Source organism: Coregonus lavaretus (genome assembly GCF_964263955.1).
Source record: "Coregonus lavaretus genome assembly, contig: HAP1_SCAFFOLD_187, whole genome shotgun sequence".
Classification (NCBI taxonomy): Eukaryota; Metazoa; Chordata; class Actinopteri; order Salmoniformes; family Salmonidae; genus Coregonus; species Coregonus lavaretus.
In genome coordinates, this window is record NW_028159222.1 from 323,626 (window position 1) to 467,804 (window position 144,179).

A 144,179-nucleotide genomic window follows, 5' to 3' on the forward strand; every position below is an offset into this window, starting at 1 on the left:
GCCAATATACCACGGCTAAGGGCTGTTCTTATGTACGACGCAATATACCACGGCTTACACAGCCCTTTAGACGTGGTATATTGGCCATATACCACAAACCCCCGAGGTGCCTTATTGCTATTATAAACTTGTTACCAATGTAATTTGAACAGTAAAAATAAATGTTTTGTCATACCCGTGGTATACCACGGCTGTCAGTCAATCAGCATTCAGGACTCGAACCACCCAGTTTATAAGCTGGAATCAGAAATCCCACGAGGACAGAAATGTACAAAACAATGTATACAAAAAATGACTTATCTCAATATTTTAAACCAATAACTTCAAGCAGTATAGGACCGTGATGGTCATGGAATGTTGGATGACGGGAATTAGCTAGCCAAATGACCGCGGTCACCGTAGTAACCGTTTAGACGCACATTTTCTCCTCTCCTCAGCCCCTGACCGCATGTGCAGCCATAGAAATAGAATGAATAAAACAGCCGTCCCCATTCAGGTCAACGATGGCAAAATGGGTGGACTGGCAGACATTGCGAGTGTACCCATAGGAGAAAAGCAGGAAGTAAGATATCTGCTAAAATATGTGCTGTTATTTGTTAATTCAACTCAATACAAATACAAAAAATATATTCCATAGCATGAACATAGCATGTATTTTGTATTTTTTTTTAGGGGGTTATGACGGTTATTTTTATTTTGTAACCATTGGTTACACGGTTATACTGTAATTGTGCCAGCCCTACAAGTATAAACCAGCTTGGAACATACACATTTGAACCAGCACAGTGCATATTCTGGACCTGATGTGATTATGATTGCAGGGTCCTGTGCTGTAATCAGTTTGGTTATTTTTTTTTGAACAATGTTGTCAACCTATTGCCAGTGATACTTCTGTAGGAAACCTTTGACAGTCAATCGTGTATTTTTTGACAGCCAGGGCAGGCCAGCTAGGCACAAGACTCCAGAACTCAAGCAAGTGTGTGTGTGTTTGTGTATGTGTGTGTGTGTTTGTGTGTGTGTGTGTGTGCGTGTGTATGTTTGTGTTGTGCATATACTGTATGTGTGTCAGTATATGTAGTGACATGAGCAGTACACTGTGCTGTTTCCAGGAAACATTCCCCCGTGCCCTCCACTCCCCCACACCTGAGAAAGGAGAAACTTCAATATTGACCTATATCTCCTTGAGAATAATATGGCTCCTATTTCAGTCCTGTTCTTATTAATAAGCATGCTCTGTGGGGGTGTGATGACTGAATCTGCTGCTGTGTTTGACATTCTACCTAATGTTCCTCGTTCTACGCTACGGTGACCAACAAAGGCCAGACATCCCCAGAGTACAACCAGGGTAATAAGAAAACACAAGGACAAGCACTGCCTTGGTTGCCTGTGTTTGACAGGGATATTTGCATGAGAATCGAGTGTGTTTTGTAACAGAGCTAGGCCTTATTGACGTAGCATGAGAGAGTATAATCGTGTGCTCTGAAATAGGAGAGAGAGGAGAGAGGAGGGGGATTCTGCTGCTAAAGAGGAACGGCTACACTGTTCTTTGTTGCCTCGTGTATTATAATCTGTTCACAGTCTTGTGACTAGAAGTCCTGTTTAAAAGGCTCATCTATCCTGAGTCCTAATGAAAGCCTGCATCTAGCCAAATGCAGTGATTCCTCACTCCCACTACAGCCCTGTGTCCCAGGCTTCTCAACCAGACGTTTATCACTCCCACTACTGCCCTGTGTGGCAGGCTTCTCAACCAGACGTCTCTCTCTCTCTCTCTCTCTCTCTCTCTCTCTCTCTCTCTCTCTCTCTCTCTCTCCTCTCTCTCTCTCTCTCCTCTCTCTCTCTCTCTCTCTCTCTCTCTCTCTCTCTCTCTCTCTCTGTCTCTCTCCCTGCTCTCTCTGTCATCTCTGTCTCTCTCTCTCTCTCTCTCTCTCTCTCGCTCTCTCAATTCAATTCAATTCAATTCAATTTAAGGGTTTAATTGGCATGTGAAACTTATGTTAACATTGCCAAAGCAAGTGAAATAGATGATAAACAAAAGTGAAATAAACAATAATTATTAACCGGAAACATTACACTCAGAAGTTCCAAAAGAATAAAGACATTTCAAATGTCATATTATGTATATATACAGTGTTGTAACAATGTGCAAATAGTTAAAGTACAAATGGGAAAATAAATAAACATAAATATGGGTTGTATTTACAATGGTGTTTGTTCTTCACTGGTTGCCCTTTTCTTGTGGCAACAGGTCACATATCTTGCTGCTGTGATGGCACACTGTGGCATTTCACCCAGTAGATAAGGGAGTTTAGCAAAATTGGGTTTGTTTTCAAATTCTTTGTGGATCTCTGTAATCTGAGGGAAATATGTGTCTTTAATATGGTCATACCCCCTCTCTCTCTCTCTCTCTCTCTCTCTCTCTCTCTCTCTCTCTCTCTCTCTCTCTCTGTCTATCTCTCTCTATCTCTCTCTCTGTCATCTCTCTCTATCTCTCTGACATGTATAACACCTGTCCTTGTTGCTTGTGTCAAAGTGACTGCAGAGGCTGTGGTTTGGGTGAGAGCCACAATATCCTCTACATCTGATGCGATGTCAAATAACAGTCTAACACAGCCATAGGGTAATACAGAGTTATCATGTATCCCACTCTATCCCATGTTCACATAGAACACAGCCAGAGTTATCATGTATCCCACTCTATCCCATTAGCACATGGATATTACATTCATGGACTAGTTTGGCCCATGAATGTTTGATGAGGAGCTGTAGCTATACTCAGGCCATGGAGCTGTAAGGGAGCTCAGGCCATGGAGCTGTAAGGGGATTACTGTAGCTACGTCCATATTGGTTACGCTTTATTAAGTGACTTCAGAAGAATGGCAATTAGATGGTAATTAGCTAATTATTCTACTTGAGTGTCTATGGGATTCCTTAAAACCAGCACCACTATGTACCATTTGGCATCAGTTGGAATTCCTTGAAGTACAAGACAGAATCTTATGAGTACCTGGGAAAAAGCAGCTGAAATAGCCTAGGGATGTAGAAAAAAAATGTTACCCCAGGCAATGGTAGAACAATTGTCATGCATCCGTGCTGCTTGCTTTCAAATCAAACTTCCCTTTCTGGGAACATAAATCAGAGTTCTGGTCTCCTCTCAACATTAGCTGTGTCCTCTTTCTTACCCAGCACCTGAGAAATAATGGATGTTGTTACTGTGAGCATCCCACTCGCTGTTCCAATATTGAACGCTGTTCGTTCCTGAAAAGAACTTCAGAGAGAATTTGCTATTTTTACCTGATGTGAGATTAGTCATAAACCTGAAGCTAGCTGTCGTTGGAAATCATTTAGATGGTGTCTCAGTCCGTTCAGCAAGTGAGTAATGTGCCTTTCGGGGGGAGTTCACTTATGTTTTATTGAGAGGCCAGACACATCTTCAATAACGGCAGAACTTTCACAGTGTTCTGAACGGGTAGCATCAGGGTCCACTTACAGGAAATTACGGTGGTTTCAATAGCGACTTTATTACCAAGGGTTTGAAAGGTTATTTCACCACTTTACTTCTAAAGGAGTGCTTTTAACACAGCTGTGTTCTGTTGTGTTTTGATCAGCTAAGATCATACTCAGGAAGATTTCACTACAAAAAAAAAACAAAAAAAAACGAAATATGGCACAGAACTAAAACCAGCATAGCAGGGAAGAGATTGTAGAAAGACAAATGTCATGTGTTCTTTAGGCAATAATATAATATGTGTTTGTGAACCACAATTGTTCATGTTTTGTACAATTGGTTGCTTTCCACACTGAAATCAATATACTGTAGTTATCATTGTGTAACTTGTGGACTTCTGGTATAAAACTCCTCTAAGAGCTTTTGCTTTGTTATACAATTACGGACTAAAGGAGCATGAAAAATAAAATACTATTTTTTGAAAAGCTCTTTTAGACAAACAGAAAAGGGTTATTTGTTAAAAGACATCAATAGTAGCTACAGTAGGTAGCTACAGTAGGTTTCTCTGGGGTAATTCTTCACACAAATGTAAGGGCTAGTGTAGTAAAAACCAGTGCTTTCATCCTCCGGTAATAAGATCACACCTCAAAGAAAAGACGCTAATTGAACTCTCACAACATATTTTTTTATTTATAATTATTTTGTCTTTCTGAGAGATGAGGCTGTCTTTGTTCACACACGCACACATGCACACACACACACACACACACACACAAACAAACACACACACACAAACAAACACACACACACACACACACACACAGACACGCACGCACACACACACACATTATTTGTATAGAATAATGTTCCGGCATTCTAATTAGTCACACATTCTAGAAGCTTCAGTCTCCATAACCTCAATGTAATTAGAATCAGTGTTAGTCTTCCTTAATAAGACCCAGAAACACTGCCAACAGTCAGCCCTCACTGACAAAGAATTGGACAACTGTGGAACAGGTCAAATGAAGCCTAACCCTTCATACCTTTTGTTCTTCTAAACACTGTAGCTATCTCTCTGAGCTTGCTTTGTTGCATTGTAGTGACTTCTCGGCATTCTCTGAGTGAATCCCTTTGTGTACGGTAGGCAATGCATGGTTTTGTTTCATCGCCTTTGTTTCAAGAGGTGATTTTGAGGCAACAGTTGAATCAGTTTGACAGGCATACTGGAGATGTAGGTTATGATCAACGACCAGACAACTCATTCTTGCCTTTCAGGCTTTAATGGTATGTGTGTTTTTTTTAATTAGGGTAAAATATTCAGAAAATAAATTAGCTATAATTATTATTGACTATGGCCTCTTTGTGAAAGCACTTTCTAGGTACAGCTCATTATTACCTTAAGTGTCCCCATGCTACATTAAAGCATTGGTTTGTGCATCTCTCTCTTTCCTCTCCTCTCTCCTTCTCTCTCTCTCTGTCTCTCTCTCTCTCTCTGTCTCTCTCTCTCTCTCTCTCTTCTCTTCCCCTCCTCTCTCTCTCTCTCTCTCTCTCTCTCTCTCTCTCTCTCTCTCTCTCTCTCTCTCTCCTCTCTCTCTCTCTCTCTCTTTATTTCTCCTCTCTCTCTTTCTTTCTCTCTCTCTCTCTTTCTTTCTTTCTTTCTTTCTTTCTTTCTCTTTCTTTCTTTCTTTCTTTCTTTCTCTTTCTTTCTTCTTTCTTTCTTTCTTTCTTTCTTTCTTTCTTTCTTTCTTTCTTTCTCTCTCTCTCTCTAATCTCTCTCTTTCTTTCTTTTTTCTCTCTCTCTCTCTCTCTGTCTCTCTCTCTCTCTCTCTCCCTCTCTCTCCTCTCTCTCTCTCTCTCTCTCTCTCTCTCTCTCTCTCTCTCTCTCTCTCTCTCTCTCTCTCTCTCTCTTTATTTCTCTCTCTCTCTTTATTTCTCTCTCTCTTCTCTCTCTCTCTCTCTCTCCTCTCTCTCTCTCTTTATTTCTCTCTCTTTCTTTCTTTCTTTCTTTCTTTCTTTCTTTCTTTCTTTCTTTCTTTCTTTCTTTCTTTCTTTTCTTTCTTTCTTTCTTTCTTTCTTTCTTCTCTCTCTAATCTTCTCTTCTTTCTTTTTTTCTCTCTCTCTCTCTCTCTCTCTCTCTCTCTCTCTCTCTCTCTCTCTCTCTCTCTCTCTCTCTCTCTCTCTCTCTCTCTCTCTCTCTCTCTCTCTCTCTCTCTCTCTCTCTCTCTCTCTCTCAATTCAATTCAATTCAATAGACTTTATTGACATGGCAAGTTAAATTACTTACATTGTCAAAGTATACATATAACAAAAATGGTGGGACCAACAGCAATAATAATAGTAGTAGTGGAAATGGGTTTACCATTAACAGCAACTACAACAACAATATTAATGAGAATAACAATACATTAAAGCAATAGTAGTCGACCAATCTCAACATGACTGAGAGGACACATTACATGGTATGAAAGCAAAACAAAACAGGAATATTATTGACATTACATTACACTTTTCACTTGCTGTCCGGTTCACTTGCTGCTGCTCAGGTTGTGGCAGGAGGACACATATTTGGCTGCTAAAATTGCACATTTTGGCTTTTCACCCAATAAATATTTGATTTTTTCTTCCTCTTTTATAGTTTCAAATTCTTTGTACTGAATGTTAATTTTGGGAAAGAAAGGTTATCTTAGGTCTGAGTATTTTTCACAGTGTAGTAGGAAATGCAACTCTGTCTCTACCTCTCCCCGGGGGCAGAGTGAGCACAGCCTGTCCTCCCTGGGCAGCCAGGTTTGCCTGTGACGACCGGTCTCTATAGCCAGACTGTGCTCACTGAGTCTGTACTTAGTCATTGTTTTCCTAAATTTTCTATCAGTCACGGTGGTCAGATAGTCTGCCACCATGTACTGTCTGTTTAGAGCCAAATAGCATTGAAGTTTACTTTGATTTTTTGTGGCATCTTTCCAATAGGTGATATATTTTTATTTTTGCTTTGTGATGATTTGGTTGGGCCAGATTTTCTGAGTGCTGTCCTGAGGCTCTATGAGGTTGGTTTTGGTTAATGAACTGAGCCTCAGAACCAGCTGGATGAGGGGACTCTTCTCTTGTTTCATCTCTTGACATAGTAGAGCTGTGTGATGGAATGTTTTTGGGTCACTTGTTTTTAGATGGTTGTAAAATTTGATGGCTCTGTGTTCTATTCGAATAAGGAGGGTGTATTGGCCCAATTCTGCTCTACATGCGTTATTTTGAGTTTTTCTTTGTACTTGCAATACAGTCTTGCAAAACTCTGCATGCAGTATTTCGATTGGATGTTTGTCCCATTTGGTAAATTCAGTATTAGAGAGCGGACCCCAAACTTCGCTGCCATATAGAGCAATTGGTTCTATAACTGATTGGAACATTTTGAGCCAGATTCTAATTGGAATTTATATTTTAATATTCCTTTTAATGGCATAGAATGCTCTTCTTGCTTTGTCTCTCAGCTCATTCACAGCCATGTGAAAGCTACCTGTGTTGCTGATATTTAGTCCTAGATACGTGTAATTTTTGCTGTGTTCTAATAGAACTGTGTCCAAATATATTTTATATTTGTCATCCTGATTTCCGGACCTTTTTTGGAATATCATTATGTTCGTTTTTTTTAGATTAACGGTCAGGGCCCAGGTCTGGCAGAACCTGTGCAGATGATCTAGATGCTGCTGTAACCCCTCCTTAGTGGGAGACAGTAGCACCAGGTCATCTGCGTACAGCAGACACTTGATTTCAGTGTTGTGTAGGGTGAGACCAGGTGCTGCCGATTCTTCTAAAGTTTTTGCCAATTCATCAATGTAGATGTTAAATATTGTTGGACTTATTGGGCAGCCCTGTTTCACTCCACGTCCCTGAGAGAAGAAGTCTGTTTGCTTGTTGCCGATTTTAACCGCACATTTGTTTTTAGTGTACATCGATTTAATAGCATCATATGTTTTCCCTCCAATACCACTTTCTATTAGTTTGTAAAAAATACCTTCGTGCCAAATTGAATCAAATGCTTTCTTGAAATCTACAAAACACGAGTAGATTTTGCCTTTGTTTTGGTTTACTTGTTTGTCAATTAGAGTGTGGAGGGTGTAAATGTGGTCTGTTGTACGATAATTCTTTACAAATCCAATCTGGCTTCTGCTTAGGACGTTGTGTTCATCAAGGAAATTATGTAGTCTGCTGTTTATGATACTGCAGAGTATTTTCCCCAAGTTGCTGTTAACGCAAATTCCTCTGTAATTATCTGGGTCAAATTTGTCTCAATTTTTATAAATTGGTGTGATCAATCCTTGGTTCCAAATATCGGGGAAAATACCTGCAGTTAGGATAATGTTGAAAAGTTTGAGTATAGCCAATTTGAATTTGTGGTCTGTATATTTGATCATTTCATTTAAAATACCACAGGCCTTTTTGGGTTGGAGAGTGCAAAGTCTTTCCAATAATTATTGTTCTGTAATTGGGGTATCCACAGGATTCTGATAGTCTTTGACTGCTGATTCAAGGATTTGTAATTTTTCTTGTATATCTTGTTGTTCTGGGCTCTTTGTTATATTGCTGTAGAGGTTTGCAAAGTGATTTCTCCACATATCCCCATTTTGGATAGCCAATTCCTCATGATGAGGTTTGTTTAATTTATTCCAATTCTCCCAGAAATTGTTTGATTCTATGGATTCCTCAATTACATCCAGCTGATTTCTAATGTGCTGTTCCTTTTTTGTTCTTAGGGTGTGTTTGTATTGCTTCAGTGTTTCCCCATATAGAAGGCATATATTTTTGTTGTCTGGGTCTCTGTGTTTTTGATTAGATATATTTCTCAATGACTTTGTTAGATTTTTATCTAACCATTTTTCATTATCTATTCTTTTTGGTTTGCTCTTATATTTCTTTAGATTAGCCAAGGAGGCTAATTTGTCAAATATAAAGTTTATGTTCCAAACGGCCAAATTTACACCTTCATTGCTGTAGGAGAATGTTAAGGCTACAAAGTTGTCCAGGAGAGATTGTATTTTTTGGCTACTAATTGCTTTTTGGTAGATTTCTGTACTGTTTGCATTCCATTTATAGGTCTGTTTAGTACCATGTAATTTATTGGGCCGTGATGCTTCATGGTTGGGTTCTGCTCTTCTCAGATACACTGTGATTTTACTGTGGTCTGAGAGAGGTGTTAGTGGGCTGACTGTGAAGGCTCTGAGAGACTCTGGGTTGAGGTCGATGATGAAGTAGTCTACAGTACTGCTGCCAAGGGATGAGCTGTAGGTGTACCTACCAAAAGAGTCCCCTCTTAGCCTACCATTAACTATGTACAGACCCAGTAATCGACAGAGCTTCAGGAGCTGTACTCCATTTTTGTTTTTCACTTTGTCATAGTTGTTTCTGGGGGGGTATGTGGGGAGGGGAAGGTTGTTGCTTCCCAGTAGGTGTTTGTCCCCATGACTGTTAATAGTGTCTAGTTCTTCTGCTGTTCTAGCATTCAGGTCTCCACAGACCAGCACATTGCCTTGGGCCTGAAAGTGACTAATCTCCCCCTCTAGAATGGAGAAACTCTCTTCATTGAAGTAGGGTGACTCTGAGGGGGGAATGTATGTAGCACAGAGGAAGACGTTTTTATCTGTTAAGATAGCCTCCTTGTTGATTTTAAGCCAGATAAAGAATTCTCCTGTTTTGATCAATTCGATTGAATTAGTTAGTTCAGATTTATACCATATTAGCATTCCCCCTGAGTCTCTGCCGTGTGTGATTCCTTTTAATTTGGTGGATGTTATGATTATCTCCCTATAACCTAGTGGACAGCCAGTGGAAACATCACCTCTGCACCATGTTTCCTGTAGTACTACAATATCAACATCATCAATTTATTTAAGGAAGTCTGGGTTTCTGCTCTTTAGCCCAAAAGCAGAGGACTTCAATCCTTGTAAATTCCAACATGCAACGTAAAAAGATTTCATAACTGTTTTTTCTTTACCTTCAAAATGAAATAAACACTCACAATCCAACAAGAACTATTAAAATAGGATTTTTCAATTAACGTAAACTCATTATGCAAATGAAATTTGTTTATCATTTAAGATAGTAATTGTGTCATGCCACTTGGGTGGATGTAGTGTGAGGATGGTGGAGTTCTTGTGCTCATCTTACCATGACCCTCGGCCTATCACATGTGAGCATAGTAGATTCAGCATTTGTTTGATGTCACTCATTTCGTTGGTGGGAGCTGGGCCAGTTGCTCTTCTCACAGCTTGTGAATAGCTCTGTCTGCCGGGCTGTGGCTCTTCCAGGTGTGGGTCTGTGGTGGGGGGGAGGGGGGTGGTAGGCCTCGTCTGGGTTGGTCTGAAGCTGGGCTGGGGTGGTCTGTGCTGCGCTGGCTGTGGTCGGAATTGAGGTTGGTGGTGCTGTGGTCGTGGCTGTGGGGTCCAGGGTGTTGGTCCGGGGTGTTGTCTCGGTGATCTCAAGGGGGGTGGAGATTGCTCCGCTGTTCCTGGGTGGAGAGGTCGGGATGCGGTTTAAAGCAACGTCCTTGAGAGTCTTAGCAAGGATGGGGACTGTCTCCCTGTACAGGTGAACATGATCATAGAGACAGTCCAGATCGAGGTTGGGATGGTGGGCCAGGTGTACATTGGGTCGCAGGGCACAGTCCTGGGAGAGGCTGGCGTTTATTCTTTGGATTGTGGCAGGGTGGAAGTCCTTCCTCTGTAGAAGGGTTGACACCACGATCCTTGAGTTGGGGAAGATTGCGGAGGCCTTCTCAATCACTCCCCGTAGTGAAGTCGCCACCCTCTCCTGCTGAGCACGCAGGTCGTTACGTCCGGTGTGTATGATTATGTGGCTTGGCGACCCAAGCTGGGCCTTATCAAGCAGCGCCATTGCACTCTGCGTTGTTGGGCACCACACCTTTCTCATTTTGTGTCTAGGGAAAAGTTTATTCTCCTGAACAAACTTCCCATTTGAGTCCATCAACAGGACAATCTCAGCCAGTGTTTCTTCTGGACTGGAGGGGGTAGAGTTGGGGTTGGTGGGTGTTGGAGCTGGGGTGTGGCTGGTCTGTGCCAGTGCCGCTGTCAGTGGGAGGCTGTTCTGTGGGCTGGGGGGGAGGCATGCGGCCGGCAGTTCTGGGGAGACCTGGCTGGTTGAGGTGGGCTCCTCTGCTGTGTGATGGCAGGTCATAGAGTGGTGATCTAGCTGCTCCTGCAGCCTGTCCTCTGTTCTCTTTCTCTCCTGCAGCTCCTCTCTTAGTGTGGTCAGCTCGTTATTACTGCTCTGCCTGTCTTTTTGGAGCTCTCTCACCTCCTTTGTTAGATCAGCCAGCTCTCTCTTGAGTCCGTCTCTCTCTTGCTGAACTTCTTTCAGCTGTGTTGCAAGGCTGCTGTCCTGCTCTGTCCGCACCTTGGTTAGGAGCTCCTCTAAGGTGTGGATGTCTGGTTGCTGTTTGCTCACACTCTCCCTGAGTAGGACCACCTCCCCCTCCAGTTTGGTGAACTGATCCCTCGTAGCAGCCATGGTGGTGAGGAGGGCCTGAGCCTGCTCTGCACTGAGGGGGTTGCTCTCCTCCTGGGGCGTGTCCTCCACTATGATGGGAAGAGAGGTGCTGGATGTGCCTTTTTGGGTGGGGATAGTGGGGGTGAGGGTGGTGCTGGTGGAGTTTGTCTTGTGGGAGGGCATGTCACTGGTGGTGTCCTTCTCTCTCTCTGCTCTCTCCTTAATGGTCTGAAAGTCTGTTTCAAACAGCCTAAGGTTACCTTGCACCATGACAGTCCCAGTCTTGTAGAGGTTGATTGTTATCATGGTGCTGTCAGAGTCGTCTGTCTCTTTGACTTTCAGCTTCCACCCATTACAGATTCCCTCTTTCTTTATGGATGGGTAGTGAGAGCAGACTGCTGAGCGCCATGCATTTGGCTGTTCAGTGAGAAAGATGAGATTACTCACATCACCGTTTTTGTAGAGGTCTGTGAAAATGATTTCTGGCCTCCCCTTTAGTAGTTTCTGTTTAAAAGCTTTCCTCGTTGTGTCATTTTTGGCCTCTGGGGGGTAGAGAATTGACTCAGCGCTGAGGGAGAGTGGGGACATGGTGTCTGTGGGCTCTGCTACTACTGCTGCTGCTTTGTTCTGCTGCACTGTTGCCATGGCAACCATTTTTGTTTGTCTTCTGCTGTTGCTAGCTAGCTCCTGTTTAGCTCAAAAACCAGCAAAAAGAGTGAAAAATCTTTACACACAAAAACAGAAGATATGTTTAAAGTTAGAGTCCGTGCTTCATTTTGATATACTCACTCAGTTTGGTCGTTTGATGTAGTTGTATTAACTCCCCTTGCTAGGTTTGTCCTAGCTCCATTTTCTTGCTGGCTTGTTAGCCTGCTGACTAGGTTTTTGTTGTGTAGCTAGCTAGCGAGAGTCAAAACTTCTTAATTTGAGGCGCAAAGTTACTTATTTTTTATATTCTGATTTTAATAGAGTTGTTGTTCATTACTTCTGTCTTTAATTGTTTTTAGATTCGAGTGTTTATCTCATAAAAAAAAAATATGGAAATAAATCAGGAGCTCATGTTGAGCATGACCTCTCTCTCTCTCTCTCTCTCTCTCTCTCTCTCTCTCTCTCTCTCTCTCTCTTTCTTTCTCTTTATTTCTCTCTCTCTCTTTCTCTCGCTCTCTTTATTTCTCTCTCTCTCTCGCTCTCTCTCTCTCTTTCTCTCTCTCGTTATTTCTCTCTCTCTTTCTCTCTCTCGTTATTTCTCTCTCTTTCTCTCTCTCTCTCTTTATTTCTCTCTCTCTCTCTCTCTCTCTCTCTCTCTCTCTCTCTCTCTCTCTCTCTCTCTCTCTCTCTCTCTCTCTCTCTCTCTCTCTCTCTCTCTCTCTCTCTCTCTCTCTCTCTCTCTCTCTCTCTCTCTCTCTCTCTCTCTCTCTCTCTCTCTCTCTCTCTCTCTCTCTCTCTCTCTCTCTCTCTCTCTCTCTCTCTCTCTCTCTCTCTCTCTCTCTCTCTCTCTCTCTCTCTCTCTCTCATTGTTTTATCTGTATAATAGGCCTTAGCCTCACTTAAGTGGCCCTGAGCTCCATCAGTAGGAACAGAACAGATAAGGACCCAGGCAGGAATCCACTCCAGTCAATTACCTGGAGTTTGAAGTTCAGGCGCTGTGTTCCTGTTATTAAGGACATCAGATGAATAAACAAATGATTCCTGGATACACAGTCCCCACACAACGACGATGCAGAGAGAGATAATCATTGATCACACATATTTATATCAGCTGGCTATCTCAGACAGGAAATAGAAAGATCCTCTTCTTCAAATTGAAGCCCCTAGATATGTTATATTGAAGCCCCTAGATATGTTATAGCTTATTATAGTTAATAAGTTATAGTCGACTCCTTATAAATGCACTTCAGATAAATGCATACTTTGTTTGATTGCGCTACAGTTTTCACAACAGTTTTCCAGACTTCCCAAAGTTGCTACTGATAACTGCATGCTCCGATTAAGTGCACAATATCACAACATTCAGGGGGCTGGGCCACACTACACAATATCACAACATTCAGGGGGCTGGGCCACACTACACAATATCACAACATTCAGGGGGCTGGGCCACACTACACAATATCACAACATTCAGGGGGCTGGGCCACACTACACAATATCACAACATTCAGGGGGCTGGGCCACACTACACAATATCACAGCATTCAGGGGGCTGGGCCACACTACACAATATCACAACATTCAGGGGGCTGGGCCACACTATACAATATCACAACATTCAGGGGGCTGGGCCACACTACACAATATCACAACATTCAGGGGGCTGGGCCACACTATACAATATCACAGCATTCAGGGGGCTGGGCCACACTACACAATATCACAACATTCAGGGGGCTGGGCCACACTATACAATATCACAACATTCAGGGGGCTGGGCCACACTACACAATATCACAACATTCAGGGGGCTGGGCCACACTATACAATATCACAACATTCAGGGGGCTGGGCCACACTACACAATATCACAACATTCAGGGGGCTGGGCCACACTATACAATATCACAACATTCAGGGGGCTGGGCCACACTACACAATATCACAACATTCAGGGGGCTGGGCCACTATATACACAATATCACAACATTCAGGGGGCTGGGCCACACTATACACAATATCACAACATTCAAGGGGCTGGGCCACACTATACACAATATCACAACATTCAGGGGGCTGGGCCACTATACAATATCACAACATTCAGGGGGCTGGGCCACACTACACAATATCACAACATTCAGGGGGCTGGGCCACTATATACACAATCCCAAGCTTTTTATCAGGAGTGGGCTGTAGGATTGTATTTGTTTTAGATCACTCTGTTCCAGACGTAGTGGCGCTTTATGCATTTACACACTGTTAAGGGTGGAGGACAACATTTTGACTTCCCTGGTCTTTCCGGGTGCAATTAAAGTATTATATTAAGATAATAAAGTGTATGCGAGCCAAGAAGTCTGTGAGCCAAGCTCATCAGTTAGATATAAAGCAGTAAATGACCACAAACATCTTTACTCTGACATCACAGAGTAAATCACACGTAGTAATATAATGATGTGAAAGGTTACGGGGTCAAAGGATTTACACTGTCAGTGTCTGGTCTGTTATGGATGATATAAATTATTCTGGTCTGCTTTAAAGTATCTTTCATGAAAGCGAAAGAGATATGGGTTGTAATGGAAGCCGGAGGGGATGTCTGCCGTTTTACGGGCTCCTAACCAACTGTGCTGTTTTGTTAGTTTTTTCGCATTGTTTGTAACATAATGTTGCTGCTACTTTCTCTTATGACCGAAAAGAGCTTCTGGACATCAGAACAGCGATTACTCACCTCGAACTGGACGAAGATTTTTTCTTGAATGAGTCAGACGCGAAGGATATACTGCTTTGTCAAGACAAGGCCCAAATCACCGTCATCAGCGTGAAGAAAAGACGGAGGGAAAGGGGGGAGGAGGGCGGGGTGCCTTGTAAAGAATTAGCCGATGAGTAGGTATCCCACCACTTCCCTCTGTATTATTGGCCAACGTGCAATCATTGGAAAACAAACTGGACGATCTACGATCAAGACTATCCTACCAACGGGACATTAAGAACTGTAATATCTTATGTTTCACCGAGACGTGGCTGAACGACGACATGGATAATATAGAGCTGGCTGGCTTCTCCGTGTATCGGCAGGACAGAGCAGCTACGTCTGGTAAGACGAGGGCCGGGGGTGTGTGTCTATTTGTCAATGTCACACCCTGGCTCTGGGACTCATTATGTTGAGCCAGGGTGTGTTCATTCTATGTTTTCTGTTTCTATGTTGGGTGTTCTAGGTTGTTTATTTCTATGTTTGACTGAGTGACTCCCAATCAGAGGCAACGAGTGTCAGCTGTGTGCTGGTTGTCTCTGATTGGGAGCCATATTTAACTGTCTGTGTTTCACTTTGTGTTTGTGGGTTTTTGTTCCGTGTTCGGTCATTGTCACTGAGGACTTCACGAGTCGTTTATTGTTTTGTTATTTCGTGTGTATGCTTTAATTAAATAAAGCAAGTATGTTCGCTACTAACGCTGCGCTTTGGTCCACTCCTTCATACGACGATCGTGACAGAAAAACCCACCATAAAAGGACCAAGCAGCGTGTCCAGGAGCAGGCAGACTGGACATGGGAGGAAGCGCCAGGAAAGGAGATGGAGAGGCTGGCGATGGCCCAGGTGGGCAAATCGTGGTCCTGGGAGGACATGCTCGGGGGCAAGGGACCTTGGGGTAGGATTAAGGCCCTGGCGAGAGAGGAGCAGCGGCGTCAGCAGTGCCATCGTCGGACGGACGAGAGGCACCCCCAAGAATTTTTTAGGGGGGGGCACACGGCATGGGCGACTGGGCAGCAGGAGGCTGCCACAGGGCGAAATGGGAGACGAGGAGAGAAGGCCACCGGGTTACGGGAGCCATTGGCGAGAGGAGGGAAGGAAGTTGTAGAGGCACGGCGAGAGGTACTGAGGTGTATTGCCAGTCCGGTCCGGCCCGTTCCTGATCCCCGTTTAAGGCCAGTGGTGTGTGTTCCCAGTACGGTCCGGCCTGTTCCTGCTCCACGCACCAAGCCTACGGTGTGCGTCGCCAGCCCAGTCCGGCCTGTCCCTGCTCCACGCACCAAGCCTACGGTGTGCGTCGACAGCCCAGCCCGGCCTGTCCCTGCTCCACGCACCAAGCCTACGGTGTGCGTCGACAGCCCAGCCCGGCCTGTCCCTGCTCCACGCACCAAACCTACGGTGTGCGTCGCCAGCCCAGCCCGGCCTGTTCCTGCTCCACGCACCAAGCCTACGGTGTGCGTCGCCAGCCCTGCCCGGCCTGTTCCTGCTCCACGCACCAAGCCTACGGTGTGCGTCGACAGCCCAGCCCGGCCTGTCCCTGCTCCACGCACCAAACCTACGGTGTGCGTCGCCAGCCCAGCCCGGCCTGTTCCTGCTCCACGCACCAAGCCTACGGTGTGCGTCGCCAGCCCAGTCCGGCCTGTCCCTGCTCCACGCACCAAGCCTACGGTGTGCGTCGACAGCCCAGCCCGGCCTGTCCCTGCTCCACGCACCAAACCTACGGTGTGCGTCGCCAGCCCAGCCCGGCCTGTTCCTGCTCCACGCACCAAGCCTACAGTGTGCGTCGCCAGCCCTGCCCGGCCTGTTCCTGCTCCACGCACCAAGCCTACGGTGTGCGTCGCCAGCCCTGTCCGGCCTGTCCCTGCTCCACGCACCAAGCCTACGGGGTGCGTCGCCAGCCCGGCCCGGCCTGTCCCTGCTCCACGCACCAAGTCTACGGTGCGCGTCGCCAGCCCGGTCCGGCCTGTTCCTGCCACTCGCACCAAGTCTACGGTGCGCGTCGCCAGCCCGGCCCGGCCCGTTCCTGCCACTCGCACCAAGCCAGGGGTGCGAGTCGTCAGTCCGGCACAACCCGTGCCTGGGTCATCGGTGCCAATTCAGGTACCGCCAGTGGCGGCTCCTGAAAAAATTCTCAGGGGGGGCAATTTTTCTGATGATTTAGGTGACCTACACACATTTTAAAAAAGATATGTCCAGCAACAACATGAAGACAGGGGCAGCATATAAGTCAATACCAGAAGCATTTATTGACTGATCTCAAAAGTGTTGGCTTACCAGGGTTGGTGGAGCCCTCAGTTTCATCTTTGCCTCGCAAAGCTAACTCAAACACTCCGCAAAACTTCACACACTGGATTAGCCGGCTGAGGATGTGGCGGTTCTTGCTAATGTCGTAGTAAATATATTTGTTATAGTGAATATGGAATATGATATGTTGAGTAAAATGTTGTGCTAAGATCTATTTAGGTCAGGAGCTGGTTATAAGTTCTGTTCCTATCCAATAACAATGGACAAAAGGGTCCTATCTTGTCAGCCTTGTCAGCAGGTGGCCAAGGACAACACCCACGCCATAGGCCTCTCAGTTCTTCCAACTCACGAGTTCTTGCTCTGAGGACACACACACACACACACACAAACACACACACACACACATCATCACTGTTAAACACACACACACACACACACACACACACACACACACACACACACACACACATCATCACTGTTAAACACACACACACACACACACAAAAATCCCCTCTCTTAGGCTGAACATTTGAAGACAGAGAACCCGACTCAGAGCCAATGCAACAGTGACAGTAGCCTGGAGGGGACCTCGCCCAACTCATCAGGACCAATCAGAAGATCAGAACTACTAGATTCAACCTACTTCATTTATTGCATAAAATGTCTGCACACAATGTTTCGGGGCTCTCTTCAGATAATAATAATAATAATAATAATATGCCATTTAGCAGACGCTTTTATCCAAAGCGACTTACAGTCATGCGTGCATACATTTTTGTGTATGGGTGGTCCCGGGGATCGAACCCACTACCTTGGCGTTACAAGCGCCATGCTCTACCAGCTGAGCTACAGAAAGTGGATACTCATGGATGCGCATCGCAGTTGTAAAATGTCAACACAATTGGAGACACCACGTCATTTTTGGAGACATGTTATTGACAGTAAACTATTGTAGATGCGACTGCTAACTAAATAAAACATTTTAGCTGGCTAGCTAATCATCTTAGCTAAATGTGGGGCAAACAATTCAGTTATTTACCGTTAATTTGAGGGATTGGGGTGAAAGAAATCGAGTTACATAGTGATACTTTACGATATACTGTATTGACAATATCGCAATATTTTAGTGCTAGTTGGCTGTACCTGCACCAAAACACCATTATTGTTCCTTCATAGCTTGTTCTCAATCTTTTCACATTGGGAGCCAATTTGTTTTCAGCACTTTTATTTCCATGACTGATCAAAACTCGTTCTCATGGCTTTCTGATCCCTCTGCAACAGACATATGGTGCGCAATAAAATCACAGTATCGAATCGCAATACGTATAGAATCATGAGACTCGCAATGCTGATGCATATATCTTATCGTGAGGTTCCTGGCAATTCCCAGCCCAAGTTCATTTGCCACAACAAATCTCTTCGCTAGCAAACGCGATGTCTTCTCCAAAACGGCAATGTGTCTCCAGCAATGTTTACTTTTTTGACGTTCTATGGCATCTCCACTTTCCAAGCATATATGACCACATGTAATATTTTGGTAAGTGATGCAAATAGTGAACTATGTAGGGCCAGGATGTAAAATATATGTAGCTGCAGCAATTTCTCTTATCTGATATGGTAAGTAATGGGGCTTAATTTATAGCTCCCTAAGAGTTTGACGAACGGGTCCGTGCACGCGATTCCAGATATCTTTACCTCTGAATAAACTGCCTTTATTATACCATATCCACCCTGTCCAAAGTCTCTACTTGGTCTCAGTTCTCCAGTAAACTTGTGATTATCAACACTAACCTCATCGTTGTGGCGGCGGACAGCTAGCCTGTATCCCTCATCAAGTTGAGTGGCAATGTTATTTTTCCGTTCGTACCAATTTTTGGAAAATCCTCGGGTGTAGGACTTTCCGCCTTTAGTAGAAACCTGTTGAATTATTAAATTTGGTCTGGGAGGTCCTAATTGTTTCGTTGCCAATTTATCTTCATTTGTTCGCCGACAAAAAGGAACTTCTTTCAAAGACACAATCCGCTCTTTTCTCAGTTACGTTCATGGTTACGTTACGTTACGTATGACGAAAGCGCGTAAGTGCAAGCCCTCAGACACCCATAGAGATTGTATTGAAGGCTCTGAAATTTGAAAAAAATAGATTTTACATTAGAGGCTATGAGAGACTTCTGGGCGATTTTCAACCTGACTGAAATCGCCCCAAAAGGGGGGGGGGGCATTTGAAGCACGACTTTAGCCTGATTCGACATTTAGTGGCAGTGTGGCACTGTGGCAGATCAGACGTATAGATTACAACACTGATAACTACTGTTGCCGTGATATAATTGATTAGAAAAAAAATCCCTTCCTTTTCCCGTTTGGCAGTGCGTCGCCCATATCGCCCTATTGAACAGGCCGCCCCTGGGTACCGCTCTACTGCTCCACTAAGGAGCTGAAGCCTACCGCTCCTGCTACGTCCAGTCCAGCTCCAGCCAGCGGGGCCAGACCGGACCAGGGGCGCTATGGGGGGTTTGTTGGAGGGTGGTGGGCAAGCCCGGAGCCGGAGCCGGAGCCGCCGCCGCGGAGGAATGCCCACCCAGCCCTCCCCTGTTTTGCTCGTATTTAGGCGCGGTCGCAGTCCGCGCCTTTAGGGGGGGGTACTGTCACACCCTGGCTCTGGGACTCATTATGTTGAGCCAGGGTGTGTTCATTCTATGTTTTCTGTTTCTATGTTGGGTGTTCTAGGTTGTTTATTTCTATGTTTGACTGAGTGACTCCCAATCAGAGGCAACGAGTGTCAGCTGTGTGCTGGTTGTCTCTGATTGGGAGCCATATTTAACTGTCTGTGTTTCACTTTGTGTTTGTGGGTTTTTGTTCCGTGTTCGGTCATTGTCACTGAGGACTTCACGAGTCGTTTATTGTTTTGTTATTTCGTGTGTATGCTTTAATTAAATAAAGCAAGTATGTTCGCTACTAACGCTGCGCTTTGGTCCACTCCTTCATACGACGATCGTGACAGTCAATAACAGATGGTGCGCGATGTCTAATGTTAAAGAAGTCTCGAGCTATTGCACGCCTGAGGTAGAGTACCTTATGATAAGCTGTAGAGACCACACTATCTACCAAGAGAGTTCTCATCCATGTTATTCGTAGCCATCTATTTACCACCACAAACCGATGCTGGCACTAAGACCGCACTCAACAAGCTGTATAAGGCCATAAGCAAACAAGAAAATGCTCATCCAGAAGCGGCGCTCCTAATGCAGGCAAACTTAAATCCGTTTGACCTCGTTTCTACCAGCATGTCACGTGCAACCAGAGGAAAAAAAAATTCTAGACCACCTTTACTCCACACACACGGCATACAAAGCTCTCCCTCGCCCTCCATTTGGCAAATCTGACCATAATTATATCCTCCTGATTCCTGCTTACAAGCAAAAACTAAAGCAGGAAGTACCAGTGACTCGCTCAATACGGAAGTGGTCAGATTGCTACACTACAGGACTGTTTTGCTAGCACAGACTGGAATGTGTTCCGGGATTCATCCAATGGCATTGAGGAGTACACCACATCAGTCACCGGCTTCATCAATAAGTGCATCGACGACGTCATCCCCACAGTGACCACACGCACATTTCCCAACCAGAAGCCATGGATTACAGGCAACATCCACACTGAGCTAAAGGCTAGAGCTGCTTTCAAGGAGCGGGACACTAAGCCGGATGCTTATAAGAAATCCCACTATGCCCTCATGTGAACCATCAAACAGGCAAAGCGTCAATACAGGACTAAGATTGAATCCTACTACACCGGCTCTGACGCTCATCGGATGTGGCAGGGCATGAAACATATTACAGACTACAAAGAGAAACCCAGCCGCGAGCTGCCCAGAGACACGAGCCTACCAGACGAGCTAAATGACTATGCGTGCTTTGATGCAAGCAACACTGACGCATGCATGAGAGCACCAGCTGTTCCGGACCGCTGTGTGATCACGCTCTCCATAGCTGATGTGAGCAAGACCTTTAAACAGGTCAACATTCACAAAGCCGCGGGGCCAGACGGATTACCAGGGCGTTTACTCAAAGCATGCGTGGACCAACTGGCAAGTGTCTTCACTGACATTTTCAACCTCTCCCTGACCGAGTCTGTCATACCTACATGTTTCAAACAAACCACCATAGTCCCTGTGCCCAAGAAAGTGAAGGTAATAATAATATAATAATAATAATAATAATAATAATATAATAATAATATAATAATAATGGTCCTCTGTAGCTCAATTGGTAGAGCACGGCGCTTGTAACGCCAGGGTAGTGGGTTCGATCCCCGGGACCACCCCATACGTAAAAATGTATGCACACATGACTGTAAGTCGCTTTGGATAAAAGCGTCTGCTAAATGGCATATTATTATTATAAAGTGAAGGTAACCTGCCTAAATTATTACTGCCCCGTCTCACTTCGGTAGCCATGAAGTGCTTTGAAAGACTGGTAATGGCTCACATCAACACCATCATGCCGGAAACCCTAGACCCATTCCAATTTGCATACCGCCCCAACAGATCCACAGATGATGCAATCTCATCACACTCCACACTGTCCTTTCCCACCTGGACAAAAGGAACACCTACAGTAGGGAGAACAAGTATTTGAAACACTGCCGATTTTTCCTACTTACAAAGCATGTAGAGGTCTGTAATTTTTTATCATAGGTACACTTCAACTGTGAGAGACGGAATCTAAAACAAAAATCCAGAAAATCACATTGTATGATTTTTAAGTAATTAATTTGCATTTTATTGCATGACATAAGTATTTGATCACCTACCAACCAGTAAAAATTCCGGCTCTCACAGACCTGTTAGTTTTTCTTTAAGAAGCCCTCCTGTTCTCCACTCATTACCTGTATTAACTGCACCTGTTTGAACTCGTTACCTGTATAAAAGACACCTGTCCACACACTCAATCAAACAGACTCCAACCTGTCCACAATGGCCAAGACCAGAGAGCTGTGTAAGGACATCAGGGATAAAATTGTAGACCTGCACAAGGCTGGGATGGGCTACAGGACAATAGGCAAGCAGCTTGGTGAGAAGGCAACAACTGTTGGCGCAATTATTAGAAAATGGAAGAAGTTCAAGATGACGGTCAATCACCCTCGGTCTGGGGCTCACCTCGTGGGGCATCAATGATCATGAGGAAGGTGAGGGATCAGCCCAGAACTACACGGCAGGACCTGGTCAATGACCTGAAGAGAGCTGGGACCACAGTCTCAAAGAAAAGCATTAGTAACACACTACGCCGTCATGGATTAAAATCCTGCAGCGCACGCAAGGTCCCCCTGCTCAAGCCAGCGCATGTCCAGGCCCGTCTGAAGTTTGCCAATGACCATCTGGATGATCCAGAGGAGGAATGGGTCGTGGCTGTGTCTTCCAGCATGACAACGACCCGAAACACACAGCCAGGGCAACTAAGGAGTGGCTCCGTAAGAAGCATCTCAAGGTCCTGGAGTGGCCTAGCCAGTCTCCAGACCTGAACCCAATAGAAAATCTTTGGAGGGAGCTGAAAGTCCATATTGCCCAGCGACAGCCCGTCTGTATGGAGGAGTGGGCCAAAATCCCTGCTGCAGTGTGTGCAAACCTGGTCAAGACCTACAAGAAACGTATGATCTCTGTAATTGCAAACAAAGGTTTCTGTACCAAATATTAAGTTCTGCTTTTCTGATGTATCAAATACTTATGTCATGCAATAAAATGCAAATGAATTACTTAAAAATCATACAATGTGATTTTCTGGATTTTTTTCCCTCAATTTGTCTGTCATAGTTGACGTGTACCTATGATGAAAATTACAGGCCTCTCTCATCTTTTTAAGTGGGAGAACTTGCACAATTGGTGGCTGACTAAATACTTTTTTTCCCCACTGTATATCCACATCACCATCAGACCATTTTATTGGTAAACTACATGGCAATGTAATTTTTTTTGTTTTTTAGTGATCCAATACGTAATATAGTACATTTATCATAATTTGGTTGTAATCCAGAGAGGTTAGAAAATGTATATAGATCCTCTATGAGGCTTTGGAGGGATTCAAGTTGTGGATTTAAAAGAAAACATGAATCATCAGCGTACAATGACACCTTTGTTTTTAAGCCCTGGATTTCTAATCCCTTGATATTATTGTTGGATCTGATTTTAATAGCTAACATCTCGATGGTCATAATAAATAGACATGCCGATAGTGGACAACCTTGTTTCACTCCTCTTGACAGTTTAAAACTCTGAGAAATAGCCATTATTTACTATTTTACACCTAGGGTTACTATACATGATTTTAACCCATTTTATAAGAGATTCTCCAAAATTGAAATGCTCCAGGCATTTATATATAAACCCCACTCATACTTTATCAAATGCTTTTTGGAAGTCTGCTATGAATAGCAGGCCTGGTTTCCCAGATTTTTCATAGTGTTCTATTGTTTCCAGTACTTGCCTTATATTATCTCCAATGTATCTTCCATGTAAAAAAAAACTGTCTGATTATAATGAATAATGTCCGACAATACCTTTCTAATTCTATGCACTATACATTTTGCTAGAATTTTTGCTTCACAACACAGAAGTGTAAGGGGCCTCCAATTTTTTAATGGACTGGATCTTTATATTTTCCACTTGTATCCTGTTTCAGTAATAATGAAACCAGACCTTCTTCTTGAGTGTCTGATAATCTACCATTTACATAGGAGTGATTAAAACATGCTAATAACGGTCCTCTTAGTATTTAAAAAAGGTTTGGTATACCTCGACTGGTATGCCATCCAACCCTGGAGTTTTCCCGGACTTAAAATCTTTAATTGTATCCAGAAGTTCCTCCTCTGTAATTTCACCTTCACATGAGTCTTTCTGTATGGCTGTTAATTTTACATTATCAATATAAAAAAATCTCTACAATTAGCTTCAGTTAGAGGAGATGGAGGCGACTGAAACAAAAACATATGCTTAAAGTACTTTTTTTCCTCCTTCAAAAGATCATTTGAGTAATCATGGGTTACTCCGTCATTTGTAACCAGTTTCAGTAAATTATTTTTGGTAGCATTCCTATGTTGAATATTAAAAATGAAATTGGTGCATTTTTCCCCATATTCCATCCAGTTTGCTTGATTTTTTATAATATATTACACTTGATCTTTCTTGAATAAGTTTCTCAATTTCTTTTTGTTTTTTCTCTAATTTATTCTGTGCCTCTATGTTACATTTTTTATTGCTATCTATCTGTTCTGTTAGACCTTCTATTTCCTTTGTTAGTATAAACTCTTTTGGCCTAAATTGCTTTTGTTTTCAAGATGAGTACTGAATTGCATGGCCTCTAAAGGCACATTTAAAGGTGTCCCATACAATAAGGGGATTTGCTGTACCTATGTTATGTCGGAAAAAATCAGCTATAAATTCCTCACTCCTAGTTAAAAACAAGTTATCATCCAATAGGCTTTGATTAAATGTCCACGTGGAAATTCAGTAAGAGTAATGTATATGCCAATTATATGATGGTCCGACCGCATTCTGTCACACTTTTTAAACTTTTGGTGCCAACGAGAAAAGACATAAGAAAGAAGTCAAGACGACTAGCTTGATTGAGTCTCCGCCATGTATATCTCACTAGATCAGGATATTTAAGCCTCCATATATCTACTAGTTCTAATGTATCCATGACATTCACAATTTCCTTAAGAGCATGAGGGTGATTGTTTGTAGTGTGATTTCCTTTACGGTCCATTGAGCTATTTAAAACGATATTATAATCTCCCACCATAATAATAGAGTCTTGAATTGCTTGCAGGGTTGATAATTTATTATATATATTGTCAAAGAAGTGTGGATCACCATTATTTGGTCCTTAAAGGTTAATGAGTCATATCTGTTTATGGTCCAATAGCATATTTAAAATAATCCATCTACCTTGTGTATCTGTTTGGACAATTTGCACATTCGGATCGAAATTACTGTTAATTAATATCATCACCCCTTTTGAGTTTCTTTCCCATGGGAGAAGTATATTTCATCGAGAATTATAGAATTAGTTTCCTGTAAACAATATATATTATATTCCTTCTCTTTGAGCCATGTAAATATTGTTCTTTTTTTGTTATTATCTGCTAAGCCATTACAATTATAACTGGTTATACTTATTTCACCATATACCATAATGAGATACACGTTTCAAATCTATTTATCATTATATATGTTTGTAAATTTACCAATAAAAATACCATAGTGATTGAGTGTCCATGTAGCTGTGCCATGGTATTTGCATTGCTACTAAGTAACCCTCCAATTGTTCTCCACTAATCCCCCCGCTAAAGCCCCTCCCCATCCCAAGTTGGGCCGTCATCCCAGTGATCGGCATACCACCCCCGTCCCTCCGGATCCCTAGGGCCCCGAGAGGCCAGGACCCATCCATCGAAAACAGCACACAGTGCCACCCACAAAACAGAAGCAGGGCAACCACCAAAAGTATTTCCAATGCTCTCACCTCAATATATATATATATATATATATATATATATATATATATATATATATATATATATATAGCTATTTAAAAATATATATCTATTGAAATATCTTGCATATCTTATTTTCCATCATTATCAATTAATATCCATAATAATGTTGGCAGTTCCTGCGTAGGATTTTAACCTATAACCCGGATTGCCATTGTATTACATTACATTTTTGACAAGCAATTATTATTTTAGCAAATAATTATAGTGGTTCATCCTATATTCTCCCTAACATCCTTTCCCCCTTGCAACAGATGTGGGATAAACACACGCACATACTCTAACACACTCAACCCCTTTGCACACTCAACATCTGCACAACTTGAAAGCTCTCTATCACAACCCCTGCTCACAGACACACGTTGGTTCTGGGATATGCAACCATTTCCTTTCTCACTCGCTTAATGTCACACTTATTCAAACACAAAAACGCACACCACACCTTCCATCACAATTCATCCACACCCACATACTGTGCCTTCTATGTCTTCTGTTTGCTATGTTTTTATCTCCACTATGTTGATTGAGTACTTGTGTTCTAATTTAGTTGAAGATTTGTTATTTTGCTTGTTATCTTTTCTTGTAATACCGTCTTATCCCTTTATAAAATACTATAAATATTATAAATGTGTTTTATTATTACAATCCCTACCATGACTAGTATTGGGTGTTCCATTATTCGACTCCTCTATTAGAACTTTCAGAATAGCCATGGAGTGGTCTTTGTGTCGTGGAACATTTGGTTGTCAATATACAGTTTATCGACATCAAGAGCAACACGCTTCCCTTTTAATCAATTTTCCTTGAAGATTGGGTACAGAACCTGGCGCTGTTCTGCAATCTCCTTCGGGAACTGATCATTCATGCCTATTTTCGTGCCAGCAAGTCTTTTACCTAGGCTTTTAACCATTACTTTATTCTTTAAAAAAAGCAAATTTGGCAACGATTGGACTCTCATATCTTTGTCCTCTTTGTACGAAGAAAGAAGTCCTTCACAATTTTTTCTGTAATCTCTCCCTCCTTTTCCTGGATACCCGTAAGTACTAGATTTTCTCTCATCGATCTAGTTTGTATATCTAGTAAGGCTTCTCTCAGAAAGTTGTTATCCTTTTTAAGTTCCTTAATGTCCGTTTCCATCCTAGTGACTGTCCCTTTCAGTTTTTTGTATCGCTCTCCATTATCGCAGATTTTCCGTCACTCAATTCAAGACTCGCCTTCAACTCTTTTACATCATTACTGACCAACTCCAGTATGCCCAGTTTGTCATTTATCGACTTCAACAGGTCGCTTTCCACACTTACCAGTCCGAGTGGTGAAAAGCATAAATCATCTGTATCAGTTGACGAGTCGCGTTTTCTCTTGGAGATTGGTTCTCCTCGTTTATCTTCCGTCATGTTTGAGTGTTGCGTGTTGTTGTAATATTTGTCGATACATTTCTCTAGCCTTATAATTTGTTTTGTGTTATTATCCAGATTGAATGTTATTACCGTCAAATATATTTAATGTTAATATTTAGTCTAACTTATTGATATTGAATATTATGTTTTTATCTTGAGGTGATTTGTACCGCTGTGTATTCAATAAGCCATCTTGTATACCTGCCCTCTACCAGATGTTCCCTTCAATCTTTCTTTGTGAGAATAAACTTTTGTCTGTGTCTGATACTGTGTCCAAACAAATAGGTCTGAGTTGCTAAATAGATGCTTGCACAAACAGCCCAGGTTCAACTGACTGAGAGGAAGTCGTTTGTGAGTTATTCATGTGGTGATGCACCGGTGAGCATCTCATTGAGTCTGGATTAATATCCACACAGATAAATATTGAGGGAGGCTGGCTGGAACGCTTGGAAAGGAGATGGTAAAATTAATTAGTGAAGATGCTTATTCATGTATTACATTTGTTTGAGTTTTTTTGTTGTTTTATACACTTCTAAATTAATACATTTCATTGTGTTATGATAAAAAAATGCCCTTGACAATGTCAGCATTTTGTTTTGTTTGGCTGTGTAATGACATCTGTATAATAATAGCTATTTTCAGACTTCAAAGCTTTCATTGTCTGTTGGTTTATTAATGGACATCTCCATGGTTTGGTTTTCTGATATTCTACAGGGGAACATCTCCATAGTTTGGGGTTCTTCTGATGGAGTTCTACAGGGGAACATCTCCATAGTTTGGGGTTCTTCTGATGGAGTTCTACAGGGGAACATCTCCATAGTTTGGGGTTCTTCTGATATTTTACAGGGGAACATCTCCATAGTTTGGGGTTCTTCTGATGGAGTTCTACAGGGGAACATCTCCATAGTTTGGGGTTCTTCTGATGGAGTTCTACAGGGGAACATCTCCATAGTTTGGGGTTCTTCTGATGGAGTTCTACAGGGGAACATCTCCATAGTTTGGGGTTCTTCTGATGGAGTTCTACAGGGGAACATCTCCATAGTTTGGGGTTCTTCTGATGGAGTTCTACAGGGGAACATCTCCATGTTTTGGAGGTTTTCTGCTAGGGTTCTGATGGACCTAAAGGTTCTGATGGTTATTTTCTCCATGTGCTCTCCACATGTGTTCTCCATGGTTTTGGGTTCTTCTGCTGGGGGTTCTGAATGACCTAAATGTTTTGATGGTTCTGTTCTCCATGTGTTCTCCATAGATCTTCAGGAGGTGTTGGCTGGTGTTTAAGAAGGCATCCAGTAAAGGCCCAAGGAGGTTAGAGAAATACCCAGACGAGAAGGCAGCATACTTCCGAAGCATTCACAAGGTAAACACTAAACATCACTTTATATACTGTCACTGTCTTTTTTTTGGAAATGAAGGATACACCCAGTAGACAGATAAGTTTTTAGGCGCAGCATAAAGCCAGACAGACAGATGTTCATTTGTCTGAGTCTGTTGACCCTTCCAACGGCGTCCGCCGCCCATCATAATTTAGCCACAACCTTGACGTTTACCCAATAACAAGCTCCAACTGCCATTTCACCACAGAAAATTTCGCAGAGCACTTCTTTTATTACAGATAAATCGGAATAAATCATATTACACTCAAACCGACACCAAACAATCCTATTTTTATCTTTCATTAAAGTGTTACATATGGGGTAAATATTGCTGTTAAGAATCCATTAAGGCACATTTGACCACTTTATCTCGTTCCTCCGGGGCTTGTCAATCAAATGTATTTATAAAGCCCTTTTTACATCAGCAGATGTCACAAAGTGCTCTACAGAAACCTAGGAAAAACTCCCTAGAAAGGCAGGAACCTAGGAAGAAACCTAGAGAGGAACCAGGCTCTGAGGGGTGGCCAGTCCTCTTAAGAGTACATGGCCATTTAAGGCCAGATTGGAGGATAATCTGGGTTATAATATTTATTTTCCCGCTTCTTAAACCCTTTGAAAATACCCCAATTAGGCCTCATTATCAGTGGCCAGGAAGATGATGTTAAGTGGGTAATGTGGCTCTGCTGTAGTAATGAGGGGAGAGGAGATGGAGCCTCAGGTAGGGACTAGCTGGCTGGGACACCAGAGGGTTTTGATGTGGCTGGGCTTTTTAATGTGTGGCTGTATTGTGAGAGAGGCTTTTTAATGTGTGGCTGTATTGTGAGAGAGGCTTTTTAATGTGTGGCTGTATTGTGAGAGGGGCTTTTTAATGTGTGGCTGTATTGTGAGAGGGGCTTTTTAATGTGTGGCTGTATTGTGAGAGGGGCTTTTTAATGTGTGGCTGTATTGTGAGAGGGGCTTTTTAATGTGTGGCTGTATTGTGAGAGGGGCTTTTTAATGTGTGGCTGTATTGTGAGAGGGGCTTTTTAATGTGTGGCTGTATTGTGAGAGGGGCTCTTTAATGTGTGGCTGTATTGTGAGAGGGGCTCTTTAATGTGTGGCTGTATTGTGAGAGGGGCTTTTTAATGTGTGGCTGTATTGTGAGAGGGGCTTTTTAATGTGTGGCTGTATTGTGAGAGGGGCTCTTTAATGTGTGGCTGTATTGTGAGAGGGGCTTTTTAATGTGTGGCTGTATTGTGAGAGGGGCTTTTTAATGTGTGGCTGTATTGTGAGAGGGGCTCTTTAATGTGTGGCTGTATTGTGAGAGGGGCTCTTTAATGTGTGGCTGTATTGTGAGAGGGGCTTTTTAATGCTCTGTAACACACTGTCTATTACACTATCAGTATTCGGCGCATGTGACAAATACAATTTGATTTTGATTTGATTAGATTTTTGCACACATAAGTTTCTGTTAAATAAACCACTTTTGTTAAATAAACAATGAACATATCATCTTTTTTTTGTTTCTGTCATTTACTTGGAATGTCTTTATTACAAATTGGGGTTTAGATAAGGATATTATATGTTTATTTTAATATTTTATAGCAAAATAATGACCAGACCTGTCGGGTTCACATGCTTTCAAGCAGCGCTCTATAGCTGATACTTGCGAGGAAATCTTTCATTGCGTTGTGTGGTTTTGTTTGCATCAATTTCAAGCTTCTGTTGATACACAGTAACCCCATGTGCCATGCTTATCGGGTTAGGATCCAGAACAATTACTAGAGTACCACATCTGTCTATGTGAGACTACATAGGTTACATAAAACTCATGGAATAGTCCAAGGATCTGTTTGGAATGAAACATCTGTTTCTACTACATCATACGGTCTACTGGAACCTCTGTGTAGTGTCACCTTCTCCCAGAGAGGTCTGCTATACACAGCAGTGGACTGAAAGATGACAGAACACATGCACCAGTGCACCTGATAATACTTCCCCAGAATCCCCACAAAGATTAGGAAAGGTTTCATCCGAGGGGATCCAGAAGAGTGCTGCAGGGAAAACAGACACTTTCACTGATTCATCAACAACAACAACAACAACAACAACAACAACAACAACAACAGTGGATTTGTTTTTGTGTTTTGAAAGTTGCTTCGTGTTCTTTATATCTTCCACTCTGAATATCTCCCTTGTTTACTGTTTTGGCAGTTGCAGCCAAATAATGCAGCCAGTGGTTTTGTGCATAAATATTTGCATAGAGTGCAAATAAGCAGTGAAGTGCAGAGCAGTGACTTTTACAGAGTTTATGCCTCTGGGCTCTATGTTCTTTGACAACAACTTTGTTCGGAGAGTAGAGGAGAGGAGAGGAGAGGAGAGGAGAGGAGAGGAGAGAGGAGAGGAGAGGAGAGGAGAGGAGAGGAGAGGAGAGGAGAGGAGAGGAGAGGAGAGGAGAGGAGAGGAGAGGAGAGGAGAGGAGAGGAGAGGAGAGGGGAGAGGGGGAGGAGAGGAGAGAGGAGAGGAGAGGGAGGATAGGGGAGGGGAGGGGAGGGGGGAGGGGAGCGATAGGGGAAGGGAGGGGGGAGGGGAAGGGAGGATAGGGGAGGGGAGGAGGAGGAGAGGAGAGAGGAGAGGGATAGGGGGAAGGGAGGAGAGGGGAGGGGAGGGGGAGGAGAGAGGAGAGGGATTGGGGAAGGGATGATAGGAGAGGGGGAGGGGAGGGGGAGGAGAGGAAAGAGGAGAGAGGAGAGGGATAGGGGGAAGGGATGATAGGGGAGGGGAGGGGAGAGGAGAGAGGAGAGGGATTGGGGAAGGGATGATAGGAGAGGGGGAGGGGAGGGGGAGGAGAGGAAAGAGGAGAGAGGAGAGGGATAGGGGGAAGGGATGATAGGGGAGGGGAGGGGAGAGGAGAGAGGAGAGGGATTGGGGAAGGGAGGACAGGAGTGGAGAGGAGGGGGGAGGGGATGGGAGGGGGAGGAGAGGAGAGAGGAGAGGGATTGGTGAAGGGAGGATAGGGGAGGGGAGGAGGGGGGAGGGGAGGGGGAGGGGGAGGGGGAGGGCTGGCTAACCACACATGCCCACAAAGCTCCAGTGCCGATGTGATCTTTGGTTGGCAGTTCTGTGTTATAATTGTGTTTCTGTAGGAAGATATGAACCACTTTCTCTTCATATTCACTTCCTCACATATAAAAGGCAGACAGATGGAATCAATGATATTTTCTGGATAATGAATACTATAGCATAACTGAAAAATGGAATTCAGTCCCAGATTTGAACAACCTCACGTCACAATGCCTTGTTACGCAGTTTCACAACAGTCTTGACCCTATAAAATGCTGTAACTGAAACATTAATCTTAAGAAACATAAACATCTTTATTCCGCATGCGGCATGGAAGTACTGTATGCTTCTCAGCCCTGAGCGTTAACAGTCAGGTTTTTACTATATGGGCAACACACGCACACACACACGCACACGCACATGCACACGCACATTATACTACACATGCCCCTGCACATTATACTACAGTATATGGGCAGTGAGCCCACCTAATACATTCCCATCAGGCATTGTGTCCACAGTTTGCTCAGAGCGAGCGCTCTACAATCGTGTAATGGCTCTTATCTGTCCAACAGCGAACGGAGAGCGCATTGTTGAATAAAACAGCCCTATAAATGCACAATATATTCAATTAAATACAACCTTCTCTCTTTGTTGTATTCAATCACTCCCGGAGTTAACATGATGTAGTAGCTTTTTGATTCTGGTCCTGAGTATCGATTGGATCTTTAGTGGTCATTTGCAAAGTGAAGCAGGTTCACCATGGCTCCTGTTGTGTTTTTAGTTCGGGCCAGAGCTACAGAAATCCAAACTCTCATTTAGGAGAGTGAGTTGATCCATACAAGACAAGCTTGTTATGAACCATTAGACAATTTAAATGGCCTACTTTACACAATTTCCATTGATTTATCTGAATAAAATGATAGTAATGGTATTGAATTGCATTCATATAGCTAATTTCAACAGGTCTCACAGAGCTTAAGATATTGAATATTGTTTAAATAAATATGATATATGATAAAATGACATTTTGTTTTTGCGATTCTGGATGTACAGAACATCACCAACAGTAATTTTAGATGATTAATTATCAGTTAAGGAAACCAGTCGAACAACCAACTTACAAGGTGGATTACAGTTCTGTATCTTGTTCAGTTTAATTCTGAACCTAACATAACTGGACGATGTGTTCGCATGGTTAGGCCCCTCGGCTGTCGTCTTGTTGATTTTGCTTTAATGTTTTGTTGTTCTGTCTGTCTTTAGATCACGGCGCTTCACAATATCAAGAACATTACACGGATGCCGAGGGAGACCAAGAAACACGCTGTGGCAATCATCTTCTACGACGAGATGCCCAAGACATTTGCCTGTGAGTCAGGTAAGCAATGCAACCCTGGGAAATGGAGGGAGGTAGGGAGGGAAGGAGGGAGGGAGGGAGGGAGGGATAGTGGGATGAAGAGGTCAGATGAGAGAAAGGGAGAAAGCAGGAGAAGAGAGAGAAGGAAAGAGAGAAGGGGAATGTTGGAGAGTTTGAGGGAGAAAGACAACTGAGTGCTGAAGCTGTCCCAAGCACCGGTCATTGTATTGTATTGTATTAGCTAAAAAGGATGTGTGTTATTGTGTCAGGGGGTGGGGTTCTGATATTGCAGGTACTTGGGCATTACTTTGTTTGTGATTCAGTCCAATTGTACATTGTAACAATATATTATTGCAAACCCTCTGGATCCTGGTAGAGCAGAAAGAATGCTGTGATCTGATACAGGTTTGTAATTAATTCTACTGCAGGGATTGGCTGAGTTAATAGTGTTAAGAGTCTTTATAGAGAACTAAAGAGAAACAGAGAAGGATGGATATTGGATGGGTAGGGAAAAAGAGAGAGAAAGATGGGGAGATTGAAAGAGAGCGAGAGCGAGAGAGAGTGGGGATGAGAGAGAGAGAGAGAGATCTATTACACTTGTGGATCTCAGAGGAGAGATTATGTGCCTTATGGGGTGCAGTGAATTCTATCTCCTTCATTCTCCTCTCTCTCTCTCTCTCTCTCTCTCTCTCTCTCTCTCTCACACTAGCTCAGACACACGGCTCAGCAGTTACATGCCCACGGCTGAGTCCCTTGCCATATGGAGGGCTGTGTCCTCTGTGTCCACCACGGGGTCATTCACTTCCTGCCCTCACACACTTTTTCTATCTCTCTAGAATGTACACCCCATGCAGGAGTCTAACCTGCATGCCCTTCACTTCCTCCTCTCTCTCTCTGTGGTACTGTTCCAGAATCAGCTAGTCCTCTCTGTGGTAAATGTAGCCAGGACATCGGGGTTAACGCACTTACTCTTACGATAAGTGCCATGGGATCTTTAGTGACCACAGAGAGTCAGGACACCCGTTTAACGTCCCATCCAAAAGACAGCACCCTACACAGGGCAATGTCCCCAATAACTGCCCTGGGATCTCCTTTAGACGAGAGGAAAGAGCACCTCCTATTGACCCTCCAACACCACTTCCAGCAGCATCTGGTCTCCCATCCAGGGACTGACCAGGACCAACCCTGCTTAGCTTCAGAGGCAAGCCAGCAGTGGAATGCACGGTGGCACACTGATGAAGTGTTTGCGTTGGTGATTTTCCACTCAGCAGCTCTAACAGTCTGTGTGAGTTTAGACTTCAGATACACTCAGAGGACACAGGCTCAGCGAGGGAGGAAATGGACCAACAGGGGCTCTTAAGTACAGAGATTTGTGTGAGTGTGTGTGTGTGTGTGTGTGTGTGTGTGTGTGTGTGTGTGTGTGTGTGTGTGTGTGTGTGTGTGTGTGAACAACCCCAGGCATGGTCAGTCTATGTAACAGACCCTTTACCCTTCAAAACCTACATTTTCCATCCTTTCAGGCAATAGGTTTGGCAAACAGCAATCAAACTGAAATCGTATTTTCAAATCTGTTCATATACACCCCTAGGAAGAATATTACACTTGTTAAAACATTTTCTGACAAGCGAGCACTTAGATATGGTCAATTTCACGTTTTCATACATTCTTAGAATGTTTGGGATTTACGAATACTAAGGCATTTGTGAAAATTCTATAGCAATATGGGAAAGCGGCCGTGCGTTTGGACAATTATAAGACACTGCAGTAAATAAAGACTAATAAAAACATCTGTCTCGTCCAATACAGAAGTCTACACAGACTGGTGCGTTCATAGCCAATCAGAGCTACAGTAGGCCTTTATACAAACAAGCCATTTGCCACACAGGCCTGCCATCACTCACTTTGAACTGGACTGTGTGTTTACAGGCAGTTGCAACAGCATGACTTTAGATCATTAGAACGCATTCGCCAAAAGCCACAAAATATTTCTGCAAATATGCAAACACCACAGGAGTCCTCTTACATTTGGGAACTATACAGTCCTATTGATCAAACAACCATGAAAAGGTGGGCTCTCTCTCTCTCTCTCTCTCTCTCTCTCTCTCAATTATGCACATCAACAACAACAACAAGATCAACAACTAATGCTAGCCAGAGCAAGATGAGCTAAAATCTAACAAAGGAACATTAGATAAACCTTCACAAACTTGTTCAGCTAGTTGTCACGGTTCAGACAGACGACCAGAGGACCACAATTGCGTCACACCAGAAAGTTTATTAAAACTTAAGGGAAAAGGGAAGTAGGGAGTGAATGAAGGCTCCAGGGGTAACAGGGATCCCGTCCAATGTGCTGGGTCTGTGCCCCCCCCAGTGGCAGCGATGCGTCCTATGAAGCCGGTGGTGGGTGGTCCAGAAGTCCTGGGGGGGGGAGACACAGACACAACAGGGCGGAATGAAACAAGGCAGCAGTACAGTTCAAGGGACATCCAAAATACGTAGTAGCAAGGCAGAAGGCTGGTCAGAGTTACCGGGATTGAAGAGTAGTCAGGAGTCGTAATGGCAGAAGCAGGTCTGGATCTCCTGGGGCAGAAGAGTATCCAAAAATCAGGCAGGTCCGGGGTCACAAAACCAGGGTGAGCCAGAAGCGCGAGCAAACAGGTTCCGGGTGTGAGCTTTGCAGACGATCTGACACCGGAGAGCTGAAAGACAGGGCCTTAAATACTGGGAGAGGTAGTGGGTAATGCAGCGCAGCTGGCAGAGTAATTAGAGCAGAGCAGAGCAGGGACAGGTGGAGCTAGTTAGGCTGAGTAGAGAGAGTGGTGAGCAGAGTGGAAGAAAATTAAGGTGGTAACCCGGTGGAGTGAGAGGCCCATGACAGAACCCCCCCCCCAAGGGACGGCCCCAGAAGTCCCAAGAGCAACACCACGCCGGGCGGGAGGAGGGGAGCCGGAGGAGGGCTAGAACTCCTCCGAACGGTCCGAGTGAACGTCCTCATCCTCGGAGGAAGCCGGAGGGCCGTGGTCGGGAGATGGGACAGGTCCCGAGACAGGATCAGGCACAGGACAGGAAGCCGAGCGGGCAGGACGGTTAGGGACCCCTCTGGGGCGGCCCCTACGGATTGCAGGTTGATCAGGATGCCGTTGGTGGAAAGCGGTGATGAGAGTCCTATCCACAATCCGACTAGCTGGCACCCAGGTCCTTTCCTCAGGTCCATAGCCCTCCCAGTCAATGAGGTACTGGAGACCCCTACCCCTCCGTCTGGACCGAAGCAGGCGGCGGACGGTGTAAACCAGACCACCATCGACGAGCCGTGGAGGAGGAGGACAAGGCGCAGCAGGGACCAGCGGACTCTCATGGATGGGCTTAATCTTAGACACATGGAAAGTGGGGTGCACCCTCAGGGAATTAGGCAGTTGGAGCCGGACAGCAGTTGGGCTAATCACTCTTATGATAGGGAATGGGCCAATGAACCGAGGTGCCAACTTCTGCGACTCCACCCTGAGTGGCAGGTTCTTCGATGACAACCACACCCTTTGACCAACATGGTAGGTGGGAGCAGGAATTCTCCGACGGTTGGCCCCGGTAGTGTAGCTGGCAACGGATCTGAGGAGTGTGGCTCGGGCTTGTGACCAGGTGCGGCGACATCGACGGGCAAAAGCAAGTGCAGATGGGCAAGTAACCTCCTCTTCCTGGCTGGCAAATAGAGGAGGCTGGTATCCATAAACACATTGGAAAGGGGACATACCGATGGCAGAGCAGGTCAGAGAATTGTGTGCGTACTCCACCCATGTCAATTGCTGCGACCAGGAGTGGGGGTTGCGTGAAGTCATGCATCGCAGTGCCTTCTCGAGCTCCTGATTAGCCCGCTCTGACTGCCCATTGGATTGGGGATGGAATCCGGAAGTCAGACTGACTGTGGCTCCCAGCAGGTGACAGAACTCCTTCCAAAAAGCGGAGGAGAATTGTGGACCACGGTCAGAAACTACATCCTTTGGCAGTCCGTGGATCCGGAAGACGTGTTCCAGGACCACCTGGGCGGTCTCCTTGGCGGTTGGGAGCTTGGGGAGGGGAATGAAGTGTGCCATCTTGCTGAAACGGTCAACGATGGTGAGAATGACGGTCATGCCACTTGAAGGGGGCAGCCCCGTGACAAAGTCAAGGGCGATGTGAGACCAGGGACGTCTGGGCACAGGCAGGGGCTGCAGCAATCCGGCTGGGGGCTGGCAGGACGACTTGTGTTGGTTGCAGATGGGGCAGGCTTGGACGAATTCCCGTACATCCTTCCTCAGAGAGGGCCACCAGAACCTCTGGGCGAGCAGGTTGTAAGTGCGGGTGGAGCCAGGGTGACAAGCTAGGCGGGAGTCATGTCCCCACTGAACGACCTGGGACCTCAGGTCTTCGGGGACAAAAAGGCGGTCAGCTGGGCAAGTGCTGGGACCTGGCTGGTTACGGAGAGCCTCCAGCACCTGTTCCTCAACAGCCCAGGTCAGAGCTGCAACGATGCAGGGACTTGGCAGAATCGACACAGGGTCCTTGGAGGGGGTGTCATCCTTCTGGAATTGACGGGAGAGGGCGTCTGGCTTGGTGTTGCGTGATCCAGGCCGGTATGACAGAGTGAAATTAAACCTGGTGAAGAACAGGGCCCAGCGGGACTGCCTGGAGTTCAACCGTTTGGCCGTGCGGATGTACTCCAAGTTCTTATGATCGGTCCAAACGAGAAATGGAATGGTGGACCCCTCCAGCCAGTGACGCCACTCCTCCAAGGCAAGCTTCACAGCCAGCAGCTCACGGTTCCCTATGTCGTAATTGCACTCAGAGGGGGACAACCGACGTGAGAAAAAGGCACAGGGATGGAGCTTCCTATCCTCCGCAGCCCACTGAGAAATCACAGCACCAACTCCCACATCCGAGGCGTCCACCTCCACAATGAATTGCCGGTCCACATCAGGCATCTGGAGGATGGGAGCGGAGGTGAACCTCACCTTGAGGGTACTGAAGGCTTTGTCGGCTGCTGGGGTCCAGGTGAAGGGTTGCTTGGTGCTGGTTAGAGCAGTGAGAGGGGCAGCAACGGTACTGTAGTTCCGGATAAACTTCCTATAGAAGTTAGCAAACCCCAGAAACTGTTGCAGCTTCTTTCTGTTCTCCGGAACTGGCCATGAAGTGACTGCTGATACTTTGGCAGGATCCATTTGGATACTTCCCTCTGCCACTATGTACCCCAGGAAGGCCACTGTCTTGACGTGAAACTCACATTTCTCTGCCTTGGCGTAGAGGGAATTCTCCAGAAGACGATGAAGGACTTGCTGGACATGGCGGGTGTGTTCAGACAGGTTTCTGGAGTAGATTAAGATGTCATCCAGGTAAACGAAGACAAACTTGTTTAACATGTCCCGCAGTACATCATTCACTAGAGCCTGGAACACAGCAGGAGCATTGGTGAGGCCAAAAGGCATAACCAGATACTCGTAGTGGCCTGTTGGTGTATTGAATGCGGTTTTCCATTCATCTCCCTCCCGGATCCGCACTAGGTGGTAAGCGTTTCTGAGATCCAACTTGGTAAAAACAGTGGCTCCCTGGAGCAACTCAAAAGCAGAGGTGAGCAGAGGCAGAGGGTAACGGTTTTTCACTGTGATGTCGTTGAGTCCCCTGTAGTCGATGCAGGGGCGAAGAGATCCGTCCTTCTTCCCCACAAAGAAGAAGCCAGCACCAGCAGGAGATGAAGATGAACGGATTAATCCTGCGGACAGAGAGCCATTGATGTAGTCCTCCATGGACTTTCTTTCAGGAGCAGACAACGAATAAAGACGACCCTTTGGAGGGGCTGTTCCAGGGAGGAGGTCGATGGCACAGTCGTACGGTCGGTGAGGGGGCAGAGATGTGGCTCTTGCTTTGTTAAACACCTCTCTGAGACCATGGTAGCATTCTGGGACATTGGAGAGGTCAGGAGCGGAGTTAGTAGGTACTGGCCGAGGGGGTAGTGCGGCAGCAAGCAGGCAGGTTCGGTAGCAGTCCTCTCCCCACTCCCTGATCACCCCGGTCACCCAGTCGAGCTGAGGGTTGTGCCGGCGGAGCCATGGGTAACCCAGGATGAGGGGTTGGCCTGGAGAGGGGAGCAGGTGAAACTGGATAGTTTCTTGATGGTTTCCGGACAGACCCATCGAGACCGGGGCCGTGACATGAGTGACCGATCCGAGTAAGTGTCCGTCCAGTGCCCGGGCAGGAATAGGAGGTGTCAAACGGAGGTTCTCCAGTCCCAGTTGGCGTGCCAGCTTGATGTCCATTATGTTGGCTTCGGCGCCAGAATCCACCAGAGCAGCCAGGGTGTGAGTTGAGTCAGAGAGGCGGAGGTGAACTTGCAGCAGGGGTTTGCGGTCGGAGGACTGGATGGTCATTGAACTCAACCGGACTCCCCCTATGCCCGGTGAGCTTCGGCCCTTTAAAGGGCAGGTTACCACACGATGTCCATCACCTCCACAATAGAGGCAGAGGTTTGAGGTGAAGCGGCGCTGGCGCTCTGCAGGAGTGAGAGAGGCTCGCCCAATCTCCATAGGCTCAGACTGATCAAGCTGACCTGGGTGAGTGGCAGTAGATGACAGGAGCCCAGTCGGATCTCTCCGAATGCCGGTAGTAGGTGGACCTTGGCGCCCCCTCTCACGACGACGGGTCTGTATCCTTCTGTCGATCCTGACAGTCAGTGCGATGGCTTCATCAAGAGTGGAAGGCAGTTCATGGGAGACCAACTCGTCCTTGATATAGTCAGCCAAACTATGGAAGAACGCGTCCACCAACGATGGTGTGTTCCAAGAACTTCGTCTAGCCAGGGTTCGGAAGTCGATGGAATGGTCTGCGACTGTACGTCTGCCTTGTCGAATACTGAACAGTTCACGAGACGCCTCTGCGGTTGGTGAATCCAGGTCAAACACCCTCAGCATCTCCTCAGCAAACAGGTCGAAGGTTGCACATGCGGGGGTTTGACGTTCGAACTCTGCTGTTCCCCAGAGTCGAGCTCGGCCCGTCAGGTGAGTGATGGCATACCCAACTTTAGCCCCCTCCGTGGCGAAGGTCCTTGGCTGCAAGGAGAACTGAAGTCGGCAGCTAGTCAGGAATGGCCGGACCTGGGTTGAATCGCCGTTGAACCGCTCGGGGTTTCCAATCTTGGGTTCCGGAGCAGCGGCTGCAATGACCGGGGCAGGTAACTCGGGGGCAGGGCTGGTGGGCAGACTGGCTGGGGTAAGGTTGGTGAGGAGTTGAATGATCATGGCGAGTTGTTGTTGCTGCTGCTGGAACTGCTGCTCATGCTCATCGGTTTCCATGTCGGGGAAAGTGTGCGCTGAGTCCATAATGGTCAGATCGTACTGTCACGGTTCAGACAGACGACCAGAGGACCACAATTGCGTCACACCAGAAAGTTTATTAAAACTTAAGGGAAAAGGGAAGTAGGGAGTGAATGAAGGCTCCAGGGGTAACAGGGATCCCGTCCAATGTGCTGGGTCTGTGCCCCCCCCAGTGGCAGCGATGCGTCCTATGAAGCCGGTGGTGGGTGGTCCAGAAGTCCTGGGGGGGGGGAGACACAGACACAACAGGGCGGAATGAAACAAGGCAGCAGTACAGTTCAAGGGACATCCAAAATACGTAGTAGCAAGGCAGAAGGCTGGTCAGAGTTACCGGGATTGAAGAGTAGTCAGGAGTCGTAATGGCAGAAGCAGGTCTGGATCTCCTGGGGCAGAAGAGTATCCAAAAATCAGGCAGGTCCGGGGTCACAAAACCAGGGTGAGCCAGAAGCGCGAGCAAACAGGTTCCGGGTGTGAGCTTTGCAGACGATCTGACACCGGAGAGCTGAAAGACAGGGCCTTAAATACTGGGAGAGGTAGTGGGTAATGCAGCGCAGCTGGCAGAGTAATTAGAGCAGAGCAGAGCAGGGACAGGTGGAGCTAGTTAGGCTGAGTAGAGAGAGTGGTGAGCAGAGTGGAAGAAAATTAAGGTGGTAACCCGGTGGAGTGAGAGGCCCATGACACTAGTTGGCCGTCAAAATTGCACTGATAAACGATGAGGAACTGTAGCCTACTCGTCCTTCTGCAGCTTGCCTGTCAATGCATTCTGGTCCCAACCAAGCACCCAAGCTAACTGGCTAAAGTTAGCTAGCAACTTCCAGACACAAATGAGAGACCATTTTACTCGCCGTAGCAGAGCTGGCTAGGCTGTTTACATGTTATCTAGAGTGTTCTTGACTAACTATTACTTTTTTTGCCTACGTTTACTGACACCGGTAATATCTAGCGGGTTGTTGCGCGTTCGTAAATTCACCAGTTGTTCTGTGTTCGGGCACACTCAGACGAGAGTGCTCTGAAATCGGAGTAGATAGCCAGAGTGAATTTGCGAACGCAAGAGATATGCTAACTGAACAGCAGTCATTCAAGTTCTTGCTAGCTAACCAAATGACACCTGCATCTCTAGCTGTGTACAGCCACCGAAAAACAATATGAGGGGAAAAAGTAATCCACTCACCCACTTCTCCAATGGCATGACATGACATCCTCCTAGCAGCTAGCTATACCCACTCCTCCAATGGCATGACATGACATCCTCCTAGCAGCTCGCTAGATAGCCATCTAGCTAAGGTTAGGCTCTGTGTTTTTAGCTTGCTACATAAATAGATACGCTAGCCTGTTAGCCACGTTATGACTGACTTGTGATCATTGATAGTTAGACTGTGTTGACATTCCCAGCCTTAGTTACATTGTCCAAAATATGGAGTCATTGAAACTAAAACAGTGAACCCGAATGTAGGCAGCAAACAATGTACCAGGCCAGCTGGGATTTACAACGTGATAGCAATATATTTGGGACTACCAAGAAATGTATTGGGGAATTATATTAATCATGCATTGAACTGCATCCATCTATTCTGCCAACAATGCCTTAGTGTACGTCATGGAATGTTGAGTCAAATATAACCTATTTTTAAAACCAATAAAGTTGGTTTTGTAGCATAAACTGGGATATTATGATTGATATTATGACACGACTCCAACACCATCATTAAGTTTGCCGACGACACAACAGTGGTAGGCCTGATCACCGACAACGATGAGACAGCCTATAGGGAGGAGGTCAGAGACCTGGCCGTGTGGTGCCAGGATAATAACCTCTCCCTCAACGTGACCAAGACAAAGGAGATGATTGTGGACTACAGGAAAAAAAAGAGGACTGAGCACGCCCCCACTCTCATCGACGGGGCTGTAGTGGAACAGGTTGAGAGCTTCAAGTTCCTTGGTGTCCACATCACCAACGAACTATCATGGTCCAAACACACCAAGACAGTCGTGAAGAGGGCACGACAAAGCCTATTCCACCTCAGGAGACTGAAAAGATTCGGCATGGGTCCTCAGATCCTCAAAAAATTCTACATCTGCACCATCGAGAGCATCCTGACTGGTTGCATCACCGCCTGGTATGGCAACTGCTTGGCCTCCGACCGCAAGGCACTACAGAGGGTAGTGCGTACGGCCCAGTACATCACTGGGGCCAAGCTTCCTGCCATCCAGGACCTCTATACCAGGCGGTCTCAGAGGAAGGCCCTCAAAATTGTCAAAGACTCCAGCCACCCTAGTCATAGACTGTTCTCTCTGCTACCGCACGGCAAGCAGTACCGGAGTGCCAAGTCTAGGTCCAAAAGACTTCTCAACAGCTTCTACCCCCAAGCCATAAGACTCCTGAACAGCTAATCATGGCTACCCAGACTATTTGCACTGGCCCCCCACCCCATCTTTTTACGCTGCTGCTACTCTGTTAATTATTTATGCATAGTCACTTTAACTCTACCCACATGTACATATTACTTCAACTACCTCAAGTAGCCGGTGCCCCCGCACATTGACTCTGCACCGGTACCCCCCTGTATATATAGCCTCCCTACTGTTATTTTATTTTACTTCTGCTCTTTTTTTCTCAACACTTTTTTGTTGTTGTTTTATTTTACTTTTTTATTTAAAATAAATGCACTGTTGGTTAAGGGCTGTAAGTAAGCATTTCACTGTAATGTCTGCACCTGTTGTATTCGGCGCATGTGGCCAATACAATTTGATTTGATTTGATTTGATTGGCTGTTTGTTTCATGTCTGCAACGTAGTTAAAATGCTGTCAGTTCCACTTTCAACACACACGCACATGCACACACACACACACACACACACACAGATAGCAGAGACCAGGGAGAACACAGAGAGCAGAGCGATAACAGAGACCAGGGAGATTACAGAGACCAGGGAGATTACAGAGACCAGGGAGATTACAGAGACCAGGGAGATTACAGAGACCAGGGAGATTACAGAGACCAGGGAGATTACAGAGACCAGGGAGATTACAGAGACCAGGGAGATTACAGAGACCAGGGAGATTACAGAGACTAGGGTGATTACAGAGACCAGGGTGATTACAGAGACCAGGGAGATTACATAGACCAGGGAGATTACAGAGACCAGGGAGATTACAGAGACCAGGGAGTTTACAGAGACCAGGGAGATTACAGAGACCAGGGAGATTACAGAGACCAGGGAGATTACAGAGACCAGGGAGATTACAGAGACCTGGGAGATTACAGAGACCAGGGAGATTACAGAGACCAGGGTGATTACAGAGACCAGGATGATTACAGAGACTAGGGAGATTACAGAGACTTGGGTGATTACAGAGACCAGGGTGATTACAGAGACCAGGGAGATTACATAGACCAGGGAGATTACAGAGACCATGGAGATTACAGAGACCAGGGAGTTTACAGAGACCAGGGAGATTACAGAGACCAGGGAGATTACAGAGACCAGGGTGATTACAGAGACCATGGAGATTACAGAGACCAGGGAGATTACAGAGACCTGGGAGATTACAAAGACCAGGGAGATTACAGAGACCAGGGAGATTACAGAGACATGGGAGATTACAGAGACCAGGGTGATTACAGAGACCAGGGAGAATACAGAGACCAGGGAGATTACAGAGACCAGGGAGAATACAGAGACCAGGGAGATTACAGAGACCAGGGAGATTACAGAGACCAGGGTGATTACAGAGACCAGGGTGATTACAGAGACCAGGGAGATTACAGAGACCAGGGAGATTACAGAGACCAGGGTGATTACAGAGACCAGGGAGATTACAGAGACCAGGGAGATTACAGAGACCAGGGTGATTACAGAGACCAGGGTGATTACAGAGACCAGGGAGATAACAGAGACAAGAGAGAAGGAGATAAACAACTCAGTCTGACTCTCATTTCATAGCTCAGTAACTCTCACCCAAACTCTACCATCTGGAGTCCTACAGACATTGGAAACAGAGCATTTTTCATCTTTAAAGGAAGATATTGGTATTCACCAACAACTGTCTACTGTATCTGTCTGCCATGTGATGAAGTGATAATGTTATTCATGAAACCATCAGCCTCCACTTACTGGATAATTAAACAGTTGAATAGTTTTGAGCTTTTCAAGACTTTGTGCCCACAGCAGCGTGTGTGGTTTGTGTGTTTTAATGTCACGTGAAGGACAGTGAAATGCCTTTCTAACTCCAAACCCAATAATGTAGTAATCAATATCAATGTAGTACTAAAAATAACATGAGGTAGAAAAAAACACACAAAAAATACAAATAAGAAATAAGAAGAAAACGAGAAGTACAGTAAGTTAGCTATATACAGGCACAGATCCAGGGTCAGTAGCTATATACAGGGACAGATCCAGGGTCAGTAGCTATATACAGGGACAGATCCAGGGTCAGCAGCTATATACAGGGTCAGTTCCAGGGTCAGTAGCTATATACAGGGACAGTTCTAGGGTCAGCAGCTATATATAGGGTCCGTTCCAGGGTCAGCAGCTACTGTATATAGAGGGTCAGTCAGGTCAATTAAACAAATTTAAAAAACTGAAATATCTCATTTACATAAGTGTTCAGACCCTTTACTCAGTACTTTGTTGAAGCACCTTTGTCAGCGATTACAGACTTGAGTCTTCTTGGGTATGACACTACAAGCTTGGCACACCTGTATTTGGGGAGTTTCTCCCATTCTTCTCTGCAGATCCTCTCTAGCTGTGTCAGGTTGGATGGGGAGAGTTGCTGCACAGCTATTTTCAGGTCTCTCCAGAGATGTTCGATCAGGTTCAAGTCCAGGCTCTGGCTCTGGCTGGGCCAGTCGAGGACATTCAGAGACTTGTCCCGAAGCCACTCCTGCGTTGTCTTGGCTGTGTGCTTAGGGTCGTTGTCCTGTTGGAAGGTGAACCACAATGCTGCCACAACCATGCTTCACCATAGGGATGGTGCCAGGTTTCCTCCAGACGTGACACTTGGCATTCATGCCAAAGAGTTCAATATTGGTTTCATCAGACCAGAGAATCTTGTTTCTCATGGTCTGAGAGTCTTTAGCTGCCTTTTGGCAAACTCCAAGTGGGCTGTCATGTGCCTTTTACTGAGTAGTGGCTTCCGTCTGGCCACTCTACCATAAAGGCCTGATTGGTGGAGTGCCGCAGAGATAGTTGTCCTTCTGGAAGGTTCTCCCATCTCCACAAAGGAAATCTGGAGCTCTGTCAGAGTGACCATCAGGTTCTTGTTCACCTCCCTGACCAAGGCCCTTCTCCCCCGATTGCTCAGTTTGGCCGGGTGGCCAGCTCTAGGAAGAGTCTTGGTGGTTCCAAACTTCTTCCATTTAAGAATGATGGAGGCCACTGTGTTCTTGGGGACCTTCAATGATGCAGACATTTTTTGGTACATTTCCCAAAATCTGTGCCTTGACACAATCCTGTCTCGGAGCTCTACGGACAATTCCTTCGACCTCATGGCTTGGTTTTTGCTCTGACATGCACTGTCAACTGTGGGACCTTTATATAGACAGGTGTGTCTTTCCAAATCATGTCCAATCAATTGAATTTACCACAGGTGGACTCCAATCAAGTTGTAGAAACATCTCAAGGATGATCAATGGAAACAGGATGCACCTGAGCTCAATTTCGTGTCTCATAGCAAAGGGTCTGAATACTTATTTAATAAGGTATTTCTGTTTTTTTATCTTTAATACATTTGCAAACATTTCTAAAAACCTGTTTTCATTTTGTCAGTATGGGGTATTGTGTGTAGATTGATGAGGATTTTTTATTTATTTAATCCATTTTATAATAAGTCTGTAACGTAACACGATGTGGAAAAAGTCAAGGGGTCTGAATACTTTCCGAAGGCACTGTATGTGTTTGTGTGTGTGAGTGTGAGTGCCTGTGTCAGTGAGAGAGAAATACGTTGAGATAATTAATTTTGTGATGCATCTCACAATTTCCCCATCCTGTTAATTGTTTGTTACACCCAGACTTCGCACCAATTAATTATGTCACCCTATTTTGATAATAGGCTATTGATGTTCTGGTGTTGAGAACATCAGTCGATCCCCCTTTGCTCCGCTTGTTGATCAAACCTATCCATGAAAAAAATACTTTATGGCCTGATCCCAGATCTTTACTGGATGTGCTTTAGAAGGACAGTACAGATTAGGGTTGTCACCATATCAAAATACTCAATTTTTCATAGCAAAAAGTAAACACAAAGCAGACAGAACTCTATGGCCCTTTAAAAACCGCCTGTATCTAAAATATTGTGTGATATAGCTTGGAACAAAGAAAAAAGTGATGGATGGTTAAATCTGGGATCTCGTGGTCAAGTACTTTAGACCAGATTTATTTTACCTTATAGGGGAGAGGGGAGGAGGGGAGAGAGAGAAGAGAGAGAGGGTTAGGGGGAGAGAGGGAAGAGAGGGGAGAGAGAAGGTTAGGGGGAGAGAGGGAGGAGGGGAGAGAGAGAAGAGAGAGAGGGTTAGGGGGAGAGAGGGAAGAGAGGGGAGAGAGAAGGTTAGGGGGAGAGAGGGAAGAGAGGGGAGAGAGAAGGTTAGGGGGAGGGAGGGAGGAGAGAGAGGGAAGAGAGAGAGGGTTAGGGGGAGAGAGGGAAGAGAGGGGAGAGAGAAGGTTAGGGGGAGGGAGGGAGGAGAGAGAGGGAAGAGAGAGGGTTAGGGGGAGAGAGGGAATTGAGGGGAGAGAGAGAGGGGAGAGAGAGAGGTTTGGGGGAGGGAGGGAGGAGAGAGAGGGAAGAGAGAGAGGGTTAGGGGGAGGGAGGGAGGGAGTAGAGATAGGGAAGAGAGAGAGGGTTAGGGGAAGAGAGGGAAGAGAGGGGAGAGAGGGGAGAGTGAGAGTGAGAGGGTTATGGGGAGGGAGGGAAGAGAGGGGAGAGGAGGGTTAGGGGGAGAGAGGGAAGAGAGAGAGGGAAGAGAGAGAGGGTTAGGGGGAGGGAGGGAGGGAGGAGAGAGAGGGAAGAGAGAGGGTTATGGGAGAGAGGGAAGAGAGGGGAGAGAGAGAGGGTTAGGGGGAGAGAGGGAAGAGAGGGGAGAGAGAGGGGAGAGAGAGAGGGTTAGGGGGAGGGAGGGAGGAGAGGGGAGAGAGAGAGGGTTAGGGGGAGGGAGGAGAGAGGGGAGAGGGGAGAGAGAGAGGGTTAGGTGGAGTGAGGAGAGAGAGGGGAGAGAGAGAGGGTTAGGTGGAGTGAGGAGAGAGAGGGGAGAGAGAGAGGGTTAGGGGGAGGGAGGGAGGAGAGGGGAGAGAGAGAGGGTTAGGTGGAGTGAGGAGAGCGAGGGGAGAGAGAGAGGGTTAGGGGGAGGGAGGGAGGAGAGGGGAGAGAGAGATGGTTAGGTGGAGTGAGGAGAGAGTGAGGAGAGAGAGAGGGTTAGGGGGAGGGAGGGAGGAGAGGGGAGAGAGAGATGAGAGAGGACATTCACCATTCATCTAGTGTTTTGTTTTCATGAACTGCTTGCCTCTTTTCATCAGCAGGGAATCGATCAGATATATTTTCCCCCAGTTACCGTTACCATTACCGGTAGTCACGTCCGAGGGCTTTTTTTGTCCCAAGTGCTATATGATTCATCTATGTGTGTGTGTGTGTGTGTGTGTGTGTACTTTTCTAACTTTGTGTAATCTGGATACAGAGGAGTAGTGTAAACTGTGTGTGTGTGTGTGTTTAACTCTTGCTTTAACTCTTTGTAGAGCTGGATGCAGAAGAGTGGTGTAAGCTGCTGTGTGTGGAGTGTCTAGGAAGCTGTCTGAATGACATCAGCCTGGGAGAACCAGACCTGTTAGCAGCGGGGGTGCAGCAGGAGCAGAGCGGTGAGTCCCCATTTAGAACCCTAGCTAATGTAGGCTATTGTGGGTCAATGTTGCACCGAACTGGTTAGCAGTTACAATACCGGCCTTTATGTGTTAGTGCAACTGAGTCCTTAGAGGTTTGTGAGAGGGGAACGGTGAGTCTACTATTAGTCCCTGCCAATAGAGGCCATTTTGGTTCGATCTCTCCCCCCAACCAGCACAGCACTTGTAGGCAGTTTCATTACTGGCCCAAAAGTGTTAGTGCAACAGAGGTCTGTGTGTGTGTGTGTGTATGTGTGTGTGTGTGTGTGAATTGATGCATGTGTGTGTGTTGTGTACGTGTGTGTACGTGCTTTTGAGTGTGTGTGTGTGTGTGTGTGTGTGTGTGTGTGTGTGTGTGTGTGTGTGTTCCTAGCCTAATGAGAGGTGCTGTGCATCACTGGATCCCCTCATAATGAAGCTTGTCACAGAGATGGATGAGATTATAGATGCTGGGGATGAGGCCATGTGACATCACATCCAGGAAATAGAAAGGAGAAAAGGATGTTAATAAAAAAAGAGGGAAGGTATAGCTGTTATTACAAATAATACATAGACTAGCTTTGGAAATGATTGCAGTGTGTGTGTGTGTGTGTGTGTGTGTGTGTGTGTGTGTGTGTGTGTGTGTGTGTGTGTGTGTGTGTGTGTGTGTATGTGTGTGTGTGTGTGTGTATGTGTGTGTGTGTGTGTGTGTGTGTGTGTGTGTGTGTGTGTGTTTGTAATTTGTAGACTTTGGAAATAAAATAATAAAAAAACAGTTCTGAATGGTAAAGATGGAGTGTAACTGAATGGTAAAGATGGTGTGTAACTGAATGGTAAAGAGGGAGTGTAACTGAATGGTAAAGATGGAGTGTAACTGAATGGTAAAGATGGAGTGTAACTGAATGGTAAAGAGGGAGTGTAACTGAATGGTAAAGATGGAGTGTAACTGAATGGTAATGATGGAGTGTAACTGAATGGTAAAGATGGAGTGTAACTGAATGCTAATGATGGAGTGTAACTGAATGGTAAAGATGGAGTGTAACTGAATGGTAAAGAGGGAGTGTAACTGAATGGTAAAGATGGAGTGTAACTGAATGGTAAAGATGGAGTGTAACTGAATGGTAAAGATGGAGTGTAACTAAATGGTAAAGATGGAGTGTAACTGAATGGTAAAGATGGTGTGTAACTGAATGGTAAAGATGGAGTGTAACTAAATGGTAAAGATGGAGTGTAACTGAATGGTAAAGATGGTGTGTAACTGAATGGTAAAGATGGAGTGTAACTGAATGGTAAAGATGGAGTGTAACTGAATGGTAAAGATGGAGTGTAACTGAATGGTAAAGATGGTGTGTAACTGAATAGTAAAGATGGAGTGTAACTGAATGGTAAAGATGGAGTGTAACTGAATGGTAAAGATGGAGTGTAACTGAATGGTAAAGAGGGAGTGTAACTGAATGGTAAAGATGGAGTGTAACTGAATGGTAAAGAGGGAGTGTAACTGAATGGTAAAGATGGAGTGTAACTGAATGGTAATGATGGAGTGTAACTGAATGGTAAAGATGGAGTGTAACTGAATGCTAATGATGGAGTGTAACTGAATGGTAAAGATGGAGTGTAACTGAATGGTAAAGAGGGAGTGTAACTGAATGGTAAAGATGGAGTGTAACTGAATGGTAAAGATGGAGTGTAACTGAATGGTAAAGATGGAGTGTAACTGAATGGTAAAGATGGAGTGTAACTGAATGGTAAAGATGGAGTGTAACTGAATGGTAAAGATGGAGTGTAACTAAATGGTAAAGATGGAGTGTAACTGAATGGTAAAGATGGTGTGTAACTGAATGGTAAAGATGGAGTGTAACTAAATGGTAAAGATGGAGTGTAACTGAATGGTAAAGATGGTGTGTAACTGAATGGTAAAGATGGAGTGTAACTGAATGGTAAAGATGGAGTGTAACTGAATGGTAAAGATGGAGTGTAACTGAATGGTAAAGATGGTGTGTAACTGAATAGTAAAGATGGAGTGTAACTGAATGGTAAAGATGGAGTGTAACTAAATGGTAAAGATGGAGTGTAACTGAATGGTAAAGATGGAGTGTAACTGAATGGTAAAGATGGAGTGTAACTAAATGGTAAAGATGGAGTGTAACTGAATGGTAAAGATGGTGTGTAACTGAATGGTAAAGATGGAGTGTAACTGAATGGTAAAGATGGAGTGTAACTGAATGGTAAAGATGGAGTGTAACTGAATGGTAAAGATGGAGTGTAACTGAATAGTAAAGATGGAGTGTAACTGAATGGTAAAGATGGAGTGTAACTGAATGGTAAAGATGGAGTGTAACTGAATGGTAAAGATGGAGTGTAACTGAATGGTAAAGATGGAGTGTAACTGAATGGTAAAGATGGAGTGTAACTGAATGGTAAAGATGGAGTGTAACTGAATGGTAAAGATGGAGTGTAACTGAATGGTAAAGATGGAGTGTAACTGAATGGTAAAGATGGAGTGTAACTGAATGGTAAAGATGGAGTGTAACTGAATGGTAAAGATGGAGTGTAACTGAATGGTAAAGATGGAGTGTAACTAAATGGTAAAGATGGAGTGTAACTGAATGCTAATGATGGAGTGTAACTGAATGGTAAAGATGGAGTGTAATTGGATGGTAAAGAGGGAGTGTAACTGAATGTTAAACAGGGAGTGTAACTGAATGGTAAAGATGGAGTGTAACTGAATGCTAATGATGGAGTGTAACTGAATGGTAAAGATGGAGTGTAACTGAATGGTAAAGATGGAGTGTAACTAAATGGTAAAGATGGAGTGTAACTGAATGGTAAAGATGGAGTGTAACTGAATGGTAAAGATGGAGTGTAACTGAATGGTAAAGATGGAGTGTAACTGAATGGTAAAGATGGAGTGTAACTGAATGGTAAAGAGGGAGTGTAACTGAATGGTAAAGAGGGAGTGTAACTGAATAGTAAAGATGGAGTGTAACTGAATGGTAATGATGGAGTGTAACTGAATGATAAAGATGGAGTGTAACTGAATGGTAAAGATAGAGTGTAACTGAATGATAAAGATGGAGCGTAACTGAATGGTAAAGAGGGAGTGTCACTGAATGGTATAGTGTTACCCCCTTTTTGGTCTTGTCTCATCACTGCAACTCCCCAATGGGCTCATGAGGCGAAGGTCGAAATATGAGACCTCCGAAACGTGACCCGTCAAACCTCACTTCTTAACACCCACCAGCACCAATGTGCCGGAGGAAACACTGTTCAACTGACAACCGAGGTCAGCCTGCAGGCGCCCGGCCCGCCACAAGGAGTTGCTAGAGCACGATGAGCCAAGTACATCCCCCCGGCCAAACCCTCCCCTAACCCGGGCGACACTGGGCCAATTGTGCGTCGCCCTATGGGACTCCCGATCACGGCCGGTTGTGACACAGCCCCGGATCAAACCCGGGTCTGTACTGACGCCTCTAGCACTGCGATGCAGTGCCTTAGACCGCTGCGCCACTCGGGAGGCCTATGAATCCATCTTGTAATGTGAAGTATCTGAACAGCCCATCTGATTCAATGAACAGTAATAACATGTATCTTCCCTCTCGCAGTTTCGATGTAAAATGACAGGGAAATATTTAATTATATTCATAACATCGAAGTGGTATGGTGTGTGTGTGTGTGTGTGTGTGTGTGTTTGGGGGGGGGGGGGGGGCATTCTTAAGAAAGAACGTGAGAAAGAAAGAAACAACAACAGAATCTGAAAGCGAAACACTTTTTAGCACATGTACTAAAATAGTAGACAGCTCCACACTCAGCAGTTAGACTTCAGTTAGTGATCTCCCAACTACAAGGGGCCGATAAATAAATCAAAGTTCATATTCTTGCTGCTCCTAAAAATAGCTGCGTATTACATCACCATTTTCTCAGTCCTCACTCCAGACTCATGGCTCTTATTTTGAAACATCCTTAGTGAGTATTAATGTAGATTATGAAGAGTTCTCTGAGAGCTGGTTAAAGTGGTTGGGGCTGAGGTCTCTGTTGGGGCCTGGAGCTGTTTGACTGGCTTGTAAAACTATGACAATGGATTGGGGTGCATATCAATAGTCTAAAGTGGCTTCCTCTCCATGTCTGCTTGTCTTCACCTGAACTGATAGAGAAATAGAATACAATTGAAATCAGTATGGTGGACGTGTAATGAGGGAGATTTGCTACCACCTGTCCAGTTTGAGTCAGTTTTGATGAAGCGAAGGAGACGAGGAGAGGAAACATTTCAAGACTATTGAGACACTTTCACCTCTCCTTAGCAACTGGACACTGACCTTCACAATGCTCACCTTCTTCTTCTTCTTCTTCTTCTTCTTCTTCTTCTTCTTCTTCTTCTTCTTCTTCTTCTTCTTCTTCTTCTTCTTCTTCTTCTTCTTCTTCTTCTTCTTCTTCTTCTTCTTCTTCTTCTTCTTCTTCTTCTTCTTCTTCTTCTTCTTCTTCTTCTTCTTCTTCTTCTTCTTCTTCTTCTCTCTCAAGGAAAAAGGAAAATAACAGAGTCCTTCATAAAGACAATGTCATATTTCTAAGACCAAGTTTTTTGTCTTTAGTCTTTATCAGTTTGTTACAGAACGTCCATTTGCGCTGAGCCTCTAAGAACTATTCGATTTCAATGTTCGTATTACTTTTTATGTCTGCTTCATCTTTTTTTCATAATTTGAATGAAGTTATACTGAACAAAAATATAAACGCATCATGCAACAATTTCAACGATTTTACAGAGTTACAGTTCATATAAGGAAATCAGTCAATTTAAATACACTGCTCAAAAAAATAAAGGGAACACTAAAATAACACATCCTAGATCTGAATGAATGAAATAATCTTATTAAATACTTTTTTCTTTACATAGTTGAATGTGCTGACAACAAAATCACACAAAAATTATCAATGGAAATCAAATGTATCTACCCATGGAGGTCTGGATTTGGAGTCACCCTCAAAATTAAAGTGGAAAACCACACTACAGGCTGATCCAACTATGATGTAATGTCCTTAAAACAAGTCAAAATTATGCTCAGTAGTGTGTGTGGCCTCCACGTGCCTGTATGACCTCCCTACAACGCCTGGGCATGCTCCTGATGAGGTGGCGGATGGTCTCCTGAGGGATCTCCTCCCAGACCTGGACTAAAGCATCCGCCAACTCCTGGACAGTCTGTGGTGCAACGTGGCGTTGGTGGATGGAGCGAGACATGATGTCCCAGATGTGCCCAATTGGATTCAGGTCTGGGGAACGGGCGGGCCAGTCCATAGCATCAATGCCTTCCTCTTGCAGGAACTGCTGACACACTCCAGCCACATGAGGTCTAGCATTGTCTTGCATTAGGAGGAACCCAGGGCCAACCGCACCAGCATATGGTCTCAAAAGGGGTCTGAGGATCTCATCTCGGTACCTAATGGCAGTCAGGCTACCTCTGGCGAGCACATGGAGGATGTTGCAGGCAGCAGAACGTTCTCCACGGCGTCTCCAGACTCTGTCACGTCTGTCACATGTGCTCAGTGTGAACCTGCTTTCATCTGTGAAGAGCACAGGGCGCCAGTGGCGAATTTGCCAATATTGGTGTTCTCTGGCAAATGCCAAACGTCCTGCACGGTGTTGGGCTGTAAGCACAACCCCCACCTGTGGACGTCGGGCCCTCATACCACCCTCATGGAGTCTGTTTCTGACCATTTGAGCAGACACATGCACATTTGTGGCCTGCTGGAGGTCATTTTGCAGGGCTCTGGCAGTGCTCCTCCTGCTCCTCCTTGCACAAAGGCGGAGGTAGCAGTCCTGCTGCTGGGTTGTTGCCCTCCTACGGCCTCCTCCACGTCTCCTGATGTACTGGCCTGTCTCCTGGTAGCGCCTCCATGCTCTGGACACTACGCTGACAGACACAGCAAACCTTCTTGCCACAGCTCGCATTGATGTGCCATCCTGGATGAGCTGCACTACATGAGCCACTTGTGTGGGTTGTAGACTCCGTCTCATCCTACCACTAGAGTGAAAGCACCGCCAGCATTCAAAAGTTACCAAAACATCAGCCAGAGAAGTGGTCTGTGGTCACCACCTGCAAAACCAGTCCTTTATTGGGGGTGTCTTGCTAATTGCCTATAATTTCCACCTGTTGTCTATTCCATTTGCACAACAGCATGTGAAATGTATTGTCAATCAGTGTTGCTTCCTAAGTGGACAGTTTGATTTCACAGAAGTGTGATTGACTTGGAGTTACATTGTGTTGTTTAAGTGTTCCCTTTATTTTTTGGAGCAGTGTACATTAATTAGGCCCTAATCTATGGATTTCACATGACTGGGCAGGGGCACAGCCATGGGTGGGCCTGGGAGGGCATAGGCCCACCCACTTGGGAGCCAGGCCCAGACAATCAGAATTAGTTTTTCCCCACAAAATAGTTTTATTAAACACAGAAATACTCCTCAGTTCCATCAGCTGTCCGGGTGGCTGGTCTCTGATGATCCCGCAGGTAAAGAAGCCGGATGTGGAGGTCCTAGGCTGGCGTGGTTACATGTGGTCTGTGGTAGTGAGGCCGGTTGGACGTACTGCCAAATCAACATGCAATTATCTGGCAACAGCTCTGGTGGACATTCCTGCAGTCAGCATGCCAATTTCACACTCCCTCAAAACTTGAGCCATCTGTGGCATTGTGTTGTGTGACAAAACTGCACATTTTAGAGTGGCCTTTTATTGTCCCCAACACAAGGTGCACCTGTGTAAGGATCATGCTGTTTAATCAGCTTCTTGATATGCCACACCTGTCAGGTGGATGTATTATGTTGGCAAAGGATAAATGCTCACTAACAGGGACGTAAACAAATGTCTGCACAACGTTTGAGAGAAATACACTTTTTGTGTGCGAATGGAACATTTCTGGGATCTTTTATTTCAGCTCATGAAACATGGGACCAATACTTTACATGTTGCGTTTATGTTTTTGTTCAGTGTAGTATTTTGAAAGGAGCTGTCTTTTTTTATCCCTTCAGTACATGGATTTCATGCTTATGCAAGCTTCTTTGAATGCTAATTCTGGATTTAAGTAGGCTGTACAACAGCTTGGACTCAAATGCTAGTGATCAAGTGGAGAAACTTATTTCAGTGACTCATTCGCCAGAAGTATACAAAATCCGAACTGATACTGTGGTGTTAGATATAGTCCGTTTTTGACACTGTATGTAGCCTTCTCAGTACACTAATGGCTTCTGTCCGTCTGTCCATCTGTCAGACCCAATGATTTATATATACACTAGAAGACTGATAGGGGGCGCTGTTTTGAAGCCACCCCGCCTCCATCTTGGAACTCCCCCAACATTGTAAAAAAAAACTATTTTGGAAACTATAAAAATGTATTTATTAATGTCTACATTTGTTTTTGCCATGTTTATTCTATTACAGACACCTTAATGCATACTTTTTAAATTGCATTATGTAAACTAAACATAAATATGAAAAAAATATATATTAAAAAATGTCCTTAAAGTATACTTTTTTGAAAGTACTAATGTTACAATCACCACTACAACTTTTTTTTATGTACTTAAATACATGTAATTTTGTCCTTGAAACATTTAATTGAAATACTGTAGAATTCCATTAATTCCTATAGAGGACCGCTTCTTCTGCGAAGTGCCAATATGGCCGACCGGTGGCTTCAAAGCCTCTCATTGGCCAATAGATAGCATCAGCAATCCAGGGTTTATATACATAATTGGTCAGCCCATACTCCCAAACCCACCTGTTATAGCCCTCTGATGATTACTGCAGGACCTAATTTTCATGTTTCCTTCAACATTGATTTGTAGCCTTCGCTTTTACTTAAAAGCTTGAAAAGTGGTTAAAAACAGCCAAAATGTGGACTGGAATAGATAGTTGTCCAAATGTCAAATTCTTGCTGTTGTAACAATGTTATTCTGCCATTTCAAACATATTTTCTCTTTGTAAAATTGCCATCTTTTATTTTTTTCAAAATCTGTATTCTGTCAAAAACGCTAAAAGCTTTTTGTTCCAGAGCGGTTCAACGTATACCTGATGCCCACCCCCAACCTGGACATCTATGGGGAATGTACCATGCAGATCACCCATGAGAACATCTACCTGTGGGATATCCACAACGCGCGTGTCAAACTGGTCATGTGGCCCCTCAACTCACTGAGGAGATATGGACGAGACTCCACCTGGTTCACCTTCGAGTCAGGAAGGTATGTTTGTGTTTGTGTGTTTGTGTGTTTGTGTGTGTGTGTGTGTGTTTGTGTTTGTGTGTGTGTGTGTGTGTGTGTGTGTGTGTGTGTGATAATCCATCTGGCTCACCTATGAGGCAGAAAGGTACGGTCAAAGTGACACACAGTCAGTCACCTGCCTGCGTATCTGTTTCATAGGAGTCTCATTCACATGTCTCCTGGATCTGACCCTAACCCCTTCACATGTCTCCTGGATCTGAACCTAACCCTAACCCCTTCACATGTCTCTTGGATCTGACCCTAACCCTAACCCCTTGACATGTCTCTTGGATCTGACCCTAACCCATTCACATGTCTCCTTGATCTGACCCTAAACCTAATCCATTAACATGTCTCCTGGATCTGACCCTAACCCATTCACATGTCTCCTAGATCTGACCCTAACCCATTCACATGTCTCCTGGATCTGACCCTAACGCTAATCCATTCACATGTCTCCTGGATCTGACCCTAACCCATTCACATGTCTCCTGGATCTGACCCTAACCCAAACTATTAACATGTCTCCTGGATCTGACCCTAACCCTAATCCATTAACATGTCTCCTGGATCTGACCTTAACCCTAATCCATTCACATGTCTCCTGGATCTGACCCTAACCCTAATCCATTAACATGTCTCCTGGATCTGACCCTAACCCTAATCCATTCACGTCTCCTGGATCTGACCCTAACTCTAATCCATTAACATGTCTCCTGGATCTGACCCTAACCCTAATCCATTAACATGTCTCCTGGATCTGACCCTAACCCTAAACTATTAACATGTCTCCTGGATCTGACCCTAACCCTAATCCATTAACATGTCTCCTGGATCTGGGATTGGTTTGGAAGCAGGAGAGGAAAACTGGTCCCATGGGTCCTGATAATCAACACACACACACACACACACACACACACACACACACACACACACACACACACACACACACACACACACACACACACACAGACACAGAGTTACTTTGGGAAAAGTCAAACAAAATTCAAAGGAAGTTTGAACAACTAAACATCCCAGCATATCCAAGCCACACCCCTCCAGGCCAATCCTCTCCAGGCCACACCCCTCCAGGCAAACCCCTCCAGGCCACACCTCTTCAGGCCACACCCCTCTAGGCCAAACCCCTCCATGCTATGAGATGCCAGGTGTATCTGCTCCCTGCCTGCATACAGCATATCTGTATCTCATTGTTTCTCTGTGTGTTCTAACCTCTGTGTATGTGATGATGTATCTGTAAGAAAACTCTATCCCTCCCCCTCTCTTTCTCTCCCCCTACTCACTCCATTTCTCTCACTCCCCCTTCTCTCTTCCCCTTCTCTCTTTCACCATCTCTCTCTCTCTCTCTCTCTCTCTCTCTCTCTCTCTCTCTCTCTCTCTCTCCCTACTATTTCCATATCCCTCTCTCTCTCCCTCTCTCTCTCTCTCTCTCTCTCTCTCTCTCTCTCTCTCTCTCTCTCTCTCCCTACTATTTCCATATCCCTCTCTCTCTCCCTCTCTCTCTCTCTCTCTCTCTCTCTCTCTCTCTCTCTCTCTCTCTCTCTCTCTCTCTCTCTCTCTCTCTCTCTCTCTCTCTCTCTCTCTCTCTCTCTCTCTCTCTAGGATGTGTGACACGAGGGAGGGTCTGTTTACATTCCAGACGCGGGAGGGAGAGATGATCTACCAGAGAGTCCACTCAGCCACCCTGTCCATCGCACAGCAACACGAGAGGATGGTGGAGGAGTTGGAGAAGACCTCACAGGTAACACACACAACACACACACAACACACACACAACACACACACAACACACACACAACACACACAACACACACACACAACACACACACAACACACACACACAACACACACACACAACACACACACACAACACACACACAACACACACACACAACACACACACAACACACACACACAACACACACACAACACACACACACAACACACACACAACACACACACACAACACACACACAACACACACACACAACACACACACAACACACACACAACACACACACATTGAGCTCCAAAAGTATTCGGACAGTGACATTCTTTTGTTTTGTTTTGGTTCTGTACTCCAGCACTTCGGATTTGAAATGATACAATGACTATAAATTACAGCACTTTTTGTACATAGTCAACCCATTTTAGGGGACCAAAAGTATGTGTATTCAAGTAGTCAAAAGTTTAGTATTTGGTCCCATATTTCTAGCACGCAATGATTACATCAAGCTTGTGACTCTACAAACTTGTTGGATGCATTTGCTGTTTGTTTTGGTTGTGTTTCAGATTAAATGAATGGTAAATAACGTATTGTGTCATTTTAGAGGCACTTTTATTGTAAATAAGAATAGAATATGTTTCTAAACACTTCTACTTTAATGTGGATGCTACCATGATTACGGATAGTCCCGTATGAATCGTGAATAATGATGAGTGAGAAAGTTACAGATGCACAAATATCAGACCCCCAAGACATGCTAACATCTCACCATTAGAATAACAAGGGGGCTTAGCATTTTTTTTTGGGGGGGGGGGGTATGATATTTGTGTCTCAAGGGCTACAGAGAGCTTCCAGAGTGGGAAATGAGAAGTACCGTGCCACAGAAACCTTTTGGAGAACACTTTATAGAAAATTGGGTGCCATTTTGGAAACAACCCACGTACTGAAGAAGATGTTGTTGTTGTTGTCTCTCTTTCAGACCCAATCCAACCAGACAACGTTAACCAAGTCCATCTCCCTGCCTCGCAGTGCCTACTGGCGTCACATAATGCGTCAGAACAGCGTTGGAGACATCTACAGCTACCAAGGTACGCACAACCTACCAAGGTACGCACAACCTACCAAGGTACGCACAACCTACCAAGGTACGCACAGCAGAACTCAGCTAGACAGCTCAACAGAAAATATTATGTAAACACACACACACACACACACACACACACACACACACACACACACACACACACACACACACACTACCAGTTGCCAGTAATATTGGATACCCTTGTAGTTCAACCACCTCTTGGATGACTCTATGCACATAACCCTGAGATCACTAAACACACAAACGCATATCTACACACACATACGTACACACAAGCAAACACACACGCAAACAGTATAATTTCACTTTTCACTCAGTAGAGTACTGGAGCATTTGGACCAGATTCCCTGGGTCTCACTTTGTCGTTGATACATCTATAATGTGATAAAACAGTGAAATAACCGTATTGTAATGGATAACGAGGTGAGAGATGTAAGATGGAATAAATGGAACAAACATTTACATTTACATTTCAGTCATTTAGCAGACGCTCTTATCCAGAGCGACTTACAGTGAGTGAGTGCATACATTATTAATTTATTTTTCATACTGGCCCCCCCCCGTGGGAATCGAACCCACAACCCTGGTGTTGCAAACGCCATGCTCTACCAACTGAGCTACATCCCTGCCAGCCATTCCCTCCCCTACCCTGGACGACGCCGGGCCAATTGTGCGCCGCCCCATGGGTCTCCCGGTCGCGGCCGGCTATGACAGAGACAAACCAGGGCCCATAATGATCATATAATATAATAATAAGCCATTTAGCAGACGCTTTTATCCAAAGCGACTTACAGTCATGCGTTACATACATTTTTGTGTATGGGTGGTCCCGGGGATCGAACCCACTACCTTGGCGTTACAAGCGCCATGCTCTACCATGCTGAGCTACAGAGGACCATAGCAAGCCTATAATAACCATAGAATTACATGATTATGACTATATTACTACTGTAGATTAAAGGAAAGGTTCTCCCATTTTGATTGTTGTATTGTTTTTGTGCATCTCTGAGTGATGTTCTATCGATTCCCTGGGTCAACCTATAACGCCCCACCCAGCCGACTGTCGAACCAATCGCGTTCACTTTGTCATGCCGCGTCACGCGGTTGCTAAGCTAATCGTCACGCAATCTCTTCTCAAAGTCAGTGTATATGTCAAGAAAACTCGCCTAATGTCACGATTCCAAAGCTATGCGATATTACGTATAGCTACGGTCCTCTGTAGCTCAGCATGGTAGAGCACGGCGCTTGTAACGCCAGGGTAGTGGGTTCGATCCCCGGGACCACCCATACACAAAAATGTATGCACGCATGACTTTAAGTCGCTTTGGATAAAAGCGTCTGCTAAATGGCATATTATTATTACAGACAGCAAGTTAGTTATCTCACAACTCTGAAAAGTTTTGTAATGTTGCGCTTCCTGTTGATGAAATTCGTGCTAATGTTGGGTTTTAATGTAGTAGTGCCCAATAGACTCCCATTCAGTCCTCGAAGGAGAGCGCTCCTTGACCCAGAATCACCCAGAATACACTGCACTGCGTTTCCCATCTCCTCAATGTTTCCCATCTCCTCAAAAGTATATCTGCCGTTGCGAATGTCAGACTCCATTCTGTGAGGAACATCGATCTGCAGGTTGAACATGGTGAGATTGTAGACTCCTAAATTGATAGTGCAGTTTGTTTAGGAGATTTTACAGCTAACTAGCTACTTCACATGCTGATATTGTCTTTGGTATTATAGTGTGTAGCTACGTTTGCTAGCTAGCTAACTAGCTAGCCAGCCAGCCCATAGAGAGAGCATTGCATTGTGGATTTTGTAGTCGACTTGAGCTGCAACATATTTCCACAATGATTTTCCATGTTACTACCAACATTATTATAATGCCAAAATATTGTTCTCACATATTAGTGTTATTTAACACTGTAAATTAAAGGAATTGTGGTTTTGGGTGGATTTTTCCTTTAACTGAGTAGGTGCTAATTTGGGTGTGAGTGGATGTGAGAGATGTTAGATAAAACCTGTGGACCAGACTAGTCCCCTGTGTGTCACTCTGCCTGTGATGAATCTATAATATAAACTAGAGTCTCATCTATATTGGTTTAAGGAGGCAGACTAGACTAGCCTAATCTATATTGGTTTAAGGAGTCAGACTAGTCTTATAGCAACACAGTCTTTACGGAAGGTACCTAATAGCTGGCACCGGTGTAACTTGGCGGCCAGCTGGAGATAATCAGGTACAGAAGGGTTGTGTGTGTGTGTTTCTGTACATGGAGGAATGTGTCTGTGTGTGTATCTCTTTCTCTCTCTCTCTCTCTCCCTCTCCCTCTCCCTCTCCCTCTCCCTCTCCCTCTCCCTCTCCCTCTCTCTCTCTCTCTCTCTCTCTCTGTCTCTGTCTCTCTCTGTTTCCCCTTTCCCTCTCTGTGCACCATCCCACTACCCCAGCAGCTGCCACTCTACCACCCCACCACCCCACCACCCCACCACCCCAGTAGCTGTCACCAGGCCAGATAGGATGACATGACCTTCCCTTGTAATGAAAAGGCTCTGACAAATCACAGTCTGTTTCTCACAGACTGGGGGAGAGTAGGGGATGGGGGGCTGCTACTGTCCATGGTCGGGAGTGTGTGTGTGAGTGTGTGTGTACGTGTGTTGGTGTCTCTATGGTCCCTGGTCTGCTACGCTCCACACGGGGGGGGTCTTCATCCAGAGCTTGGAACTTGACAAACCCACCCATGCCCTGACTTCTTCCACCGCATTACACTGACATTCGTGACAGAATAACACACCACGACATGGAGTCAGCAGGAGCGGCGGTGCCAACGGGATCACTGGAGGAGCGCGTTTTACAACAGGCGGCTATGATCCAGGATCTTGGCACCGCCATGGAAGGGGTGATGAACATTTTGAGGCGATGGGAAAGAGGAGGTTTGCCCACACCTCCTCCAACGATACCACCACATTTACATTTACATTTTAGTCATTTAGCAGACGCTCTTATCCAGAGCGACTTACAGTTAGTGAATACATATATATATATATTTTTCATACTGGTCCCCCGGGGGAATTGAACCCACAACCCTGGCGTTGCAAACGCCATGCTCTATCAACTGAGCTACATCCCTGCCGGCCATTCCCTCCCCTACCCTGGACAACGCTGGGCCAATTGTGCGCTGCCCATGAGTCTCCCGGTCGCGGCCGGCTGCGACAGAGCCTGGATTCTAACCAGGATCTCTAGTGGCACAGCTAGCACTGCGATGCAGTGCCTTAGACCACTGCGCCACTCAGGAGACTACCACCATCGTTTCACCTCTGGAGTCCAGTGGGATTCGGCTCTCGCTCCCGAGGGCTTATGATGGCACCGCGGCCGGGTGTCAGGGTTTCCTGCGCCAAGTGGAACTCTACCTGGCAACCATCCACCCGGCGCCCTCGGGATACGAGAGCGTTTCCGCCCTCATCTCCTGTCTGTCCGGCAAGGCGCTGGAGTGGGCCAACGCCGAGTGGTGGGGAATAGACGCCGCTACAGTCAACAATGCGGAGTTCACCCGCCGCTTCAGGGCGGTGTTCGATCATCCCCCAGAGGGGAAGGCGGCGGGTGAGCGTCTGTTCCACCTCAGACAGGGGAAGAGGAGCGCGCAGGAGTTCGCACTGGACTGGTCTGATCAGTGTGTCGGGCGGTGTGTAGGTGTTTCCGTAGGGGCAACGACGGTGGAAAGTCCGAACCAAATTCCCACAATGCACATTCCTCCTGAGTATGCCGATTTGGCACTCGCCTTCTGTAAAAAGAAGGCGACTCAATTAACACCTCATCGACAGGGGGATTGTGCGATAGACCTCCAGGTAGGCGCTGCGCTTCCTCGTAGTCATGTGTATCCTCTGTCTCAGGAGGAGACGGTAGCTATGGAGACATACGTCACCGAATCTCTGAGACAGGGATACATACGGCCGTCCACTTCCCCTGCGTCCTCAAGTTTCTTTTTTGTGAAGAAGACGGATGGGGGTTTACGCCCGTGTATTGATTACCGTGGTCTCAATCAGATTACAATTAAATACAGCTATCCTCTCCCTCTGATTGCTAGTATTACGGAGTCATTACACGGGGCGCGATTCTTCACAAAACTGGATCTCAGGTGCGCTTACAACCTGGTGCGCATTAGGGAAGGAGATGAGTGGAAGACAGCATTCAGTACCACCTCGGGTCACTATGAGTACCTCGTGTGCCATACGGCTTAATGAATGCTCCTTCAGTCTTCCAATCATTTGTGGACGAGATTTTCCGGGATTTGCATGGACAGGGTGTAGTGGTGTATATTGATGACATTCTAATATACTCCGCTACACGAACCGAGCATGTGTCCCTGGTACGTCGGGTGCTGGGTAGACTGTTGGAGCATGACCTGTATGTGAAGGCGGAGAAATGTCTGTTTTTCCAGGAGTCCATCTCCTTCCTGGGACATCGGTTGTCTGCGTCAGGGGTGGATATGGAGATTGACCGCGTTTCAGCCATGCGTAATTGGCAGACTCCCACTACGGTGAAGGAAGTGTAGCGGTTTTTGGGTTTTGCCAATTACTACCGGAGGTTTATCCGGGGTTTTGGACAGGTAGCAGCTCCCATCACCTCCTTGCTAAAGGGGGGCCTGGTGCGTTTGCAGTGGTCGGCTGAGGCGGACAGGGCGTTTAGACATCTGAAGGACCTGTTCACCTCGGTTCCGGTGCTGGCACATCCGGATCCCTCTTTGGTGTTCCAAGTTGAGGTGGATGCGTCCGAGGCGGGGATCGGTGCTATACTGTCTCAGCGCTCGGGCACGCCTCCAAAACTCCGCCCCTGTGCTTTCTATTCTAAGAAGCTCAGTCCGGCGGAACGCAATTATGACGTGGGGGACAGGGAGCTGCTAGCGGTGGTTCAAGCCCTGAAGGTGTGGAGACATTGGCTTGAGGGGGCTAAACACCCTTTTCTCATTCTAACTGACCATCGTAACCTGGAGTACATCCGGGCAGCGAGGAGACTGAACCCTCGTCAGGCTAGGTGGGCCATGTTTCTTGGCCGGTTTGTATTTAAGCTCACGTATATACCAGGGTCACAGAACGTTAAGGCAGACGCCCTGTCCCGACGATATGACACAGAGGAGAGGTCCATTGAGCCCACTCCCATACTACCGGAGTCTTGTCTAGTGGCACTGGTGGTGTGGGAGGTCGATGCGGAAATCGAGTGGGCGTTACGTGCCGACCCTACTCCCCCAGAGTGTCCAGAGGGGCTGAGGTACGTGCCGCTCGAGGTCCGTGATCGACTGATATATTGGGCTCACACGTCACCCTCCTCTGGTCATCCTGGTATTGGTCGGACGGTGCACTGCCTTAGCGGGAAGTACTGGTGGCCCACCTTAGCTAGGGACGTGAGGGTTTACGTTTCTTCCTGCTTGGTGTGCGCCCAGAGTAAGGCGCCTAGACACCTGCCCAGAGGGAAGTTACAACCTCTACCCGTTCCACAACGGCTGTGGTCTCACCTATCGGTGGATTTTGTCACGGACCTTCCCCCCTCCCAGGGGAATACCACGATCTTGGTCGTTGTGGATCGGTTTTCTAAGGCCTGCCGTCTCATTCCAATGCCAGGTCTTCCTACAGCCCTACAAATGGCCGACGCCCTGTTTAATCACGTTTTCCGGTACTACGGGGTGCCTGAGGATATAGTGTCTGATCGGGGTCCCCAGTTCACCTCTAGAGTTTGGAGGGCGTTTATGGAACATTTGGGGGTCTCGATTAGCCTTACCTCGGGTTTTCACCCTGAGAGTAATGGGCAGGTGGAGAGAGTAAACCAGGATGTGGGTAGGTTTCTGAGGTCCTATTGCCAGGACCGGCAGGAGGAGTGGTCGGGGTATATCCCCTGGGCAGAGATAGCCCAAAACTCACTCCGCCACTCCTCTACTAATCTTACGCCTTTTCAGTGTGTGTTGGGTTATCAGCCGGTCCTGGCACCCTGGCATCAGAGCCAAATCGAAGCTCCTGCAGTGGATGAGTGGTTTCGGCGCTCGGAGGAAACATGGAACGCTGCGCATGTCCATCTGCAGCGGGCTATCAGACGGCAAAAGGTGAGCGCCGATCGCCACCACAGTGAGGGTCCGGTTTATGCACCGGGAGATCGGGTCTGGCTCTCGACCCGAAACCTGCCCCTTCGCCTGCCCTGCCGGAAGCTGGGTCGGCGGTTTGTGGGGCCATTTAAAGTCCTGAGGAGATTGAACGAGGTATGTTATAGGTTACAACTGCCCATTAATTACCGCATTAACCCCTCGTTCCATGTGTCTCTCCTCAGGCCGGTGGTAGCTGGTCCACTCCAGGAGAATGAGATACGAGAGGCTCCTCCGCCCCCACTAGACATCGAGGGGGCTCCGGCGTACTCAGTCCGTTCCATCGTGGATTCGAGGCGTCGGATGGGGGGTCTGCAGTATCTCGTGGAGTGGGAGGGGTACGGTCCGGAGGAACGGTGCTGGGTCCCTAGGAGGGACATCCTAGATCCCTCCCTGTTGAGGGATTTCCACCGGAGTCATCCGACTCGCCCTGCTCCGCGTCCTCCTGGCCGTCCCCGAGGCCGGTGTCGGCGCAAGGCTGGAGCCGTGCGTCAAGGGGGGGGGGTACTGTCACGGATTCAGCCGAGGCTGCTCCTCCTCCTTGCTCGGGCAGGCTTCGGCGTTCGTCGTCCCCGGAGTACTAGCTGCTGGCGATCGATGTTTCAGTGTTTGTCTAGTTTAGTCTTTATTGTTTACACCTGTTCCCCATTATGTTTTATTGTATTCCCTATATTTACCCCTGTCTCTCATTTGGAATTTGTGTGTTATTGTTCCTAGTTACGTGTGTCATTGGTGAGCTCCTCCCTGTGTGGAGGTATTCTGTGTTGTGTTCTTTACTTCGTTTAGTAAAGTACGTTTCTTAGAGTTTCTGCGTCCTGCGCCTGACTTCTTCCACCGCATTACACTGACATTCGTGACACCTATATTGCGGTGGATAGAGGAAGAGATTTCAGTCTTTCCAGCCTACATTGCAGTGGATAGAGGAAGGGATTTCAGTCTTTCCAGCCTATATTGCGGTGGATAGAGGAAGGGATTTCAGTCTTTCCAGCCTATATTGCAGTGGATTGTCACGGTTTCTGCCGAGGCTGCTCCTTCTCCTTGTTCGGGCAGGCTTCGGCGGTCGTCGTCCCCGGAGTACTAGCTGCCACCGTTCATTGTTTCTGTGTTCGTTTGGTTTGGTCTGTTTTGGTACACCTGTTTCTCATTTTGTCTTGATTATGTGTCCTTTAAGTTCTCGTTGTTTCTGTCTTGTGGTTGTGTGTAGTTGTTCATTGTCAGCAGGTGTTTCTATGTCAAGTTTGTGCTCTATTTCTGTAGAGAGTCCGCACTATTGTGCGTGTTTTGTTTATTACGCTGAGTGCGTTATTTTTCTTGTGCCTCCGGCTCTGTTTGTAGCCGTTCATTCTGTGGACTTTATTAAAGTATTTTGGACTACTTCTGCATCCTGCATCTGTTTTCCACACCACCCCTACGCCAGCTTTGACAGAACTACACACCACTCATGGAATCAGCAGGAGCAGCAGCAGCGACCGAGTCATGGGAGGAGCGCGTCCGCGGACAGGATGACAGGATAGCTCAAATCACCAACGATCTGCAGGGAGTAATGAATACCCTGCATCGCCTGGAGACCAGTTGGGTACCCACGCCTCCTCCCACATTACCACCAGCACCGGTCAGTCCCTTTGTCCCTTTGAACCCAGTGGGATTCGGCTCTCGCTCCCGAGGGCGTATGATGGTACCGCTGCCGGGTGTCAAGGATTCCTCCTACAAATTGAACTCTACCTCGCCACCGTACACCCGGTGCCCTCGGGACACGAGAGCGTTTCCGCCCTCATCTCCTGTCTCACCGGCAAGGCGTTGGAGTGGGCCAACGCCGAATGGAGGAGAATAGACCCCGCGACGATCACCTATGCGGAGTTCTCCCGTCGCTTCAGGGCTGTATTCGACCATCCACCTGAGGGGAAGGCGGCGGGAGAACGTCTATTCTACCTCCGACAGGGGAAGAGGAGCGCCCAGGAGTTTGCACTGGAGTTCCGGACTCTAGCGGCAGACGCAGGGTGGAATGAGCGGGCCCTCATAGACCACTTCCGCTGCAGCCTACGGGAGGACGTCCGTCGTGAGTTGGCCTGCAGGGACACCACCCTCACGTTTGACCAGTTGGTGGACATGGCCATTCGCCTAGACACCCTGCTGGCCACCCGCGGACGTCCTGAGTGGGGGTCGTCCATTCCACCCTCCAGCACCTCCGAGCCTAGTCCTATGGAGCTCGGGGGTGCTGGCGCTAGAGAGGAGAGGAGAAGGAGCCCTTGGGGGACCAACCCCTGTACCAACTGTGGCCGTGGAGGACACACTGCGGCCAGGTGCTGGGGGGGGTCTCCTAGGGGACGAGACGGCAGGCCACGCACTGGGGAGTCCTTCCAGGTGAGTAGGCGCCCCACTTACCCAGAGCTCTCTGTTGTGCACCTAACCATACCTGTTTGCTTCCCACAGGTTGCACCTCGTTCCCAGCATAAGGCGCTAGTAGATTCAGGCGCAGCTGGGAATTTTATAGATCAGAGATTTTGTGCAGAGTTAGGGATTCCCCTCCTTCCTGTCAACAAACCTTTCCCTGTACATGCTCTAGATAGCCGTCCGTTGGGATCGGGGTTGATTAGGGAGGTCACAGCTCCACTTAGGATGGGGACGCAGGAGGGTCATGAGGAGACTATACAGCTATATCTTATTGACTCTCCTGCGTATCCGGTGGTGCTGGGGCTTCCCTGGTTGATTACCCATAATCCCTCTATTTCGTGGCAACAGAGGGCTCTTAAGGAGTGGTCTGCCCAGTGTGTAGGGCGATGTCTGGGCGTTTCCGTAGGGGCGACCTCGGTGGAGAGTCCAAACCAAGTGCCCGCATTGCACATTCCCCCCGAGTATGAGGATTTAGCACTTGTGTTTAGTAAGGCGAAGCCGACGCAATTGCCACCACATAGACAGGGGGATTGTGCGATAGACCTCCAGGTAGGAGCTGCGCTTCCGCGGAGCCATGTGTATCCTTTGTCTCAAGAGGAGAAGAGAGCTATGGAGACTTACATAGCCGAGTCTCTGAGACAGGGATACATACGGCCCTCCACTTCCCCTGCGTCCTCTAGTTTCTTTTTTGTGAAGAAAAAGGATGGAGGTTTGCGCCCGTGTATTGATTACCGCAGTCTCAATCAGATTACTGTGAAATACAGTTATCCACTCCCTCTGATTGCGACTATGACGGAGTCTTTACACGGGGCGCGGTTCTTCACAAAATTGGACCTCAGGAGCGCATACAACTTGGTGCGTATTAGGGAGGGAGACGAATGGAAGACAGCATTTAGTACCACCTCGGGTCATTACGAGTATCTCGTCATGCCATACGGGTTAATGAATGCTCCTTCAGTCTTCCAATCCTTCGTAGATGAGATCTTCCGGGATATGCAGGGGCAAGGAGTGGTCGTGTACATTGACGACATTCTGGTGTATTCTTCTACCCGAGCCGAGCATGTAGCCCTGGTGCGCCGAGTGTTGAGGAGATTGTTGGAGCATGACCTATATGTCAAGGCAGAGAAATGTCTGTTTTTCCAGGAGTCTGTCTCCTTTTTGGGTTATCAGTTGTCTGCGTCAGGGGTAAAGATGGAGGTTGACCGTGTGTCGGCCGTGCGTAATTGGCAAACTCCAACCACTGTTAAAGAGGTGCAGCGGTTCTTGGGCTTTGCGAATTACTACAGGAGGTTTATCCGGGGTTTTGGACAGGTGGCAGCTCCCATAACGTCTCTTCTAAAGGGAGGTCCGGTGCGCTTGCAGTGGTCTGCTGAGGCTGATAGGGCTTTTGGGAGACTGAAGGACCTGTTTACCTCGGCGCCAGTGCTGGCGCATCCGGATCCCGCGCTACCATTCCAGGTCGAGGTAGACGCGTCAGAAGCCGGTATAGGGGCCGTGCTCTCGCAACGGTCTGGCACGCCCCTGAAACTCCGCCCCTGTGCCTTTTACTCTAAAAAGCTCAGTCCGGCGGAGCGAAATTATGACGTGGGGGACAGGGAGCTGCTAGCCGTGGTCCAGGCCCTAAAGGTGTGGAGGCATTGGCTTGAGGGGGCTCAACACCCTTTCCTCATTTTGACTGACCACCGAAACCTGGAGTACATCCGGGCAGCTAGGAGACTGAACCCTCGCCAGGCTAGGTGGAACATGTTTCTGGCCCGGTTCGTTTTTAAGATCACGTACATCCCTGGGTCCCAGAACGGTAAGGCAGATGCCCTGTCCCGGCGGTATGACACGGAGGAGTGGTCCGTTGAGCCCACGCCCATACTCCCGCCGTCTTGCCTGGTGGCACCGGTGGTGTGGGAGGTCGATTCCGAAATCGAGCGGGCGTTGCGTACCGATCCTAGCCCTCCACAGTGTCCTGTGGGTCGGACGTACGTTCCGCTCGAGGTTCGGGATCGACTTATATATTGGGCTCACACGTCACCCTCCTCTGGACATCCAGGGATTGGCCTGACGGTGCACTGCCTTAGCACTAAGTACTGGTGGCCAACGTTAGCCAGGGATGTGAGGGTTTATGTTTCCTCCTGCTCGGTGTGTGCCCAGTGTAAGGCACCCAGACACCTGCCCCGGGGTAAGCTACAACCCCTGCCCGTTCCACAACGACCCTGGTCTCACCTCTCGGTGGATTTTGTTACTGACCTTCCCCCCTCCCAGGTAAATACCACCATCCTGGTCGTTGTGGATCGGTTCTCGAAGGCCTGTCGTCTCCTTCCCATGCCGGGTCTCCCCACTGCCCTACAGACCGCTGAGGCACTATTCACTCACGTCTTCCGGCATTACGGGGTACCCGAGGATATAGTGTCTGATCGAGGCCCCCAGTTCACCTCTCGAGTCTGGAGAGCGTTCATGGAGCGCTTGGGGGTCTCGGTGAGCCTTACCTCGGGGTACCACCCGGAGAGCAATGGGCAGGTTGAACGGGTAAACCAGGATGTGGGTAGGTTTCTGAGGTCGTATTGCCAGGGCCGGTCGGAGGAGTGGGCGAGGTATATTCCCTGGGACGAGATGGCTCAGAACTCCCTTCGCCACTCCTCCACCAGACTCACTCCTTTCCAATGTGTACTAGGGTACCAGCCGGCTCTGGCACCTTGGCATCAGAGCCAGATCGAGGCTCCTGCGGTGGATGAGTGGGTGCGGCGCTCGGAGGAGACATGGAACGCTGCTCACGTACATCTGCAGCGGGCCATCCGTCGACACAAGGCGAGCGCCGATCTCCACCGCAGTGAGGGACCGGTGTACGCACCGGGAGATCGAGTCTGGCTCTCGACCAGAAATCTGCCCCTCCGCCTGCCCTGCCGGAAGCTGGGTCGGCGGTTTGTGGGGCCTTTTAAAGTCCTGAGGAGGTTGAACGAGGTGTGTTACAGATTACAACTTCCTATTGATTATAAGAATATTAACCCCTCGTTCCATGTGTCTCTCCTCAGGCCGGTGGTAGCTGGTCCACTCCAGGACTGTGAGATAGCAGTGACTCCTCCGCCCCCGCTGGACATCGAGGGGGCTCCGGCGTACACAGTTCGGTCCATCCTGGATTCGAGACGCCGGATGGGGGGTCTCCAATATCTCGTGGAGTGGGAGGGGTACGGTCCGGAGGAGCGGTGCTGGGTGCCGAGGAGAGATATCTTAGACCGGTCCCTTCTGACTGAGTTCCATCGTGGTCATCCCACGCGCCCTGCTCCGCGTCCTCCTGGTCGTCCCCGAGGCCGGGGTCGGCGCACGGCTGGAGCCGCGCGTCAAGGGGGGGGGTACTGTCACGGTTTCTGCCGAGGCTGCTCCTTCTCCTTGTTCGGGCAGGCTTCGGCGGTCGTCGTCCCCGGAGTACTAGCTGCCACCGTTCGTTGTTTCTGTGTTCGTTTGGTTTGGTCTGTTTTGGTACACCTGTTTCTCATTTTGTCTTGATTATGTGTCCTTTAAGTTCTCGTTGTTTCTGTCTTGTGGTTGTGTGTAGTTGTTCATTGTCAGCAGGTGTTTCTATGTCAAGTTTGTGCTCTATTTCTGTAGAGAGTCCGCACTATTGTGCGTGTTTTGTTTATTACGCTGAGTGCGTTATTTTTCTTGTGCCTCCGGCTCTGTTTGTAAGCCGTTCATTCTGTGGACTTTATTAAAGTATTTTGGACTACTTCTGCATCCTGCATCTGTTTTCCACACCACCCCTACGCCAGCTTTGACATGGATAGAGGAAGGGATTCCAGTCTTTCCAGAGATAGAAGAGAGGGCTGTGGTTGGCTGCACTCCGGCTGTTTCACAAATATCTAATAAGGAGACAAAAAGAGAATTGTCCCTCTTTCCCCTGCTGCGGTCTCAGTGATTTTCAAAAGTGGTGATAGGAGTGAGTGAACAGTGGAGGATCTGTACTGGGAACATTTTGAAGTGGATAATTTTGCTTCTGGAGAATATATTTTTGCGTGTGTGTGACTCACTTCACCTGTTCTGTCTGAAACCCACTGCTCTGATTGGCTTCACATCACCCCGTCAAGCTTCTCTCTCTTCTTCCTCTCTTTCCCCACCCCCCTTTAGCTCCCTCTTGGACTCACACATTTGTTCTCTCTCTCTCTCGCTCTCTCTCTCTCTCTCTCTCTCTCTCTCTCTCGCTCTCTCTCTCTCTCGCTCTCTCTCTCTCTCGCTCTCTCTCTCTCTCGCTCTCTCTCTCTATTTCTTTATTTCTTTCTTTATTTCTCTCTCTCTCTCTTTCTCTCACTCTCTCTTTCTCTCCCCACATACACATTTGCTTACACCTGTAATCAAATAGTCCTCATCCTCTCTCTCTCTGCCCCTGCTCCCACGCCCATGCTTTATGTGGAAGAGTCATTGGCAGGCAGACAGACAGACACACTGGCACCACAGTGTGGGAGTACTGCTAGCCTGGCACCACACTGAAGAGGCAGGCTGACACAGAGAGTGGCACAAACCAGTGACCACACAGCAACACCCTCCAGATTGAATCCAGCCACAGCTAGACCGGACCAGTGACCACTGGAGGGGGTTCACACATATACTGTCTTTGATATAAAAATGGACACACCTGCACCATAGAACACCTGCACCATAGAACACCTGCAGCATAGAACACCTGCATCATAGAACACCTGCACCATAGAACACCTGCAGTATAGAACACCTGCAGCATAGAACACCTGCATCATAGAACACCTGCACCATAGAACACCTGCAGTATAGAACACCTGCAGTGTAGAACACCTGCAGTATAGAACTCCTGCACCATAGAACACCTGCAGTATAGAACACCTGCACCATAGAACACCTGCACCATAGAACACCTGTAGTATAGAACACCTGCAGTATAGAACACCTGCAGTATAGAACACCTGCACCATAGAACACCTGCAGTATAGAACACCTGCAGTGTAGAACACCTGCAGTATAGAACACCTGCAGTATAGAACACCTGCACCATAGAACACCTGCAGTATAGAACACCTGTAGTATAGAACACCTGCACCATAGAACACCTGCAGTATAGAACACCTGCACCATAGAACACCTGCACCATAGAACACCTGCAGTATAGAACACCTGCAGTATAGAACACCTGCAGTATAGAACACCTGCAGTATAGAACACCTGCACCATAGAACACCTGCAGTATAGAACACCTGTAGTATAGAACACCTGCAGTATAGAACACCTGCACCATAGAACACTTGCAGCATAGAACACCTGCAGTATAGAACACCTGCACCATAGAACACCTGCAGTATAGAACACCTGCACCATAGAACACCTGCAGTATAGAACACCTGCAGTATAGAACACCTGCAGTATAGAACACCTGCAGTATAGAACACCTGCCGTATAGAACACCTGCAGTATAGAACACCTGCACCATAGAACACCTGCACCATAGAACACCTGCAGTATAGAACACCTGCAGTATAGAACACCTGCACCATAGAACACCTGCACCATAGAACACCTGCAGTATAGAACACCTGCAGTATAGAACACCTGCACCATAGAACACCTGCACCATAGAACACCTGCAGTATAGAACACCTGCAGTATAGAACACCTGCACCATAGAACACCTGCACCATAGAACACCTGCACCATAGAACACCTGCAGTATAGAACACCTGCAGTATAGAACACCTGCCGTATAGAACACCTGCAGTATAGAACACCTGCACCATAGAACACCTGCACCATAGAACACCTGCAGTATAGAACACCTGCAGTATAGAACACCTGCACCATAGAACACCTGCACCATAAAACACTTGCAGCATAGAACACCTGCAGTATAGAACACCTGCACCATAGAACACTTGCAGCATAGAACACCTGCAACATAGAACACCTGCAGTATAGAACACCTGCAGTATAGAACTCCTGCACCATAGAACACCTGCAGTATAGAACACCTGCAACATAGAACACCTGCAGTATAGAACACCTGCAGTATAGAACACCTGCAGTATAGAACACCTGCAGTATAGAACACCTGCACCATAGAACACCTGCAGTATAGAACACCTGCAGTATAGTACACCTGCATCATAGAACACCTGCATCATAGAACACCTGCAGTATAGAACACCTGCAGTATAGAACACCTGCACCATAGAACACTTGCAGCATAGAACACCTGCATCATAGAACACCTGCAGTATAGAACACCTGCACCATAGAACACCTGCAGTATAGAACACCTGCACCATAGAACATAACAGGTGATTTGCAATTCATTAATTCAGTTTCAGTTCATCTCAAGAGTTGCTTGCCCCCAACCCTGTGTACTGTAATTGCTTTGCTTTGGCCTATTAGATTGGATGGTCTAGAGAGTACTTGACCTCATGAAATATTGACAGTTGTCCACTTCCTCTCTGGTCAGCAACATCCAATCAGCAGTCCTCTGTACTGAACGGTGTCCTCATCTTAACTCCTAGACTAGCTGACTCCTATCCATTATTAAGGACCATTGTCAGTGAACAACACCACACAGTATCCATTTACATCCCTATTTCCACAGATATCCAATAACAGGAAGTCTGAAGTAATGTTGATAATTCATTTGAATTAAGGAAGAGGGGAGTTTTTCCTGAGGTTGTTTTGTTGTGCAGAGAAATACGTAAAAAATGTATGGCTGTACAGTACAACAAAGCAAACACTGGGAACTGTTGTTGTGAACAAATGTTTTCAACAGACACAGACACTCTCAGATTTGATAAAGAGATATGAGACCAACACCTTCTATGCTTCATGTTGGGGCGAAACAAGACAGACTCTTGCAATACCCATGTTATTATTATAGTGTCATGCATCTTCAGGGTGCCCAGCCCAAATAAGACACTGTATTTGTTGTATCCAAATAAAATGATCATACTTGCATCACAGGAGGCTGCTGAGGGGAGGACGGCTCATAATAATGTCCGGAACGGAGCAAATGGAATGGCATCAAAAACCTGGAAACCATGTATTTGATGTATTTAATACCGCTCCAGCCATTACCACAAGCCCGTCCTCCCCAATTAAGGTGCTAACAACCTCCTGTGATACACATTTGCACTCCTACTGAAATGAAAAATTATTGAAACCCAAAACAAATACCTTTTAATTATACAACTCATCTTGTCTCGTCTTCCAAGCTTTGGAAATAAAATTTGCATTCAAGGAACCGTTGTTTTCTGAAGACATTCAAGTCTTTCTTCATCACTACTCCAGAACAGTTCTGGTTTCTGTCGTTGCATTTTTTCTAACAAGGTTACTCTTAAATCATCATAAAAGGAAAAAAAAGTGTAGTTCATTCTCTCCACTAAATCACAGACAGTACATAGACACTCTTCATCTATGGCATTGAACCTACCTACTTAAATTGCCAGAGGCAGTATCCCAGTTCTCAACTGGGCACACAAGGATCTTTGATTTCTTGTTAGGTGACAGGTGACGTATGTTTCTGGATTTTCGATCTGGTTAGAAGTTCTGTGTTTTGGTTTTAGCCATATGTCAGTTGCCCATTTTTCCTTGGAGGTAAGGGTTAACTGGTGTCTGATCACGTTGACATTTCATTGTAACTGGTATCTAAATATGTTTTCTAGCTCAGCTAACTTAAATATGTCATTGAGTTCCTTTGTCCAGGGGTAATTGTGTGTTTTTTTATATCCCAGTTGAAATAGTGTTTTGTTGTTCTGTCCTCTGACATATTGGTAAGACGGCTCCGTAACCATTTAACCCTCTGTCTTATTTCACCGGGCTCCCATCCCATGTCTCTTTGAATAGCAATGCTGGGGGCAAGCCTATGCACTCCAAGGAAACATCTTCTTGCTCTGTTTTGACTAGAGTTAGCTGTTTTGTAGAATGAAACAATGTATGTAGTACCACTGGAGACTACTGAGAGGGGAGGAAGGCTCATAACAATGGCTGGAAAGGAACGAATGGAATTGCATCAAACACATAGAAACCGTGTGTTTTATGTATTTGATACCATTCCACTGATACCGCTCCAGCCATTACCACGAGCCCATCTTCCCCCAACCTCCTGTGGTATGTACTGGTATGGACGTTGGGATGTAGTCAGAGAGACGGCCCTCTTCCTCACCACAGTCTTCTGCTGTTTCCAGGTACTAGCCTGACGATGACCCTGATGACCCGAGCACAGACCTTCCCCAGCTTCCTCTCTGAACAGACAGAAGAAGAGCAGTCCTCACAGCACCAGGAAGAGGCACTGTCCCCCTCCGGTGGCTACGGCTCACACTGCAGCCAGGTGACGCTCCAATGACAAGCACCTTAAGAACAGGCCAAAAACTGGACATTCCAACACTTTAGAAAGACTGTAGAAATATGTATAGGAAAATGTATAAAATATAATTTTATGTTAATACATTACGATGATAGTGTTAATTGTAGACAGGTACATATATATATATATACTTATGAAAGGATTATTGCGGGACACCTTGCTGGGTCCCGTTCATTAAGGAGATCTGTTCTACCTTTCTGTAATATTTGTGGCCGTTTCAGTCTGTTCACCTGCAACAAGCACCACATCCCTCCATTTGAAAATGGTCTGCTTGTTCACGAGTACAGGTCTGTACATACTGTATGTGTAGATCTATAAAGCATCCCAACTTCAAAAGGCATGAACAAATCCATACAATGAAAATATGAGCAAATCTGAGTAGCACTTACAGGCCTATAGGCTTAGACTATCTAACTCCGACCCTTGTTAACAAGCAGTTTGTTTGGCTTCTGTGTGGAGCCCTCAGAACTGTTCTGACTGCTGATGTTTTCCGGACCTCGCGCCCTGTCCTCCAGCCACAGAATGAAGTGCCTTGTGACGCATGCAAACTGCAGTGTGAAACCACTGCACCAGACACCCACAGGCCTCTGTCTCTGGGTCCGTGTCTGTCAATGTTAGCCATGATTACGGTACATCTCTGGAGCAAGACATTCTGAAAATAGTCTTGTCAATTTGTATTAAAATGTTTTGTCTTGTCATTATCTGAGAAATGATCAAGTTTCCACCAATTCACTGTTTCCAAGAACACAAAGTCAACGTTCACAAGAAAAGACAATGCATTTATTGAGGTACGCAGATGAGCATATTAGTCAAAACACTGTTTATCCTATTGAGTCACTTGAGTGAATTATTTTGTCAAAGTTTGATTATTTATTTTCATAGCGGTAGATTTGTTTATATGGAATCCCAGAAACGTCCAAGAAACAGTATAAAATAATAACCATGAATAGCATGTATTTAGATCACAGAATTAGCTGTTTGTTTAGTTCTACCTAACACATATGTTAATATATTTAACCTCAACGTGGGTTGGATGAACAAAGAAAGTGCCCTTCTACGAAAGGTTCTCATTATCTATTTGTTACGATGGTAACTGTGTGAAACTCAGTACTGTACAGCAAACTATTTTACACAACTGTAAAGGGAGGAAAATGTTCCAGTTAGTTTGGCGTATTTATACGACTGTGGTAAGGAGAGAAAGTAGTTCCAGGTTGTTCTGTGATGTTCATCATTTACTGTTTTCCACGTTGCATTTCCTTCTCCTGTTGTTTATGTCAGCCATTTTGTTTGAATATAATAGAGGAATAGACAGGAGGTATTCCGTCCGGCACTACACTACACACTGTTCCTACCACCACAATGTTAGTTTGATGTTTATGTCTAAATAATCACACGCTACATGCATTTGTGTTTTCTTTTTACTTTGTCGTAATATTTGTTAAAAGCACTTTTAATACATTGAGTGTATGATTACTTTGTTCGCTCACTAAACGTATATACTGTGTGTAATATGTTTTTATTTTGATGAGGTAAGAGAATAAATTGAATGTACATGCTGTCAAAGTATAACGTTTTTTTATTTTTATTTTGCATCTTCTTTGTTCTACCGATTTACCCAACATGCAACAGGTCTAAATGCAGTTGCAATAGGCTACCTGATAAACGATTAGTGAAAAAGTAACTAGGGCAGAGATTCAATCAAAGGCGCATTGCAATGTGCTTTAAAAGTCCATTTTGCAGACGTTCACGGAGAACGCATTCATGGCAAGCGCTGCGGATGTCGGCGAAGCGTAAATTACCTTTAAAAGTCAAGTGCAATGCGCTTGTCTACAACACACCTTTGATTTAAACCCGGCCAAACACTCCTAGAAAATACCAATTGATGACACAGTAGAGTTGGTTTTACTTAGTTCACACGAGGTCACAGAGAAACAGACGGTATCAGCACCTATTGTACAGATGTAGGCTTAACACATTGACAAGACTAAAACCCTGTATTCCCAATACACATTGTCCATTATTCTTCATTCTTCCTCTTCCTCTTCTTGCTGAGAGCCCAAGACATCTTTCATTCCCAAGACCTCCATTTTATTCTTAGCTATGAATAGAATTGCATTTTGTCCAACACAGTCAGAATAATTTCTAATCACAGCATTCACATACACTGAGTGTACATAACATTAAGAACACCTTCCTAATATTGAGTTGCACCCCCTCAATTTATCGGGGCATGGACTCTACAAGGTGGCGAAAGCGTTCAACAGGGATGCTGGCCCATGTTGATTCCAAAGCTTTCAACAGTTGTGTCAAGTTGGCTGGATGTCCTTTGGGTGGTGGACCATTCTTGATACTCATGGGAAACTGTTGAGTGTGAAAAAAACAGCAACGTTGCAGTTCTTGACACAAACCTGTGCGCCTGGCACCTACTACCATACCCCGTTCAAAGGCACTTACATTTTTTGTCTTGCTAATTCACCCTCTGAATGGCACACATGCACAATCCATGTCTCAATTGTCTCAAGGCTTAAATATCCTTCTTTAACCTGTCTCCTCCCCTTCATGTACGCTGATATATGTGGATTTAACAGGTGACATCAATAAGGGATCATAGCTTTCACATGGATTCATCTGGTCAGTCTGTCATTGAAATAGCAGGTGTTCTTAATGTTTTGAATACTCAGTGTAGGTTCTACAGTTAGAATGAGAATAAATATTTGATCTATGGCTTAGATGCAGAAAACATACAATGTTTCAATTGATTATCATAATTTTGCGTCAGAGAAATTCCATGATAACATTCCATGACTTCCATGAGAACCCACAGGACTCAATCTGCATAATAACAACCAGGAAATACAGCATTCCCTGAGGATGACACGGCATGATTGCTTTGTTCGTTGTCACACGATTGAGTTAGAGACGACTGTGAGGATTGGAATAGAGAATGTGATAGTTTATAATGGTGAACGCTTTTAATGACAGTTTGCTTGTATGATGTTATATCACTTCTGCATGTGAAGCCTTCAACAATACTGTACATATTGATGGTATTCATGCAATACGTGCTACAAGTTGATTATTGGCAGAACTGTATCTAAACAAACCTTCAATGTTTCAAGGGATTACATTGTAATTGAGTTGCATAGTTTTTGAGTACAACCATATATTAACAGAGGTCAGACAAGGGGTCTGTAACAGAGGTCAGAGGTCAGACAGGGGTCTGTAACAGAGGTCAGAGGTCAGACAGGGGTCTGTAACAGAGGTCAGAGGTCAGACAGGGGTCTGTAACACAGCACCGAGGTCAGAGGTCAGACAGGGGTCTGTGACAGGGGTCTGTAACACAGCACCGAGGTCAGAGGTCAGACAGGGGTCTGTAACACAGCACCGAGGTCAGAGGTCAGACAGGGGTCTGTAACACAGCACCGAGGTCAGAGGTCAGACAGGGGTCTGTAACAGAGCTCTGAGGTCAGAGGTCAGACAGGGGTCTGTGACACAGCTCTGCTCCCTATCTCTTCCTCTTAGTGTGTGAATGTATGGTGTGTATGTTGGCGTACACTGGCCCATCTCCGCTCTGATTGGTCTCCTTCCTCATCCTGTCATACACAGGCACGTTCTGAGAGTTGTTGCAGGACTACAAAGACATTAGAAATCAGAGATGATATATATTAGAGATATGTTAGAGATGTGTTAGAGATGTGCCACATTTATGGAAAAGCTCTGATACATGGAAACAAGAGGATACTCTATGATGGGTCTAATACTATTATGTTAATATCCAGTATCCACATGATTAGGAAATGACGAGAGATTATGTTGTATTTTTACCTGTCTCTGAGCTCTTTGCAATTTGATCCTGTACTCCTCTCTCCTCTTCTTCTTTCTGAAGAGACAGACATAGACAGAGAGTAAGACAGAGTCAGAGAGAGAGACTGAGAAACAGAGAGAGAGACAGAGTTAGAGCGAGAGAGAGAGAGACAGTCAAAGAGAGAGAGAGAGAGGCACAGAGAGTCAGAGAGAGAGAGAGACAGATAGACAGAGAAACACACACAGGCACGCACACACACACACACACACACACACACACACACACACACACACACACACACACACACACACACACTATCCTATAGCACAGTACAGCACCTACACTTTAACCTTTTCGCTATGACAGCAAAATGAAAGTGCACGGTAGCCTGCCATTCAGACATGGTGCAGGGGAAGGGAGGGATGGAAGGAAGAAACCCTAACAAATGAATACCTACAGTACTCCCAGTAGCCTATTTACCTTTAACTGGGATGACTAATGCATGGTCTGGGAGAGGTATTTTACTAGTAAGAATATGTGGAACTTTTATATTTATCACATACAGATCACATATCCAAATAATGCTTGACTGTGAAAAGGCAATATGTAGAAAGGGGCCTTCCTCAATTAATGTATTCATCTATGTGAGTTCACTGAATATTTTTAAAAAAAGTTTACCAAGACTAAACTAGAGTAAAAATAGCTGTAGATTGACCCTGCATGAAGAAAGAGTAGGGGAAGTCAATGCTTACCTCTGCCAAACGACCAGTATTAGAATGACAGAGAGCAGGACTAAGAGGCCACCAACATAGATGTAAATCAGATTCTCAGACAGGCTGAAATCAACTGAGAAAGGAGGGAGAAAAGAGAGAACAGAGGGAGGAGAGAGAGAACGGAGGGAGGAGAGAGAGAATGGAGGGAGAAAAGAGAGAACGGAGGGTGAAAAGGGAGAACGGAGGGAGGAGAGAGAGAACGGAGGGTGATAAGAGAGAACGGAGGGAGAAAAGAGAGAACAGAGGGAGAAAAGAGAGAACGGAGGGAGAAAAGAGAGAACAGAGGGAGGAGAGAGAGAACGGAGGGAGGAGAGAGAGAATGGAGGGAGAAAAGAGAGAACGGAGGGTGAAAAGGGAGAACGGAGGGAGGAGAGAGAGAACGGAGGGTGATAAGAGAGAACGGAGGGAGAAAAGAGAGAACAGAGGGAGAAAAGAGAGAACGGAGGGAGAAAAGGTAGAACGGAGGGAGAAAAGAGAGAACGGAGGGAGAAAAGAGAGAACGGAGGGAGAAAAGGTAGAACGGAGGGTGAAAAGAGAGAACGGAGGGAGAAAAGAGAGAACGGAGGGTGAAAAGAGAGAACGGAGGGAGAAAAGAGAGAACGGAGGGTGAAAAGAGAGAACAGAGGGAGAAAATGGAGGACGGAGGGAGAAAAGAGAGAACGGAGAGTGAAAAGAGAGAACGGAGGGAGACAAGAGAGAACGGAGGGAGAAAAGGTAGAACGGATGGAGAAAAGAGAGAACGGAGGGTGAAAAGAGAGAACGGAGGGTGAAAATGGAGGATGGAGGGAGAAAAGAGAGAATAATGGGAGAAAAGAGTACATTAGATACTTGTATCTAAACCTATGTTTCCAAAATGGTGAGTCACAGGTAATTCCTTTTGTCAATTTGGTGGGTTACAAGAAAACTCCAAACACGTTAGTTGGTCATTACACAAAATACGTTTGCTAACCTCTGATGTAAACCACATCCCCCTCTCCCCACACACGCAGAGAATATAGAATATAAATAGTTCTGTTTTGCACACAAACAGCCTGCACCACATCCTGTGCCACTGTCCCTCTCACCGTGTGTACCATCAAAGTCTAGATCATCATCACCATGGAAACTAAGTCTGCTTTCACAGGGGACTGTTCTACCCAGGCTTTCAAGGTCACAATGTTACTGCACAACTAAATGCGTGTTTTCACTGTATTAGTAACTAAGTACAATGTCATATGTCTAACTGGCCGGATCATGTTTGAATTCTGACCTCTCACCTGGGCTAGGTTCTGGTTCTCTGGTGTGTATGTCAGTTTCTTCTTGATCTGTGAACAGACTAAACAAAGTTAGAGAAAATACAGTTGAAATAATAATGACATAGTAATAACATGTTGAGTTTCAAGAAAAGACCCACCATTAACAATCAAAGCATTGGTTACGAGCTAGTCACAAACTACATTAGATTATTTCAAGTGAAAACAACATATTCTAAATGAAAATAGACAAGAAGTCCTGTACAGTACCAGCGTCCTCCACCAATATATCTCTGGCCCAGGATCCACTGGGGAAGCTTTGAACAGAGCATTGGTAGAGCCCAGCGTCCTCTTGGGTGACGTTAGTGATGGTGATACTGCTGTCCATGGGTGTGGTCTTCAGGAACTTGATCCTGTTCTGGTATGGCTGGGAGATGGACACTCCGTACACAGGGTGGTACACGCCTACAGGAACCTTCTCTAACCGGATCAGTTTGGTCCAGGAGACCATGCTGAGGTTCCCGTCCCACGGACACACACACCCTAGAACCATCCCCTCCTCCAGCTTCACCGTGGTGACACCATTTGTCTGCAGCACAGAACCTGGACAGGTTGGAGGACATGTTTTTATACGTGTACAGTGTTATATTGATCAACTTTTACCTGGTCAGTTCCTCAGGAATATGAGTCATTCCCAATAAACTTCATTTTGTGACCTAAGATTATATCCATCTTAGTTTTAACTCTGTAATCAAATTAATATGGAGTTTAAGCACTTAGTACATAGTTAACCACTGGAATTATGACATGGAGAATATGAATGAAAAGCACTTAAGAAAAGCCCCCATCATGGAGTTCTGAGTCAGATGCTCGAAGAGCCCCCATCATGGAGTTCTGAGTCAGATGCTTGAAGAGCCCCCATCATGGAGTTCTGAGTCAGATGCTTGAAGAGCCCCCATCATGGAGTTCTGAGTCAGATGCTTGAAGAGTCCCCATCATGGAGTTCTGAGTCAGATGCTTGAAGAGCCCCCATCATGGAGTTCTGAGTCAGATGCTTGAAGAGCCCCCATCATGGAGTTCTGAGTCACATGCTTGAAGAGCCCCCATCATGGAGTTCTGAGTCAGATGCTTGAAGAGCCCCCATCATGGAGTTCTGAGTCAGAGGCTCGAAGAGCCCCCATCATGGAGTTCTGAGTCAGAGGCTCGAAGAGCCCCCATCATGGAGTTCTGAGTCAGATGCTCGAAGAGCCCCCATCATGGAGTTCTGAGTCAGAGGCTCGAAGAGCCCCCATCATGGAGTTCTGAGTCAGAGGCTCGAAGAGCCCCCATCATGGAGTTCTGAGTCAGATGCTCGAAGAGCCTCCATCATGGAGTTCTGAGTCAGATGCTCGAAGAGCCCCCATCATGGAGTTCTGAGTCAGATGCTTGAAGAGCCCCCATCATGGAGTTCTGAGTCAGATGCTTGAAGAGCCCCCATCATGGAGTTCTGAGTCAGAGGCTCGAAGAGTCCCCATCACAGAGTTCTGAGTCAGATGTTCCAGTTGAAGATGAAGCAGTCATCACATACATTTCCCTCTTTTGAGTTTCTCCCCTGGGTATCACCAATTAGGATAATATGAGCCCACACGCAAATCAACAGAAATGACAATAGCTGATGATCAAACAGGTTGGTCTTCAATCAGACCTCCATCTAGACAACCAATCAAAAACAACAATCCCCTAGAGAGGTAGCTATGCTGACAGGTTTAGAAGAAGTGTGTCTTCTGGCAGTATTAGTCCTGTCCTGTTAGAATAAAAAGGGAATGTTGCCCACAGCCCATCTAAAGACTAACTCATTAACAGTCTGTGTCTGAGGTGTTTTGAGTCTTCTAATTAACAGTTGAAGAAATATGATGAGATAGTTGGTGTTCTCGTTCATTCGGGTCCCCCCTGGGTGCACGTTTTGGTTTTTGCCCTAGCACTACACAGCTGATTCAAATAACCAACTCATCATCAAGCTTTTATTATTTGTATCAGCTATGCAGTGCTAAGGCAAAAAACTAAACGTGCAACCAGTTTGGGAAACCTGTGTCTGGTTGTTATGGAAACGGTCAGTGATAATAAAGGCAATGATAAGTCAGAGAGAAACAGTGTTTAAAGTTGTAATCTAAAAAATAAAAAAATAAAAATGTAATCTAATATCTAGCAGTCTTCAAGTTTGGGTTACAAGTTTATCAACTTTCAAAGCAGAATTACTTTCTCATTGTTCCTCAACTGTAGTGCATGACAAACAATTTTCTAGCTCTGAGTCTTTACTTTTATCCAACGTAAACAACACAATTTCAAATGTTGCTACATAAGACCGAATCGAGCTGGTCGGTCACAATTCAGTAAATACTAAAACACAACTGGGTGAATATTTCAGTAATAACGATCCACGTTAAGAGGCTTTTAACAGCAGTAAACTTACATTTTTCTAAATGTAAGACAACTAATAGCCTGCCTAAAATTGACTTCTACCTAAACCAACCACTTTCAAGTCCTCTTCTTTATAATCCATTATGTACAAGTATGCAAACAAGTTCTATATCCCTGATCAACATTTCTTGTTAAAATAACTGTACCCGTGAGACTGAAGACAAGGATGAGTACCGTGGCGTACCAGTGGTCCTTTTGTACAGCCTCCATCTTGGCCCTCTGCTGCACAAAGAAAGCTGCATTGGTGAGATGAGAGGCACCAGGGCTGCGCTTCCTGCTAGCTGGAATCTCTCGCTACAGAGAAAAAAAAAAAGAAAAAAAAAAAGTCCCAAATTGCACCTTAGGGCTCTGGTCAAAAAGTAGTGCATGACACAGGGAATAGGGTGCCATTTGGGATGCAGACATCCACTTCAGTCCCTGGGAAGGGGCCATGGGGGACACACTTTATGTTAACCCATGGTTCGCTCATTCTACACAGATGGACACTTTATGTTAACCCATGGTTCGCTCATTCTACACAGATGGACACTTTATGTTAACCCATGGTTCGCTCATTCTACACAGATGGACACTTTATGTTAACCCATGGTTCGCTCATTCTACACAGATGGACACTTTATGTTAACCCATGGTTCGCTCATTCTACACAGATGGACACTTTATGTTAACCCATGGTTCGCTCATTCTACACAGATGGACACTTTATGTTAACCCATGGTTCGCTCATTCTACACAGATGGACACTTTATGCGCAGGGTTAGCTCATTCTACACAGATGGACACTTTATGCGCAGGGTTAGCTCATTCTACACAGATGGACACTTTATGCGCAGGGTTAGCGCTGCAGTGGGTGGCAAGCTCAGTCCGGCTAGTTTATGCTATTAGGCTACTACACAGAGGTGCTGTGTGTTGCAGTGGCCTCCTGTAAACGGTTTACTAGTAATTACGAAGATCTATTTATCCCCTACTGGGAATTATTTGTTTGTAGCACCACTTTCTGTGTGTAGTTTGCAGTAGCGCTGGCTAGCTGTGTGTTTGAGTGAAATGTGGTGTTGGGGGGTTGACGCACCACAAACCTCATCTCCCCGTTTCCACCACTGTTGATGAGCTCTCTGAAAGTGACAGCCTTTCCTACACAGGTCCCATATAGTGAGAATAATATAAATATTCTAGGCTATGTCTTGGAGTTGTCTGATACTGTAGGTTCAGGGAAGGTAGCGCATTCAGAGTGGGTTTTCGAATCTGTCATTCTGAATCATGATAGTATGTTCTTAAAGCACCAGACTTTTTAACCCATTACCCTTTACTTTAATTTGCGATTTAATCCCCCAAAGCATGTACAAAACATACAAAAAAAACATCACACAAATCAAAGAAAAAGGTGTACAAATAATCAGATTATCTACTGTATCAAGCTTGCACTATAAACTGAATTATACCATGATAAACAAGGTAGAGGAAAGCATACCTTTTTTAACAGCTATGTAAGCTTCATCCACCCTGAGTCTGACACATGGACACTTCAGAGTGGTCTCGGCCTTAGATGAGGAATCACGAAGGCAGGTTAGGGACAGTGTTTGTGGTTAGGGACAGTGTTTGTGGTTAGGGACAGTGTTTGTGGTTAGGGACAGTGTTTGTGGTTAGGGACAGTGTTTGTGGTTAGGGACAGTGTTTGTGGTTAGGGACAGTGTTTGTGTGTTACTCTCTAGACATGTCACCAACACTCTATTCCAGTTGTATTAGTCGTATGTACGGGATACGCAGGGTTAACATCGTCCAACGAAAAGCTTACCTGCAAGTTCCTTCTTGACAATGCAACAACAACAACAACAACAATAAATAGTTTTAAAAAATTTACAAATATGAATGTAAAATACAGGGCGGTATCTATCGGGGCAGGGACATGTAATAATGTTGGACGTACAGTACTATTCACGACAAGACAATACAAAAAATGTCCCATTCATACAATGACACATCATTAGAAAAGAGAAGCAGGTTTTACAGAGGGTGAGATGTGAGAAAGACCAGTTCTGTAGACACCCACACAGTTTCCTGTACTGTCACTGCGTTACCTTTCAGTTCAGCAGTGTTTAGAACAGAGTATCAAAGGAGATTATGTAACAATGTGGTCAGCTTCCATTTCAAATAATAATACTACTGATAATGTATTAAACTTTTATAGTGCTTTTCATTACAGACAGAATCCCAAATATCTTATAAACAACAGTAGCTAGATCAGAAAGTCTGTCTGTTTGAATGCTTCTAGATCAAGTCTGTTTGAGTGCATCTTGAAGCCTCTAGCAGATGGGCAGTCGCGGTCACGAGAGGATCTGGAAGCTCATAGCTAGTTGGTCAGCGGAGGTGGCGGTCGGAGCTGGTGGTCAGGTCAGCATGTCCAAGGGTAGGCTGGTAGGCAGGCAGCTCCATGTCATCAGGGCGTCTCCGCTGTCTGCAGATTATCTGTGTTGGGACTCCCCACAGAGTACAGCCCACTCCTTACTTCAGAAGTATCCTTGAGCAATGAAAACGCCAGCCCACTGCCACCTCTGCATGCATAGCCTCTGCTTGGTAGTCTGCGTACCAGCCTCTTTAGCTAACATTCCACTCCTTGACATTGCCAAAGAGACTAGCCATTCGGCATTCTCAACGTTCAATATGCCCTGGATATATAGCAGAGTTGCTCATTGTTGGTAGGAAATAACATTAATATTTTCCATGACAACATTTGGACCCTCGAAAATAGATTTACAATGTATAACAAAGTCCAAAACAAACATGTATCTGTTAGCTAGGTAAGCTCTTGTATTCTGAGGCTTAAAATCTAAAGTAAGACGTTTTGTGGTTGGAAATGCAGTATGAATTTTGTTTGAGAATTTAGACGTGAGGTAGCAACTTGAGGTAGCAACTTGAGGTAGCAACTTCCACTGCATCCGCCAATGGCGGTGGAAGGTGGCCGAGCTAAAGCGGTGTTTGTCAGACCATAAGACACAAATACATCTGTAGTGTCCGAACGGTTTGGCCTACAAAACTATTACACATGGGATTCGTCTGAAGGTAACCAGTACCCCCCCCCCCCCCCCCCACCCAAAGGCTTAGACTTTTATGAGTTAATTATCAAATGTTCATATTTGAAGATGGCAGAAAGGCCAGTCTTTTTGGTACATGACATGGAGTACAGGGAGTGGATTAGCTAAAGAGACTGGTACCAGGCTATCCTCTTGGATCACTGTTGGTGAAAAACAACCCAGTCAGTAGGTGTAATTCAAATGAAAACACACACCGGCTAGCTAACATTAGTTAGCTTGTTGACAATGCTGATTTTCATCAATTTAAGGGCAGGAATCTAATTCATGACATCAATACTTGATCTGCACTCATTTAGCTATTGACAAATAAACAGTTTGTACAAATATTTACATAAAAAACGATTAAATATGTACAGAATTTACATTACCTCTCTGCCTAGGATGCCACTAGGTGCCATGGCAACTATATAACAAATACAATCATACAAGCATACAGGAAGCCCACCTTTCCACTGGAAACAACAGAAATATGACTTCAAAGAAGCCCCCTGAGATGTCATCTGATGGAGTTTCGTATGAATCTTTAAAAATAATGCAAAGGGTAGGAACAATGCAATTGAACCACGTATAAACACAGGTTCTATTAATAACCAAATACTGTTCCCTCCCTAGTCTGCTATGAGCGGGGCTGGTTGGTGTGTCAAGTTGCTTGGGGCTAACATTTCCCGCTCTCTCTCTCCATTCATTACTGTGTGGGTTTGTTAGCGCAGCTGAAGCAGACATTGTGTAAGATGAGAAGGGCGTGGTACGCCGCCGTGACGGGCCTGCTCTCGTTGCCATGGTGGCGTTGGAGTGGCTGCGTGGTGGCCAGGACGGCGAGGAGGTCCAGAGCTCCAGTCAGCCTCAGGACACTCTGCTGGTTGTCCTCAGGAGCAGCCTCAGCCAGAGCCCCACCAGCCCCCCTGCACTGGGACTCGTCTTACTACCTGGCTTAGTGACAGGCAACGACAGGAACGGCTGCAGGAAGTTACTCTGTAGAGAAAAAAACAACCTGCGAGAGAGCGAGAGAGAGAGAGAGACTGAACATTTTGATTCAGGTTTTGAGTGAAATTGAGAAAGAGACCTGAAATAGAGAGGAGCTTTGTTAAAGCCTGAAAATCAACTAAAACTGCAAAGTGAAAACAAAAGTGACTCAATGTGCAAAGAGACTCAACTTACAGAATTTACAGTCAAGACAGTAAAAAAAAAAACAGCACCCACATTGACACCGTCAACAATCACATTGTTACCTTCTGGAGGGCCAGGTCATCTGCTAAATGACTCACTACTGTAAGTGGCTCTGGATAAGAGCGTGTGCTAAATGACTCACTACTGTAGGTGGCTCTGGATAAGAGCGTGTGCTAAATGACTCACTACTGTAAGTGGCTCTGGATAAGAGCGTGTGCTAAATGACTCACTACTGTAAGAGGCTCTAGATAAGAGCGTGTGCTAAATGACTCACTACTGTAAGTGGCTCTGGATAAGAGCGTCTGCTAAATGACTCACTACTGTAAGTGGCTCTGGATAAGAGTGTCTGCTAAATGACTGGTAATTGAAGCGCATCTCCCATTCACCATTCAAGTGCAGGCAACAGGCTATCAGCGCCCATTCACCCACCATTTACAGTGTGAGCTGGAGGCAGGATGCATTTTGAAAACATACTTCATTGTTTTGAAACCTGAATGTTTTACTACATATGATGATGCATGTCTTACGTTGCTCCAAAGTAGCCTATAGGCAAAATCAGACCATGGAAACATGGCTGCAATACTTTTATAAAGACTTCATAGATGGCGTGTGTATTTCAAGTTGGGGAACGCTTACGATATTATCCATGTGGTCCTCTGTAGCTCAGCTGGTAGAGCACGGCGCTTGTAACGCCAAGGTAGTGGGTTCGATCCCCGGGACCACCCATACACAAAAAAAATGTATGCACGCACGACTGTAAGTCGCTTTGGATAAAAGCGTCTGCTAAATGGCATATTATTATATTATCCAACCATTTATAATGGCCAGTTATCATTTTCATATGCTCATTTTCGTGGAACAGTTTCATTTCAATAATAATGTTTTTGTTTCTCAAAATCATCGTCACGTGGTTAATCATAAAAATCTGAATTAAAGTGATAAAAATCTAAAAGTTTGAATGTAACTAATGGGAGAGCACCTGCCATGTGGACGCATTGATACCACCGTGATCCATTGGCGGCTAAAGAAATGAGCGCATGGAACTCATAGCCTATAGGCCAATGCAGCAGTAGGACTATAACTTTCATAAGTAAAAATACACGAAGCAGACAAACAAAAACAGTAGAAAATAATGAACATTCGGGTTATTTCAATTGTCTCTCTACTCAGCCTGTCTGCTGTAATGGGAGAGTTGATAAAAAATAAACAATTTAAGAAAAAACAATTCACACAATGAAACAATGAATGAGCAAGAATGGGTGGGAGACAGCTGAGTGCATTCTGGAGAGCTGAGCGCATGCATTCTGGAGAGCTGAGCGCATGCATTCTGGAGAGCTGAGCGCATGCATTCTGGAGAGCTGAGCGCATGCATTCTGGAGAGCTGAGCGCATGCATTCTGGAGAGCTGAGCGCATGCATTCTGGAGAGCTGAGCGCATGCATTCTGGAGAGCTGAGCGCATGCATTCTGGAGAGCTGAGCGCATGCATTCTGGAGAGAGAGACACCCATAGGCTATCGTTGCCACTCACCCCTCCCCTTCTTCTTGTCTCAACATTTTAAATGAGACTCAAGACACATTATCTTCACACATATTTGAGATGCTTTTCACCTGACAGTGGCAACTCAATAATCAGCTAGGCCTTTTATCTCACGCTGCCTATGAAAGACTTCCTCATATGCCATTTCTCTCCTGGTCTGTTGGTTTTTCATATCAACTTTCTTTAGTTGTCCAGAAGCCAAAGGCACAATCCATTGCCACTCCCGCTGCCCAAATTGTAGGCTTCCCAAATAGGCATATTTGAGCTTGTGATTTGGAACAATCCACAGCAAAGAAGTACATGATCCTTGATTCCACTGTGGCTGTCATGCTTCCTGGTGAAGTATTTTGAATGGTAAAATGTATTTCTGTATAGACAGGAGTAATTATATAATTTTGACACATTTCTTTCCATTGACTTCCTTAGCCTATAAATCCTGCTGCTATAACATTTCTCTCCTGTTCTATTGGTTTTCATATCAACTGTCTTTCGTTGTCCAGAAGCCAAAGGCACAATCCCAATCATATTAGCAACCCATCCTAGTTGTAAAATGTTTTGATCTCTGTCACATATGGAACCGCTCTCATCAGGTGCACTGTTTAGAATGGTGTTTTTCCCACAAATTGCATTTTGGCAAATGTTTGAAAATGACATTTTATTAGCTGCTTCATTACAGGAGTTGCATTTTATTTTAAGATGGATGACCATAATCTAAATGTGATTTCTGTTGTTCTGAGCAACACGGGTGGACGACCTAATGAGTTATGCGCCCAATGCATATGAGTCCGGTAAATTTCTCAAATGGCCGGTAAATTAAACATCCCAATATCCATACAGATGTAACTACAGTTGAGTGGACGTCACAATACAGCCGAGTCATTCTGCATTTATGTTTAAGAGGACAAAAACCCTCTCAGGCATCAACAGGGACATCATCGTTTGGGCTAAATCTCATTCAGACACAGTCAGCACCAGCAGAATGGCGTTCATTAAAAACCTAATAGGAGCGGATTAAAAGGGCAGGGTTCTCACTTTGGATTGGGTGTTGTGGTAAAGACAGTTCCTGAGGATTTCCAGAGACATCTTATGTTCCTTCATGTAGCTGTCCTCCTGGTGGGGGAGAAGATAGGTACCTTCATGTAGCTGTCCTCCTGGTGGGGGAGAAGATAGGTTCCTTCATTTTAGCTGTCCTCCTGGTGGGGGAGAAGATAGGTTCCTTCATGTAGCTGTCCTCCTGGTGGGGGAGAATATAGGTTCCTTCATGTAGCTGTCCTCCTGGTGGGGGAGAAGATAGGTTCCATCATGTAGCTGTCCTCCTGGTCGGGGAGAAGATAGGTTCCTTCATGTAGCGCTCCTCCTGGTAGGGGAGAAGATAGGTTTCTAGTTTTGGGAACAATAAGGAATCAGTCTCCATCTCTTCAGTCTAGATCATACATTAGCCTACTGTACATCAACACAGCACATATCATCTGAAGGCTGAGAATGAAAAAAACGTGTTATGGTGTTGTTTGGTGTGTAAAGGCTCACCTTCCTCCTTCCTCTGCCAGCTCTGACTGACTCCATGTGGAGGTGTCTTTGTATCTGTTGCATCTGCTCCACAGAGTTATGTAGCTATAGCTACACACAGAGACAGAGAGATAGAGAGAACTCCCAGGGTACTGTAGACAGAGCAGGGCTTGTTTTGGCATTACCTCCTGTTCCATAAAAGTACAGACCTATTGGCAGAGGCCATGCTTCGGTACAATACAGGGAGGCTGTAGTAGATATCCCACCCTACTGTTAAATTAGCTATACTGAGCAGTGTGTTCCAGTTCCTTTAGCGGTATGGTACTGAGCAGTGTGTTCCAGTTCCTTTAGCAGTATGGTTCTGAGCAGTGTGTTCCAGTTCCTTTAGCGGTATGGTTCTGAGCAGTGTGTTCCAGTTCCTTTAGCGGTATGGTTCTGAGCAGTGTGTTCCAGTTCCTTTAGCAGTATGGTACTGAGCAGTGTGTTCCAGTTCTTTAGCAGTATGGTTCTGAGCAGTGTGTTCCAGTTCCTTTAGCAGTATGGTTCTGAGCAGTGTGTTCCAGTTCCTTTAGCAGTATGGTTCTGAGCAGTGTGTTCCAGTTCCTTTAGCAGTATGGTTCTGAGCAGTGTGTTCCAGTTCCTTTAGCGGTATGGTTCTGAGCAGTGTGTTCCAGTTCCTTTAGCGGTATGGTACTGAGCAGTGTGTTCCAGTTCCTTTAGCGGTATGGTACTGAGCAGTGTGTTCCAGTTCTTTTAGCAGTATGGTTCTGAGCAGTGTGTTCCAGTTCCTTTAGCAGTATGGTTCTGAGCAGTGTGTTCCAGTTCCTTTAGTGGTATGGTTCTGAGCAGTGTGTTCTACTTCCTTTAGCGGTATGGTTCTGAGCAGTGTGTTCCAGTTCCTTTAGCAGTATGGTTCTGAGCAGTGTGTTCCAGTTCTTTTAGCAGTATGGTTCTGAGCAGTGTGTTCCAGTTCCTTTAGCAGTATGGTTCTGAGCAGTGTGTTCCAGTTCCTTTAGTGGTATGGTTCTGAGCAGTGTGTTCTACTTCCTTTAGCGGTATGGTTCTGAGCAGTGTGTTCCAGTTCTTTTAGCAGTATGGTTCTGAGCAGTGTGTTCCAGTTCTTTAGCAGTATGGTTCTGAGCAGTGTGTTCCAGTTCCTTTAGCAGTATGGTTCTGAGCAGTGTGTTCCAGTTCCTTTAGCAGTATGGTTCTGAGCAGTGTGTTCCAGTTCCTTTAGCGGTATGGTTCTGAGCAGTGTGTTCCAGTTCCTTTAGCAGTATGGTTCTGAGCAGTGTGTTCCAGTTCCTTTAGCAGTATGGTTCTGAGCAGTGTGTTCCAGTTCCTTTAGCTGTATGGTTCTGAGCAGTGTGTTCCAGTTCTTTTAGCGGTATGGTTCTGAGCATTGTGTTCCAGTACTTTAGCAGTATGGTTCTGAGCAGTGTGTTCCAGTTTCTTTAGCAGTATGGTTCTGAGCAGTGTGTTCCAGTTCCTTTAGCAGTATGGTTCTGAGCAGTGTGTTCCAGTTCCTTTAGCGGTATGGTTCTGAGCAGTGTGTTCCAGTTCTTTAGCAGTATGTTTCTGAGCAGTGTGTTCCAGTTCCTTTAGCAGTATGGTTCTGAGTATTGTTTTCCAGTTCTTTAGCAGTATGGTTCTGAGCAGTGTGTTCCAGTTCCTTTAGCAGTATGGTTATGAGTAGTGTGTTCCAGTTCTTTAGCAGTATGGTTCTGAGCAGTGTGTTCCAGTTCCTTTAGCAGTATGGTTCTGAGCAGTGTGTTCCAGTTCTTTTAGCAGTATGGTTCTGAGCAGTGTGTTCCAGTTCCTTTAGCAGTATGGTTCTGAGCAGTGTGTTCCAGTTCCTTTAGCGGTATGGTTCTGAGCAGTGTGTTCCAGTTCCTTTAGCAGTATGGTTCTGAGCAGTGTGTTCCAGTTCTTTAGCAGTATGGTTCTGAGCAGTGTGTTCCATTTCCTTTAGCAGTATGGTTCTGAGCAGTGTGTTCCAGTTCCTTTAGCGGTATGGTTCTGAGCAGTGTGTTCCAGTTCCTTTAGCAGTATGGTTCTAAGCAGTGTGTTCCAGTTCCTTTAGCAGTATGGTTCTGAGCAGTGTGTTCCAGTTCCATTAGCAGTATGGTTCTGAGCAGTGTGTTCCAGTTCCTTTAGCAGTATTGTTCTGAGCAGTGGGGCTGCATGCTAGAAGAGCTACAGTGAGGGAAAAAATTATTTGATCCCCTGCTGATTTTGTACGTTTGCCCACTGACAAAGACATGATCAGTCTATAATTTTAATGATAGGTTTATTTGAACAGTGAGAGACAGAATAACAACAAAAAAATCCAAAAAAACGCATGTCAAAAATGTTATAAATTGATTTGCATTTTAATGAGGGAAATAAGTATTTGACCCCTCTGCAAAACATGACTTAGTACTTGGTGGCAAAACCCTTGTTGGCAATCAATGAGGTCAGACATTTCTTGTAGTTGGCCACCAGGTTTGCACACATCTCAGGAGGGATTTTGTCCCACTCCTCTTTGCAGATCTTCTCCAAGTCATTAAGGTTTCAAGGCTGACTTTTGGCAACTCGAACCTTCAGCTCCCTCTACAGATTTTCTATGGGATTAAGGTCTGGAGACTGGCTAGGCCACTCCAGGAACTTAATGTGCTTCTTCTTGAGCCACTCCTTTGTTGCCTTGGCCGTGTGTTTTGGGTCATTGTCATGCTGGAATACCCATCCACGACCCATTTTCAATGCCCTGGCTGAGGGAAGGAGGTTCTCACCCAAGATTTGACGGTACATGGCCCCATCCATCGTAGTTGTCCTGTCCCCTTAGCAGAAAAACACCCCCAAAGCATAATGTTTCCACCTCCATGTTTGACGGTGGGGATGGTGTTCTTGGGGTCATAGGCAGCATTCCTCCTCCTCCAAACACGGCGAGTTGAGTTGATGCCAAAGAGCTCCATTTTGGTCTCATCTGACCACAATACTTTCACCCAGTTCTCCTCTGAATCATTCAGATGTTAATTGGCAAAGTTCAGACGGGCATGTATATGTGCTTTCTTGAGCAGGGGGACCTTGCGGGCGCTGCAGGATTTCAGTCCTTCACGGCGTAGTGTGTTATCAATTGTTTTCTTGGTGACTATGGTCCCAGCTGCCTTGAGATCATTGACAAGATCCTCCCGTGTAGTTCTGGGCTGATTCCTCACCGTTCTCATGATCGTTGCAACTCCACGAGGTGAGATCTTGCATGGAGCCCCAGGCTGAGAGAGATTGACAGTTCTTTTGTGTTTCTTCCATTTGCGAATAATCGCACCAACTGTTGTCACCTTCTGGTCTTGTAGCCCATTCCAGCCTTGTGTAGGTCTACAATCTTGTCCCTGACATCCTTGGAGAGCTATTTGGTCTTGGCCATGGTGGAGAGTTTGGAATCTGATTGATTGATTGCTTCTGTGGACAGGTGTCTTTTATACAGGTAACAAACTGAGATTAGGAGCACTCCATTTAAGAGTGTGCTCCTAATCTCAGCTCGTTACCTGTATAAAAGACACCTGGGAGCCAGAAATCTTTCTGATTGAGAGGGGGTCAAATACTTATTTCCCTCATTAAAATGCAAATCAATGTATAACATTTTTGACATGCGTTTTTCTGGATTTTGTTGTTGTTATTCTGTCTCTCACTGTTCAAATAAACCTACCATTAAAATTATAGACTGATCATTTCTTTGTCAGTGGGCAAACGTACAAAATCAGCAGGGGATCAAATACTTTTTTCCCTCACTGTATAAGGGCTTCAGCGGTCTTTTTCTTTATGGGGTCCTGAAAGACACGCTTCTCCAAACACAAAGACAATGCAACAGGTGATGCAAAACGTGACATCCACTATCACACAGTATTGACAGCATTTTCACCTATCCAATATCTCAGAGCTCTAGACCAATCAAAGTGTGTCTTGCAGCAGTAGTTTCCAGAGCTGTCGACCGGAGGCGCCGTTCAGGGCCTCAGCTGGGGGTCAGGGTTCAGGGTGGTGACCTCTATGGTCAGTCTCTTGACCTCAGACAGGATGACACACAGGGTCACTAGATGTCTGGGTCACACACACCGACAACGTGGCTGGAGGTAGACACAGATACAGACACAGATTAACACACATGCAGTGGATGAGCACACATGCATGCACGCACGCACACAAACACACACCCAAAGACACACAGCAGGATAAGAGGAGGGAAAGAGTGAATGATTAGTGGATGTTTTACATTTGAATGAATTAATCAACATCATGGAGCCCAGTAAAACCAAATCATTAAATCCCTTGAAACAGACTGCTTGAGACTCATTCACGCCTCATGCACTTCTGACTACAAAACACACACTGTAATCAATCACACACACAGACACACACACAGCTCAGCATTAATCTTTCACAGGGCTCATCAGATTTCCCTGCAGCCCCATTAGACACAGAGAGGAAAGAGGAGGAGGCGGAGGAGGGAGAGAGGAGGAAGTAGAAGAGGGAGGAAGAAAGGAGGAGGAAGGAGGAGGGAGGGACGGACATATTGCATGCTCCCTGAGTTCCTCAAACATTTCCAACATACACCTGTGAATGTGTTGCAGCATCTCCCCAGTGCTGCAGAGCCAGATGGGTAGGCTGCAGAGCCAGATGGGTAGGCTGCAGAGACAGATGGGTAGGCTGCAGAGACAGATGGGTAGGGTGCAGAGACAGATGGGTAGGGTGCAGAGACAGATGGGTAGGCTGCAGAGACAGATGGGTAGGGGGCAGAGACAGATGGGTAGGGGGCAGAGACAGATGGGTAGGGTGCAGAGACAGATGGGTAGGGGGCAGAGACAGATGGGTAGGCTGCAGAGACAGATGGGTAGGCTGCAGAGACAGATGGGTAGGGGGCAGAGACAGATGGGTAGGGTGCAGAGACAGATGGGTAGGCTGCAGAGACAGATGGGTAGGGTGCAGAGACAGATGGGTAGGGGGCAGAGCCAGATGGGTAGGCTGCAGAGACAGATGGGTAGGCTGCAGAGACAGATGGGTAGGCTGCAGAGACAGATGGGTAGGCTGCAGAGACAGATGGGTAGGCTGCAGAGACAGATGGGTAGGCTGCAGAGACAGATGGGTAGGGGGCAGAGACAGATGGGTAGGGTGCAGAGACAGATGGGTAGGGTGCAGAGACAGATGGGAAGGCTGCAGAGACAGATGGGTAGGGTGCAGAGACAGATGGGTAGGCTGCAGAGACAGATGGGTAGGGGGCAGAGACAGATGAGGAGATCCCTCCTCACAGTAGCCAGCAGCATCAACACGTCTGTCCAGCACACACACACACGCACACACCGTACCACAGTCTGAAGAAAGGCCCAGATAACACACACACACACACACACACACACACACACACTACAGTGTATATCTATGTACAAGCTGAGGCGCTGAAGAGTCCTTCATTAAATAAGAGATCACCACAGGACCGGTGTGAATAGACTACCATTAATGAGCTTCCATTTGGGATCTTAATACACTTTTAACTATGTCTTCAGATGACGACAGAACACTGAACATCACTTCATTATGATTCATTCAGCTGGAAAGCAGCCTGACTTATAATGCCATGTAATGCTGCCCTTAGAATTGTACAAAACCTGTTGTAACCAATGACTTCCAGTCCATGGAAACATTATGTTGTCTATGGTTAGGTCTGTTGAGAATCCTATAGGCCTATATCCCAAAAAGGAGTTTCTTATCCAAGTCTTTGGTATCAAGCGTGAGGACAGAACTGGAACAGGGTCAGGACCTAGGGGATGACACACAGGTGCACTCGTTGGTACGTACACACATCTCAAAGCATTGTACACTCCTAATGGAATCAGATGTTATCTTTAAGGTAGAGCAATCAGTGGGTATATGTGAAAACAACATATTTCCTCCAAAGTGAAATCATGAAATCGCCCACTTCTTATCCCTTTCCAATCTGCTACCATCTCAACCACAGGGCATCGGTTTCTCATGGGCCAAAACCCTCCTACACAATCTGTTTTCTTCAGACAAGCTCTCACTAGACCAACATACAGCAGAGGTGTGATCATTTGAGTCTTACATTGGTACTAAATGATGTATCTGTCCCCAGTTACCTCCTGGCATTCGTGTAGTGTGTTTTGAGTTTCCAGCTCACAGGAAACAGAAACAGGGTTAAGTCCACCACTTCAGACAGGATCAGAAACAGGGTTAAAGTCCATCACTTCAGACAGGATCAGAAACAGGGTTAAAGTCCACCACTTCAGACAGGAAACAGAAACAGGGTTAAAGTCCATTACTTCAGACAGGAAACAGAAACAGGGTTAAAGTCCACCACTTCAGACAGGAAACAGAAACAGGGTAAAAGTCCACCACTTCAGACAGGACCATTTCTGCTCTAGCAGGGGTTGGAACCTGTTTAGGGAACAGAATTGAAAAAGGTCATTTTTTAAAGAACGGAAACAGAACGGGAAACGAAAGTGATCTCTAGTGTTCCAGAACAGAACAGTTATTTTCAAATCTTGTTGAACAGGTTAATACTTTTATTTTCTGTTCCAAATATATGCCTAATGTCTAGTATATAATTCTGTAATTTGGTGAAGTAATGCTATTAATAGCCATGATGTTCAACACTTTAAGCTCACCTCTAAGCTCATCACTAAGCTAAGGATCCTGGGACTAAACACCTCCCTCTGCAACTGGATCCTGGACTTCCTGACGGGCCGCCCCCAGGTGGTAAGGGTAGGTAACAACACATCTGCCACACTGATCCTCAACACGGGGGCCCCTCAGGGGTGCGTGCTCAGTCCCCTCCTGTACTCTCTGTTCACCCATGACTGCATGGCCAGGCACGACTCCAACACCATCATTAAGTTTGCCGACGACACAACAGTGGTAGGCCTGATCATCGACAACGATGAGACAGCCTATAGGGAGGAGGTCAGAGATCTGGCCGTGTGGTGCCAGGACAACAACCTCTCCCTCAACGTGACCAAGACAAAGGAGATGATTGTGGACTACAGGAAAAAAAAGAGGACTGAGCACGCCCCCATTCTCATCGACGGGGCTGTAGTGGAACAGGTTGAGAGCTTCAAGTTCCTTGGTGTCCACATCACCAACGAACTATCATGGTCCAAACACACCAAGACAGTCGTGAAGAGGGCACGACAAAGCCTATTCCCCCTCAGGAGACTAAAAAGATTTGGCATGGGTCCTCAGATCCTCAAAAAATTCTACAGCTGCACCATCGAGAGCATCCTGACTGGTTGCATCACCGCCTGGTATGGCAACTGCTTGGCCTCTGACCGCAAGGCACTACAGAGGGTAGTGCGTACGGCCCAGTACATCACTGGGGCAAAGCTCCCTGCCATCCAGGACCTCTATACCAGGCGGTGTCAGAGGAAGGCCCTCAAAATTGTCAAAGACTCCAGCCACCCTAGTCATAGACTGTTCTCTCTGCTACCGCACGGCAAGCGGTACCGGAGTGCCAAGTCTAGGTCCAAAAGACTTCTCAACAGCTTCTACCCCCAAGCCATAAGACTCCTGAACAGCTAATCATGGCTACCCGGACTGTTTGCACTGCCCCCCCACCCCATCCTTTTTACGCTGCTGCTACTCTGTTAAGTATTTATGCATAGTCACTTTAACTCTACCCACATGTACATATTACCTCAACTACCTCAACTAGCCGGTGCCCCCGCACATTGACTCTGCAACGGTACCCCCCTGTATATATAGCCTCCCTACTGTCACTTTATTTTACTGTATATATAGCCTCCCTACTGTCACTTTATTTTACTTCTGCTCTTTTTTTCTCAACACTTTTTTTGTTGTTGTTTTATTCTTACTTTTTTTGTTTAAAATAAATGCACTGTTGGTTAAGGGCTGTAAGTAAGCATTTCACTGTAATGTCTGCACCTGTTGTATTCGGCGCATGTGACCAATAAAATTTGATTTGATTTGATTTGATTTTAAGCCATGCGGCCTCCATGTCCACCTCTCTCTCTCTCTCTCTCTCTCTCTCTCTCTCTCTCTCTCTCTCTCTCTCTCTCTCTCTCTCTCTCTCTCTCTCTCTCTCTCTCTCTCTCTCTCGCTATCTGTATCTGTATTTGATCTGGCCAGTAACTGGTGTAACTAGTGCAATCGTGTGTATTCGACCTCTGACCTGGCATGTGATTGGAGGAGCTGGCTGCATGTAAGGGCTGAGAGGCTGAACTTTGGTAGAACGACTAACAGGTTGGCCAGGAGGCCGCAGAGGGCTGATAACAGGTCAGGGGTCACGATGACACAGTAGGGGTCAAGAGCAGGGTCACTCAGTCTGGAGTCCTGGGAGAGGACAGAGTCAGTGGTATATGTGACCTGTAGAACGGAACAGAACAGAATAGAACAGAACAGAAACGAATAAAACAGAATGGAATGGGGGAGAAGATATTAAAATTGCTGTCTGTGTCACTCTGGTCTACAATACAAGGAAGATGAGCAAAGATTGAGGGATCAGACAGGAGTTGAAAGATAAGATAGGACATATACCATACCAACAATGTTTGTGTGTAGAGGCATAGTTATCATATAGAAATGTACTGTCATCATGGTTGCTTTTCATATGAAGAATTGTGCATGAGATGTTTCCCTCAACTCTGACACTCAATTGGTTAGGTGCTACATGAGATCTACAGTGGGGAGAACAAGTATTTGATACACTGCCGATTTTGCAGGTTTTCCTACTTACAAGGCATGTAGAGGTCTGTCATTTTTATCATAGGTACACAAAAACTGTGAGAGACGGAATGTAAAACAAAAATCCAGAAAATCACATTGTATGATTTTTAAGTAATTCATTTGCATTTTATTGCATGACATAAGTATTTGATACATCAGAAAAGCAGAACTTAATATTTGGTACAGAAACCTTTGTTTGCAATTACAGAGATCATACGTTTCCTGTAGGTCTTTACCAGGTTTGCACATACTGCATCAGGGATTTTGGCCCACTCCTCCATACAGACTTTCTCCAGATCCTTCAGGTTTCGGGGCTGTCGCTGGGCAATACGGACTTTCAGCTCCCTCCAAAGATGTTCTATTGGGTTCAGGTCTGGAGACTGGCTAGGCCACTCCAGGACCTTGAGATGCTTCTTATGGAGCCACTCCTTAGTTGCCCTGGCTGTGTGTTTCGGGTCGTTGTCATGCTGGAGGACCCAGCCACGACCCATCTTCAATGCTCTTACTGAGGGAAGGAGGTTGTTGGCCAAGATCTTGCGATACATGGCCCCATTCATTTCATTTCATTTCAGTAATTTAGCAGACGCTCTTATCCAGAGCGACTTACAGTTAGTGAGTGTATACATGTATTTTTTATTTATTTATTTTTTTTATTTTTTTTATCCTCCCCTCAATACGGTGCAGTCGTCCTGTCCCCTTTGCAGAAAAGCATCCCCAAAGAATGATGTTTCCACCTCCATGCTTCACGGTTGGGATGGTGTTCTTGGGGTTGTACTCATCCTTCTTCTTTCTCCAAACACGGCGAGTGGAGTTTAGACCAAAAAGCTCTATTATTGTCTCATCAGACCACATGACCTTCTCCCATTCCTCCTCTGGATCATCCAGATGGTCATTGGCAAACTTCAGACGGGCCTGGACATGCGCTGGCTTGAGCAGGGGGACCTTGCGTGCGCTGCAGGATTTTAATCCATGACGGCGTAGTGTGTTACTAATGGTTTTCTTTGAGACTGTGGTCCCAGCTCTCTTCAGGGCATTGACCAGGTCCTGCCGTGTAGTTCTGGGCTGATCCCTCACCTTCCTCATGATCATTGATGCCCCACGAGGTGAGATCTTGCATGGAGCCCTAGACCGAGGGTGATTGACCGTCATCTTGAACTTCTTCCATTTTCTAATAATTGCGCCAACAGTTGTTGCCTTCTCACCAAGCTGCTTGCCTATTGTCCTGTAGCCCATCCCAGCCTTGTGCAGGTCTACAATTTTATCCCTGATGTCCTTACACAGCTCTCTGGTCTTGGCCATTGTGGAGAGGTTGGAGTCTGTTTGATTGAGTGTGTGGACAGGTCTTTTATACAGGTAACGAGTTCAAACAGGTGCAGTTAATACAGGTAATGAGTGGAGAACAGGAGGGCTTCTTAAAGAAAAACTAACAGGTCTGTGAGAGCCGGAATTCTTACTGGTTGTTAGGTGATCAAATACTTATGTCATGCAATAAAATGCAAATTAATTACTTAAAAATCATACAATGTGATTTTCTGGATTTTTTCTCTCACAGTTGAAGTGTACCTACGATAAAAATTACAGACCTCTACATGCTTTGTAAGTAGGAAAACCTGCAAAATCGGTAGTGTATCAAATACTTGTTCTCCCCACTGTATATATAAAACCTGTTCAAATGTAACTATATTTAGATGTGTCCCTATTTGTTGTTAGGGACACATCTAAATATGCCATCACTAGCTGATCAAGCCAAATATGGTGAGGTGAGAAGAACAATGTAGTCATTGGTGGTTGAAACCACAGTTACTAATACATCGCTTAAGAGGAATGTTTTAACGTCTGTGTTTTTGACGAGAATCACAGACGGCGGATGGAAATGTCAGTGGTCAGACCAGAAAGGGGGACTTAGTTTAGAAAGGAAATGGTTTATTATTTTTAAATGTGCTTAGAAAGGGGAACATGATGTTAATACACCTTTTGGTACCTCTGCTAAACACACAGACAGACACATTCCTTGAGCCATCAGTCTGCTAGCCGGTGTAACTTTTCACAGTAGCGTTGAGGGAGGTCGGAACAGGGGATTGACGCCCTGACCCGCCAGGTAAATTCTGAATACAAGAATCAGATTCAGTCATAATCACTGTTTCTAGTGGCCAGGACCCAGTGTCAATATGGAACCTAAGAGCAATACAGTCTATGAATGGGTCCTGGGGCACCAGTCCTGGAGTGCTGGAGGTAGACAGGGAGCCGGAGGCCCTGCTAGGGTTCACTGGGGCTGGGTTAGGAAGCCTCCACAACATCAGGGAGTCATCTGCATCTGAACACACACACACATAGAAAATCAACACATAGAAAATCAACACATAGAAAATCAACACATAGAAAATCAACACATAGAAAATCAACACATAGAAAATCAACACATAGAAAATCACGGGATAATTTTTTTTGGGGGAAAAGGCTACTGGCACATTTCCTGATAAATACAGAAAATAATTTACATGTTCACCACAATAACACTTGATTTCAGATCCACTCTGAACTACAGACACATAACAGACTCACTGATTAAAACACTTAATGGCTAGACAGACTGACAGATGGACTGAAGTATGGACAGGTGCAGTCCCAATACCATCAATGGTGTTGTCCTGTGGTCCCTGGCTGAGGGCTGCAGGTCGAAGGTGTACCGTCCTGTGGGCCGGGGTCCCTGGCTGAGGGCCGCAGGTCGTAGGTGTACCGTCCTGTGGGCTGGGGTCCCTGGCTGAGGGCTGCAGGTGTACCGTCCTGTGGGCTGGGGTCCCTGGCTGAGGGCTGCAGGTCGTAGGTGTACCGTCCTGTGGGCTGGGGTCCCTGGCTGAGGGCTGCAGGTCGAAGGTCTACCTGCCTCTGTAGCAGGCTGTGGCCATCAGGGCAGTGTGCTGGAAGAACTGACGGTGGTAGAACAGGGCCTGCAGGGCTACGAGACCCACCAGACATACACCTGAAGACTCATCATGGAGACGCACACATGGACTCTAGGAGGAGAGAGGGAGGAGAGAGAGAGAGAGAGAGAGAGGAGGTAATGTTCTGTCACAATTAGAGAGAGAGGAAAAACGAGCATGTAATTACTATGTAATTTTTTTTGAATTATTTATTTTTATTTCACCTTTATTTAACTAGGCAAGTCGGTTAAGAACAAATTCTTATTGACAATGACAGCCTACCAAAAGGCAAAAGGCCTCCTGCGGGGACGGGAGATTAAAATATATATAGAAAAAAAAACACACATCACGAGAAGACCTAACTAACACAACATAATGCAACAAAACATAACCGAAAGGGCCAGTCTTTGACCTGGTCAGGCATTGGGCAACACCAGTAGATTCTGCAGGAAATCGCTGCCTACCAGAAACACAGAAAGGATGACCAGAACTTCAACAACACTCCCATCTAGGTGTGCTTAGCTGTTACTGCATGGACATTACTTTAAATGCCCAGCGCAGTCCAAAAAACGTGATTTTCCTATGTTTTATATACCTTTCCACACTATGAGGTTGGAATAATACTGTGAAATAGTGAAAACGATAATGCTCTTTTAGTGTAAAAGCTGTGTTTTGGCCTGCCTGTTGACATCACCGGGCGGAAATTAGTTAATAGACCAATAAGAAAGAGTTCCGAACCTCTCTGCCAATAACAGCTAGTTTTCCGTTTTTCCCCTCCCCACTCAGACCACTCCCAGACAGTCGTGGCTAAATTCTTGCTAGAGAAATGTCTCTTTGCTAAGAAGCTATTTATAAAAAAAAGTTTTTTATTGAAAACAATCACAGTAATGTACTTAATTGTTACCCAGAAATAATTTGATATTGAGATAAAAACATCTGCAATGGACCTTTACAGTTGTTCCAGTCATGATGGAGTAAAGTTTTCATACTCTGTTTTTCAAGTTTATTGGCTGGAAATTCTGTGGACTGTTATTGGTCAATATGCCCCTCCGGAGGTTGTGCACGACACTCACCCGTCAGCTGCCCCCATTGAAGCAGGGCAGCGTAAACAGAATTGTCTCGTTGACCCAACACTCCTACAGTATAAATGCTAATAGCAGAGCAATGTTTTTGAAACAGCTGAAAGGTATAGAAATTTTCCTAATATTTTAGACTTGTTTTATTGAGTTTTTATCTGAAATTGCAATATCAGGCTGTTACATTCTCAAATTGTAGCAGTAGCTGCGTGCTGCACTGAGCCACGTAAAACTATGGAAGCCCATCCCCATCAAAAACATATAAAATGTAGATCATACAAATAGGATATGTTTTTTTTCTTCATTTGTAACATTGTGTGGTGATTTCAGAGGTGGCACAACGGGTCCCAGAGTGTGGGGGGCGGGGGGGGGGGGGGGGTCCTGATCTGGTAGCAGGCTAACTTAACCAACTCCGGAACCAAGTTGTAGCGTATGACAAATCATAAATCAGCTGTGAAAAACATTTGGACTATGAATAAAATTAAGCCTGGTTTGTTGCAATGTTGTAAGGCCTACTGTGCTTTATATTCGTGTGAGAGGCTTAACGTTCATTTCTGATAGGATGACATTACTTGATGAAGAAATGTTGTTCTAACTCTGTGCTTTTGTCTTGAAGTGTAGCCTACAGACAACAAAATAAACCATTTAATTGTCTGTACATACATGCTTGTGATTTGTTGCATTATTCAAGAGTGTAACATGTTTTAGAACAAAAGTTTATATGTCATTGTTGAATAGTTTGCGCTTACTGGCTACTATGATATATACAGTCAATTTGAGCTGTGATCAAGAATGTCGCTTTGCCAGTCACAATGAAAGGTAAGACAAGGACGTAATGTGAATTGAAATGTAGGATTCTCGTTCGCCACCCCGCTCCTCGGACTGTAGATTAAACAGTGATGGATACCTGCCTGACATTCCTGCTATTTGCATTGTCACTCTTGACATTTGCTGTGATCAACACAGAGAAAGATCCTACTTGTCAAGGGACTTTTTCCACATTCAATTATAGAGAGAACATACAGATACAGAGAGAGAGAGAGAGAGAGAGAGAGAGAGAGAGAGAGAGAGAGAGAGAGAGAGAGAGAGAGAGAGAGAGAGAGAGAGAGAGAGAGAGAGAGAGAGAGAGAGAGAGAGAGAGAGAGAGAGAGAGAGAGAGAGAGAGAGAGAGAGAGAGAGAGAGAGAGAGAGAGAGAGAGAGAGAGAGAGAGAGAGACACTGCCAAAAGCGAGAAAGAAACTGCCATTTGCTTTTCATTGTCACTTCTTGCGATCTCAAGCATAGGAGTTATAGTTCATGGTGTCCCTCAGAAAGTCTGGTCCAGGAAGAACTACTGGTTTAATAACAGAAACTGTGGAGCAGAGAGAAGCAATATGAACTTTTAACTGAATGTCTCTCCACTATTCCAGACAGCATTTGACAAATCTGTCCATGAAATAATAACATCTTATTTTCTATTTCCACATTTTATTTTTCTCACTTGTTCTTATATTGTGTATGTGTGTGTTACGTCTGGGTCTCTGTTCACCCACAGCAGCATGAGCCGGATTGGACCCAGCTGTGACCCACTGGGCTTACAGTGAGGGGAAAAAAGTATTTGATCCCCTGCTGATTTTTTACGTTTGCATGCTTCACACGGCACTTCATTCTGAGGCTGGAGGACAGGGCGCGAGGTCTGGAAAACATCAGTAGTCAGAACAGTTCTGAGGGCTCCACAACAGAAGCCAAACAAACTGCTTGTTAACAAGGGTCGGAGTTAGATAGTCTAAGCCTGTAGGCCTGTATGTGCTACTCAGATTTGCTCATATTTTCATTGTATGGATTTGTTCATGCCTTTTGAAGTTGGGATGCTTTATAGATCTACACGTAGAGTATGTACAGACCTGTACTCCATTTTCAAATGGAGGGATGTGGTGCTTGTTGCAGGTGAACAGACTGAAACGGCCACAAATATTACAGAAAGGTAGAACAGATCTCCTTAATGAACGGGACCCAGCAAGGTGTCCCGCAATAATCCTTTCATAAGTACAGTGAGGACAAAAAGTATTTGATCCCCTGCTGATTTTGTACGTTTGCCCACTAACAAAGAAATGATCAGTCTGTAATTTTAATGGTAGGTTTATTTGAACAGTGAGAGACAGAATAACAACAACAACATCCAGAAAAACGCATGTCAAAAATGTTATACATTGATTTGCATTTTAATGAGGGAAATAAGTATTTGACCCCCTCTCAATCAGAAAGATTTCTGGCTCCCAGGTGTATTTTATACAGGTAATGAGCTGAGATTAGGAGCACACTCTTAAAGGGAGTACTCCTAATCTCAGCGTGTTACCTGTATAAAAGCCACCTGTCCACAGAAGCAATCAATCAATCAGATTCCAAACTCTCCACCATGGCCAAGACCAAAGAGCTCTCCAAGGATGTCAGGGACAAGATTGTAGACCTACACAAGGCTGGAATGGGCTACAAGACCATCGCCAAGCAGCTTGGTGAGAAGGTGACAACAGTTGGTGTGATTATTCGCAAATGGAAGAAACACAAAATAACTGTCAATCTCCCTCGGCCTGGGGCTCCATGCAAGATCTCACCTCGTGGAGTTGCAGTGATCATGAGAACGGTGAGGAATCAGCCGAGAACTACACGTGAGGATCTTGTCAATGATCTCAAGGCAGCTGGGACCATAGTCACCAAGAAAACAATTGGTAACACACTACGCCATGAAGGACTGAAATCCTGCAGCGCCCGCAAGGTCCCCCTTCTCAAGAAAGCACATATACAGGGCCGTCTGAAGTTTGCCAATGAACATCTGAATGATTCAGAGGAGAACTGGGTGAAAGTGTTGTGGTCAGATGAGACCAAAATCGAGCTCTTTGGCATCAACTCAACTCGCCGTGTTTGGAGGAGGAGGAATGCTGCCTATGACCCCAAGAACACCATCCCCACCGTCAAACATGGAGGTGGAAACATGATATGCTTTGGGGGTGTTTTTCTGCTAAGGAGACAGGACAACTTCACCACATCAAAGGGAAGATCGACGGGGCCATGTACCATCAGATCTTGGGTGAGAACCTCCTTCCCTCAGCCAGGGCATTGAAAATGGGTTGTGGATGAGTATTCCAGCATGACAATGACCAAAAACACACGGCCAAGGCAACAAGGGAGTGGCTCAAGAAGAAGCACATGAAGGTCCTGGAGTGGCCTAGCCAGTCTCCAGACGTTAATCCCATAGAAAATCTGTGGAGGGAGCTAAAGGTTCGAGTTGCCAAACGTCAGCCTCGAAACCTTAATGACTTGGAGAAGATCTGCAAAGAGGAGTGGAACAAAATCCCTCCTGAGATGTGTGCAAACCTGGTGGCCAACTACAAGAAATGTCTGACCTCTGTGATTGCCAACAAGGGTTTTGCCACCAAGTACTAAGTAATGTTTTGCAGAGGGGTCAAATACTTATTTCCCTCATTAAAATGCAAATCAATTCATAACATTTTTGACATGCATTTTTCTGGATTTTTTTATGTTGTTATTCTGTCTCTCACTGTTCAAATAAACCTACCATTAAAATTATAGACTGATCATATCATTGTCAGTGGGCAAACGTACAAAATCAGTAGGGGATCAAATACTTTTTTCCCTCACTGTATCAGACCCCGCCTCTTGACCCAAAGACCACTGGGAAATTAAGTCCTGGACTAGATTAACACATATCTCCAGATATCCAGACTGATGCACTAACAAAAGGAGAAAAATGTCCATGCAATAAGCACACAGTAAACTTATTTCTATCTCGACTACACTTCACAATGAAACATCTTGCCAATCTGTAGTGTAGAAATGCAATGAGTGCTGTTCTGGCTGGGTTGCTGACCTGCTCTGGGCCGTCATCTCGTGGGACCGGTGAAGCAGACAGATGACAGCGTTAATTTGCAAATAAATTCATTAAAAATCCTACAATGTGATTTTCTGGATTTTTTTTTCTCATTTTGTCTGTCATAGTTGACGTGTACCTATGATGAAAATTACAGGCCTCTCTCATCTTTTTAAGTGGGAGAACTTGCACAATTGGTGGCTGACTAAATACTTTTTTCCCCCACTGTATATATATATTTATATATATTGTTAAACCTACAAAATCAAATGGCTAAATGAGGCATTTTATGACCACTTGAAAACAATTTAATATGTTAGTTTAGTAGATATTGCGATCTAAGGGCTTAGACCTACAGGGGATACATGCAGCTGGGACCCTTAGCTTAGCTTTGATTAGCCTGGAGAAACAGAGGCCCAGGACAGATGAGGACCAGTCTGATGGTCATAGATCACTGCGAGAACCAGGGTGAGGGTATGGGAGAGACAGGGTGAGGGATGGGGGAGACAGGGTGAGGGTATGGGAGAGACAAGGTTAGGGTATGGGAGAGACAGGGTGAGGGATGGGGGAGACAGGGTGAGGGATGGGGGAGACAGGGTGAGGGTATGGGAGAGACAGGGTGAGGGTATGGGAGAGACAGGGTGAGGGTATGGGAGAGACAGGGTGAGGGTATGGGAGAGACAGGGTGAGGGTATGGGAGAGACAGGGTGAGGGTATGGGAGAGACAAGGTGAGGGTATGGGGGAGACAGGGTGAGGGTATGGGAGAGACAGGGTGAGGGTATGGGAGAGATAGGGTGAGGGTATGGGGGAGACAGGGTGAGGGATGGGGGAGACAGGGTGAGGGATGGGGGAGACAGGGTGAGGGTATGGGGGAGACAGGGTGAGGGTATGGGAGAGACAGGGTGAGGGTATGGGGGAGACAGGTTGAGGGTATGGGAGAGATAGGGTGAGGGTATGGGAGAGACAGGGTGAGGGATGGGGGAGACAGGGTGAGGGTATGGGAGAGACAGGGTGAGGGTATGGGAGAGATAGGGTGAGGGATGGGGGAGACAGGGTGAGGGATGGGGGAGACAGGGTGAGGGTATGGGAGAGACAGGGTGAGGGATGGGGGAGTCAAGGGTGGGTGGTGAGGGAGACACAGGTGAGGGGTGGGGGAGACAGGGGGTGAGAGTGGGTGAGAGGCCAAACCCTGGACTCAATCCAATTTATTTTATAAAGCCCTTTGAACATCAGCAGTAGTCACACAGTGCTTTACAGAAACCCAGCCTAAAACCCCAAAGACCCAGCCTAAAACCCCAAAGACCCAGCCTAAAACCCCAAAGACCCAGCCTAAAACCCCAAAGAGCAACGCAGATGCAGAAGCACGGTGGCTAGGAAAAACTTCCTAGAAAGGCAAGAACCGGTAGAAACCTAGAGAGGAACCAGGCTCTGAGAGATGGCCAGTCCTCAGCTGGCTGTGCCTGGGGGAGATTATAACAGTACATGGCCATTAAGGCCATTCTCATCTGTACTAAGTTAGGTGGTACTGGGAAATGCAAGGTATATCCTAGTGTGAGCAGTGCTGTTTCTCCAGACTGTCCCAGGTAATGCCAGACTAGGTTTGCTGTGCTGTGTTTTCTCATGCTGAACTAACTTGGTGCAGCGAGACTGGGGCTCCATGCTAGGGCAGTGTGAGCTCCAGCTGGGCTGGGCCGTGAGGCTGACCATGCCCAGCAGAGTCCTCTCTAGGCTGGGGAGGCAGTAGAAGTGTGGGCACTGGAGCAACCAAACCACCAGCTGGCTTTCAAAGGGCCCTGCCAACGCCAAGCATAACCTGGAGGGGGGAGAGAGAGGAGACGCAGGGAGGGAGGGAGGAGGAGAAAGAGGGACATGGAGAGGAAGAGAGGAGTAGGAGGGAAACACAGAGAAAGAAAGAGGGGGGGAGAGGGAGGGAGAGAGAGCGGTGTGAATGTGAAGAAGGGGAGAAAGAGGAAGGTGGGCAGAAGAACATATTACTATAACCAAATTAACATACAGGAATAAGTCAAGCAATATTACCATCTATAATCAGATTAACATACAGGAATAAGTCTAGTAATATTACCATCTATAATCAGATTAACATACAGGAATAAGTCTAGTAATATTACCATCTATAATCAGATTAACATACAGGAATAAGTCTAGTAATAATACCATCTATAATCAGATTAACATACGACGTCACTGCAGATCCCTCCGCGCTCCTCCAAGAGGATATCTATCCCAGAATGCCATGCGATGTTCCAGGCCAGCTGCAGGGTCTCCTTGGCGGGGGTCAGGGAGAGGTCAGAGTAGGGGGGGGGACAGGACTGAGCAGTAGGGGCTCACCTTGTGGTGGCACACAGCCTGGAACGGTAGGCTGTACCTAGGGAGGGAGAGAGAGAGGGGGGGGGGGGACATGGAACAACTGCCTAGGACCCTAGAAGCTATACTTGTAGTGGCTAAATTGTCCAATATAATTGTCCCAATACAATTTCCATTTGGTATTTGATTAGGATCCCCATTAGCTGCTGCAAAAGCAATTATACTCCTTTAGCCACAATGGAGAGGGGTGAAACGTTAGTCTTGACAGATTCAAATCCAATGTCCAAAGTTTGATTCAAGTTGAAAAATAATAAGGCATTTATTTGTCGTTCTTCTGGATACAAAAATGTATAGGATTCTACCAAAACGAATTGTGATCATTAAACTAAAGAAACAAACAGCAGGGTGAACATGGTCTGGTACGGTCAAAAGACTGTGTGCTGTCATTCCAGTAACTCCCATTAGGCCATGGGGCGTGTATGTCTTTTAACTGTTTTCTCTATTGGCCTGTAGATGGGGTACACACACTTGACAAGGGATTTATGGCAAACACACATACAACAGAAATGCATCATGAATTGGAAACATGCAAATATACAATATGACCTATTTGGCTCCTATAATACTAGTTACTATATGGTATTACTATATAAATATGAATAGTGTTAGATGTAAATACACTAGACAGTTGAGACAACAATAGAAAAAGTAAACATAGGTGATCATCAATAAAGTTACTTCATTACCCTTGTATGACGGACACAGGGAGTGAGAATGGTGAGAGAGCCACGTCAGAGCTGGTTCTCTCCGACCTGATTGGGTAAAACAATACAGTTATTTAAACAACCTCTTTGCTCTGTAGAAAATTCAAATGAAAACAAAAATGAATTCAGTTGACAAAAACCAACCACAGAAAGAGATGAGAGAGGGAAGAACAGTTCTACTGTGACATCAACACAGCTGCCTCACTCACAACCTCTTGGCTCTCCTTCAACCTCTTGGCCCTCCTTCAACCTCTTGGCCCTCCTTCAACCTCTTGGCCCTCCTTCAACCTCATGGCCCTCCTTCAACCTCTTGGCCCTCCTTCAACCTCTTGGCCCTCCTTCAACCTCTTGGCCCTCCTTCAACCTCTTGGCCCTCCTTCAACCTCATGGCCCCTCTTCAACCTCTTGGCCCCTCTTCAACCTCTTGGCCCTCCTTCAACCTCTTGGCTCTCCTTCAACCTCATGGCCCCTCTTCAACCTCTTGGCCCTCCTTCAACCTCTTGGCCCTCCTTCAACCTCATGGCCCTCCTTCAACCTCATGGCCCCTCTTCAACCTCTTGGCCCTCCTTCAACCTCATGGCCCTCCTTCAACCTCTTGGCCCTCCTTCAACCTCTTGGCCCTCCTTCAACCTCTTGGCCCTCCTTCAACCTCTTGGCCCTCCTTCAACCTCTTGGCCCCTCTTCAACCTCATGGCCCTCCTTCAACCTCTTGGCCCCTCTTCAACCTCTTGGCCCCTCTTCTCGGCCAGATGTGTCTCAGGGAGTGGTTTGCTTGGCCCCTCACTGGCCAATCAGAACACTTTCTCAGGATACACACACACGGCTTCAACAGGCAGTCCATGCTCTGGAGGGAGAACACACACACGTGTTAACACGCACACACACACACAGCGAACACAGACAAACACATTCTTAAGAATGATGAGGTCCCCGTCATGTTGTCATTTTACACTGTCCGTGATGAAGCAGATCACTATCGGTCACACCAAGACGCTTCAACACTGGGTGCCACATTGCTGTTTCTGTGGAGAAAATAGATCTAAAGTGATACATTTACAAAAGGCCAAATCATATGTACATTTTTGGCTGGCGTTAAGGTGGCGCTAGTGTCAAACGCACATTAGTTAGCGATTTCTTCATGTAAAAACTGGCGCACTGGCATTTTCCAGCCCTAACGCCAGGTTCGGCAATTTACCTATCTGATATCAGCTCGCTTGCCCTCAGATGGGCGGGGTGGAAGTATTTCAGGTGTGTCCTTAAAAACATGATCCGAAGTGCTAATTTCAGGCAGCGCTGATAGGGATATTTAAGACCAACCAAAAGCTGATTTTAGTGGTAACTCAATTGGTTATGGCATGAATTTTGACAGCGCATACGCAGCCTATCCAGATGTAGCTCAGTTGGTAGAGCATGGCGCTTGCAACACCAGGGTTGTGGGTTCGTTTCCCACGGGGTGGCCAGTCTGCTAAAATGACTAAAATGTAAAATATGTGAATTTACCAATAGTATCCTAATGTGCTTTTGGTGCCCCTATACTTCGTATTTAGAAACATAAAAAAACTAAATAAAAAAAAATCCCATTTTGTTTTATTTGATTAAAAACCAAGCATAGGCGCCCCTCCAATGCAATCGCAAAGGAGTCAAGACTGTCGATAAAGGGTTTGTGTCCTGAGACCGCTTGGAAATAAGTCTTAATCACCAAAGCTTTCTTAAAATATAAAGTCTGAGAGGAGTAAAACAGTGAGCTGACATTCACTTTTTATCTATGCATTGTAGACTCACATTATTTTAGCCATGCAGGTCCCGTGTAGGATGTGGGTAAAACCCCCTCCATGACAAGATGGCACCGACAGACATGGAAGATCTGCTTCTAGCTCCTAGGCAACTTTGCAGTATTCCCAGGATCCTCCAAGGCTGGTCTGGCTGTGGTAGAGGGAGGAGGGGAGAGAAGAGAGGACAGGACCCACCAGGGCTGGTCTGGTGCGCTAAAATAGTGTTGGTACCGCATATATCATCATATCATCTCTGTCTTTTCTGTTGTCTGGCTATCCGTCCATCTGTCCGTCCCCGTCCGCCTGTCTGTCCGCTTCCCTGTCTGCCTGTTTGCGTATCAGTCAAAGATACAGGACTTTCATATACATACATCCTATACACACACACACACACACACACACACACACAGACACACACACACAGACACACAACACCTTGATACACAGGAGAATACAGAAAGATGGCTGTGGTAGAGGGAGGAGGGGAGAGAAGGAGGGAGGAGGGGAGAGAAGAGAGGACAGGACTTTTGGTGCCGCTATACGGATAGCAGATATACTGGACATTTTGATACTTCACCAGCATAGACAGACAGCTGTCTTCCATAACCATCACAAAGAGCCCCCTGCCAGAGACTCAGAGTTGATAACAAGTGACAGCGGTAATATGCCCATCAACACAGTGTTAGCGAGCAGAACAGATAGACACTCAGATAGTGTCACTGTCAAATTTAGCCGACAGCTTCAAACATACATACAGTCTCTCTCTCTCTCTCTCTCTCTCTCTCTCTCTCTCATGTTTGGAAACACAGAGAAACGTCCGGTTCACTTCACTTATCAGCAGAACAGTTTCTCAGCGTATCCTCGGTGCCTGGGTAACTCTACACACACAGTTTTGTATTTTGTAACCTTAACCCCAAACCCCTAACTTTAACTCCTAACCCTAAAATAGCATTTTTCCTCGTGGGGACCGGCAAAATATTCCTTGTTTTACTACTTCTGACGCACACACACACACACACACACACACACACACCTGGGGATTCCAGCCGTGACAGGCCCAGCTGAATGGCCTCGGCAAATTTAATCAAACTTGACGACATTGTCAAGATGTCATTCATGTTCAACTGTCTGGATTTCTGTTGCTTCAAACGCCAACGTTTAATAAAAAGCTTTTTTTTTTTTAAACAATATCACAGAATATGCAAATGAGCAGAGAACACAATATTGCTTGGCAGCGGCTCAATAGGAAATTGTTTAGAAAATAAAAAATACAATTCCACTAAGACATTTTCCCCCTGAAGTACTAACATAAAAGGTTCCATTTTGATTTCACTTTATGAGCTCTCAATGTTTAGTGTATGGGTAGACTTTGTGAGTGCGCGTGTGTGTGTACAGATTAAAATGCCTGGTTGAACCTGTCTCATGTTGATTCTGTCATCATTAATGGGCCCTTCTGCAGGAACAGTGGAATATCTTGGCCGCAGAGTTCATCTATAGATCAACTCACATCTCTTTCACAACCCGCTCAACTGTTTATTGGCTATTTAGACGTTATTTAGCCAAGTAAACCATTTAGAAGAAATTGTGTTTTACAGTAATGACCATTTAAATGTGGGTGAGCATGCAAAACATTTCCATGACATAGACTGACCAGGTAAATCCAGGTGAAAGCTATGATCCCTTATTGATGTCACTTGTTAAATCCCCTTCAATCAGTGTAGATGAAAGGGAGGATACAGGTTAACCTCTTAAGGATTGGACCCTTTTTTTCAATTTTTCGCCCAAATCTAACTGCCTGTAGCTCAGGACCTGAAGCAAGGATATGCATATTCTTGATACCATTTGAAAGGAAACACTTTAAAGTTTGTGGAAATGTGAAATGAATGTAGGAGAATATAACACATTAGATCTGGTAAAAGATCATACAAACAAAAAAACGTGTTTTTCTATGTATTGTTTTGTTCCATCATCTTTCAAATGCAAGAGAAAGGCCACAATATAATATTGCAGGTTTGGCGCAATTTAGATTTTGGCCACTAGATGGCAGCAGTGTGTGTGCAAAGTTTCAGATTAATCCAGTAAAGCGTTGCAATACTGGACTATTTTGTATCAAGTCTGCCCAAAAGTGCTGAATTGGTCAATTGATATATTTAAGTACATAACTATAGAGAACATACAGAAATGATATGGTAATACAAAAATGTAAGTTTACATACTCCCAGGAATGTCATACATGGATCATTAGTTTATACACTAACTTTCACACAACTAGATGGCCGGTCGGGGTGGATGACAGCAGGGGTTCAAACTGTAGAACCCAGTTCCTACATTTTAATATAAAAATTGATTTTATCAAACAAACTATGCTACATTTTATCTCTGGGACCCTTAGGATGACAAATCAGAGCAAGATTACTAAATGTAAATTCATTATGTACCTTCAGAGATGAATGTATCAAACCATTTGCCGTGATAAGTTTGTTGTTGTGCACTCTCCTCAAACAATATCATTATATTTTTTCACTGTAATAGTTACTGTAAATTGGACAGTGCAGTTAGATTAACACGAATTTAAGCTCTCTGCCCGTATACGACATGTCTATGTCCTGGAAAGTTTGCTGTTACTTACAACAGTCATGCTAATCACATTAGCGCACGTTAGCTCAACCGTCCCGTATACGGGACACCGATCCTGTAGAGGTTAAAGAGGATTATTAAGCCTTGAGACAATTGAGACATGGTTTGGTTATGTATGCCATTCAGAGGGTGAATTGGCAAGACAATATTTAGGTGCCTTTGAACGCAGAATGGTAGTAGGTGCCAGGCGCACCGGTTTGTGTCAAGAACAGCAACGCTGCTGGGTTTTTCACGCTCAACAGTTTCCAGTGTGTATCAAGAATGGTCCACCACCCAAAGTACATCCAGCCAATTTGACACAACATGGGCCAGCATCCCTGTGGAACGCTTTCGACACCTTGTAGAGTCCATGCCTCGGCGAATTGAGGCTGTTCTGAGGGAAGGTGTTCCTAATGTTTTGTATACTCAGTGTATATCTGGAACCAACACACACACACACACACACACACACACACACACACACACACACACACACACACACACACACACACACACACACACACACACACACACACACACACACACACACACACACACACTCACTTCCCACCTGGGTCCTGAAGTCCGAAGGCGCTGATCTGGTAGAGGACTCCGAAGGCGCTGATCTGGTAGAGGACTCCGAAGGCGCTGATCTGGTAGAGGACTCCGAAGGCGCTGATCTGGTAGAGGACTCCGAAGGCGCTGATCTGGTAGAGGAGTCCGAAGGCGCTGATCTGGTAGAGGACTCCGAAGGCGCTGATCTGGTAGAGGACTCCGAAGGCGCTGATCTGGTAGAGGACTCCGAAGGCGCTGATCTGGTAGAGGACTCCGAAGGCGCTGATCTGGTAGAGGACTCCGAAGGCGCTGATCTGGTAGAGGACTTTGGGGTGAAGGAGGAAGTGAACCCCACCACAGACTGACGACACAAGCTTGGCCACGTTCTGAACCCCCCAGAGGGGTCAAAGTTTAACAACAGGCTTACCGGACGACCTCACATAATGAGTTGAAAGGTCAAAAGCATTAGGACTGTTATGACATTGTGTTCTGCCAGTATGAGCGTTGCAGTCAGAATGACAGTATTACCGTTGATATCAGACAGAGCTCTAACAGGTGGTCCTCTGTAGCTCAATTGGTAGAGCACGGCGCTTGTAAAGCCAGGGTAGTGGGTTCGATCCCCTGGACCACCCATACGTAAAAATGTGTGCACACATGACTGCTAAATGCCATATTATCATTTAAAATGAGCTTCAATAGGATCTTCTGGTTCTGTCTGAAGCAGTGGACTGGCCTGCTCAAACTTCCACCCGACGATACAACCACCAATAAGTCAATGTATTAATTAATATATTAGAGTTATGAGCAGTATTTATCTACAGAGAGGTGACTTGCCAAACTAGAGTTAGTATTAGTAATGGATATCTTACAAGTAGGAGCAGATATGGATGCATTCCTTGACGATGGGTATGTGTTGGCGCTATGGACGGCCATCTGTGGCTTGGTCTGCCAGCGCCAATAACTCGAACCAGTTCTCCCTGGAGACAGGAATAGAGACTAGTCCTTAAACCTGTACTCACGTGCAACAGTTAAACAAGTACAACAATAACAACGTTATCTTCAAGCAACAACAATAAGACTTAGATATTATTATTTTTTACAAACGGAATCTGTGATGCACTGCTTTTGCAATGCTGGCATCTTCTTGGTTGAAAGCGCAATGTGTTTGAGACACTGGACACGTCCATACACCAAACATGCGCTCTACTACACCTCTGATGCGGTTAGGAGCTTGGTTGTACGTTTGTTGCTCGGGTCCTATTGCGTGAAGATAAGGGGGTGAACAAGAGGTTGGTCTGTGCATAAACCCCACTGTCACCAAGTATGATTCCACTTTGTTGTCCTCCTTCAAGCTGAGTAGACAAAGAGGAGTTTTGGAAAAATCCTTGAGTCATGAGTCGCACCTTTCCAACGTGCAACGATGTTGGAGATCTGCAAATTGGGAGTGCACACACTTTCTAATTCTTTTGAGAACCCGTTTTTACGATTCCTGTACTCCTCAGCATCTGCTGTAGAGGGACACTTGATGGGAATTTGACATCCATCTATACAGCCAAGGACTCCAGGGAAGTTCCCATATTCATAGAAGTCTGCCTTGTAGTTGGCTCGGCCAGCAGCATCAGGGAACTTGATGTAATTGTGGTTCAGTTCCCATGTAGCATTGCAGACTATTCTGATACAGTTGGTTCACTTACACCACACAAATCTCATGTTTCACGGAGGGATGGGCCTTCCCCTAAGAGAGTCAGATGAAAGCCTTGGCCAAGCAAACAAATGATGTCAGCTGCATTTTCTTTGTACATACCGAAACGGTCACGGAAATTGATTTCCTCCAAATCATTCAGTGGGATGCTCTTGTCTATAACCGCCCTTCTGTCAGGCCTAGATGATGCTCTTTGATTATCTTTGAAATAGTCCAGGTAATCCATTTTCCTCCATTGCCAAGGTCAACCTGGTGGCAACAACCGATAATATGAAGTTACGGCTGCCTCTGGCCAGGTTTAATTTAAGCCTTCACTTAGATCTAGATTAACTCTAATCGTCCTTTTGGAAATCAGACTTTCTCAATCTAGACTAGGGCAAGTCTGAGACTATTTTAAACCATGTCTGAGAAATGTCATTTCACTTAGTTCACTAAAGTACAATTTAGTCTAGGATTAGGCTTAATCTATGTCCGCGAAACCGCCCATAGTGTCAGTGTGTGTGAGTGTGTGTGCCTGCATGCATGCGTGGCAGTGTACCTGTTGCTGTGTCTCCTGAGTGGCGCAGTGGTCTAAGGCTCTGCATCACAGTGCTAATCTGTGCCACTAGAGATCCTGGTTTGAATCCAGGCTCTGTTGCAGCCGGCCGCGACCGGGAGACCCATGGGGCGGCGCACAATTGGCCCAGCGTTGTCCAGGGTAGGGGAGGGAATGGCCGGCAGGGATGTAGCTCAGTTGATAGAGCATGGCGTTTGCAACGCCAGGGTTGTGGGTTCAATTCCCATGGGGGCCAGTATAAAAAAAATAATAAAAAATAATGTGTTCACTAGCTGTAAGTCGCTCTGGATAAGAGTGTCTGCTAAATGACGTAAATGTAATGTAAATGTGTCTCCTTGAGAGACAGGTAGACTCCATCCAGACAGTGGCTGTCCTCTGTATAGGGGTCACCTGCTCCAGGTAGGTCATGGCAGCCTCCGCAATGCTGAGATAGGCCAGGCTGAAGGGCCAATCCAGACACATAGACTATCGCTGGCCTGGAGAGGAGAAGTGTTTGGTTAGAGTTAGGGTTACTCATCTATTTAATTACAGGGAGACTATCGCTGGCCTGGAGAGGCACACACACACCTTCTGCAGCAGTCTACATTTCGTGCACCAGCTGCTATTGGTGAATATGGCAGTGCCTACATAGGGCAGTCTGTGGTGGACCAATGAGCTCTCAGGACAGTCTGAGGAACAGCACTTATGATAGGTCATGATATCAGTCAGTGTCTCCATCCATGCAGACCTGCAGCTTCTCCCTCTGAAAAAAACACAAACACCAATCAAAAATCAATCATCAGCGATGAACCCTTCTCCCTTTAAAAAAACACAAGCAGACAATAGCACACATTTACCACCAGAGGGCAGCAGATACCCCTCCCATTGTCAGGCCAGACGATAGACAGCCTGGCAGTGATACAGAAAGCTAGTTAAAGATGACAAAACAGTTTGGAGCCTGAGATGCTCAGGGCGTGTATTAAACTCAGGGCGTGTATTAACTGGAGAAGGGTCTTGGCTTGACAAGAGTATAGTCCCTACAGAGAAACAGTCCCTCTGAATGGACAGGATACACATGGGCCCCGTGTAGCTCAGTTGGTAGCGCATGGTGCTTGCAACGCCAGGGTTGTGGGTTCGATTCCCATGGGGGGCCAGTATAAAAAAAATTGATAAATGTATGCTCTGGATAAAAGTGTCTGCTAAATGACTAAAATGTAAAATAAATGACTCCACATGGTAAAAATCAGTGTATGAGTGTGTCTTGTGACCCCACAGCATTCATAAACTATTTACTCACACACAAAACCTGAAAGTAAAATAGAGTGGATTGATGTACAATATAAACTACAATGTGAGCCATGGAGGAATAAGAGACCAGAGTAATGTCAGTTTGTCTGCCACCTGTGTTGGTGGATCAGTAAATACTCAGATAGATGTTCATATTGGGGGATGTTGTGATTCACCAGGCTGGTGTCGTCCCAGACCAGCGTCTCTGAGAAGGACCACCGCCTCACACAAACCCCGGAATACATGCGCGACGTCTGGGGGAGGAAGGTAGAGAGAACAACATGTTGTCCTTTGAGAGAGATGGAACAACTTCACACCATCTGATATGGGTAGAGACATTTCAGTGACATCCTTTATAGCTATCGAATACCACTCTAGAACACACTTTAGCCTTGGACTACATTTAGGACCTGGCTCCAGGAAGTGATATGGATTCTGAAAATAACAAATCAGGAGAGTTCTTAATAAGTGAGTCGTACTCTGACACATGGTTCACAGGACACAAAGTCTGAGCATCAATTACTTTAATCTGCCAAGTAATAATTGGTATGTCAACTGCAGATTACATACTCAACGTATCAATAGTAAATCAAATAAAATTGTATTTGTCACATGCGCCGAATACAACAGGTGTAGACCTTACCGTGAAATGCTTACTTACAAGCCCTTAACCAACAATGCAGTTACGAAAAAATAAGTGTTAAGAAAGTATTTATTAAATAAACAATAAATAAATAATTAAAGAGCAACAATAAAATAACAATAATGAGGCTATATGCAGGGGGTACCGGTACCAAGTCAATGTGCGGGGGAACAGGTTAGTCGAGGTAATATGTATATGTAGGTAGAGGTAAAGTGACTATGCATAGATAATAAACAGATCATTTATTGCAAAATAGTCCGGATAGCTGTTCAGGAGTCCTATGGCTTGGGGGTAGAAGCTGTTAAGAAGCCTTTTGGACCTAGACAGTCTCCTGAGGGGGAATAGGCTTTGTCGTGCCCTCTTCACGACTGTCTTGGTGTGTTTGGACCATGATAGTTTGTTGGTGATGTGGACACCAAGGAACTTGAAGCTCTCAACCTGTTCCACTACAGCCCCGTCGATGAGAATGGGGGCGTGCTCAGTCCTCTTTTTTTTCCTGTAGTCCACAATCATCTCCTTTGTCTTGGTCACGTTGAGGGAGAGGTTGTTATCCTGGCACCACACGGCCAGGTCTCTGACCTCCTCCCTATAGGCTGTCTCATCGTTGTCGGTGATCAGGCCTACCACTGTTGTGTCGTCTGCAAACTTAATGATGGTGTTGGAGTCGTGCCTGGCCATGCAGTGATGGGTGAAGAGGGAGTACAGGAGGGGACTGAGCACGCACCCCTGAGTGGCCCCCGTGTTGAGGATCAGTGTGGCAGATGTGTTGTTACCTAAACTTACCACCTGGGGGCGGCCCGTCAGGAAGTCCAGGATCCAGTTGCAGAGGGAGGTGTTTAGTCCCAGGATCCTTAGCTTAGTGATGAGCTTTGAGGGCACTATGGTGTTGAATGCTGAGCTATAGTCAATGAATAGCATTCTCACGTAGGTGTTCCTCTTGTCCAGGTGGGAAAGGGCAGTGTGGAGTGCAATAGAGATTGCATCATCTGTGGATCTGTTGGGGCGGTATGCAAATTGGAGTGGGTCTAGGGTTTCTGGGATAATGGTGTTGATGTGAGCCATGACCAGCCTTTCAGAGCACTTCATGGCTACAGACGTCAGTGCTACGGGTCGGTAGTCATTTAGGCAGGTTATCTTAGAGTCCTTGGGCACGGGACTATGGTGGTCTGCTTGAAACATGTTGGTATTACAGACTCAGTCAGGGACATGTTGAAAATGTCAGTGAAGACACTTGCCAGTTGGTCAGCACATGCTCGGAGTACACGTCCTGGTAATCCGTCTGGCCCTGCGGCCTTGTGAATGTTGACCTGATTTAAAGTCTTACTCACATCGGCTACGGAGAGCGTGATCACATAGTCATCCGGAACAGCTGGTGCTCTCATGCATGCTTCAGTGTTGCTTGCATCAAAGCGAGCATAGACGTGGATTAGCTCGTCTGGAAGTCTTGTGTCACTGGGCAGCTCGCGGCTGGGCTTCCCTTTGTAGTCTGTAATAGTTTTCAAGCCCTGCCCCATCCGACGAGCATCAGAGCCGGTGTAGTACGATTCAATCTTAGTCCTGTATTGACTCTTTGCCTGTTTGATGGTTTGTCGGAGGGCATCGCAGGATTTCTTATAAGCGTCCGGGTTAGAGTCCTGCTCCTTGAAAGCGGCAGCTCTACCCTTTAGCACAGTGCGGATGTTTCCTGTAATCCATGGCTTCTGGTTGGGGTATGTACGTACGGTCACTGTGGGGATGACGTCATCGATGCACTTATTGATGAAGCCAGTGAATGATGTGGTGTACTCCTCAATGCTATCTGAAGAATCCCGGAACATGTTCCAGTCTGTGCTAGCAAAAGAGACCTGTAGCTTAGCATCTGCGTCATCTGACCACTGTTTTATTAACCGAGTCACTGGTGCTTCCTGCTTTAGTTTTTGCTTATAAGCAGGAATCAGGAGGATAGAGTTATGGTCAGATTTGCCAAATGGAGGGCGAGGGAGAGTATTGTATGCGTCTCTGTGTGTGGAGTAAAGGTGGTCTAGAGTTTATTTTCCTCTGGTTGCACATTTAACATGCTGGTAGAAATTAGGTAGAACGGATTTAAGTTTCGCTGCATTAAAGTCCCCGGCCACTAGGAGCGCTGCCTCTGGATGAGCGTTTTCCTGTTGACTTGTGGCCTTATACATCTCATTCAGTGCAATCTTAATGCCAGCATTGGTTTGTGGTGGTAAATAGACAGCTATGAAAAATATAGATGAAAATTCTCTTGGTAAATAATGTGGTCTAGAGCATATCATAAGATACTCTACCTTAGGCGAGCAAAACCTCGAGACTTCCTCAGTATTTGATTTTGTGCACCAGCTGTTGTTTACAAATATACACAGACCGCCACCACTTCTGTTACCGGAGTCAGCCGTTCTATCCTGCTGATGTAGCGTATAGCCCGCTAGCTGTATGTTGTCCATGTCGTCGTTCAGCCACGACTCGGTGAAACATAAGATATTACAGTTTTTAATGTCCCGTTGGTAGGATAACCGTAATCTTAGGTCATCCAATTTATTCTCAAATGATTGAAGATTGGCTAATAGGATTGATGGGAGAGGCAGTTTACTCGCTCGCCGTCGGATCCTTACAAGGCACCCCGACCTACGTCCACGATATCTCTGTCTCTTCCTCATGCGAATGACGGAGATTTGGGCCTTGTCGGGTGTCTGTAGGATATCCTTTGCGGCCGCCTCGTTGAAGAAAAAATCTTCGTCCAGTACGAGGTGAGTAATCGCTGTCCTGATATCCAGAAGCTCTTTTTGGTTATAAGAGACGATGGCAGAAACATTATGTACAAAATAAATTACTAATAACGCAGAAAAACACACATAATAGTACAATTGGTTAGAGGGCTGTAAAATGGCAGCCATCTTCTCCGGCGCCATTCTAGTTAAATAAATATATGGGGTTTTGTCACCAAAGCCCCATATACTACCCACCATTGTGACCTGAATGCTCTTGTTGGCTGGCCCTCACTCCATATTCGTCGCCAAACCCCCTGGCACCAGGTCATCTATAAATCCCTGCTAGGCAAATCCCCATCTTATCATAGCTCACTGGTCACCATAGCAACACCCACCCGTAGTCTGCGCTCCAGCAGGTATATCTCACTGGTCATCCACAAAGCCAACACCTCCTTTGGCCGCGATTCCTTCCAGTTCTCTGCTGCCAATGACTGGAACGAACTGCAAAAATCTCTGAAGCTGGAGACTCTTATCTCCCTCACTAACTTTAAGCGTCAGTTGTTAGAGTCCTGCTCCTTGAAAGCGGCAGCTCTACTCTTTAGCTCAGTGTTGATGTTGCCTGTAATTCATGGCTTCTGGTTGGGGTACGTACGGTCACTGTGGGAACGACGTCATCGATGCAGTTATTGATAAAGCCAGTGATTTATGTGGTGTACTCCTCAATGCCATTGGAAGAATCCCGGAACATATTCCAGTAGCAAAACAGTCCTGTAGCTTAGCATCTGCGTCATCTGACCACTTCCGTATTGAGCGAGTCACTGGTACTTCCTGCTTTAGTTTTTGCTTGTAAGCAGGAATCAGAAGGATAGAGTTATGGTCAGATTTGCCAAATGGAGGGCGAGATAGAGCTTTATATGTGTCTCTGATTGTGGAGTAAAGGTGGTCTAGAGTTTTTTTTCCTCTGGTTACAAATATAAAATAATGGTAGAAATTAGGTAAAACGGATTTAAGTTTCCCTGCATTAAAGTCCCCGGCCACTAGGAGCACCGCCTCTGGATGTACATTTTCTTGTTTGCTTATGGCGTTATACAGCTCGTTGAGTGCTGTCTTAGTGCCAACATCAGTTTGTGAATAGTAAATAGACAGCTATGAAAAATATAGATGACAACACTCTTGGTAAATAGTGTGGTCTACAGCTTATCATGAGATACTCTACCTCAGGCGAGCAAAACCTTGAGACTTCATTAAAATTAGATTTTGTGCACCAGGTGTTATTGATAAATACACACAGACCGCCACCCCTTGTCTTACCGGAGGCAGCTGTTCTATCTTGCTGATGCACGGAAAACCCAGCCAGCTGTATGTTATCCATGTCGTCATTCAGCCACAACTCGGTGAAACATAATATATTACAGTTTTTAATGTGCCGTTGGTAGGATAGTCTCCAGCATAGATCATCCACTTTGTTTTCCAGTGATTGCACGTTGGCCAATAGAACCGATGGTAATGACGATTTACTCACTCGCCTACGAATCCTCACAAGACCTTCTCCCTCTGTATCTCCGCCTTTTCTTCACGCCAATGACGGGGATTTGGGCCTGGTCTCCGGAGAGCAGTACATCCTTCGGGTCGGACTCATTAAATAAAAACATCTTTGTCCAGTTCGAGGTGAGTAATCGCTGTTCTGATGTCCAGAAGCTCTTTTTCGGTCATAAGACGCTAGCAGCAACTTTATGTACAAAATAAGTTTAAAAAATAAGTTACAAACAATGCGAAAAAATTAAAATAAATAGCACAGCTGGTTAGGAGCCCGTAAAATGGCAGCCATCCCCTCCGGCGCCATTAGTATGAAGAAGAAGTTGCTAATATGAAAAAAATATCAATGTGATCAAGCTTTGGCGTTGTCTTTCAAACAAAATAGAAAATTCATACAATGCTATGCAAAGTCGGTGTGTAAAATCTGTGTCAAGTAGCCAACATTAAGTCAGCATAGGTGTAATACCTAGGAGGTCATCTCTGCCTTGAAAATTACATTCTTATCTCTTTTATACTTCCTGATTAAATAACCATTAAATAATCCAGATGTAATTCAACCTTGTTTTGCTGAGAAGAAGCTGGGGTCTCTGTGGTAGTAGTCTCCTCGTCAGCCCCACACACAGCTGATGTAGACAGGCCACTGCCTGCAGTCACAGGTAGCCTGGACAGCCTCAGGAGGGCCAGACGGTTCTGGAACAATCGGACAGCCTCAGGAGGGCCAGAAGGTTCTGGAACACAGGAGAAATCAAACAATTAGAATCAGTACTATGGTCAAACTTCCATTAGGAAGGTTCAGTGTGGGCATGGTCAAGACAGTGACTAGGTTTCAAAAGGAGTTGTATGAAGTTGTCACTAAACAATGATCTAAGATCAGTTTTAGTGGTTTTCACCCTATTGGTTAGAGTCAGGTTTTAGGTGGGTACATTGATCCTAGAGGCGTTCAGATCCTTCCATGGAACAACACAAGAAACAGTAGCATACAGACATGAAACACAGGCACAGAGTCAATAACGCCTAGGGAAGGAACCAAAGGGAGTGACAGATGTAGGGAAGGTAATCAGGGAGGTGATGGAGTCCAGGTGAGTCTCATGAAGCACAGGTGTGTGTAACGATGGTGGCAGGTGTGTGTAATGGTGAGTGAGCTGGAGACAACGAGCGCCAGAGAGCAGGAGAGGGAGTAGACGTGACAGTCCCACTGACATACAGTTGAAGTCAGAAGTTTACATACAACTTAGCCAAATACATTTAAACTCAGTTTTTCACTATTCCTGACATTTAATCCTAGTAAAAATTCACTGGTTTAGGTCAGTTAGGATCACCACTTTATTTTAAGAATGTGAAATGTCAGAATAATAGTAGAGAGAGTGATTTATTTCAGCTTTTATTTCTTTCATCACATTCCCAGTGGGTCAGAAGTTTACATACACTCAATTAGTATTTGGTAGCATTGCCTTCAAATTGTTTAACTTGGATCAAACGTTTCGGGTAGCCTTCCACTAGCTTCCCACAATAAGTTGGGTGAATTTTGACCCATTCCTCCTGACAGAGCTGGTGTAACTGAGTCAGGTTTGTAGGCCTCCTTGCTCGCACACACTTTTTCAGTTCTGCCCACATATTTTCTATAGGATTGAGGTCAGAGCTTTGTGATGGCCACTCCAATACCTTGACTTAAGCCATTTCGCCACAAATTTGGAAGTATGCTTGTGGTCATTGTCCATTTGGAAGACCCATTTGCGACCAAGCTTTAACTTCCTGACTGATGTATTGAGATGTTGATTCAATATATCCACATAATTTTCCTTCCTCATGATGCCATCTATTTTGTGAAGTGCACCAGTCCCTCCTGCAGCAAAGCACCCCCACAGCATGATGCTGCCACCCCCGTGCTTCATGGTTGGGATGGTGTTCTTCGGCTTGCAAGCCACCCCCTTTATCCTCCAAACACAACGATCGTCATTATGGCCAAACAGTTCTATTTTTTTTTCATCAGACCAGAGGACATTTCTCCAAAAAGTACGATCTTTGTCCCCATGTGCAGTTGCAAACCGTAGTCTGGCTTTTTTATGGCGGTTTTGGAGCAGTGGCTTCTTCCTTGCTGAGCGGCCTTTCAGGTTATGTCGATATAGGACTCGTTTTACTGTGATATAGATTATTTTGTACCGGTTTCCTCCAGCATCTTCACAAGGTCCTTTGCTGTTGTTCTGGGATTGATTTGTACTTTTTGCACCAAAGTACGTTGATCTCTAGGAGACAGAACGCGTCTCCTTCCTGAGAGGTATGATGGCTGCGTCGTCCCATGATGTTTATACTTGCGTACTATTGTTTGTGCAGATGAACGTGGTACCTTCAGGCATTTGGAAATTGCTTCCAAGGATGAACCAGACTTGTGGAGGTCTTGGCTGATTTCTTTTGATTTTCCCATGATGTCAAGCAAAGATGCACTGAGTTTGAAGGTAGGCCTTGAAATACATCCACAGATACACCTCCAATTGACTCAAATTATGTCAATTAGCCTATCAGAAGTTTCTAAAGCCATGACATCATTTTCTGGAATTTGCCAAGCTGTTTAAAGGCACAGTCAAGTTAGTGTATGTAAACTTCTGACCAACTGAAATTGTGATACAGTGAATTATAAGTGAAATAATCTGTCAGTAAACAATTGTTGGAAAAATTACTTGTGTCATGCACAAAGTAGATGTCCTAACCGACTTGCCAAAACTATAGTTTGTTAACAAGAAATTTGTGGAGTTTTAATGACTCCAACCTAAGTGTATGTAAACTTCCGACTTCAACTGTAAGTAGAATCAGGTGTCCTTGTCACGCCCTGGCTCTGGGGACTCTAGTATGTTGAGCCAGGGTGTGAGTTTTCATTTGTTTTTCGTTCTAGTTTTGTAGTTCTATGTTGGCCAGTGTGGTTCTCAATCAGAGGCAACGTGTATCAGCTGTTGCTTGTTGTCTCTGATTGGGAACCATACTTAAGCAGCCAGTTTTCCCACAGTGTTTGTGGGATCTTGTTCCTGTGTAGGTTTGTGTTTTGCACCTTTGGACGTCACGTATCGATTTGTTGTTTTTGTTCGTGTAATCATTATTTAATAAATATGTTCACCTTCCACGCTGCGCCTTGGTCCTCTGTATCCGACGATCGTGACAGAAGATCCCAACAACACTGGACCAAGCAGCGTGTCCAGGAGCCAGCGCCAGAGGTATCGCTAAAGGACATCAACCTCGACTGGGCCTGGCCCACGGGGAGGAGAGACCCCCAGAACATTTTTAGGGGGGGGCTCACGCCGTGGACGACGGGGCAGCAGGAGATCGCGATAGAGCGGTCCAGCGGGTTTGCAGAGGAGGCCGCCAGGTTAAGGGGGCCACTGGTCACAGAGGAGAGGGAAAGTGTAGAGGCACGGCGAGAGGTACTGGGGTATGTTACCAGTCCGGTCCGGCCCGTTCCTGATCCCTGCGTAGGGCCAGTGGTGTGTGTCCCCAGTACGGTCCGGCCTGTTCCTGTTCCTCGCATCGAGCCTGTGGTGCGCGTCGTCAGCCCGGCCCGGCCTGTTCCTGCTCCACGCACCAAGCCTATGGTGCGCATCGTCAGCCCGGCCCGGCCTGTTCCTGCTCCACGCACCAAGCCTATGGTGCGCATCGTCAGCCCGGTTCAGCCTGTTCCTGCTACCCACACCAAGCCTATGGGGCGCATCGTCAGCCCGGTTCGGCCTGTTCCTGCTCCCCACACCAAGCCAGTGGTGTGCGTCGTCAGTCCGGCACAGCCCGTGCCTGTTCCACCGGTGCCTGGTCCGGCACCGGTCAGCTGCTCCACGCCGGAGCTAGAGCAATCCGCTCCACCGGTGTTCAGTCCAGCTCCGGCCAGCAGGGTAAGACCGGACCAGAGGTACTTTGGGGGGTTGGAGTGGGAATCATGCCCGGAGCCGGATCCGCCGCCAAGGCGGAGTGCTCCCCTGTGGTGTTTGGTTGGCGCGGCCGGAGTCCGCGCCTTTGGGGGGGGGGGGGTACTGTCACGCCCTGGCTCTGGGGACTCTAGTATGTTGAGCCAGGGTGTGAGTTTTCGTTCTAGTTTTGTAGTTCTATGTTGGCCAGTGTGGTTCTCAATCAGAGGCAACGTGTATCAGCTGTTGCTTGTTGTCTCTGATTGGGAACCATACTTAAGCAGCCAGTTTTCCCACAGTGTTTGTGGGATCTTGTTCCTGTGTAGGTTTGTGGTTTGCACCTTTGGACGTCACGTATCGATTTGTTGTTTTTGTTCGTGTAATCATTATTTAATAAATATGTTCACCTTCCACGCGCTGTGCCTTGGTCCTCTGTATCCGACGATCGTGACAGTCCTCCACCTCTCATTGGATGACAGTATACTGTATGTCTGTCTGCCAACCTTGGAAACGTTGAAAAGGTCAAGCATCGCAGTTACTCACTGCAAATAGAAGACATAAGAACGTGGAGAATCAATAAAAAACATATACTACAGTATATTGCATCTCAGACAAAACATGTTGCTGATAAATCTATAAAAAGCATACATTTAAATAGATGAAAAATGCAGTTACATATTGTCAGCAACAAAGCATAATTTTTTGTGAATAAAGGTACGGGTGGAGCTTATGAGTGTGCAGGCTCTATTTATTTGATACACATTGTCATAGAACTGTAGGGCAGTCCCCGAAGTGACTCTTCTCATTAACTGTATTCAACGATTTCCTCTGTGTTGTCTTAGGAATTCGGCATTCTCTGTGTTGATTTATCCAACCCCCATTGTCTCACCTCTGAAAAGCAGAGGGGACATCATGTAGGTCTGATATCTGATTGGAGGTTAACTTTACAGTAATACTATCGGTCAACAACTCAGATTTTGAATCCAAACAACTAAGATGTTTCTAAAAGGGTCTTAGATTCATTGTTCTTTCTCTTATGTTCCTGACTTGCTGTGGTGAGATACCTACACTCTGTCTCTCCCTAGAGACCTACACTCTTTCTCTCCCTAGATACCTACACTCTTTCTCTCCCTAGATACCTACACTCTTTCTCTCCCTAGATACCTACACTCTTTCTCTCTCTAGAGACCTACACTCTTTCTCTCCCTAGATACCTACACTCTTTCTCTCCCTAGATACCTACACTATTTCTCTCCCTAGAGACCTACACTATTTATCTCCCTAGATACCTACACTATTTATCTCCCTAGAGACCTACACTCTTTCTCTCCCTAGATACCTACACTCTTTCTCTCCCTAGAGACCTACACTCTTTCTCTCCCTAGATACCTACACTCTTTCTCTCCCTAGATACCTACACTCTTTCTCTCCCTAGAGACCTACACTCTTTCTCTCCCTAGATACCTACACTCTTTCTCTCCCTAGATACCTACACTCTTTCTCTCCCTAGATACCTAAACTCTTTCTCTCCCTAGATACCTACACTCTTTCTCTCCCTAGATACCTACACTCTTTCTCTCCCTAGATACCTACACTCTTTCTCTCCCTAGATACCTACACTCTTTCTCTCCCTAGATACCTACACTCTTTCTCTCTCTAGAGACCTACACTCTTTCTCTCCCTAGATACCTACACTCTTTCTCTCCCTAGATACCTACACTCTTTCTCTCCCTAGAGACCTACACTATTTATCTCCCTAGATACCTACACTATTTATCTCCCTAGAGACCTACACTCTTTCTCTCCCTAGATACCTACACTCTTTCTCTCCATAGATACCTACACTCTTTCTCTCCCTAGATACCTACACTCTTTCTCTCCCTAGATACATACACTATGTATCTCCCTAGATACCTACACTATTTATCTCCCTAGATACCTACACTATTTATCTCCCTAGAGACCTACACTCTTTCTCTCCATAGATACCTACACTCTTTCTCTCCCTAGATACCTACACTCTTTCTCTCCCTAGAGACCTACACCCTTTCTCTCCCTAGATACCTACACTCTTTCTCTCCATAGATACCTACACTCTTTCTCTCCCTAGATACCTACACTATTTATCTCCCTAGATACCTACACTATTTATCTCCCTAGATACCTACACTATTTATCTCCCTAGAGACCTACACTCTTTCTCTCCATAGATACCTACACTCTTTCTCTCCCTAGATACCTACATTCTTTCTCTCCCTAGAGACCTACACTCTTTCTCTCCCTAGATACCTACACTCTTTCTCTCCCTAGATACCTACACTCTTTCTCTCCCTAGATACCTACACTCTTTCTCTCTCTAGAGACCTACACTCTTTCTCTCCCTAGATACCTACACTCTTTCTCTCCCTAGATACCTACACTCTTTCTCTCCCTAGAGACCTACACTATTTATCTCCCTAGATACCTACACCATTTATCTCCCTAGAGACCTAAACTCTTTCTCTCCCTAGATACCTACACTCTTTCTCTCCATAGATACCTACACTCTTTCTCTCCCTAGATACCTACACTCTTTCTCTCCCTAGATACATACACTATGTATCTCCCTAGATACATACACTATTTATCTCCCTAGAGACCTACACTATTTATCTCCCTAGATACCTACACTCTTTCTCTCCCTAGATACCTACACTCTTTCTCTCCATAGATACCTACACTCTTTCTCTCCCTAGATACCTACACTATTTCTCTCCCTAGAGACCTACACCCTTTCTCTCCCTAGATACCTACACTCTTTCTCTCCCTAGATACCTACACTCTTTCTCTCCCTAGATACCTACACTATTTATCTCCCTAGATACATACACTATTTATCTCCCTAGATACCTACACTATTTATCTCCCTAGAGACCTACACTCTTTCTCTCCATAGATACCTACACTCTTTCTCTCCCTAGATACCTACACTCTTTCTCTCCCTAGAGACCTAAACTCTTTCTCTCCCTAGATACCTACACTCTTTCTCTCCCTAGATACCTAAACTCTTTCTCTCCCTAGATACCTACACTCTTTCTCTCCCTAGATACCTACACTCTTTCTCTCCCTAGATACCTACACTCTTTCTCTTCCTAGAGACCTACACCCTTTCTCTCCCTAGATACCTACACTCTTTCTCTCCCTAGATACCTACACTCTTTCTCTCCCTAGATACCTACACTATGTATCTCCCTAGATACATACACTATTTATCTCCCTAGAGACCTACACTATTTATCTCCCTAGATACCTACACTCTTTCTCTCCCTAGATACCTACACTCTTTCTCTCCATAGATACCTACACTCTTTCTCTCCCTAGATACCTACACTCTTTCTCTCCCTAGAGACCTACACCCTTTCTCTCCCTAGATACCTACACTCTTTCTCTCCCTAGATACCTACACTCTTTCTCTCCCTAGATACCTACACTATTTATCTCCCTAGATACATACACTATTTATCTCCCTAGATACCTACACTATTTATCTCCCTAGAGACCTACACTCTTTCTCTCCATAGATACCTACACTCTTTCTCTCCCTAGATACCTACACTCTTTCTCTCCCTAGAGACCTACACTCTTTCTCTCCCTAGATACCTACACTCTTTCTCTCCCTAGATACCTAAACTCTTTCTCTCCCTAGATACCTACACTCTTTCTCTCCCTAGATACCTACACTCTTTCTCTCCCTAGATACCTACACTCTTTCTCTTCCTAGAGACCTACACCCTTTCTCTCCCTAGATACCTACACTCTTTCTCTCCCTAGATACCTACACTCTTTCTCTACCTAGATACCTACACTATTTATCTCCCTAGATACCTACACTATTTATCTCCCTAGATACCTACACTATTTATCTCCCTAGAGACCTACACTCTTTCTCTCCATAGATACCTACACTCTTTCTCTCCCTAGATACCTACACTCTTTCTCTCCCTAGAGACCTACACTCTTTCTCTCCCTAGATACCTACACTCTTTCTCTCCCTAGATACCTACACTCTTTCTCTCCCTAGATACCTACACTCTTTCTCTCCCTAGATACCTACACTCTTTCTCTCCCAAGATACCTACACTCTTTCTCTCCCTAGAGACCTACACTATTTATCTCCCTAGATACCTACACTCTTTCTCTCTCTAGAGACCTACACTCTTTCTCTCCCTAGATACCTACACTCTTTCTCTCCCTAGATACCTACACTCTTTCTCTCCCTAGAGACCTACACTATTTATCTCCCTAGATACCTACACTATTTATCTCCCTAGAGACCTACACTCTTTCTCTCCCTAGATACCTACACTCTTTCTCTCCATAGATACCTACACTCTTTCTCTCCCTAGATACCTACACTCTTTCTCTCCCTAGATACATACACTATGTATCTCCCTAGATACCTACACTATTTATCTCCCTAGATACCTACACTATTTATCTCCCTAGAGACCTACACTCTTTCTCTCCATAGATACCTACACTCTTTCTCTCCCTAGATACCTACACTCTTTCTCTCCCTAGAGACCTACACCCTTTCTCTCCCTAGATACCTACACTATTTCTCTCCTTAGATACCTACACTCTTTCTCTCCCTAGATACCTACACTATTTATCTCCCTAGATACCTACACTATTTATCTCCCTAGATACCTACACTATTTATCTCCCTAGAGACCTACACTCTTTCTCTCCATAGATACCTACACTCTTTCTCTCCCTAGATACCTACATTCTTTCTCTCCCTAGAGACCTACACTCATTCTCTCCCTAGATACCTACACTCTTTCTCTCCCTAGATACCTACACTCTTTCTCTCCCTAGATACCTACACTCTTTCTCTCTCTAGAGACCTACACTCTTTCTCTCCCTAGATACCTACACTCTTTCTCTCCATAGATACCTACACTCTTTCTCTCCCTAGATACCTACACTCTTTCTCTCCCTAGATACATACACTATGTATCTCCCTAGATACATACACTATTTATCTCCCTAGATACTAACACTATTTATCTCCCTAGAGACCTACACTCTTTCTCTCCATAGATACCTACACTCTTTCTCTCCCTAGATACTAACACTATTTATCTCCCTAGAGACCTACACTCTTTCTCTCCCTAGATACCTACACTCTTTCTCTCCCTAGAGACCTACACTATGTATCTCCCTAGATACATACACTATTTATCTCCCTAGATACCTACACTATTTATCTCCCTAGATACCTACACCATTTATCTCCCTAGAGACCTAAACTCTTTCTCTCCCTAGATACCTACACTCTTTCTCTCCATAGATACCTACACTCTTTCTCTCCCTAGATACCTACACTCTTTCTCTCCCTAGATACATACACTATGTATCTCCCTAGATACATACACTATGTATCTCCCTAGAGACCTACACTATTTATCTCCCTAGATACCTACACTCTTTCTCTCCATAGATACCTACACTCTTTCTCTCCCTAGATACCTACACTCTTTCTCTCCCTAGATACATACACTATGTATCTCCCTAGATACCTACACTATTTATCTCCCTAGATACCTACACTATTTATCTCCCTAGAGACCTACACTCTTTCTCTCCATAGATACCTACACTCTTTCTCTCACTAGATACCTACACTCTTTCTCTCCCTAGAGACCTACACCCTTTCTCTCCCTAGATACCTACACTCTTTCTCTCCTTAGATACCTACACTCTTTCTCTCCCTAGATACCTACACTATTTATCTCCCTAGATACCTACACTATTTATCTCCCTAGATACCTACACTATCTATCTCCCTAGAGACCTACACTCTTTCTCTCCATAGATACCTACACTCTTTCTCTCCCTAGATACCTACATTCTTTCTCTCCCTAGAGACCTACACTCATTCTCTCCCTAGATACCTACACTCTTTCTCTCCCTAGATACCTACACTCTTTCTCTCCCTAGATACCTACACTCTTTCTCTCTCTAGAGACCTACACTCTTTCTCTCCCTAGATACCTACACTCTTTCTCTCCATAGATACCTACACTCTTTCTCTCCCTAGATACCTACACTCTTTCTCTCCCTAGATACATACACTATGTATCTCCCTAGATACATACACTATTTATCTCCCTAGATACTAACACTATTTATCTCCCTAGAGACCTACACTCTTTCTCTCCATAGATACCTACACTCTTTCTCTCCCTAGATAATAACACTATTTATCTCCCTAGAGACCTACACTCTTTCTCTCCCTAGATACCTACACTCTTTCTCTCCCTAGAGACCTACACTATGTATCTCCCTAGATACATACACTATTTATCTCCCTAGATACCTACACTATTTATCTCCCTAGATACCTACACCATTTATCTCCCTAGAGACCTAAACTCTTTCTCTCCCTAGATACCTACACTCTTTCTCTCCATAGATACCTACACTCTTTCTCTCCCTAGATACCTACACTCTTTCTCTCCCTAGATACATACACTATGTATCTCCCTAGATACATACACTATGTATCTCCCTAGAGACCTACACTATTTATCTCCCTAGATACCTACACTCTTTCTCTCCCTAGATACCTACACTCTTTCTCTCCATAGATAACTACACTCTTTCTCTCCCTAGATACCTACACTCTTTCTCTCCCTAGAGACCTACACCCTTTCTCTCCCTAGATACCTACACTCTTTCTCTCCCTAGATACCTACACTCTTTCTCTCCCTAGATACCTACACTATTTATCTCCCTAGATACATACACTATTTATCTCCCTAGATACCTACACTATTTATCTCCCTAGAGACCTACACTCTTTCTCTCCATAGATACCTACACTCTTTCTCTCCCTAGATACCTACACTCTTTCTCTCCCTAGAGACCTACACTCTTTCTCTCCCTAGATACCTACACTCTTTCTCTCCCTAGATACCTAAACTCTTTCTCTCCCTAGATACCTACACTCTTTCTCTCCCTAGATACCTACACTCTTTCTCTCCCTAGATACCTACACTCTTTCTCTTCCTAGAGACCTACACCCTTTCTCTCCCTAGATACCTACACTCTTTCTCTCCCTAGATACCTACACTCTTTCTCTCCCTAGATACCTACACTATTTATCTCCCTAGATACCTACACTATTTATCTCCCTAGATACCTACACTATTTATCTCCCTAGAGACCTACACTCTTTCTCTCCATAGATACCTACACTCTTTCTCTCCCTAGAGACCTACACTCTTTCTCTCCCTAGATACCTACACTCTTTCTCTCTTTAGATACCTACACTCTTTCTCTCCCTAGATACCTACACTCTTTCTCTCCCTAGATACCTACACTCTTTCTCTCCCAAGATACCTACACTCTTTCTCTCCCTAGAGACCTACACTATTTATCTCCCTAGATACCTACACTCTTTCTCTCTCTAGAGACCTACACTCTTTCTCTCCCTAGATACCTACACTCTTTCTCTCCCTAGATACCTACACTCTTTCTCTCCCTAGAGACCTACACTATTTATCTCCCTAGATACCTACACTATTTATCTCCCTAGAGACCTACACTCTTTCTCTCCCTAGATACCTACACTCTTTCTCTCCATAGATACCTACACTCTTTCTCTCCTTAGATACCTACACTCTTTCTCTCCCTAGATACATACACTATGTATCTCCCTAGATACCTACACTATTTATCTCCCTAGATACCTACACTATTTATCTCCCTAGAGACCTACACTCTTTCTCTCCATAGATACCTACACTCTTTCTCTCCCTAGATACCTACACTCTTTCTCTCCCTAGAGACCTACACCCTTTCTCTCCCTAGATACCTACACTCTTTCTCTCCATAGATACCTACACTCTTTCTCTCCCTAGATACCTACACTATTTATCTCCCTAGATACCTACACTATTTATCTCCCTAGATACCTACACTATTTATCTCCCTAGAGACCTACACTCTTTCTCTCCATAGATACCTACACTCTTTCTCTCCCTAGATACCTAAATTCTTTCTCTCCCTAGAGACCTACACTCTTTCTCTCCCTAGATACCTACACTCTTTCTCTCCCTAGATACCTACACTCTTTCTCTCCCTAGATACCTACACTCTTTCTCTCTCTAGAGACCTACACTCTTTCTCTCCCTAGATACCTACACTCTTTCTCTCCATAGATACCTACACTCTTTCTCTCCCTAGATACCTACACTCTTTCTCTCCCTAGATACATACACTATGTATCTCCCTAGATACATACACTATTTATCTCCCTAGATACTAACACTATTTATCTCCCTAGAGACCTACACTCTTTCTCTCCATAGATACCTATACTCTATCTCTCCCTAGATACCTACACTCTTTCTCTCCCTAGAGACCTACACTATGTATCTCCCTAGATACATACACTATTTATCTCCCTAGATACCTACACTATTTATCTCCCTAGAGACCTACACTCTTTCTCTCCATAGATACCTACACTCTTTCTCTCCCTAGATACCTACACTCTTTCTCTCCCTAGAGACCTACACTCTTTCTCTCCCTAGATACCTACACTCTTTCTCTCCCTAGATACCTACACTATTTATCTCCCTAGATACCTACACTATTTATCTCCCTAGATACCTACACTATTTATCTCCCTAGAGACCTACACTCTTTCTCTCCATAGATACCTACACTATTTCTCTCCCTAGATACCTACACTCTTTCTCTCCCTAGAGACCTACACTCTTTCTCTCCCTAGATACCTACACTCTTTCTCTCCCTAGAGACCTACACTCTTTCTCTCCATAGATATGTACACTCTTTCACTCCCTAGATACCTACACTCTTTCTCTCCCTAGAGACCTACACTCTTTCTCTCCCTAGATACCTACACTCTTCCTCTCCCTAGATACCTACACTCTTTCTCTCCCTAGAGACCTACACTCTTTCTCTCCCTAGATACATACACTCTTTCTCTCCCTAGATACATACACTCTTTCTCTCCCTAGATACCTACACTCTTTCTCTCCCTAGAGACCTACCTTATTTATCTCCCTAGAGACCTACCTTATTTATCTCCCTAGAGACCTACACTCTTTCTCTCCCTAGATACCTACACTCTTTATCTCCCTAGATACCTACACTCTTTCTCTCCCTAGATACCTACACTCTTTCTCTCCCTAGAGACCTACACTCTTTCTCTCCCTAAAGACCTACACTCTTTCTCTCCCTAGAGACCTACACTCTTTCTCTCCCTAGATACCTACATTATTTATCTCCCTAGATACCTACACTCTTTCTCTCCCTAGAGACCTACACTCTTTCTCTCCCTAGAGACCTACACTCTTTCTCTCCCTAGATACCTACACTCTTCCTCTCCCTCTCCCATGAGCTAAGGGCCATGACACAAGCCATGTTTTCTTTCTCTCTCTCTCTCTCTCTCTCTCTCTCTCTCTCTCTCTCTCTCTCTCTCTCTCTCTCTCTCTCTCTCTCTATGACCATACTTGGAATAATGCCTTGTAATGCTTGTTAATGCTATGTAACTCAAGCTTTATGCCTTGTATGTGAATCCATCGATTTGACAAAGTAATTAAATACACTTGTATTTAGAATTCTATTCTCAGAAATGGCTAATTGCTGTAACTCAACTATAGTGTTCTTGCATATTGCTAATTATTTTTATGGAGTCGGATAAACATTTGAATAGGCTAATTGCTTAGTCTTATTACGAGTCGAATGTGATGTATATATACTGTATATACACATATCAAATATTAATACTGCCCACTACAGAACCAGGTGAGTCCAGCATACCTGCTATCCTCTGTGGTGGAACATCAACATGACAAGGCCTGCTAGTCTGGAAATACTGCATACAATATTTAATATATTTCACCCATACCTGCAGTAGCAGTGTTCACTAGCTGCTGTTCACATGAAAAGATGGTTGGACAAGCAGGAAGCAGTTCTGGTAGCTGAAACAGGTCGAAGATGCCGTAGATGATGGCCCGTAACCGTGGCTCTACATTGGAGGAGAGCTGGGTGAGGAACTCCACTGCCCCGATATCTCTCAGCATCTGGGCTGCAGCGAGGTGCGATGCGGACAGAAATACACATTAAATGTGTTTCTAAAGAGCACCGATATGCAGTACAAAGGTATGTTGTAAAAACATGTTACAGCATTCGAAATGGATTTAACATCACATTACTCTCTTATATTTCCCTTAGCCAGTTTATTAGTTACACCACCCCGTTCATGAATATGGTTCGCTCCTACAGACAGTGAGTCACATGGCTGTGGCTTGCTATATAAAGCCGGCAGACAGGCATTGAGGCATTCAGTTACTGTTCGATTGAATGTTAGAATGGGCAACACGAGTGACCTAAGCAACTTTGAAAGTGAAATGATCGTCGGTGCCAGGCACGTTGGTTCCAGTATCTCAGAAACGGCCGGCCTCTTGGGCTTTTCACACGACAGTGTCTGGTACGACGAACAACAAACTTCCAGTCAGCGGCAGTCCTGTGGGCGAAAACATCTCGTTGATTAGAGGTCGAAGGATAATTTTTTACATTTATTTAATTTAACCTTTATTTAACCAGGAAAGCCAGTTGAGAACAAGTTCTCATTTACAACTGCAACCTGGCCAAGATAAAGCAAAGCAGTGCGATAAAAACAACAACAACACAGAGTTACATATGGAATAAACAAAACTTACAGTCAATAACACAATAGAAAATCTATATACATTGTGTGCAAATGTAGTAAGTTATGGAGGTAAGGCAATAAATAGGTCATACTGGAGTGATAGATGTGCAGAAGATGATGTGCAAATAGAGATATTGGGGTGCAAATGAGCAAAATATATAACAATGTAAATAACAATATGGGGATGAGGTAGTTGGGTGGGCTAATTACAGATGGGCTGTGTACAGGTGCAGTGATCGGTAAGCTGCTCTGACAACTGATGCTTAAAGTTAGTGAGGGAGATAAGTGTCTCCAGCTTCAGAGATTTTTGCAGTTCGTTCCAGTCATTTGCAGCAGAGAACTGGAAGGAATGGCGGCCAAAGGAGGTGTTGGCTTTGGGGATGACCAGTGAGATATACCTGCTGGAGCGCATACTAAGTACGGGTGGGTATTGCTATGGTGACCAGTGAGCTAAGATAAGGCGAGGATTTGCATAGCAGTGATTTACAGATAACCTGGAGCCAGTGGGTTTGGCGACGAATATGTAGTGAGGGCCAGCCAACGAGAGCATACAGGTCACAATGGTGGGTAGTATATGGGGCTTTGGTGACAAAACGGATGGCACTGTGATAGACTACATCCAATTTGCTGAGTAGAGTGTTGGAAGCTATTTTGTAAATGACATCGCCGAAGTCAAGGATCGGTAGGATAGTCAGTTTTACGAGGGCATGTTTAGCAGCATGAGTGAAGGTGGCTTTGTTGCAAAATAGGAAGCCGATTCTAGATTTAACTTTGGATTGGAGATGCTTAATATGAGTTTGGAAGGAGAGTTTACGGTCTAACCAGACACCTAGGTATTTGTAGTTGTCCACATATTCTAAGTCAGACCCGCCGAGAGTAGTGATTCTAGTCGGGCGGGCAGGTGCAAGCAGCGTTCGATTGAAGAGCATGCATTTAGTTTTACTAGCGTTTAAGAGCATTTGGAGGCCACGGAAGGAGTGTTGTATGGCATTGAAGCTCGTTTGGAGGTTTGTTAACACAGTGTCCAATGAAGGGCCAGATGTATACAAAATGGTGTCTTCTGCGTAGAGGTGGTTCTGAGAGTCACCAGCAGCAAGAGCGTCATCATTGATATACACAGAGAAAAGAGTCGACCCGAGAATTGAACCCTGTGGCACCCCCATAGAGACTGCCAGAGGTCCAGACAACAGGCCTTCTGATTTGACACATTGAACTCTATCTGAGAAGTAGTTGGTGAACCAGGCGAGGCAGTCATTTGAGAAACCAAGGCTATTTAGTCTGCCAATAAGAATCCAGTGATTGACTGAGTCAAAAGCTTTGGCCAGGTCGATGAAGACGGCTGCACAGTACTGTCTTTTATCGATCGCGGTTATTATATCATTTAGGACCTTGAGCGTGGCTGAGGTGCACCCATGAGCAGCTCGGAAACCAGATTGCATAGCAGAGAAGGTACGGTGGGATTCGAAATGGTCGGTGATCTGTTTGTTAACTTGGCTTTCAAATACTTTCGAAAGGCAGGGCAGGATGGATATAGGTCTGTAACAGTTTGGATCTAGAGTGTCACCCCTTTTGAAGAGGGGGATGACCACGGCAGCTTTCCAATCTCTGGGGATCTCAGACGATACGAAAGAGAGGTTGAACAGGCTAGTAATAGGGGTTGCGACAATTTCGGCGGCTAATTTTAGAAAGAAAGGGTCCAGATTGTCTAGCCCCGCTTATTTGTAGGGGTCCAGATTTAGCAGCTCTTTCAGGACATCAGCTATCTGAATTTGCTCTCTTATTGGAGAGGTGGTGGAGCCTGTGTTGTCTGTTTGTAATAAGGACATGGTATCTTCCGACATTGTCATAAGAGGGCCCGTATTCCATAACAAACGTACGATCTCTATGGTGGCTCCTCTCTCCACAGTTGCACTGCAGTTGACACCTATCACACTGATTTATGCGAGACACTGCAAGTGCCTTCACACACAGCTGGGTGCTGTTCTCATAAGCGCCCTCACGGTACACGTTCTCACTGCACTAGCACGGCAATCGGCATGAGTGCTCACTCTCGGCAATCGGCATGAGCGCTCACTCTCACCATAGCACTGCTCTAGGTTTCCTCTCCTCCTCTGCAATTTCCGGGGCAGGTTTCCAACCCGCCACCATGGCTCACTCCCCGCTCTGTGCGAATGACAGGTTTTGAGTTACAAAGGTAACTATTATGTCATCAGCTTCTTCTCACACAGAACAGGGCTCGCCTCACCCTCCCTTTCGGGATGGGCCCCCCTTGAGCTGCACCACTGTTACACAGCAGGTGTCCAGCAGCGGTCACTTTTCCTAGAAAATGCTGAAAATGCTGAAAAAAGGGCAATGCTATCCAATTTCACAGGCCCCCTCCTCCCTTGTTTCGCATGCTCACGACAAAACGTTTATTGGAATCTATCCACTAAACGATTTTTGCACAAGCGTAGACCTGAAGGACATATTTTCATGTATCGGTTCTGCTGCGTCACAGATTGTATCTTCACATTGCCTTCTAGGGAGTGGTGTACGAATGCATTCTGGTTCGCCCAGAGCCACTGAGGCATCAAGGATTCGGAGTGCTGGCCTACTGTTGGTACCCGCCCCTTCAGTGGATCTGGCAAAACTCATCTGACGCGTCTAGGTTTTGAAGTGAATGGAAAAAGAGTGCGCCTTGGCCATCTCAGCGGATTGTCTATCTGGGGCTCCAGTTAGGGAAAGGGAAAGGGGATATCTAGTCAGTGACTATAACTGAATGCATTCAACTGAAATGTGTCTTCCGCATTAAACCCCTCTGAATCAGAGAGGTTCGGGGGGGCTGCCTTAATCAACATCCACATCATCGGTTCCCTGGGAACAGTTAGACACTACAGAGAGAAGATAGACATCAGTTAGACATCACGACCATGTTGGATATCAGAATCCTGAAGAGAAACTCAGCTCTCAGGTGATTCCATCCAATGCGCAAGGTGACAGCGAGCTCGGTGACGTCCCTGTTAGGACTCATGTCATCAGCCCACACTGCAGTCCCATTGGGGATATTGCACATGCACAGGCTGCAATGGTGGTTCGCCCAGCTGCGGCTGGACCCTGTGCGCCACCGTCTCTGGATGCATTCCCATCACTCGGAGCGGACCTGGTCCATTGGGGAGACCCCCTGGTGCGTGGCGTCCCGGTGGGAAGAGTCTCCTCTCGTATTCCAGTCTACACAGATGCTTCTCTGACTGGATGGGGAGGAATGTGCCAGACTCGGGCAGTGGGGGGATGTGTGGTCTCCATCTGAGAATCATCACATAAATCTCCTAGAGCTAGAGACAGTGGTGTTGGTTCTACAACACTTTGCTCCTCGGTTTTGGTGTCGCAATGTGTTGGTCTGGTCAGGCAATCGAACGACAGTAGCATACATCAACCGTCAAGGGCGAGTCAGGTCTCCTGCTCTCCATCAGATAGCAGAGAGCCTGTGGTTATAGGCACACGGGTGCCTTTCCTCATTGACAGCTGTCCACATTCCAGGGAGGGAGGGATTCTCAACGAGGGAGGCGGATCTCATGTCTCGAGGAATGGCGCCTACACCCCGACATTGTTCTCCAGTCATGGGAATAATTCGGGAGAGGTGGACCAGTTTGCTTTGCTGGTCTGGACCAGTTTGCTTTGCTGCACTGCAACCTATTGATCTCGCTCCTCAATCAGGACAATTTGTTTTTGGAGGACAAATGCTTTTGCACACAGCCAATGGCCGAAAGTTCTACTGTATGCTTTTCCTCCATTACCTTGCCTTTTCCCACTACTGTCACGGGTGAGATCAGAGGGACTGTCAATCATTCTGATAGCTCCCAATTGCCTGGGAGCTCCATGGTTTGCAGAGATGGTCCAGATGTTAGTTTTGCCACCTTGGCCAATTCCACATTGTCAGGATGCCCTATTTCAGGCGGGAGACTCGATAGGCCAATGGCCTGTGCTGGACCGACCACTGATGGCTTGGTTCCTGAGAGGGACAAGTTAGCGAGCCACAGGTTATCAGCTGCTGTCATCGGCACGATACAGGGTGGACAGGCTAGTTCCACTTCCAAGACCAATGCAAGTAAATGGAACTTCTTTACGCAATGGTGCGTTGGAGAGAATGTGTCACGGATTCTGCCGAGACTGCTCCTCCTCCTGGTTCGGGCAGGCTTCGGCGTTCGCCGTCCCCGGAGTACTAGCTGCCACCGCTCTATGTTTCTTGGTGTGATTGCTTTTGTCTGTCTTTTACACCTGTGTCCGTTTGTGTGTTGATTGCTTGTCCTATAAGTTCCTTGTTTTGCTTAGGTTAGATTGTGTGTTGTTTTTCGCCTGTCCGTTGTGCTGCGTGTTTTGTACCTGTTTTCGTGTTTATTTGTTTTACGCACAGTTTGCGTATTTGCTCGCCTCCGTTTTTTGTTGAGGCCGTTCTCTGTATTTTTGCCTATTGGTGAACTTCAGTAAACTTTGTTGGACTAGCTTCGGTGTCCTGCGCCTGACTTCCACACACCATACACCTCAGCCCTTGACAGAACAACACACCATCATGGAGTCAGCAGGAGCAGTGGCGGCACCCAAGTCGCTGGAGGATCGGATCAGCGATCAAGACACCATGATCCGGCAACTTGGGGCCGCCATGAACGAGGTGTCCAACACTCTGCGCCGGTTGGTGACTGGAGAGGTGCCCACGTCTTCTCACACCATCCCATCACCAACGGCCAGTCCTCCTCTCTCAGCACCGGAACCCAGTGGCATACGGCTCTCGCTCCCGAGGGCATATGACGGTTCTGCAGCCGGGTGTCAGGGGTTCCTCCTGCAGGTGGAACTCTACCTGGCTACCATACACCCAGCGCCCTCGGGGTACGAGAGCGTCTCCGCCCTCATCTCCTGTCTATCCGGCAAGGCGTTGGAGTGGGCCAACGCCGAATGGAGGGGAATAGACGCCGCTACCATCACCTACGCGGAGTTCTCCCGCCGCTTCAGGGCTGTCTTCGATCACCCACCTGAGGGGAAGGCGGCAGGGGAGCGTCTGTTCCACCTACGACAGGGGAATAGGAGCGCACAGGAGTTCGCCCTGGAGTTCCGGACTCTAGCGGCGGATGCGGGGTGGAATGAGAGGGCCCTTATCGACCATTACCGGTGTAGCCTACGAGAGGACGTTCGTCGTGAGCTGGCCTGCAGGGACACCAACCTTTCCTTCGACCAGTTGGTAGACATCTCCATCCGTCTCGACACCCTGCTGGCTACCCGCGGACGTCCCGAGTGGGGGTCGTCCATTCCACCCTCCAGCACCTCCGAGCCGGTTCCCATGGAGCTCGGGGGTGCTGGCGCTAGAGAGAGGAGGAGAGAGAACCCGAGGGGGGCCATCCCCTGCACCAACTGTGGCAGTGGAGGACACACCGCGGCCAGGTGCTGGGGAGGGTCTCCTGGGAGAGGGGACAACAGGTCACGCACTGGGGAGTCATTTCAGGTGAGTAGGCGCCCCACTTACCCAGAGCTCTCTGTTGGTCACATGAGTATACCTGTGAGATTTCCACAGGT

General features: G+C 45.6%; 2 protein-coding genes across 2 annotated transcripts; one reads left to right on the plus strand and one right to left on the minus strand.

Moving 5' to 3' along the window:
* Window positions 1-27,773: 27,773 nt before the first annotated feature.
* LOC311123169 (docking protein 6-like) lies at window positions 27,774-75,402 on the plus strand (the record flags this gene model as incomplete). The annotated part of the gene is made up of 7 exons (XM_084197432.1): window positions 27,774-27,875; window positions 32,197-32,311; window positions 47,353-47,472; window positions 55,510-55,699; window positions 57,338-57,476; window positions 58,441-58,549; window positions 75,245-75,402. Exons 2-7 carry the CDS (start codon window positions 32,233-32,235, stop codon window positions 75,400-75,402), a joined length of 795 nt encoding a protein of 264 aa, XP_084053558.1. The 5' UTR covers window positions 27,774-27,875; window positions 32,197-32,232.
* Window positions 75,403-78,813: 3,411 nt separating this feature from the next.
* On the minus strand, window positions 78,814-83,900 carry LOC311123167 (CD226 antigen-like; the record flags this gene model as incomplete). The annotated part of the gene is made up of 6 exons (XM_084197430.1): window positions 78,814-78,832; window positions 78,978-79,054; window positions 80,037-80,074; window positions 81,258-81,305; window positions 81,504-81,836; window positions 83,837-83,900. 6 exons carry the CDS (start codon window positions 83,898-83,900, stop codon window positions 78,814-78,816), a joined length of 579 nt encoding a protein of 192 aa, XP_084053556.1.
* Window positions 83,901-144,179: the final 60,279 nt, after the last annotated feature.